This window comes from Psammomys obesus, unplaced genomic scaffold, assembly GCF_907164565.1.
Source record: "Psammomys obesus unplaced genomic scaffold, mPsaObe1.curated_primary_1811, whole genome shotgun sequence".
Lineage (NCBI taxonomy): Eukaryota > Metazoa > Chordata > Mammalia > Rodentia > Muridae > Psammomys > Psammomys obesus.
This window is the reverse complement of record NW_026590598.1, coordinates 859,147-1,003,325: the sequence shown is the minus strand read 5'-3', so window position 1 is coordinate 1,003,325 and position 144,179 is coordinate 859,147. Positions and strand designations below refer to the sequence as shown.

The 144,179-nt window shown below is 39.8% G+C and overlaps 1 protein-coding gene and 1 long non-coding RNA gene across 7 annotated transcripts; both read left to right on the top strand.

Moving 5' to 3' along the window:
- The first annotated feature begins 51,998 nt into the window (after positions 1 to 51,998).
- Positions 51,999 to 53,873, top strand: LOC129677345 (uncharacterized). The gene is made up of 2 exons (XR_008720196.1): positions 51,999 to 52,640; positions 53,226 to 53,873. It is a non-coding gene; the product is annotated as an uncharacterized LOC129677345 (long non-coding RNA).
- Positions 53,874 to 64,478: 10,605 nt separating this feature from the next.
- On the top strand, positions 64,479 to 134,896 carry Wapl (WAPL cohesin release factor). 6 transcript variants are annotated; one of them, XM_055607982.1, is made up of 21 exons: positions 64,479 to 64,926; positions 65,192 to 65,355; positions 66,957 to 67,067; positions 67,677 to 68,197; positions 80,563 to 81,603; positions 84,666 to 84,784; positions 108,073 to 108,168; positions 110,048 to 110,200; positions 110,465 to 110,601; positions 111,277 to 111,388; positions 114,467 to 114,694; positions 118,206 to 118,317; positions 119,024 to 119,121; positions 121,380 to 121,456; positions 124,102 to 124,277; positions 124,797 to 124,912; positions 125,388 to 125,552; positions 126,551 to 126,758; positions 128,696 to 128,784; positions 133,745 to 133,840; positions 134,304 to 134,896. In XM_055607982.1, the coding sequence occupies exons 4-21, from the start codon at positions 67,699 to 67,701 to the stop codon at positions 134,367 to 134,369; spliced, it is 3,588 nt and encodes a 1,195-aa protein (XP_055463957.1). In that variant the 5' UTR covers positions 64,479 to 64,926; positions 65,192 to 65,355; positions 66,957 to 67,067; positions 67,677 to 67,698; the 3' UTR covers positions 134,370 to 134,896. The 6 variants fall into 6 exon arrangements, with proteins under 6 accessions (XP_055463957.1, XP_055463958.1, XP_055463959.1 ...); XM_055607983.1 differs by lacking the exon at positions 65,192 to 65,355; XM_055607984.1 differs by lacking the exon at positions 66,957 to 67,067.
- The last annotated feature ends 9,283 nt before the right edge of the window (positions 134,897 to 144,179 follow it).

The window sequence follows — 144,179 nt, the reverse complement described above, 5'->3', positions numbered from 1 at the left end:
TACTTCTCAGCCAATCATCTTCTATGTCTTGCTTACCTTCAAGCTTTTCAGTTCATGAGCTTGGTCAAGTCCTCGGTCCCAAGGCTGTCCCAAGCGTGGCCTTTGGCAATTTTCTACTCTAACTTTCTAATCTGGGTGGGAGTCGCCAGACCAGCAGGTGCCAGCAGGGGTGCTGTGTTTCACATTCATCTGCAGCTGGGCCTAAGTTAACTTAAGTCACGTTTGTCTTGAAGATGGAGCATTTTATTTTGTTTCTTACACAATATCTAACAGTTTTGTGAAAATTTTATGGTTATGGACTAAAGGAAATCGTAAATCAAGGTGCTGTTAAAATACCTTGGTGGGAAAAGCAGAGAAGCAGGAGCAAGGTGGGAAAATGGCCGCCGTAGGTGTCAGATGTCATCTGATGACATGGCCAGCTTGGCGTCCATAGAAACTGGTGCTCTGTGTTAACACTTCTTGAAAGGCTTACCGTGACAGCCTCAAAGATGCAAAGGTGTTCGACAAAGCTGGGTGATGAACGTCCTCGGAGGGCCCTGAAGTAAGTCAAGAAATTTGCCTCTGTATCTGCGACACCCCAACTTCCCAAATCACAGCGTTCTAATCAGTCAATCAGTCTCGCAAAATCTTTAATATGGAAGTGCTTTTTCCTCCCTGCTCTGGGAATGTCAGTTCACAAACTGTAATTATTTGCTCAACAAGTTGTATTTGGGGACAATGTCCTTTGGTTTGTCGTTGGTCCCCTATCTGGAGTAAACTGACAAGTGTTCATCTCTCCTAAGAGGAGTCATACAACAGCAAAAAAAAATCCCACAGTTTTGGGTGTCTTTAATATGATGGTATTTCTAAGTTTCGTGAGACAAGGTCTCTCTATGTAGCACAGGACCTCAAAACTCGAAGAGTCTTGCCTTGGGGTTGTAGGCATGCCCCAGCACACCTGGCGCTTTTCTGAAATTCTGTGAGATTGCAACAGTGAAGGCCAATGCAGGTGGTGATGTCACGCTAACTTCCAGAAAGGCTCTTCATTCCCCGGGGCATCTTTCCAGCCAAGTAGCAAAGTATTTAGCTCCCGCTCCCTCAGGTGCAGTGGCTAGCAGTGCACAGGGCCTAGGAGGACAAGTCAGAAAGCAGCGGGAGTTCACTGGGCGTGGGAGTGAAAGGGCACTTCGGGGAGTGAAGACACCAGGGATCTTGGGTGACCTCTTGCAGACACCACCATCCGGAGGGGTCCATGAGACAGAAGAGGCAAATCCCCACTCAAGTTCCTTTTGACCGCAGCAGCTCTAAGCGGAACCCTAGAAGCCTGTCCACTGGGATCAGATCTCCCAGACTCCTACAGCCACTCTCTGAGGAAGCCTGGGGCACACTGTCGTTACCCAGCAGAAGAGAAGGGTTTGTGGGCGTTGGTGGGGGAGGTGACTATCTCACCGGCCCTTTTCCGTTCTACACAACGTGAAGGGGACGGAATCTGGAACAAGGAGCATGAAAAGCAATCCTCTGAGACAGATGGATGGAACTAGCTGTCACAGGCTGGTCACCAATAGGGACCAAAGCAGAGACAGGTGCTGAGAAGACAGACGGGAGGAGAGATTTGCCCTGCACCGCTCTGTGGGTGGTTAATTGTACTGATCTACCTGGGAAGCCCCTTAATATCTTTTTTATGTATATGAATGTCTTGACTGATGGTGGGGGAAAGTCCAGCCTATTGTCCTGGGTGATATAAGAAAGTTGTGCAAGCCACAGAAAACAAGCCAGTAAGCAGCATTTCTCTGCACTCCTCAGCTAAGTCAAGAGAGGAGTGCAAAAACAAAGATTTTGTTTGAGGATTTGGGGCTCAGGGAGTTGGCTCTATGTACCTGCCTAGTGTACACAAGGCTTCTTTCCCTGGCCACACAGGTCCCAGCCTTGGGCTGCCCTTGGGGACATGCCAGGAAGCCAACCGATTAGGGCTTGACTGATGGATCCTGGAAAGTTCCAACCACAGGAGCATCCTACCTACAGAGGCTCCTCAGTCCACCCAGGAAGGGCTACCCAAGAGCTCTGAAAAGCAAAGACTGGCTAGGCCAGGCAGGCTGCAGAGGGGGAAAGGATGGGCTTTCCTCTCTTCTCCCTTCCCACCTCCAGGCCTTTTCCAGACCACCTACATGTGACCTTGGAAAATCTCTTCTCAGGATGGGACTCAGAGGGTGGCAAGAACAGACTTCCCAACTCTGTACTTTGACCCCCACACCATGACAAACATGCATGGCACACATGCACGCGCATATGAGAACACACACACACACACACACACACACACATACCAAGATATAATACAAGGGGTAAATAAAAAGGATAAACTCTGGGGGAGGATCAAGTCACAGGTAAGAACGGGACATAGCAGCACAAAGAGAGGAGGGGTCCACCAACTCCCAGTAAGAAGTTAACCGGTGTTAGTGTGCTCTTCTGCCCCGCTGGCTCCTGTTGGGCCCTGTGGGAGAGCTGGTCCAGCTTGGCGTTCGCCTCCACATATTCACTTGGATGGACTTGTCCTCACCCACCACAGGAATAAAGACTCCTAACCATCTTCAAAAGTACATTCCATGACTCATGTCCGGGGAGGTCTTCCCAACGCCTCAGACGTTCCATTGCTAGGAGACCTCTCTTCTCTGTGTATCTACCCGCTAAGGAATGAGATTACAGGCATGCACCACCATGCCTGCTTTTGCGCAGTGCTGGGCAAACAACTCTACTGACTGAATTACATCCCCAGTCCCAGAGACCTGACTGACTAGAAACACGGAAACGAAGGCCTCAAGGGGAACTAGGCTAGGCAGCCTTTCAAGGGCAGCTCAGTACACCTCCAAGGCGCCAAGGACCCCTGAGGACGCCGAGCCCATCTCTCTGCCACTTCACGTTCCTGTTGGCTGAGGAGTGTGGGAGGTGCCTTTTCTCCTACTTGTAGTACGGGCACTGCAAGGCAGCGCCGCTACAGCCAGCCTGCCGCTAGGTGGCACTGCAGCACCTCAGGAAGGGAACCGTCAAAGGGGGGCGTCGGGTGGAGGGCTCCGCTCCTCCCTCTGGCCTTGTACCAGCTGCTTCCCAGTTACAGACAGGTACAGGTTCCTGTTTGTAACAACGATAACCAAAGCAGAAGAGGCTATCAACTTGGGGGTGGCGCACTGGCGGATTCGAGGGAGGGTTTCTGGAAGGGGCTGGGGGGAGAAAAGGGAGGAAAGGCCTGATGTAGTTCGATTTCATAACATTTTGAAAGTTTAAAAAAAAAAAACAAAGTCAAAAATAAAATAAATATTTTGAAGCAAAAATTTAAAAATAATACACATACACACATAAAGAAAGAGTTCCTGCCCTGCAGGAGCCCACAGTGGAACAAATGCTTAGATAACAAATTACTTGCTCCAATAATAGACATAATTACGAGCTTCAGCAGAGGTACAAGGAACGGCAGGCTCCAACTGAAGGGCCCAGGGGAGGGGCCAGCATTTGATTCAGCTGTGGCCGGTTCCGGACCAGGACGCCTCCGAAGGTGCCTCCCCACCCCCCCAGCACTTGGGACAGGTGCCTTGGGAGTAGGGTTTGGCGGTGTGCCCCAGGGAAGTTCTGCAGCGTTGCTAGGAGGGGAGTGATAGGTAGGTGAGGGCTGGTGGCCTCTGTCAGCTGCCTGACCCAGGTGGCAGAAGGTGGGCCGGAAGGGGCTTCATCACTCCGCCTGGGGTGCTGTTAACGGAAGCTGCAGGCGCTCCGACCACTAGAACGTTCTGAATGACATTTATAGTTCCATTTGGTCCCGGAAAGGAAGACAACCGATCCCCTAGCCCCTTGCTCTCTTGCTGTGCCTTTCTGGGGTTGGACCTCGGTGTCCCAAGTGTCCCGCTTGCGCTTGACCCGGGAGCTCTCAGGGCTCAATGACTGCACAAAGGGTCCTTCTTCGTGGATTGTAGGAGGTGGGGAGAGCGAGGGGCGAGCCTCTTTTCTGCTGACTTCAGCAAGGAAGGCACCGTAGCAGGCAGCTTGTGTCTCAGGCCTTGGAAGGCAGTCATCCTATACAGTGTCTATGAAAGGTGAGGGCCCAGCTTTGCAGCAGAGACAGTTTAATACCCAGTAGATACGGTTTCACTAAATACTTAAAGATAGGATAAACTCTGTATTTTCATCAGGGTATAACGGCATATGCTTCTACCACTAACATCCTGGAGGCTGAGGCAGGAGAACCGTTGCAAGTCTGAGGTCACCTTGTTCTGCACAGCGGTACTAGGCCAGTGTGGACTCTAACAGGATTCTGTCTCAAAATAGACAGATAGATAAAAATTTGTAAAGTCCATGACTTCACATACTTGCTTTATAACTTAACTATCACGAGGTTGAAATCCATATTCAAATGTTTTAGGTAATTTTTTTTGTGGGGGGAATCAAACTTGAGTGGAGATGGACTAGCTAAGCTTTTGGGTTTTGTTATTTTTGTTGAAGACAGGGTCTCACTGTGTTGTCCATCATGTACCTGTAGTAACTTTTCTCAAGTGGCTGAGGTTTGAGACTGGTTTCTCCAAGCTGATCCAAATGGTCAGTGAGGGATGGGGCAAGGAAAAGGGAGACATTTGGATGGGGGGCAGGAAGGGGTGGGCAGGGGGTCAGGGCACATGGGCATACACACACACATGAAAGGACAGGGAATGACTCTCAGCCACAAGCATCCATCACTGGAAGGGAATACCTATTACACTGTTTCAGGGTGTGGCACTTCTAGTTGATCCTCAACCTGTCTGGCTGTCAGGCACCTATGAGTCCGGTGATTCTCAGGCTGGGGACTCCCAAGGCCTCATGATTCCCTGGAAAGGGAGTTCCTAAGTTATCCCTTTCTGATGTCCAACCTCAGAGTTAGCTTTGCTCCCTGGAGCTGGGGAGCCCAGGTCAATCTTTTCATCCAGTGTATTACACTGACACAATCTCAATGGTCTGGAGGTGCTTTTTAGAGGAATTTTAATTCAAAACATGGCTTCTCTGGCAAGAGATCACATCCAAAGACCTTCTAGGTCTGTGTGATCAGGGTAGAATACAAACACCTTTATTACAGGAGACTGAGGCAAGCAGATCTGAATTCAAGGCCAGCCTGGTATAGAGCAAGTTTCAAGTAAAGAAAAGCTTAGGTCCAGGCATGGTGATTACATGCCTAATCCCAAACAATGAAAGTAAAGTTGGTTTATAGAAGGAAGCACCCATATTTGAAAGTGATGTCTAATTGAGTGGCAGAAAAGGTGACAAATCAAAGAAGATTTGACAGAATAGTGTATGCCCAACTCTCATGAGAAGAGAGAGGAAAGGGAAGCTTCTTAAGGGAGCAACACAAAGAATGAGGGAGAGAGGAGGCAGCTTTACAGGGAGTGTTTTACAGAGAGAGGTTGAATGAGAGACCAAGCTAGACACAGGTGAAGACAGAATGAGCCAGAAGATTAGAAAAGCTTGCTGGAGTTTGAGGCCAAGCAGAGCAATTCAGAGGCCGAGAGAAAAGCCCGGTTGAGTAAGTTAGCTGGGAGAGGAGTTTGAGCCCAAACAGCTGAGTTGAACCAGCCAGCAATGAGCTCAGAAAGAATAAGAAAGGGTGAGCTTATTAAGCAGTAAGTCTCAAAGGCTGAAAACACTACAGGCCTACCTAGATTAGATTGTACAGAGCCTAGAAGCTTCCAGGACTAGGCCTGGGTTAGCAGAGGCAATAATCCTCTGAGACAACTGAAGCAGGTGAATAAAACTTCCTTTTACATGCTTGTATTTATTTAATCATTTCACTGTGAAACAGCAGGAAACACGAAGGAAGGAGGGGAAGACGGAGACAAGCGCTTTCACTCCTCTCCAGCCCTGCTTTGACCTGCTTTGACCCCTGTTGGCTCCTAAACAATTAATTTTGAAAAAAAAAAAATGTCTATTTAGCTAAGCGTCGTAGCACAGCCTTGCAAACTCCAAATTTGGGAGGCAGAGGCAGGAGGGTTTCCACATGGCCTGGGCTACACAGGGAGACCTTGAAACTATAAAAGGGAGGAATTAAAGAGGATATAGCACTCAGATCAAGGCATGCACCTCACCCGTGCTCTTGGGTACAACCTTTTGTAGGCAGATTGTATATAATTAGCCTCCACGTTAATAAGGGGCTATTGGCTCAAACCAGATGGTGTGCCTCAGCCTTGTGCTCCTCCCTCTGAACTTGAGGGGGAAGGAGGCTCTGACCATGCAGTCAAGTCGGGAAGTTCTCCTACAGCTCTGTCTACAGTGGAGCAGCTAATCCAAGTCTCTGCTTGCCAGCTTCAGACAAGCTTTCCATTAACTTTTACGCTAATAGGTCGCTTTCTTTCCCAGTGGGATCAGCACTTCCGTAAGACTCCCCAGGAGAAAAAGCAATTGGTATTTTTAGTGACAAAAAAAGTGAAGAATTTAACTGATATTTCAAATAAGATATAAAGAGGGATATAAAACTTGATTGCAAAGCTGGATGGATCTATGGGTTAAAGCACTTGTCAAACAAGCTAATGATCTGGGTTTGGTTCCCAGAACTCACATCAATAATAATGATAATAAATAAATAAATAAATAAATAAATAAATAAATAAATAAATAATGTGGCTGCCAGCTAAAACCCCAGCACTCCTACAGTTAGATGATACGGAGGGGCAGGAGTTTCACATAGACAGAGCAGCAGCAGAAAAAGAGAAACTGCTTCAAAAATAAGGTGGGAGGCTAGCCTGGTCTATAAAGTGAGTCCAGGACAGCCAAGGCTACACAGAGAAACCGTGTCTCGAAAAAAAGGTTGGGAGAACTGATTACCTAGAAGTTGTCTGACCTCCATACACGTGCAGTGGCGCGCACACACACACACACACACACACACACACATACACATTGATTGCAAATAACTTACTGAGTATTAGATGAAGTTTTCTTCAGGAAAACTGATAGAACCCAGTGAGAAAAGCCTGTAGCTCACACCTACAATCCCACCACTTAAGAAGCAGAAGTAGAAGGGCTGTGAGTTTGAGACTAACCTTGGCTACACTGCTAGACCCTTAAATAAACAAAGATCATGAGAAAGTTTTCCTTTATGGCACCAAATTCATCAAGAAGGAACAGATCCAAAGATGGGCGAAGATACCTCAAAGATGACCTCATTAACTGACCCATGTCTAAGCTAGAAAACGATGTTCTTGTAACTTGTACGTAAGCCAACTCCAGTCAATGATCACTTTAAATTTCCACTGTGGGTGGTGCCATTCCCTGGCAGGTGGTTCTGGGCTGTATGAGGAAGCTACATGCACAGAAGCTGCAGAGAGACTGAAAATGAGCCAGCAAGCAGCATTCTTCCATGGTTTCTGCCTTGAGTTCCTATTTAAGTTTCCCAGCAAACTTCCCACTGTGATGTGGAAGTGTAAACCAAAGAAACCCCTTCCTCCCCTAAGTTGCTTTTGGTCAGATTTCGTGGGTTTGGTGTTTTGTGTTTTTAATCACAGCACAGAAGTCGAACTGGAGCAGCTTGCAAAAAGAACTCCTAAAATTGCCATCTGTATTTCTCTGCGTCTTGGCTGACGCAGAGATAAGATATAAGAGTCCACAAGGATCAGTAAAAAGCACCATGAGGTGATAGGTTGGCTGCATTTGGGAGGGAGCTCTAATCAATCCCACGGGGCTTTCACTAGAAGCCCTGCATGGCTTTAACTTAGCAAAATGACTACACTATGCCCTGATTATTGGTTTTTTTCTTTAAAATAAAAATTGAAATTATAAAAAGTTATATCATTTTCCCCTTTCCCTTTCCTCCCTTCATCCCTTCCAATGCAAACTGCCCAGCACATATGTTAATTGTATGTATATGATTTCAGGGTCGGCCACCAAGTATCGGATAACCAATGGGGGTGCTCTTTCCTGGGAAATACTATTTCTCCTGCTCTCAGTATTTCAGAGTTGCCTGTAGTTCTTTGTCTTAGGGTAGGGGCCCATCACATTTCTCCATAGTGTTGTCCTTGAGACTTCATGGGTGCAGTTCCCTCTGGCATTTCTAAGAAACAGAATCCCACAGCAGACATTTTGTTTCTCTGGCTCTCTGTCTTTCTACCAACACCACCCATGTGTTGTAGACAGAGCAGTTGCTATCTTTAATTTGCGTGGTTGTGGTCTTCTGTAACGATCTCCATCTGTTGCAGAGAGACTTTTCTTCAGTGAGGGGTGAGGGTTAGACACATCTCCGAGACCTGGAGTTAGTAGCCACAGATGACACAGGATGTTTGACCTTCGCCTTTCTGGGAGGAGGCTGCCTCACTCAATATAATCTTCCCTAATTATACCCACTCACCTGAAATTCTCTCTCTCTCAGCTGAATAGTATTCTATAGTGTATACATACCAAATGTTCCTTATCAATTTTCAGTTGAACAACATTTAGTTTTGTTTTGTTTTGTTTAGTTTTGTTTTAATTCCTAGCTAGTATGACTAGAGAGGCAATGAACATGGCTGAGCAAGTGTGTACAAAATGCAATATATTCGTTTGGGTTTACGCCAGGGAATAGCACAGCTAGGTCATATGGTAGTTTTTACTTTTTGCTTTTTGCAGGTTATCCACACTGGCTTCTGGGATGGCTGGACCAGTCTGGAAGCCCACCATTGACTGAGGTGCTCTCTCTAGCACCTGTAGTCAGTAGATTCACTGACCACTGCTGTTCTGACTGAGGTAAGATGAAATCTCAAAGGTATTTTGATTTGTATTTTCCTAGTAACTAGAAATGATGGCTATTCTTTGAGATTTTTTAAAGCCTTTTTTATTTCTTCTTTTGAGAATTCTCTGTTCAGGTCCCAGGCCCATGTTTTGAATGGATCATTTTTTGACTTTTTGTCTTTTGAGTTCCTTATATACTCTGGTTATTAACCCTCTGTCAGATGTACAGATAGCAATGATTCTCCCCACTTCTGTGGGCTTTCTCTTCACTTGGTTAAATGGTTCTTTAGCTGTGCGGAAGCCTTTTAGTTTTGTGAGATCCAATATAGGCCTTTCTTGGACTACTTTGTTACTACTTTAAAAGTACCTAAGTGAAGACAAGGCAGCCACTCCTGATGAGACCTAACAGACTAGGATCAGAAGGAAAGAAAAGAAGACCTCCCCTACCAGTGGACTTGGGGAGGGGCATGCGTGGAGAAGGGAGAGGAAGGGAGAGACTGGGAGGGGAGGAGGGAAGGAACTACAGGGGGAATACAAAGTGAATAAAGTGTAATTAATAAAAAAAATTTAAAAAGTACCTAAGTGAACTACAGGTAATTTACTCTAAAAAGAAAGATTTAATAATGTATATAATCAAAAACTAAAAAGCAGATAATGTCTAGCATTTACTCAGCATTACTAGACTTGGAAACACACACACACACACACACACACACACACTATAAAAATATATGCAGACAATACAAAGGAGACAGATAAAGGAGACCCAACTTTTTCTGGGGTATAAGGCAGGGCAAGAGCTGGACATTGTTAGAAGAACTATTTTACCAAACAGCTATTAAGAGACTGACAAGATGGCTCCCCAGGTAAAGGTGCTTGCTGCCAAGCCTGAGGACGAAAGTTCAAGCCCCAGGACCAAACGGTAGACTGCGAGAACTCACCCCTGTAAGTTGTCTTCTGACATCTACACATATACTGTGGTGCACACCTTCCCATATGCATCAAAACGAAAGTGTAAACAGCTATTAAAATCAGCATTACTGCTAATGGTAAGTTATTTTTTTTACATTTATAATTATTAACTTTATTATAATTGAATGTAATGGTTCTCAGATTTGGCCACCTTATAGCTCCACTTAAAAAGAGGATTTTTAAAATTTATTTTTCTTTTCTTTTTTTTAATTTACTTTACATCCCAAGGGTGCCCCTCCCTCCTCTCCTCCCGGTGCCCCTCTTTCCCCCTTTTCTCCTTCCACTCTTCCTTTCTTCCAAGAAAAGGGGAGCCCCCTCCCCCCACATCAACCTTCCCCAGCACATCAAGTCACATCAGGACTGAGCATTATCCTCACCCCCTGAGGCCAGGCCGGGCAGCCCTGCCAGGGGAAAGTGATCCAAAAGCAGACAATAGAGTCCATGTGAGAAATAGCCCCCTCCACTTGCCAGGTGCCCCATATGAAGACCAAGTCACATCGGCCACATACATGCAAGGGGCCTTGGTCCAGATCAGGCGTGCTCCTTAGTTGATATCTCGGTCTCTGAAAGCCCCCATGGAACTGGGTTAGTTGTCTCTATTGGTCTTCTTGTGAGGTTCCTGTTCTCCCCAGGTCCTTCCATCTTTCCCCCAACACTTCCCCAGGACCCCCAGAGCTCTGGCCCATGCTTGGCTGCAAGTCCCAGCATCTGTCTCAATCCAATGCTGCTGGATCCTCACAGACAACAGTCAAGTTAGGCTCCTGTCTGAAAGCAAAGCAGGGCATCATTAATAGTGTCAGGGCTTTCTATTGTGGGGTGAGTCTCAGGTTGGTGTTGTGGGTTATTAATATTTATTATTGATTTATCTTTTAGTTAAACAGCAGTTATTCCTAAGCCAGCTATACACCCAAATCACCACACAGAGACTAGGATGTATTTAGTTAACCTAGAGCACAATGCTGGACAATGATTTCTCCAAGCCCAGATAATTTCCTACCATTCAGAATTTCCAACATTATACTTGCTTTTAGTCATATCTTAGGTATGGTTCATCTCTCCTTGTGGTTCCAAATCCTCTCCTGCTGAGCTCTACTCTCCGACTCCCCACTTGCTTCCTTCTCCTCCCCTCCAGACCAGGATGTTCCACCCTATTCTCTCCATTGCACAGAGCATTGGCTGGTTGTTTTATTGAAATTACAGAGAACAAATGGTGGCATGTTTACACAAACTTGAGACAGGTGATGAATAAGCATCCCAATGGAATGTCCGGATTGAAATCAGATAGTGGGGTAGGAGAAATCAGCATTTGAATGAACAAGGGTAAACTGTATACAATGCACAAGAACATTATACCAACAGGTTTGGCCAATTATTGGTTGGACTTTGCCCTCAATCTTTGTTCCTTCTTTATCCCCGCACTTCTTGTAGGCAGGGCAAATTTTTTTTTTTAACAGAAAAATGCATTGTTTGTAACTTGGTCAAATTACTTGCACATTAAGAAACAACATCTAAGGAGGAAAATAAGAAAAGCAATCCTTCAGTTTCATATAATTAAAGAACAGGAGAAGGCACACAAGCAACATCATAGCTAAACTTACCAAACCAAAGCCAGGGGGATTTTCTCTTCTTATTATGTCTCATAAAAGGTTAATGGTAAGTTATTCTAAGAACTTCTGGTATTTATCTTCTCGTAAATAAGCAAAGATGTTGGGGGCTGTTGGCTTCTCCCTTTCTGTCCTGACAACCTTGAGTAAAGAACTGTTAGTCAAACAGCCAGATAAAGACGGTTAGGCCAGCACTGGATGCTTTGAACACTCGTGGACATCTTGGCGATGCTGCGTGATAATCACGGCGGATTGCTTCCACTCCCAAGGCTGCAGCCCCCAGCCACACCTATTTCAAGCAGCTAATGCTGGTCTTTCCCCATAACCATTTTCATCAAGCAAGGGGGAGCATTCCGTGGAGAGTCAACTAGAGGGATCACTGTGACCCGTGTGCAAGGGGTCATGCTATGATTTGTCTGCACACAACCAACCCTTCATTTACACAAAAGCCCCCTGTGATTGGCACAAGTGCATCTGTCTCTATAAGCAAGCTGTTCAGCTCAGCTTGTGAGCTAACCAGGAGACACTCTCCTGTGCTGCAGCCCCTGGCGTTGCAACATTAGGCCCAGTAAGAAGCAACAATTGGTCTCTCAATTGGTCTTTTGTTGCTGCTTTTAGTACAGTGAGCAGAGCCAGTGAAGGAAAGGTACTGCCGGTGGTGGACAGTAGAGCAGCTGGCAGGCTGAGCCGCAGCGCCAGCAGAGCTGGAGAATGACCAGCCACCTTGACAGTGGCTGGAGAATGACCAGCCACCTTGACAGGGAAGGGCCACGTTAGCAACAACAGTAGTAGAAGCAGCAGCTGTGGCCTTAAGGCTTTTGGCACCCAGGCTCTAGAGTTTCAACAATGGCCACTGTCAAGGGCTGGAAAATACTGGTACCTGGTCCTCAAAGCTGCAGTGCTTTTCCTATAACCTGCAACCATTTCTATGGAGACAAAGGGGAAAGTACTGTATCAAGGGGCTGAGGAATCCCAATAGTGAAGCCCTACAAAGGAGCTGTAACACTTGTCAAAGCAGGGCCAAGGGCTCCAGAAACACTAGAGGGCACCACCGGCCCCTGCTCCCAGCTGTTAGCTGCCTCTAAAATTTGTCAAAGACAGCTCTGAAGAGCTTCTTATCTCCACATGCTTTCCCTCCCTCCCTTCCTTCTTTCCTTTTTTTTTTTTTTTTAAATTTAATTTTTTTTTTTTTTTTGGTTCTGGGGCTCAAGCTGAGGTCTCAAAAGTGCTAGGTAAGCACTGTATTCCTGAGCTACCTCCACAGTTTTGTGTTTTATTTAGGGACAAGGTCTTGGTAAGTCACCCAGGCTGACCTTGAACTCATTCTATAGTTCAAACAGGATTTGAACCCACAAATCCTCTTGTCTTGGCCTCCAAAATAGCTGGACTTATAGACATTCTCCACCAGGCCTTGACATGATTTTTCTCTGGGAAAAACAACAGGACCATCTAGACAATGAGTAACACAGACAGATTCACTGACAAATGTGACAGAATTACAGGCAAGAACATTTAAACAGTTTTATAGCTATGTTCAAGTATTTTAAATGAAATATGAACAAAATAAATACGATTTAAAAAGTGAACAGTTTCCAATGACCAGAGTGGGTCATTATCATCCAATAATTTAGTCTGTGCATCATTGGAAACCCAAACCTGTAAAAAAAAAACATATAACAGGAAAAAAAAAAAAAAGGTTGGCTGGGCAGTGGCGACACACACCTTTAATCCCAGCATTCTGGAGGCAGGGGCAAGCAGGTATCTGAGCTTGAAGCCTATTTGGTCTGCAGAGGGAGTTCCAGGACAGACCCATCAAAAAAACAAACAAACAAACAAAAAAAAAACAAACCCTGTCTTGAAAAAACAAACAAATAAACAAACAGTTAAATAATGGCTCAAAAGTATTTTTAAGCCAGATGTGGAGGCACTTGGCTGTAATCCTAGCCGTCAAGAGGCTGAGGCTAGAATCTAGATTTGGAAGTGAGACTTAGCTTGCACTTACACAGGTAAGACATGAGCGATGAAAACTACAAGGCTATAGACCTAAGAGCCTTAAGAGAGATGAAGTAGGTGATTATGCACCACAGCCACCAGCAAGACACATTATTAACAAAATTTCTGAAAGCCAACATGAGAGTAAAAGAAACCACTAAAAATTACCTGGAGATGAAAAGAAGGAACAAGATAAGATTTCTTTCTGTCAGAAACTATGCAAGACTGCAACAGCTCTCTCTCCCTTACTCCCTTCTTTTTCATATTATTTTTTTGAGGTGGAATCTCATTCTGTAGTCCTGGCTGGCCTCAAACTCAAAATTACAACTCCCCTGTTTCAGCCTCCAAAGTTCTAGGATTGCAGACATTCACCACCATTCTTGGCTGCTTTAAAAAGATAAAAAGATCTTTTTAAAAAGATCTTAAAAAGGTAAAAATTTTTCCACCTGGGATCTCATTTCTATGATATATCATTTATAAGTAAAAAACAGTTTTTCAGACATATAGAAGAACACAGAATAAATTTGACTTGAGTTGGCTCATACAGCAAAAAATAACAAAAAGAAATTATTCAAACAGAAAAATGAAGCTGGATAGAAACTTTGATCTACAGAAAGAAAAGAACGGCACATAGATGGCGACAATGAAATGATAAGTAAAATGTGTGAAAACACTCGCAAAGTATGTAGAAGAAAAAATAGATATATGCCACTTAAAGTTTGTTTTTATAGCTTACATTAGGTCATATAATACTATTTAAAGGTAGACTGAAAAGCTGAAGGTATATACTGAGTACGCTGGAGCAGACATTACTACTGATGAGATGGAGTGCTGGCACTAACAAGCCAACAGAAGAAACAGAATCAAAATACACAAAGTAATTCATTTGGGCGGTGGTGGTGCAGCCTGTTAATCCTAGCACTCAGGAGGCTGAGACAGGTGGATCTCTGTGAGTTTGAGGCCAGCCTGCTCTACAGAGCTCTGTTGGAGCTTGGTCTAATGCTAATTATTGGCATTTAAGATCTGGTTACACCCATCCTTGTCTGTATAAACCTGCCTAAAACATTATACCTGATTGGTTCATTAAAAAGCTTTATTTACCTTAGGCCAGGCAGATATCTCTATCTATGCTGTCTGAATCACCTCACCATCCATCTCCCAGACCCCATCCAATGCCATCCTCCTTAACCATCCTATCTTTCATCGATAATCTTATAAGTACTTGCTTTTATTCTTCATCTGGACCTTTTCACACCATTATTGGAGTCCTTCCTCCTGGCCCCACGTGGTTTCTTCTCCAGCTAACCCATCATGGCATCCTCCTTCTTCCTCTCTTCTCGTCCATCTATACTGTGATTCTCATGGTTTTTCTGTCCTTGAAAGCCCAGGAACCTTAGCCTTGCCTACCCCATTCTGCCCTGCCCAGGTATAGGCCACTTAATGAACCAATCAGGTATAATGTTTTAGGCAGGTTTATACAAACAAGGATAGGTGTATCTGGCAAGCACTAGCCAGATCTTGAGTGCCAGTAATTTAGCATTAGATCAATCTCCAACAATTCCCCTTTCCTGTCTAAATAAAAAGGCCATCTTTTATACAATACAAATAATTATAAAACAATTATAAAAAAACAATAGCTAAGGCTTACATATATAATGTCTAGTGTAAATGAATTTGGCAATCTTGAAGAAAATATCCACTTTATCTATGAGGGTCTAAGGTTATGTACCTAAGTTATTTTATAGTTTATATCTAGCAGCCTAAAAACATCTATCTAGACCTAAAACATCTTTTTAAATCCTAAGAGACTAAGCTAATTATAATACTATAACTATCTGTCTTCAACCCCATCAGAGACTTGAGAAGGACTAAAATTAATTATTTGAGTAAATAGAAATTGCATGCTGGTAGCTTCCAAAAAATAGAAAATTGACAGAATTTGCTGCCTAAACAGCCACCCAAAACTCTTTATAATATTGGAGCATCACCTTCAGCCTCTGGCCCAGTATATTTGACAGACATATATGTGAAGCAGGAACCATTTAGGACTTGCTTACCCTGTCTTGGCAGAGTTTGGCAGTTGACTTGGTCTGCATTTGAGCTTGCCCATTTTAGGCAGAATTCTGTCTGTCTGTCTGTCTGTCTGTCATGAAGCGAGAATATTTTTCTCTGCCCAAATGGCTGGTCTGCCATATTTGAAGCCATCTCCAGAGTTCCAAGACAGCCAAGGGTATACAGAGAAAGCCTGTTTCGAAAAGCAAACCAAAAAATAAAAAATAAAAAAATAATTCAGCCAGGTGGTGGTGTTGTATACCTTTAATCCCAGCACTCAGGGGGCAGAAGCTGGCAGTAGATCTCTCAGTTTGAAGCTAGCCTGGTCTAGAGAGTGAGTTCCAGGACAGCCAGGGCTACATAGAGAAACCCTGACTCCAAAAACAAACAGAAGATAGTAGATTTAAACCCAATCATAGCAATTATTACAATGAATGTAATGAAGTGTAATGGTTTAAACATTACAATTGGAGGTAGAGAATATCAGATTGACTAGAAAAGCGATACCAAGCCATGTGCTATATATAAGAAGTGATTGTTTATGACTGCTGAGGTAAAACCAAGGTCTGGTACATATTAGTCAAATGCTGTACCACTCAAATCAGAAAATTTTATTTAAACATAAAAATATAGATGGATTGCAAGAAAAAAACCAACATAAAATATATATCATACAAATAATAATTAGGAAGCTAGAACAGCTATAATCATATTAGGCAACATAGAACAAGGACTACTACCAGGACTAGATGAAGACTATTACATCATGATAAAAGTGTCAACCATCCAAAGAAGTGTGAAAATTCTAAACCTCCATGTGCTAAATAACAGAGTATCAAAAGTATTATAATGAAAAGCTAAGAAAAACTAACAAATACACATTATAGCTAGAAATAAACATGTTTTGTTCAGTAATCAATACAAGTAGAAATAAAATTAGTAAGAATAAAGAAACCTTGAAAACTCTGCCAACTTAATTTAAATGAAATTCATAGGTCACTGTAAAACAGAGATAATCATGGTAAGTGAATCAAACCAACCTCAAAAAAAATAAATACAGTATGTTTTTTTTTCCCATTTGTGGTCCGCAGATTTTATATAGATGCACAAAATCATGTATGTATACATATGACAAGAAAATAGAAATGAAACTGTCTAGTGGAACCAAGGGGACTAATGGGGAGGGGGGAGGGAAGAGGAAGGGAATACACTCAAAGCACTTTATATGTTTGTATGAAAATGGCCTCATGTAGCTCAGGACCATATACAATGTATATGCTATTGAAAAGGAACAAGAGAAAAAAAATGAAGAATACAAAATATAGAAACAAGTAGGATCTCATATATTATTTAAGACTATAACTAGGCCAAGCAGTGGTGGTGCATTCTTTTGGTCCCGGTACGTGAGAGGCAGAGGCAGGCAGACTCTGCCTGCCTATTCTACAGAGTGAGTTCCAGGACAGCCAAAGCTATTATACAGAGAAACTCTATCTCAAACAAAACAAATCAAAAAACAAAGAAACTGTAATGAAACTGTAATAAATAAAATATTATTATTACGGGTGGTCTTATAATTAAAAACTGTGACATTGAATTAAGAACAAATAGAAAAGTTTGCCACCTTTGTTGGGGGTTGGTCTGATGATTGTATGCTAATTACTAGCCCTCAAGATCTGGTTACTGCCTGGATACACCTATCCTTGTTGTGTAAACCTGCCTTAGACATTCTTCCTGATTGGTTGATTAAAAGGCCTAAAATCTGTGCAGGGCAAAAAATGGGGTAAGTGTAGCTAAGGTTTCTGGGCTTTGGATTCAGGAAACAGATGGACAGACAGGCAGAGAGGAGGAAGAAGGACGCCATGATAGGTTAGCGTGCAGAAGAAAGCAAGTGGGCTGGGAAGAAGGACTCCAATAATGGCGTGGAAAGGCCCAACTAAAGAATACAAATAAGTATTTATAAGAGTATGGATGGAAAATAGCCCAGATAAAGATGGTTATGGGGGCTGGGGGGGTGGGTGGTGAGGTTATTAGGACAGCGTAGGTAAAATGTCTGCCCAATCCAAGGTAAGTAAGTCAATTACAAAATGTAACTGGTGCCTGTGTCTTATTGTGATAGTGGGTTAAATAATGCTGCTAAAATAATTATAGAGCAAATAATAAATATAATATAGCCCAATACCATTTTTAATTACAACAACACACCTTATACCGTACGTCATAAACAAATTTTTACAATATTAGAAGTACTACAGTCGCTGGGCATGGTGGCACAACTCTTTTAATCCCAGCATTGGGGAGACAGAGGCAGGCAGATCTCTGTGAATTTGAGGCCAGCCTGGTCTACAGAGAGAGAGAGAGAGAGTCCAGGACAGCCAGGGCTCTATTAGAGAAACCCTCACTCAAAAAACAAACAAAATGTACTACAATCATATAAATACAAAGTGAAGCCAAGAGAAAAAAAAAAAACTGTAAAAAGTGACTAGAACTCAGTGAGCCAACACTGAGTGTAGCGTATCTGTTACTGGAATTCAACTAAGAATTATAGTGAAACAGACTGAAATAATAAATCAATATAAGAAATATATTAGAGACTGTCAAGATGTCTCAGCAGGTAAAGGCACCTGCTATCCAGCTTGGTAACCTGTGGTCTGTCTCCAGAACCCACATGGTGAAGGGACAGGCCCGTGTCCTGTCAGTTATCCTCAGACCTACACATACACCATGGCATACATGCACATACACATGAAGTCAATGAATGCAAATGGGAGAAAGAAATACACATGGAAAATACCCGAATATCCGGGACTTGTCAAACATATCTAAACAATGCACAACATGAAAAATAAACAACACAGGAAAAAGCAATGAAACATATTCATCAGATTGAAAATAAATTATAGTATATCAAAATGTGTGGGATGAGGCTAAAGCATGGCCAACAAAGAAAATCAGAGCTCTGAGTTTTTATACTGAAAAATAAAAAGGTATAACATTCGTATTTTAATCTGATACTTTGAGAAGATAGAAAGACAATATAATAAAGGAAATGCACTAAATAGAAAAAGAACAAATATCAAGAAAAATAAATTTGAAAGCTTGGTTCTTGAAAAAAATACTAATATATTGACAACATTTTAATGAGATAAATCAAGATTTAAAAGAGAAATTTTAAGTTACCAATATTAAAATGAGCTGGGCAGTGGTGGCACAGACCTTTGATTCCAGCATTTAGGAGGCAGAGGCAGGTGGATCTCTGAATTCAAGGCCAGCCTGTTCTACAGAATAAGTTCCATGATAGCTACGTCTACACAGAGAAATTCTGTCTCAAAAAACAAAAAGCAACCCCCTCCAAAACAAACAAAAACAAACAAACAAAAATCAAAAATATAAAGAACAAAACAAAAAAAAGGGGACATATCTTCAGATTCAATAGATATTATAAGTAGCGAGGCTGGAGAGACAGACATCTCAGAAGTTAAGAGTACTTTTTGTACTTGCAGAGGACCTGGGTTCAAGTCCCAGTAACCTCATGGTGGCTCACAATTGTTTATAATTCCAGTTAGTTCCAAAGCATCCTAAACCCTCTTCTGGCCTCTTCAAGCATTAGATATACACAAATGGAACATACACATATGTGCAGACAAAACATTCACACATATAACAGGAAAAAAAAAAACACACCCTAAAACAACAACAAGAACATTCAAAAGCCCAAGTGAATAGTAAGAAGATGTGAATGAGAAAGAAGCTGTGTCTGCAAAGAGCAATGGACTGATTAGAACTGTAGTCCCACGGAGAAGGTTCGGATATCACAGGTCCAGAGGCTAATTACACCTGTGGTGAATAGCAACACGTTTTTTTGTTTTAATCCCACGTGTGGAATGTGGGACTGATTCAGATTGTCCACAGCAGCAAACCATTTGCCTTGTTTGGGCTCTGAGAGGAGCTCTTTGCCAGCTGCAGATAGCTTAAATCTGAGTACTCTGGAAAGAGAATAAATGCCAGAGCCTAGTGGAGAAAGCTCTGAGAAAGAACAAGGCTGCTGCTGCTTGTGCTTGCTGCTGCTGCTTTCCCACTGCGGTTCCTGCTGCTGTTGCTGCAGTGAGACAAGAAGTTGGAGATCTCCTGAAATGAGGATTGAACTGGCTCCAAGGAACCTGACGACTCTAACCGTCAGGAAGCTAAGAGAACTGCGCCACTAACCCCTTCTCTCTCCTATCTGGTGTTGGAAGGGGCTGGGTTGGAGTAGGGAGAAAGAGATATAAGAAATGTAAACAAAAGAGTTTTTTAAGTACGCCAACACCACCTTATCTTGGATTAGCTTAACCTGGGTTTCTTTTCTTTACTCGAAACCTAAACGACCCCAAATATGATGAACATAACACTATTAAGGTCAGAGAGTGAATTGCTAAATAATGATTTTGATCACATACATAGACCGCCTTTAAATTTATTACTAAAGGAAATGCTGGGGCTGGAAAGATGGCTCAAGGGTTCAGAATGCTCACTGCTCTTGCGTAGGACCCCAGTTCAGTTCCCAGCACCCACCTCTAGGGGATCCAACACCCTTTTAATTCAGATCTCAAGACACTCAAACTCATGTGCTCTTACTCACACAGAGAAAAACATATACACATACATTTTTTTTTTTAAAGAGTATTTTTGAGTGTGGAAGGCAGAGGCCATGCCTTAGTGGTAAAGATCTAGACCCCGGTGCCCACGGACACACTAATCCCAGAGAAGACATTGTTGAATAAAGGGGGAAAAAAGAACATTAGAGGTCTGTTTTCTCCTAAAGTTTCAAAAACATCATTATTCAAGATCACGGTCACGGTCAAGAGAAAGAAAACCAAAGTCAGATAATCAAGGACAAAGACCAAGGAGCTGGAGCTGCAGTAGAGCCAGTGCTGACCCAGGAAGAGTGCATGCTGGAGACACTGCACACTCAGACAGCAAAATGAAAGCTGTCTTCCCGATAAGCACCAGCTCCAAACAGGCAAGAAGACACAAGCCCACAGATAAATCCTTCTGGAGTCACGGTCTGAGGAACACAATGGCAAAGAACATTCTGATAAAGGGAGAGAACAACGAAATTCTTCGGAAAACCATTAGAATGGACACAAATGCAGAGCAAGTTATCACCAGGCAGAAGTCACCGAAGACCCAGGTCTCGGGGAAAGGCCACTACAGTAGAAGCAGGAGCTATGGCAGCCAGAGAGCGACGGCACACAGGGAGGAATGGGTGTGGGTTTCATGGTTCTGTATAGATTTATTTGATCTTGGGAATTTACAGACTTCCTGGTGTCAGCTCCCTGTCAGCGTGCCTGGGTGTTGCTTTGACATTATTATTTTTTTTTTCATTAAACTTGACAGGACTATACAAGGAAAATAAATAAATAAACAAATGAACAAACAAACCAATAGACAATAAAAGTAAAATTGTAGATGATCTCTTAAAACAAAAAGTAAGAACTAAAGATTTGAAAAGAGTTGGGGAGAAGGAGCTGGCTAGGTGGTTCTGTGAAGGTGCCTGCCTTCAAGACTGATGGCCTGAGTTCCATCCCTTGTATCCACATGATGGAAGGAGAAGATTGACTCTCACAGGTTGTCTTGACATATGTACAAACATACACACAAAACACAAGAATAAATAAATAAATGTGTTTCTCTAAAACAATTAATTGTAGAAGAGAGTATACACATTGATGAAGAGTGAACCTGAGACCCAAGAATAAGCTCTCACATTCATGGTCAGCTGATGTTGCCACCATGTAAGACAGTGGCTGGAGATATGGCTTAGTGGTTAAGAGTACTTGCTGCTGTTTATGGAGGACCTGAGTTTGGTTCCCAGCACCCACAGGGTGGCTCACAACCATGGACACCAGGGGTATTTGTGGTGCACACACATGAATGTAGGCAAAACATGCATCTACATAAAATAAGGACAATTCAATGGAATAGGGTGCTGTTTTAAAAAACAGGAATTGGGAGAACTGGATACCCACATGCAGGAGAATGAAGCTGGATATTTATCTTGTGCTCCAATGAGCTCCAAGTGGGTTGTTTTACTAAGTGTAAGAGCTGCGAGTATGAAATTTCTAGAAGAAATCATGGCGTGAAACCTTCCTAACTTTATGGTAGGCCAGGGTGACTTAATGACAACCAAACAAAAAACAAGAATTGAAAGAATAAGTCAGACTCTGTTACTGTTCCCCAAAGAACTCAAAGGCAACATTAAGACAGTGAAAAGACAGCCCACAAGAATGGGAGAAGATGGCTACAAGCCATGTTTGAGAAGCACGGCTTATTTCTAGACTTTACGAGGCATTATTGGAGCCTACCAGTAAAAAGACAAGGGAATTAACAGTGGGCAGAAGGCTCAAATAGACATTTCTCCAAAGACATACAAATTGCCAATAAGCAAATGACAAAATATGCAACCTTATTAAGAAAATAAAAATCAGAACCATCAGGAGCTGGAGAAGATAATGCAGCACTTGAGGAGGAGGACAGGAGTTTAAGGCTAGCAGTGGCCTTAAACTTTTGTTTTTTCAGTTTTTGAGGCCTGGTTTTGCTCAGCAACCTAGTCTGCTCTAGAACTTAAGACCCTCAGAATCCAGTCTCCAACTCCATAGAGTTGGGACTCGATGTATGCACTGCTACACCCAGCTTTACGAAATTTTTTAAAAAGATTTATTATGTATACAATGTTCTGTCTGCATGTACACCTGCACACCAGAAGAGGGCACCAGATCTCATTATAGATGGTTGTGAGCCACCATGTGGTTGCTGAGAATTGAACTCAGGACCTCTGGAAGAGTAGCCAGTGCTCTTAACCTCTGAGTAATCTTTCCAGCCCTTCGTAATTTTTTTTTAATGCACATAAATATCCATAGCACCAACAGCAAATGTTGACAGGAATAAAAAATAAAAGTTGGGCCTTCTTATTACTTGTGGAAATATAAAATTGTATAACTTCTATGAAAGGCAGTTCTGAAGTTTCTCAAGTTTTTATAAATATATTAAATATAATATTCATAAAATAATACATATTTGTATACCTGGAAATTTCACTGAATACCTATCCAAGAGCATTGATGTTCCTATGTGCCAGGGACATAGGGTAGAGTTCTCGCTTAGTATACGTAAGGCTCTAGGTTGTATCCCAGGACCACAAAAAGAAAGAAAGGAGAAAGGGGGAAAAGAAAGAATGAAAGAAAGAGAGGAAAGAAAAGAAAGAAAGAAGAAAGAAAGAAGAAAGAAAACGAAGAAAGAAAGAAAGAAGGAAGAAAGGAAGAAGCACATATTCATATAAAAATGTGTATATAAATAATCATAACACCATTTATAATAAAGGGAAAACTTACCCTGAATGTGTACAAATAAGCTTAATGAGGATACAGCAAATAATTATTCAATAATAAAAGAGATGAAGCAAAGCATGGTGGTGCATGCCTTTAATCCCAGCACTCCGGGAGGCAGAGGCAGGAAGATCTCTGTGAGTTTGAGGCCAGACTGGTCTACAAAGTGAGTCCAGAACAGTCAAGGTTACACAAAGAAACCCTGTGTTGAAAAACCAAATAATAATAATAATGATAATGAAATACTGATTCTGTTACATCATGGGTAATACTAAAGCATTTTACTGGATGAGGATAGAGCTCAAAGGTTTAACACTTGCTTAGTGCTTGTGAAGTCCTGGGTTCTATCCCTACCCAGTACTAGAGAGAAAAGCACATTAGACTTAAGGGAAAAATTTTGGCTACAAATTGTGATTCCATTCATAGACATTATCCGTAACAGGAAAATCAATAGAGAGGGAAAATAGATTAATTTATTACAGGAGCTTGGAGTGGAGGAACTTCAGGTTAGCCTGGAGCTCTCTATATAGCCCAGGGTGCTCTCAAACTCACAATCTTCCTGCCTCAGCTTCCTGAGTTAAGAGATTACAGGAAAATACCTACTGTTACCTTTCTCCCTCCCTTCTTTTCCTCCTCCCTCCCTCCCTCCTTTCCTCCTCTACTTCGTTCCTTTGAAGGTCTAGCCTTGTAACCCAAAAGGATTTTTTTTTCCCCACCTTGGGGAGAAGTATGGGATAAGGTCTCCTGTATCTGAGGCTGGTCTGAAACTCCTTATGCACCAGGATGACCTTTATCTTCTGAGGCTCAGTTCTGCACCCCCTCCCCAGTGCTGGGTTTACAGGTGTGCCCTGCCACACCCAGTTGATGAGGTGCAAGGGACTGAACAAGCACTCTAACAACTGAGCCACATCCTCAGTCCCCAGCTGTATGTTTAAAGAAAGTTCTTTATGATCCATAAAATAGTCTTAACGATTATTTTTATTGTGTTTAATTATTCATTCACTTACATATTTAGCATGTACGTGTGGGTGTTGGTGTGCATACGCCTTGGCATATATGGAGGTCAGTGGATAACTTAATAGGAGTTGACTCTCTCCTTCCACCATGTAGGTCTTAGGTATTGAACTCAGGGCATCTGGCTTAGTAGTAAGTACTTTCACCCTGTGAGCCATCTTGTCAGTCCTGACTGATCGCTTTAAAATGGATCACAGTGATTGTGATGAAACAGGCCTCTCTATTGCTTGAGGGGCCAAAGTAGGGGGGATTTTGAGTTTGAGGCCAGCCTCAAACTCCTGTCTTGAAAAACAAAACAAAAGCAATCAAAAAAGACTAGTAATTGTGAGTGTCGAGACATATCTGAAATCTCACGTACCTAAAATGTTCAAATCAACTAGAAAACCATATGCCTGATTGATTATACATACATATAAAACAGCATATTCTTTACTTTCATCATGGCGTGGAGCCTCATGGCAGGCAGGCAGTCAAGGCACTGGAGCAATAGTTGAGAACTCACATCTTGAGACAACAGCCCTGAGGCAGAGGGAACTAACAGGGAATGACACGGCTTTTGAAACCTTAAAGCCCACTTGCGGTGACGAGCCTCTTTCAACAGTGTGCACTTCGTAGCTCTTCTAAAATAGTTCCACCAACTAGGAACTAAGCATTCAAATATGTGAGCCCATAGGGGCCATATTAAACCACCACAGTGACGAAAAATTCTCCACTGTAAGGGTGGGTACCACTGCTTTTACATGTGTGTTTAAGTTTCTTTAAGCCAGTGGTCCTCAGCCTATCCAATGTCGTGAGAGAAGCCGGTGCTTTGGCACCTCCAACCGTATTTCTATTACTGCTTTAGAACTGTAATTTTGCTACTGTTATGAATCCTATGTAGGATTTGAATCATAATATAGAATCAGCTATATGGGATATCTGATATTCATTTCACCCCTGTGAAATGATTGTTGATCCATACCCACGGGTTTAAACCACTCAGAGTTTAAATGCATGAAACTATATCCACAATAAATGTGTTTTATTGTGTGTAAATCATAGTCAAGTTAAGCTGAACTTTAAACTTTTAAATTTATGTTTAAATATTGGTAATTTAAACCAGGTATGGTGGTGCATACCTTTAATCCCAGTATTTGGGAGGCAGAGGCAAGTTGATCTCTGTGAGTTCGAGGTCAGTGTGGTATGCAGAGTGAATTACAGGGAAGCCAGATAGTGAGTCTCCATATCAAAAACATTTTTTTTTTGTAATTTATATCACATAGACCAGCCTCTCTAACAACAGAGAAACTGCTAGAAGTCATTACATCCAAGACCACATAGTTCCCAGAGGAAGGATCACAAACTGCTCTTTTTAAAAAGATGATTTATTGCCGGGCACTGGTGGCACATGACTTTAATCCCAGCATTCAAAGGGTAGAAGCAGACAGATCTCTGTGAACTTGAGGCCAGCCTGGTCTACAGAGCAAGTTCCAGGACAGCCAAGGCTACACAGAGAAACCCTGTCTCGAAAAATCACACATAAAAAAGACGATTTATTTTAATGTGTATGAGTGTTTGTCTGCATGTATGTCTGTCCACCACATGTGTGCCTGGTACTCAGGAAGGCCAGCAAAAGGCAATTATATATCCTGGAACTGGGATTACAGATGGCTGTGAGTCATCGTGTGGGTTCTGGGAACGGAGCCTCGGTCCTCCGAAGAGCAGCCAGGGCTCTTAACTACTAAAGCCATCTCTTCAGCCCCCACAAACTACTCTTGAACTTAGGGAAACACTCAGTTTCACTCCCGATAGGAGAAATGAAGAGCTAAGCCGCAAGGGATCACTGGCCTCACCTATCAGATTGGCAAAAATTCAAAAACCTGACAACACACCCTGTAAGCCGTGGGAAAGCAGCTCATACATAGCTTGTCCAGGTGCAAAATGGCACCACCCACAGAGAAGAATTTGGCAACATCCAACAAAATCACAAAGCATACACTTGGACCCAGTAATTCTACTTCTAAGGATGTATATAGCAGATATGCCCACATATGGGCAAAATGAAGTACTTTTCATATGAAATTGAATTTGAGCCTTTTTACTCAAGGTAAGATTATTTACTATAGTACTGTTACTATATTTACTACAGCTTATTTATTACCAGGTAAAACTTATTTACTGTAAGACTGCTGTTAATAGCAAAATCCTGAAATTTCTTTTAAAATGTCTATCTACTAGCGTTTGGTTAAATAAGCCAGTACTTAAAATACGAGCAGGAGGGACTGGATAGATGGCTCAGCAGTTAACAGCACTGGCTACATTTGCCTTGGGGATTCAGTTGCCAGCACCCACATGCTGGCTCACAACCATCCTTAACTCCAGTTCCAGGGGATCTGACACCCTCCGAGAGGACCATGAAGGCAAAACACTCATATACATAAAACAAAATAAATAAATCTTTTTTTTTTTTTTTTAATTTTAGAATATGAGTAAGAGATAGTGCCTGGTGATGCAGCCCTGGATCCCAGCTACTAGGGAGACCAAGGCAGAAAGCCTGCAAGTTTTAGCATGGCCCGGGCAAGTTAGTGAGACATGGTCTCAAAGAAATGTAAAAGGACTGGAGATGCAACTCTCTGATACATGGATTATCTGGAGTGTACAAAGCTCCAATTCAATCTCTAGTAGGAAAGGAACAACAAAGGAAGAAGAGAGAAGAAGGGAGCTCTTTTACATACTGTGTTAGTCACTTTTATTCTGCTTGATAAAACATCATGACTAAGGCAAAGGGTTTGTTTGGGGCTTACAGTTCCAGAGGGATGAGTGGCCATCACCATCATGGTAGGGAGCATGGCATCAAGCAGGCGGGTACAACACTGGAGCAGCAGCTGAGAGCTCACATCCTGTCCCACAAACAGGAAGCAGAGAGCACTCTGGGAATGGTGAGAAGCTTTTGACTCCTCAAAGCCTATGACACACTTCCTCCAACCAGGCCACACTCCCTAATCTTCTCAAACAGTTCCACCAACTGGAGGCTGAGTATTCAAGCATATGAATCTGTGGGGGCCATTATCATTCAAACCACCAACTCTATTCCTTGTCTCCTGTAGGGTTGTGGTCATATCCTAATTCGTAACGCATTTAATCCAGTATTAAAAGTCTCCATAGTCTATCAGTCTCAATACTGTTTAAAAGTCTAGGTCTCATCTGAGACTCAAGGCAATCTCTTAATTGCAACCTCCTGTAAAATAAAAAATAAAATTATGTATTTCCAACATACAATGGCACAGAATATGCATCACCATTCCAAAGAGAAAAATGCAGGCATAGTGAGTAGACCAAAAAAGACTGAAATCCAACAGGGCAAACTCTAATTTCTATAGCTCCATGCCTGATGTCTAAGGACTCTTCCTTTCCAGCTTTGCTGCCTGAAAAATACATACATTTCTCTTTTGGGATGTTTTCATTCCCTGTGGAGCTGCCTTGTCAGATATCCCATGGCTCTGGAGCCTCTAACATCTTAGGATCTCCAATACCATCTAGAGTTCACTTTCACAACTTTTAAACTGTAGTCTTTTAGGGCCACCATGTAAGGACTGAGTCCCCTGCTACATGCCTGCCTTATTGGCTCACTGTGACAATGAAGGAAGACACTGCAGTCCCTTTACTCTTGTGTCCTTCATGATGTTAAAGCTAGAGCCATGTGGATGACGTCACTAAGTTTAGCTGCTTTTGGGGTGGAGCCTGGTCCCCTTGAATCACATTTGCAGCAGCTTTCTTTTTTTTTTTTCTTTTGTAGGAGCAGAAAATTTCTTAGTCCTTTTCACAGGCTGGACAAATGTTTAGGTAGATGGACTTGCTTTAAGGGTATCCATCCCTCTGTTCCACAGGGATCTGTGCTGGGATAGGTAAAGATGATGTGCCAGTGGGGTGGCACCATGGTGAGTTCACGCCATGGTGTGAGCCCCTGAGGAATTCTGCCAAGCATCAGATCTGGTATACAGGGAGGAGTGAGGACCTGGGGAAGGGGTATGGACAGTGAGTGAGCCATGAGTGCAGAGAGAGGGGGGCAAAGAAGGAAAGAAAAACAGGGGCAAGACAGAGAAGCTGGAACAGAGAGAGGGAGAAAGAGACCATGGGGACACAGTGAAGCTGGAATACAGAGAGGGAGGGATGGGGCGGTCCTTTGGTTGTCCCTCCCCACCTACACACACACATCTGGTGCATCTACACACACACATCTGAGAGCAGGTGATGACAGAAGCAATTGCTAAGACCCTGAAAGCAGGCCTCTGAATCGCCTGTAGGCTAACAATCAGGCTTCTCTTTAATCTCCTTATCTCTTTCAGAACAATTGTTGGCTCCAGCATTAAATATCTTGCTCTTTAACTGGGCATGCATGGTGGCCTATGCCTTTAATTCCAGCCCTCAGAAGGCAGAAGCAGACAGATCCCTGAGTTTGAGGCCAGCTTCATCTACAGAGTGAGTTCCATCCTGTCACGCAAAACGAAATAAACAAAATATCCTGTTCTTTCCAAACTGTACGTTTTGTGTTTCTTTTTGCCCTGCTTGCTCTTTTTCAATATACACGTGCATAAGAGTGATAACTATGAAACCACGTGATAGAGTCAATATTAGGCTGTCTTGAGATCATCTCTACCAAAGAAGTTAGTCCATTATTTTGAAATTTAGCCTCAGACAGATTTTTAAGACAAGGGCAAGAAGGCACATTCTTTACCCAAATATCACAAGAATGGTTTCTAGCCCAGTTGCTAATGTTTTTTTTTTGTTTGTTTGTTTGTTTTGTTTTTTTACCTCTGAAGCCTCTTGGGCTAAGCCTCTACAGTTGCCATAGTTCTCAGCACTACTGACTTCCAAGCTCCTACTAGGACCCCTCTTTATGATCTGCTTACAGGGTTCGACTGCATTTCTAGTCTAAGGGTCCACAATCTTCTACATTCCTTAATAAAATAAAATAAAATAAAATAAAAAACATGGTCAAGTTCTTCTCAGCAATAGAGGTGATGGAGATGGTGATAGTAGAGGAGAAAATACTAGTTGCTGTAGTCTCAAAAAATGGTTCAACAGATAGGAAAAATGTTTTCAAGGGTTGAAGTGTGAATCATAGCTTTCCTGTATATTGAGCACATTGGTTCATTCACTTAACACATAGCTGTTGGACAGGTAAGGGTGAATTAAACACATACATATAATTTCTCTCTAGAAACACTAATAGAGCTACAAAAATAAGGCTTAAAATTCCTCTTTAAATATTTGGATTTATATATGTTTTTTAAATTTATTTTATGTGCATCAATGTGAAGGTGTCAGATCCCTTGCTACTGGAGTTACAGACAGTTGTGAGCTGCCATGTGGGTGCTGGGAATTGAACCCTGGGTCCTTTGGAAGAGCAGACAGTGCTCTTAACCATTGAGCCATCTCTCCAGTCCTTATATATAATTTTTATTGTGTTGAAATATATGTACTGTGGATGCTATTCTTTTGACCTCTTTTCTCTAGAGTAAAGATCTGGCTATGTAGTCCAGTATGGCCTCAGACTTGAGAGCTTCCTGCTTCTGCCTCTGCCTCCTGGATCCTGGTGTGACATATATACACCATGGCATCTGGCTCAGACTCTCATTCGTTTTAAAGTGCATTAAGTACACATGTTCTATTTTGTTTTAACCATTTATTCATCAATAACACCTGAATGGTTCCCACTGTTTGGTTATTATGAATAATGCTGTTATGAACTTGGCTGTATAAACACTTGCCTGCATCTCTGCTTTTATTTGTTCTATGTGTGTATCCAGAAGGGAGACTTCTGATCATATGATAAACCTCTATTTAACTTCTTGGGAAACTGTCATATTGCTTCCCACAGTAGCCTCAGAGTTCATGGCTCCAATTTCCGCACATCTTCACCAGCACCTACAGTTTTCCACAAAGCTCTCTGAATGGGTATGAAGTGTTTTCTCACTGTGGTATAATTACAGTGATTCATACCTTCACAAGGTAAGGGCTGTCTATACAAACCCACCTCACTCTAAGATTTCTATACCTTGCTCATCTACCCACTGCATCCCCAAGCCTGCCACCCACACCAGGCCCAAGCAAATTTGTTTTAACAAAGCAGAATTTTTCTCCAACACTCTAGAGTGAGGTATGCAGTCTTTGATGTTGAGTGCCATGATTTATTTTTCCTGAGGGCTGCCTGATTTCATCCTCTCCCTCCAGAAATGCACATCTCTGAACCACTCCAAAACTGACAAATAGGATTTCATGAGATTTAAAAGTTCTTGTGTAGCAAAGTCAACAGCCTACAGAGTGAAAAGACAGACTTTGGAATCAGAGAATATCTTTACCAACTTTACATTTGGTGGAGCATTAATATCTAGACTCTATGCAGAACTAATAATGCAGATATCAAGAAACTCATATCATTCAATGGGTAGGCAAATCAATAAGTCAAACAATTCTCAGCAAAAAAAAAAAAAAAAAAAAAAAAAAAAAAAAAAAAAAAAAAAAAAAACAAAAAAAAAAAAAAAAAAAAAAAAAAAAAAAAGAAAAAGAAAGAAAGAAAGAAAAAAAGAAATGAACCCAATAAATACACGGAAAAGTGTTCAATAGCCCTAGCCATAGGGGAAACAAAACTTAATCTTCACTGAAGCCAGGTGTGTGATGCATACCTGTAATCTCAGTAGTTGAATGGTAGAGGGAGGAGGATCAAGACTGGATTCAAGGTTGTCTTGGACTATACCAGACCTTGTTTCAGAAAGCTAAAAATCTATCAATCAATTAATCAATCTATTTATATTATGGATAATAGCTCTGCTGGGTGGTGGCAGTTTCCTTTAATCACAGTGCTTATGAAGCAGGAGGATCTCTGTGAGTCTGAGGCCAGCCTTGTCTACAAAACAAGTTCCAGAACAACCAGGGTTGCACAGAGAAACCTGTCTTAAAAAATCAAACCAAACCAAACCAAATACAAACAAACAAAAAACCTTACCTGAGCCACAATAATTATTAAGAAAACAATTGATAACAAATTCTGGTGCAGTCATATAGCAAAAGAACCCTATATACTGCTGGCAAGACTATAAACCAGTGGAAATCAGCCACCGTGGAAATCAGCATGGAAGTTAAAAATACAAAACAGAACTCAAAAACAAGCAAGCAAACAAAACAAACAAACAAACAAACAAACCCCCAAGATATGGCGCCTAAAGAGGCACTTCCTATAGTCAGGCCTGTGGAGGAAGGGGAACACCCACTCACACCTTTGGCCCAGCCAACCAATGACTGGCCTAACTAGGGTCACATGCCACGAGAGAGAGAGCTCACCATTAACAATATTAATAATATTCTGCTATTGCAGACAGGGGGCTAACAGGCATCTGAGTAGCTTCACCCAGCAGCTGATGAAAACAGAGGCAGAGGCCCACAGTCAAACATTAGAGGAAGCTTGGGGAATCTTATGAAAGATGGGGAGGAAGGATTCAAAGAGCCAGAGAAGTCAAGGACACTACAAGAAAACCTACAAAATCAACTACCCTGGACCTCTAGGGGCTCGAAGAGACTGAACAACCAGCCAGAAAGCATCCAAGGGACAGATCTTACCCCCCCCACACACACACAGACTGATCCCCAAGTGGGACCTCTAACATCAGGAGCAATGTTTGTCTCTGACTCTGTTGTGTCTTTGGATCCCTTTCCCCTAACTAGACCACCTTGTCTACACTTAATAGAAGATGTACCCAGTCCTACTTGATAGGCCAAGGCAGGTTGATACCCATGGGAGGTCTCTGAGAAGAAAGGGAGGAGTCACAGGGAGAAGGGAAGAGAAAGGGAAGGGAGAGGGAGGAGCTGGAGGGAAAGGACAGAGGGGAAGTTCTGATCCAGATGTAAAGTAAATTAATTAATTAATTAATTAATGAAAACCAAACATAAAACAAACCCCCAAAATCTAAGACAAAAACTATCATGTGAGCTAGCTGTAACATTTTCAGGTATATGCCCAAAAAAGTGTTAAGTCAGAATACTCAGAGATACTTGCATGCCCAAAGTCTTTCTGCACTACTCAAAAACCAAGATACTGCGATGCCTATCAACAAATGAATGGATAAAAAACATGTGTTATATATACTCAATGGAGTTTTACACAGCTGTGAAGAACAAGAAATTATGTTGTTTGCAGGGAAATAGGTACTGGTCATCTTGTTAAATAAAAGAATCCAAAAATCAGAAAGACAAATATTGCATGTTTTCTCCCATATGTGGAATCTAGACCTTTAAAATGTACATAAGATATGAATGTAGAGCCAGGTGATGGTGGCACACACCTTTAATCCCAGCATGTGGGCAGGCAGTTCTCTGAGTTCGAGGTCAGCCTGGTCTACATAGTGAATTCCAGGACACTCAAGGCTATTCAGAGAATCCTTGTCTCAAACACCTCCCCAAAAAAAGATATGAATGTAGAAAGAGATCTATGTGGGGATAGGAAAGGGAGGGTGAACAAGAGAAGAAGAAGATAAGGGGAGGGAAAAACAGAAGCAAATATCAAATGCTCTCTCTCATACACAGATGATAGATTTCTTGTGTGTGTGTGTGTGTGTGTGTGTGTGTGTGTGTGAAATGCACAACACAAACAGAAATCCACACAGCTTCGAATAAATATAAAATAGTAGCTTTCCTAATAAATAATAGCCTATTTCCTCAATGCATATTAGGCAGAGAATAAATAGGCAGAGAATAAAGTCTGGTGATTACAGAGTCTTTCTTGAACTGTTGTGGCTTAGAAAATGTTTCTCCAAAGTGCTGTCCTTGAGAGCACTCTCAAGAACAAAGTCTCTCTCTCTCTCTCTGACCTTCTGCTGTCCCTCTCTCTTTCATCCCTTTTTCTTGTTCTCCCTGCGGCCAGCCACAGAAACTAAAATACCTTTTCTTGATGGCAGGTCACAGAAATCAGAAGTCCCTTCCCCGAAACCAACCATGAAACCTAAAAATATGATTTTTAACTCCCCCCCCCACCTGTCTGTGTTAAAGCTTTGTCATAAAGAAGTCGTCTGACCTACTTTGTTTGATAGTAGATCATAAGACACCACCGCCACACAGTCACACATACACACTTCATTCCAGGAAGGATCTTGTCCCATATGCAGAAGACAGCTGCCCAAAGAGACCAGGAAGAATCTGAACAGACAAGCCTTGCTGGATTCCCGCCCTTCCCCCCTCAGTCTATTACAATCAGGGTACGTCCTTTTTGGTTGCTGTTGCTCAGTCATCTTTCCACCATCAACCCTATGCATGAAAGTGGATAGTTCAACCTGGGTATTTACAGTGAACCCATAAGTAGGTATGTTTGTGTCTTTCCACTTGTTGGCATGCACTTAATTCACAAACCATGACAATGTCATTGGTACTAAGTCACTAAGCATGACTGAGTTCACTTGTTGGCAAGGCCATTGGTAATCACAGTTTCTTTTATCCCATTCTTCATTACCAACATTTACTCCAGTTTGCACGTTGCATGTCACACGATAATAGGCACATGTAATGGTGATGAAGGGGTTAAAACGGCTGCAAGGTTTAAGGTGCCTTATTGAAGGCAAGAGCAGAAGGAGGCAACACATGCAAAGCGGGTCACTGCAGGTAGATGAGGTGCTGGTGTTTCTCAGAACTGTTTGGAGACATAGTGTTGGTTCTAAGTCAAGATGGCAGGGCTGAGTCAGGGCAAATTGCAATTCCAGTGAGCAGCCAAGCAGGAGGATCTTGCTGAGCTGATCCTGTGGTGGTGTTGGGGCAGTGTCAGGCGTTCATCACCTCATGGGTCTCATGATTCGTGCATGAACGGTCTGATGACAGGTTTGTGGATACTGCTGTGCCCGGAATGCGTCTTCTCCTATGGTCCAGGGGAGAAGGCTGCATCGGCAGTTGGTCTGGCATATTTGGGAAGTTCAGAAATGGTTTTGACACCACTGAGTGTCCATGGGTTCCTGAGTTAATTGATATATTTTTTTTTGGTATGGGTAAGTTACCCGTCCATCAGTTTGCGCCACGGTCTGTGCTGGACAGATGTGTCTGACCACTTACATACTCAGATGTGAAGTCATTCTGCCACATCATTTGTACTTAAGAGGAAAATTGCTCTTTTACAAAGCAAAGTCACTGAGGGCAAGGCACAGCCACTGTTGTATACAATATGGAGGAACTAAGAACCAGACACAGCTTCATTTCCACAGAATTTGAGTCCTCAGTCTGAGGCTCCTTTGTCACATAAGACCATAATTCATAAAAGAAACAAATAAAGTATGTTTTTGTCTTGTTAACTCATTTGTTGCTATAGGGGTCTAAACTGTCACCCCTCAAAAGGAGCAAACCAATCCATGGTGCTTCATACCTGTAATCCTAGCACTAGGGAGACTGGGGCAGAAAGATTGCCGTAAATTTGAGGCCATATAGTAAATTCCAGGCTAACCTGGGCTACACAGCAATACCCTGTGTCAACTACCTACCTACCTAACTAACTAACTAACTAACTAACTAAGTAGCTAATAACCAATAAGATGGGCAGGAAGACTGCATCTTAAAGACAAGACAAAACAAACAAACAAAAACACATATTTGGATACAGTTTTTATGTTTATTTTTTCTCCTCTGCCGAAAATTGAACCCAATGTTTCATAGCATGCTTGTTATGCTTGTTAGGTGCACTGTTTTGGAAGCATCTTCTTCCTTCCCTTTTCATTGCCCTCTCTAAAAAAGCAAAGATGTGAACAGTGAGGGTTAGAGCTAAGGTTTACTGGGTATCTTCTATGAGCCAAACAGTTTTTATGAATTTTATGGTGTGTGTGTTGTAGCATGTGGCGTGTGTGTGTGTGTGTGTGTGTGTGTGTGTGTGTGTGTGGTGTGTTTATGTATGAGGTATGTGTGGTGTGTGTGTGGTGCATGTATGTGTGGCGTGTGTGATGTGTGTGTACTGTGTGGGGTGTGTGTGCATGTGTGTGTGATTTGGTGTGTGTGATGTGATGTGTGTGGTGTGGTATGGTGTGTGTGTATTTGGTGTGTGTGGTGTATTGTGGTATGTGTGTGTGATGTGTGTTTGGCGTGTGTGGTGGTGGTGGTGGTGGTGTGTGTGTGTGTGTGTGTGTGTGTGTGCTCGCGCGTGCGCGGGTGTGTGGTGTATAATCTGTTCGGAGTGTCTTCTGTGCTCCTAGATAGACTGGCCTTCTGCCCCTACCTGGAGGCTGAGTAATTAAAACAGCCCCAGAACGTGACCTCCCTCGAGCTTTGCCAATGAGGGAGCCTCAGAATGAGGTGCCAGGTGGAAAACAGTGCACCCTCCCTGGCCCTTCCCACAGCTCTCCTCACCCCGCTGCTGCTGCGGGCAGCACCAGATGTTGTTTCCACATGGTGGGTCCTCACACAGCCTGTCTCCGGGTTCTGAAAACCGCCCTTCTTCTCCGTGCTCACGGGCCCAGGGGAGATGGCAGCCCTTTTGTCCTCAGTTTGGCGCCCCACAGGGCTGCACTCTCCCTGGTGGTTATTCTACACTTTCTTCCCTTCACCTTTGTGAATAGTACCTTTATTACACATTACACTCTCCTCAAATTACCCAATCGAGTGTGTCATCTGTTCTCTGCCAGGCCTCTGACAGATAGGATCCCTCAAGAGATAGGGGGTAACTCACCCAAGCTGAAGCGTCGGTAGCTGGTAAGAGCAGGCTTGGAAACAGGTCTGTCTGCATTTAGATCCCTCGCCGCTTGTATCAGGTCAGGCCACGGCATCTGCAAGGAGTCTCTCTCCCAGGGCAGCCAGCAAGTTGAGCACTTGGGAGACATCCAGCCCTGGGTTTAGGAAATAAGCTCTTCTGTTTCATGCCCTGGACCACGCCGTGCCCGGAGGCTGTTCTCACGCCCGGCTATCCTGGAGTTGGTGTGTGTACTCCTCATTAGGCATGCTTCAGAGATATGGTGGGTTGAACCCCACAACACTGGATTACAGTGAATAAATCAAGTAGACTTTCTACTTTTCCAGTGCACCTAAAAGTGTATCACTTGTGGAAAAAAAAAAAAAATTGCCTTAATCACTTGACCTGTTGGGAAAATGGCACCATAGGGTTTCTCTTCCTGAGAAACTGACTCATGGAATCTGTCAGGTGGTGGACACATGGGTTCAGCTGAGTCTTTGCCCATGGATCCTTTAGTAGGGGTTGACAACTGCCTGGGAGATTCTGGCAAGAACTGCCAAGCAGAGCTCAGCCATCTTCAGGAACAAAGAATAACATGATTGCTATTCTCATAAGTCACCAAGCCTTGCAGTGATGTTTGCACAGTATTAAAATTGATGAGTTCTCAACTTAATAGGCCTAGTACAACCAGCTCAATTCTCTTTGATGTGTCCAGTGTCTTCTGGGAAACTTCTCTCTCTTAAAAAAAAATCTCATCACTAAATCTTCAATTGATTAGTAGTCCTGTAGCTCTGTGTTCAGATAAGTACGGTGTGTGTGCATGCCCGTGTTTGTATAAGCCTGTGGAGGGCAAAGGACAGCCTCAAGTGCTGTTCCTCAGGGGTCACTTGCCTAGTTTCTATTTGTTTGTTTGTTTTTTGAGACAAGGTCTCTCCAGCATAGAACTTGTCAAGTAGGCTGGCCGACCAGCAAGAACCAGGTATCTATCTGCCTTTCTCTGACTCCCTAGCCTGGAATCAAAAGTACACTAGCAGGCCCAACTTAAAAAAAAAAAAAAAAAAAAAAAGGAGGGTGTGGGGATCAAACTTGGGATCTCATGTTTTCAAGGCAAGCACTTTACTGTCTTTGCTGTCTCTATACCCCCCAATGTGCTATTTAAAACAAACAAACAAAAAACTTCATAGCAATGGCCTCCAGCATCTAAGGGTTTCCAAAGCTGAGTATGCCACCAGATAAATCAATGACTAGAGACCTAATTCATTAGTTTATGCATTTATTCACTGATTCATTCATCCAAAGCATTTTGAGAATATCAAGAACTTCTAAAGAGCTATTTAGAACTTTTAAGAGGCTTGCAAAATGATTCAGTGGTTCAAACATTTGCTGCTCTTCCAGAGGACCTGAGTTTGGTTTCCAGCACCCCCATCAGGCAGTTCATAGCCTCCTGCAACTCTAGTTCCAGGGTTCTAGTTCCTGCAGTTCTAGTTCCTCTTTTCTGGCTTCAGGGGTACCCACATATATGTGACATACATAAACACACACACACAAATAAAAATAACAGAAAAATATCTTATTTTGGGGGGGTGGTTCATGACAAGGTTTCTAGCTGTTCTGGACTTGCTTTGTACATGAGGCTGGTCTTGAACTCATAGAGACCCACCTGCCTCTGCTTCCCTGAGTACTGGGATTACAGGCGTGTGCCACCAAGCCCGGCTCAAAAACAAATCTTAGACCTGATAGACTATGGTCAGATGGAAGGGGAGAAAGACCTCTCCTATCATTGGGCTGGGGAATGGGCATAGGAGAAGAAGAAGAAAGGCAGGTAGGATTGGAAGGGGATGGTGGATAGGGCTATAGCTGGGATACAAAATGAATAAACTGTAATTAATTTAAAAAAAAGTTAAAAAAATCTTAAAAAAGAACTTTTTAGAACTCCAACCCTTGCCAGGCTGTAGTGGCACATTCCTTTAATTCCAGCACTCAAGAGGCAGAGGCAGGTAGATCTCTGTGTTCAAGGCCAGCCTGACCTACAGAGTGAGTTCTAGGACAGCCAGGGCTACACAGTGAAACCTTGTCTTGAAAAACCAAACAAACAAACAAACAAAAAAGGAACTCCAAATCTTACTTTGTGGACTATGTTTGCTTACATTAATTAGAGCTAGTTTCAAATTTTGTGACCAAGAACTTTGACTAGAACAGCGGTTTATATGACACTGAGGGAAACCATCTTCTCTGGGGAGGGTGGACAGAGATGTGGTCGGTGGCTTTCACCTCTGCCTCTTGGTCTTCATGCCCCTCCAACCTGTGACTGGCTTCTAACATGCTATTGAATAGGACAGAAGTGACAAAGTATCACTTCCAGATCAGGCTGCAAAATACTGTGGATTCTGCTTTCTATGTTTGCATAATTCTGGTCTCATATAGCTCAGGCTGGCCTTGAACTCCTGACTCTGCTGCCTTCACTTCCTAAGTGCTGGGATCATAAGCCTGAGTCAACACTCCTGGCTGTTTGCACACTTGGATGAAGCAAGGTGGCATATCAAAAAGTTCTAGGTGCCAAGGAGCTGAGTGTTAATTTTTTTTTTTTATTGAAGATAGGTTTTTTTTTCTCATACAGTATATTCTGATTATAGTTTTCCCTCCCTCTACTCCTCCCAGTTCCTTCTGACTTTCCCTCCTCTCCTGACCCATCCCCTTTCTGTCTCTCATTAGAAAAAAAAATAGGCTTAAGCCAGGTGGTGGCAGTGCACACCTTTGACCCCCAGCACTTGGGAGGCAGAGGCAGGCAGATCTCTGAAACCAGCCTGGTCTGCAGAGTGAGTTCCAAGACAGCCAGAGCTAAAACAGAAAAACCCTGTCTTGAAAAGCAAAACAAAAACAAATTTAAAAAAAGAAAAGAAAAGAAAAGAAAAGAAAAGAAAAGAAAAGAAAAGCTTCTAAGATGTCAAGGATGACAAAATAAAATATAATAAGCTGAAGCAAACACTATCATATTGAAGTTGGACATGGCAACCCAAAAGAAGGAAAAGAGCCTCAAGAGCAGGCATAAGAGTCAGAGACCCACTGGTTCTTACTACCAGGAGTCCCATAAAAGCACTAAGCTAATAGCTGCAATATGTATGCAGAGGGCCTGGCCCAGACCTGTGTAGGCCCTGCGCTTTCTGCTTCAGTCTTTCTGAGCTCATGTGTGCCTTGATTCAGAAGGCTTTGTTCTCTTGGTGTCCTCCATCCTCCTCCACTCTTCTGTGGGACTCCCTGAGCTCTGGGGGAAGGGGTCTGATGGAGAGCTCCAATTTAGAATCTCTTTCTGCATAATATCTGTTTATGGGGTCTCTGTGTCTATTCTCATCTGCTGCCAGAAGAAGCCTTTTTGATAATGACTAGATGAGGCACTGATTTGAGTATAGCAGAATATCATTAGGAACTTGTTGCAGGGTATTTGAATCATCTTACAGTTTTTGTTTGTTTGTTTTGTGTGTGTGTATGTGTTTAGACAAGTTGTGTTTGGTTTTACCCTAGGTCTGAGTGCTATCTAGTCTCTGGTTCTTAGTGATTAACTTGTGTTGGGTATGTTTCTCCTTATGAAATGGGCCTTACATCAAATCAAACATTGCCACCATTGCCCTAGGACAATATTTTACAGGCAGGACAGTTTGTAGGTCAAAGGTTTTGTGGCTGGGTTGGTGTCCACAGTTCTCTTTGGGTAGCCTATGGAGTACCAGAAACTAGAATGTAGGAGTGAAGGCTCCATGTACCATGTAGGCAACAGCTTGACTTCTCCATGTTCAGTGAGTTGTATGAACATTGTTTTCGGTAATGGGGCCCTTCTTTCACTTTGCAGAGAACAACCTTTTGTCTTAACATTAGCTTGAGTTGTTTGGGGATTTCTGTGGGACTCCCTTGGCTAACAACTTGATTGAATGTAACCCAGATCCACCACTGGAAACCTCGCCTGGCTACACGAGAAGGCTAGTTGAGTCTCTGCATCCCCCATTACCAGGAATCCTCATTAAGATCACTTTCACAGATTCTAGGAGATTTCCACTGCACTAGCTTCCATGCCATCCCCCAAATGCCCTCTGATTCCATCAGTTTCACCCAGTATTCTCTCCTTCTATCCCATCTTTGCCCTACACCTAATTCCTCCTGCTCTTGTCCCCTCCTGCCCCAGTGCACCTGTAAAACTTATCCTATTTTCCCCTCCCAGGGAGAGCCATGCATTTCTCCTAGACCCCTCCTCTTTATCTAACCTCTCTGAGTCTACTGATCACACCTTGGCTATAATTTACTTAATGGTTAATATTCACTTATAAGTGAGTATATTCCATATTTTTTTCTTTCTGGGTCTGAGTTACCTCACTCAGGATGATTGTTTTTTCTAGTTCCATACATTTGCCTTCACATTTCTTGATGCCACTTTTTTTTTTTTAATAACTGAGTGATATTCCATTGTGTAAATGTATTACATTTTTTTTATCCATTCTTCAGTTGAGTGACATCTGAGTTGTTTACAGTTCCTGGCTATTTTGAGTAAAGCTGCAATGAACATAGTCGAGCAAGTGTCCTTGTGGTAGAATGGAGCATCCTTTGGTTATATGCCCAGGTGTGGCATAGCTGGGTGTTTTTGTTTGTTTGTTTCAGTTTTTTGAGACAGAGTTTTTTTCTGTGTAGCCCAAGCCGGTCTCAAACTCACAGAGATTCATCTGCCTCTGCCTCCTGAGTGCTGGGATTAAAGGCATTACCTGCCCATTCCCCCTGCAATTGGGTCTTGAGGTAGAGCTATTCCCAATTTTCTGAGAAACTATCAATTGATTTCCATAGTGGCTGTACAAGTTTGCACTCCCACCAGCAACGGAGGATGTTCCCCTTGCTCCACATCCCTGATAGTGATCATTGACCAACACTTCATAAGCAGGTGAATTCTGTCAAGAACCCTGCCTGGACATGGCTCCTTCCCCAGCCAAGTGCTCAAATGAGATCACTGTCACAACTGCTACCCTGACTGCCACTCTATGAAAGACCCTGGTATAGATGACACAGACGCACTGTGGGTTTGCAACCCATCTGTACTGTGACAACAAGTGTGTGTTCCTCCAAGTCCCCAAGGGGTGGGAAATTTGCTGCACACCCCATATATAACTAATGTGATCATCATTTTGGGATGGAAGCTTGCAAATTACAGCACATGGCTATGAAATAAGCAACTTATCATTGCTTCCAGCTGCCATTAATGAGGTATCTACTAAAGGAAAGTTCTGGGAGACACAGCGACTGTCACAAGAAACGGCTTTAGGGAATAAGCAATTCAAGTACTCTGCGTGGTGACTTGGCTCTGAATTCCACTGGACAATTTAAGGAAAGATTTGGATGAGCATGTGGTCATATATTCTTTTCCCATTTTCATTTACTGCTGCTGTTTTTTGCCTTTTTGTCTCTTCTTCCTTCCCTGCCAAAGTCCATCTTGAAGGTGTTAAGTAGAGCAGAGAAAAGAAGGCATGTGTGTCTGGAGGGGGGACAATGACGCACAGGCTGGAATGCGGAAGACCGGACGGGCTAAGGAGGGCATCTAGGTTAGTGGGGCAGCCAGCCTAAGAGAGCTGAATGAGGACATCTATATAAGACTGTGACCTAGCACAGAAGGAACACAGCTGGGAAGGGCTGGAAGGGTATTGTCCAAAGAAGTAGGAAGGCTAAGCCCGACAGTCTGTTCTGTGCTGCTGAAGCAGATCAAGGATTAGGACTTTATTTCTCATATTTCTAAACTCCAGAAATTCCAAGATGAAGAAGGTGGCAGCGCCTGATGAGGTCCCGCTCTGCATCCTCATATGGCATGGAGACAAGGAACCTACTCCCCAAGTGCTTTGTTTTTATTGTTTCTGATTCTTTCCCTCTCCCTCTCCCCCCCCTCTCTCTCTCTCTCTCTCTCTCTCTCTCTCTCTCTCTCTCTGTGTGTGTGTGTCTGAGTCTGTGCATGTCAGTGAATGTACTTGCTGAGGCCTGAAGAGGTTAGGTTCTCCTGGAGCTGGAATTACAGGTCGTTGTGAGCCACCTGATCTGAACTCAGATCTTCTGGAAGAGTGGTATGTGCTCTTAATTGCTGAGCCATCTCTCCAGGCCCCTCCCTAAGCCGCATGAGGGTGGAGATCCACGACCTGAGTGATTCCCTGTACTACTCCATTTCCCAACACTGTGACACTCACAATTAAGTCTACAATCTACCAGTTTTTGGGAAACACTGAGAAAATAGTAATCTGAGTGAGAAAGTGAGTGTATTTCTTATTTCACATTTTATTATTTCATGTTTCATAGGAGATTGCCTGAAAATACAGTAGGTTTAAACAACAACCTTTTAGTATGTCACATGTTTGTGAATCAAAATTCAGAAAAGGTGACTATAGGAACAGATCATCAAGCAGGAGCATTCTCACATGTAGATAGACACACATGCACATAATTAAAAATGAAGCAATTTTTAATTATTAAAAAAAGGAAATTGAGACTGAGATCAACATGAATGCCTTGTTCTGTTCTACCATGTCTGGGTCCTGAGGGCTGTAGTTATCTGAAGTTATGATGGAGATTGTAGATCAGGTTCTAAGATGACTTTTTTTTTTTTTTTTCTTTTTTGCTCATACCCGGGAATCTGGGGACAGCACTTTGGCTTATTTTCACATGGGCCTTTCCACCCATGGTCTTCAAAAGATAGCTGAGTGTTCTCACTGCATGGTAAGTGGTGCCTCTTGGAGTGAGTGATCCCAGAGGGTGAGCCAGTGAGAGGTTACCTCCTTTGCAATCTAGCTAGCAGTGCAGATAGCATCATTTCCATCATCTTTTATTCATTGGAAGTGGGTCACTAAATACAACCCACAGTGAATAGGGGGGAGTGGGATTACATTGCACCCTTTGAAGGGAGAGCTAGCATTGAATTTGTGGACTAGTTCAAGACCACTGCAAAGATCTCATGGAGAGGTGGCCTGGTGTGGGCTTTCAGAGCCCAGGAATAGTGAGGAAGGCATCCATGCGGGACAAGCAGAATGACATGGGATCTGGATTCCAACTGCATTTGATGAGGGTATCTAAGCTCCTACCAGGTGACAGGCCTGCTGGATGATGGGTTAGACCCAGGGAATGGAACACATGAGTAAAAACACATGAAGGATCATTCTGATGGGGTGGCTGGTGACAGCTCAATTAGTAAAATTCTTGCCTTGAACAAATGAACACATGCTTAAAAAGAAAAGGAAAAAAGAAAAGCTAGGCATGGTTTGTAGTACCAACACTGGAGAAACAGAAACAGGGAGGTCTCTGGGAGTGCTGGCCAGCCAGCCTTGTCTACGTGGCAAACGAGCTTCAGGCCAATAAGAGACCCTGTCTCAAGAAGAAGAGGGTAGTCTCCTGTGGGATGACACCTAAGGCTCTCCCCTGTCATCTACATGCACAGGCACATGCACACACATGCTCTGCCCTCACCGTAGACACATACAAACAAACCAAACCAAAAAATGAACAACCGGAGACAGAACATGTAGCTGAGTGGTAGAACATATGCTTTGCATGGTCCAGGCTCTGGGTTCAATGTCCAGAACGTACAAAAAGATATCCAAAGAGAAGGAAAAGGAGGAGGAGAATTGAAGTCATGTTTCTATCAGAAGAGTGAGATGAACACACAAAAGGAGAAAATTAACAGTTCCTGTAAGAGGTGTAAACTTACGGTTTATAAAATATAAAAATTAAAAATATAGATTTTGTGTGTGTGTGTGTGTGTGTGTGTGTTTCTCAGCATACTCTGGGTACTGTAAGCTATTCACTATTGCAATTCACTAGGAGGACCTGAAAAGAACAGACTCCTAATAGCAATTAGTGCTTACATCTTGGCTTGAGTATACTTAGCATCCACAAATACATCTCCCCTTAAAGAGACAAAAACTACTTAAAGAAATAATGAGTGCAAGGCTTGAAGCTGGGAATATATAATCTGAGCCCCAAATATCTTCTGGCATCAGAAAGGCAAGCACTTCCTTTGAAAATGTAAAGGATACATACTAAGGACATATGAGACAGGCACAAAGTTATGCCTCTAGTCCCTGCGATTTGGAACACTGAGCTAGAGGATTGCTTGAGTATAAGTGTTTGGAGTCAGCATGGTGAGACTCCACTCACTGGATCAAAGGAAAGGAGAGCAGAATATATAATAATAATAACAACAATAATAATATAACATATTATTATATATTTCTATTAATATATTTTATAGATAATATATAATTTATGTATTATTATATAATAATATTACATTACATAATACTATAATATTATATTATTATATAATAATAACAAAAACAACAATAATAAAAAACACCTATGAGCCAGCATGAAGGTACTTCCATTTGCAAGATCTGAGGCAATTGTAAGGGTCTGGGTGTGTGGCTCAGCGAGTGGAGTGCTTCTATAACATGCACAAAGCCCTGGGTTTGATCCCCAGCACCAACTAAATCAGGCATAGTGGCGCATACCCGCAATCCTAGTATTTAGGAGGTAGAAACAGGAGTATCAGAGGTTCAAGGGCATCCTCCACTACATAGTGAGCTTGAGGTAAGCCTGGGCTGTGTAAAACTCTAGTTCCAGGGGACACAATGCCCTCTTATTGCCCCCATGAGTGAAAACCTGAACACACTTGGTGCACATAACCTCACACAAGGCACTTATACACACACATTAAATAAGTAAATAGAGATCAAGAGAGTGAGAGTGAGGGCAAGAGGGGGTGGAGAGCAAGAGGAGGCCTTATTTAAAACAGAGTGAAGGGTAAGGACTGACCCTCAATGTTTTCTTCTAATCTCCTTACACACATCATAGTTCAGACGCACACACACCAAAAACTAAATATAATGTGCTGTTCTGAACTGGATCTTATTACAATGAGAGACTTGTTGGACATTTGCCAAACATTGAATGGGTTTGAGGATTAGACATTGATGTTCATTTCCTGACTCTGGTGAGGGTTGATTCTTCATAGGAAACACAAATGAGCTGATGTTTCATGATAGCAGCATTAAGCCCTAATAGCCTAAGACACTCATAGTAATAAAAATGAACTTCTTTCTGTGTGTAATGAAGTTATTCTCTTCTCTCCCTCTCTCTTTGTGATAGGGTCTTGATATGTAATGTTGTTTGAACTCACAATCCTCCTGTCTCTCAGTTTGGCATGGGACTCAGGTGAGAAATGATAGTTTAGCTCGATTCTGATGTACCGGGTCAGGCCTGCTCTAGTGACATTCATCCAGGAAGTAGGACAACAATCAGAAACCAGAAGGCCGACTGGCTGTACTGTGTTACCTCCCTGTGAAAGAAGTACGTGGCCCTGCCCTGTAGGGAGATACTTGTTTTGGCCAGTGCTATGTCTGAGTGATGCGCGTCATTTGGGGACAGGAGTTTTGAGAGCCAAGATAGTTTGCCTTGCCTATTTTCCTAGCAACCTCTAGTTGGATCTGCTGAGTCATCCTGGGTACCCCCAAAAGAAGACCTGGAACCACCCAGGATACAAAGAATACACAAGAGAAAGAAACCCTGACTGTTACAAGCCACTAAAATCTGGGGTCATTTTTATAATTGGGCCTAGCCTGAGCGGTACATAACCCAAAGCTGTCCTGTAGTTATTCCCCCTGCCATTGAAGAGCTATTCTTAGCCACTGGGCAAATTCCCACAATAGTTCCTTGATCCATGGAATGAAGACATCCAACCAGAGCTAATTCCTCACCCCAAAGCTCTAAACAGAAGTCAAAAGCTCTGTGTTTCATCACAGATTTTCTCTTTAGCAATTTAGCCATCAACTGTTAAGATGTGTGTCTGTCATTTTTCTAATTGCATCATCTTTTTCATTTATTCTGTATATACTTTGGAGCACCAACTATATAGCATATATAAATACATTGTATAAAACATATAAAAGTAAACCCAGCTTATGCTGACCTTGAATAAGGCAGATTTAGAATAGCTCAGACTAGATAAGGTCCAAACATGTTTTATATAGTAAGCTGCATGAACAGTGTTTTGGACAGACAGACAGATCAGCATTTCAAACAACTCAGAATCAGCTGGCCATACTTTAAAATCAACTATCTAAAAGTCTAATGAATTGACAATCTAGATGAATTGTTTCTTTGGAGACAATTTATGGAAAGATATGGAAGCCCTAGGTCCTCTCTGCCTGTGGCTATAGTCAGCAGAGCAAGATCACCTGATGTCCTCTTGCAGTAGAACCAGAGCTTTCCCAGTTCCCCACAGGTCCCCTCCATCCCTCCCATCGAGGGATGAGCCCAGCATAGCTCATAACCAGCTCCTATCCCTGAAAGCCACATGGGCAACTTTGTCCTTCTATGAATGCTGAAAACAAAGCTATATTAACTGCAAGCCATCAAGAGGCTGTATTGCCAGGCAGTGGTGGCTCTCGCCTTAATCCCAGCACTCTCAGCTCTCAGGTAGAGGCAGATGGATCTCTCTAAGTTTGAGGCTAGCCTGGTTTGCAAAGTGAGTTTCAGAATAGCCAAGGCTACACAGAGAAATCCTACCTTGAAAAAAACAAAAATCAAAAATAAATAAATAATAAATAAATAAATAAATAAATAAATAAATAAATAAATAAATAAGAGAAGTTGTATGAACTTTTTGTTTTGTTTTGTGTTTTGAGACAGGGTTTCTCTGTGTATCCTGTCCTGGATTCACTTTGTAGATCAGGCTGGCCTCGAACTCACAAAGATCCACCTGAACCTGCCTCCCGGAGTGCTGGGGTTACAGGCATGTGCCATCAAGCCCAGCTCCTAAGAACCTTTCTTGAGCAGCAATAGTAAATACAGCCACAAAGATGAGTGATTGCTGAGGTTTCAGGTTGTCATACCCTACTTTGTTCATCTTCTTTTTGCCTCTTGTTGTTTCAAAAATTATAACATTATTTTAACAAAACACTTTAGGTCCACAGAAAAATGGACAGGATAGTCCAGATAATTTTCATAAGCAGGGCCATCGAAATGACACAGTGGATGGATAAAGGTGCTTGCTGCCAAGGCTGAGAACATGAGTTTGATCCCCAGAGCCTAGAGACTAGAAGGAGAGACTCAATTTGACCTGTGACTTCCACATGGACTGTGGCATGTGCTCTCCCCAGTAAGTAGATGAATAAGTAAACATACACACTCACATACTTACATACATACGTATACGAGTGACGGCAAGACTTCTCTCTGGGTTCTCCTTCTTGTGGTTTCAACTGCTTTTTCATAGTGACAATACAAGGGTCTTGGGGGGACATTCCATATACAAACTATAGCTTACAGTACAGTTTAAATAATCAATGAACAAATATTGATACAGTGTCAGTATCTAAAGTCCACATTTTATTCAGATTTCCTTAATTTTTACCTACTCACTTTTTCCTGTATCAAGATCCAGGTTAGCATCTCCCCACCTCCTCTTTTTTTTCTTCCTTTTTTTTTTTTTTGTTTTGGATTTTTTATTTCAGCCATGGTTTCACTAGGTAACCAAGGCCAGCCTTAACACACTTCAAATTTAAACCTCTAAGTACATAAGTACCTTATGTACTGAGATTACAGGTGTGTTCCCTGCTACCCACCTCCAGGATAGCATTTGACTACTCCTGTGATCATTAATCTCCACCTTATATCGAGCGTGTTAAGTTGCCCTGGAGACAAACCTCTGGGCATTGTCAGTAAGGGTGTTTCAGAGGAATGTAACTGAGTTAGGAAGATGGCTTTGAATGTGAGTGACACCATTTTGTGGGCTGAGGTTCTGGAGTCAACAGACAGAAGAAGGGAGGAAGTTAGCGGAGTACCAGCATACAGTTTTGTTTGCTCTTTGACTACAAACAGATTGAGACCAGCTGCCTCACCTTCCTACCACAATTCTGTCTATGCCACAAGGGGATATAGCCTCAAACTGTAACCCCAAATAAGTAAGTCCCCCTTCTTGAACTGTTTTTGTCAGATATTTGGTGACAACGGTAAGAGAAGAACTCAGGTATCTCTTTAGGCTTGTCTCAGGTTCTCTTTACTTTCCTTGTTTTGACGAATGCAGCAATTTTAAGTGCTCCTTAGAACTGCTGTGGTCAGGACAATGAATAATTATTCTGTTGAATGTTCCTCTATTGAAATTCATGTTTTTCAGCCAGGTGTGATGGTGCAGGCCTGTAATCAGCACTCAGAGAGGTAGAGGCAGGTAGATCTCTGTGAGTTTGAGACCAGCCTGGTCTACAAAGCCAGTCCAAGACAACCAAGGCTATATAGAGAAACCCTGTCTCAAAAAACAAAACAAGATAAAACAAAACAACAACAAAAAAGAAAGAAAGAAGAAAGAAAGAAAGAAAGAAAGAAAGGAAGGAAGAAAGAAAGAAAGGAAGAAAGAAAGGAAGAAAGGAAGAAAGAAAGATGAAAAAGAATTTCATGTTTTTCTTATGGGTAAGCTAGGCCTGTGAATTCTTAGGAGTAGGATCACGGAGGGTAAGCCTCTTTTCTCATCACATTATATTAAAAATATACAGTTCTCAGGTTGTTGTACCCAGATTGCCAGACCCCAAAAGACCACCAGTAGTCGAGTCCGGTGAAAAACACATGAGGATCTTTTTATTACAAGCTCGAGCCCAGGTCACAGCAACCTCCCTGCTGAAGAGGAGGAGGGTGGCCCGAAGGTCTAGGGGAACAAGGTTTTTAAAGGGAAAAACCACAGGCAGGGAATTACATGCCTTGGTGTTACATGATTGGGTAAGGAAAACTGACTTTTGAAATGATTGGTTTACTTTAGGTTTCAAGACCATGAACGGTTCTGGCCTGGCCATTTGGATTGTTTTCCTAGCAACTGTACCTCTAGTGGGCAGGAAAAGAATGCAGTAAAGCTAGTTCCTCTCCCCAGGTGGTTGGACATGTCTCAACCTGGCTGGCCTTTGTTCAGGCTTGTGCTTTAAACTTTAAGCCAATACCCCAAAAATCTAATTTTTAAATTCTCTGGTCTCTCAAGGTGTCCATTCCATCACCACCTGGCCCTCATGTGAGCTTAGAGTTTCTCTGCTGTGGTTCCTTCCTTATTACATGCAGTCCCAGAAGGTCACTAAATCTTATGTGGAGGACATTACCTATGTCAATTATTTGTAATTCTTCTGCATGGGAAATTTGTCTTTCATTCCCCATTTGCTTATCCAGTCATTTCTTTACATCAATATGGATCCACGGACATCAACTTCTACTTGTGCTGCTCAGATTATCCCAGCTCTGTCCACTGGGAGTTCTTCTACAGTGGACCTTGGTGTTGCCATTGTTGTTGTTTCTTTTGTGTGTGTGTGTGTGTGTGTGTGTGTGTGTGTTTTTAATTTGTTTTGTTTTGTCTTACCTAAGCAATGACTTGTTTCCTGGAACTAACTGTACGACGCTTCAGGCTCATCTTGACTATCTGCTGGCCAGGCTGAGAATAAACCACTGTTAAATCCGAAATCACCCTACAGAGACATATGCAATTGGCAAGAGTGTTTTTACTTTGAGAGAGCAAGAATCCTGTATACAGGGGTCAGCCAAAATGACCACCACAAGAGGAGCCCGCAGATTCCTTTTAAAGCCAGCGAGGGGATTTCTGGCCGAGGTTAGGTAATCCTTACCAGGATCAGATGGGTTCATGGTGAGGGATACTTGTGTGTTTCTGATTGGTTCCAACCTTAGGGAAGGAACAGTCACCTCAAATAACCCCAGACTAGATGTTGGGGCACTTGCTGATTGGAACTCATCAAGCAGGAAAAAGGAAAAAGGGAAGGGTGTCAAAAATTTTGGCCCAGCTTTGGACCCAGTCTCAAAATGAAGTTAGTTGGCCAGGCATGGTGGTGCACGCCTATAATCCCAGCATTCTGGAAAGTAGAGGCAGGCAAATCTCTGTGAGTTTAAGGCCAGCCTGACCTACAAAGCAAGTCCAGGACAGCCAAGGCTATACAGAGAAACCCTGTCTCGAAAAACCAAAACAAAAAACCAGAACAAACAAACAAACAAACAAACAGATAAATAAATAAATAAATGAGTTAGCCGGGTCCTCTCACCATTTCTCCTACGGATGGTAGCTTTCATTGCATACTGAAGTTTGAAACTGAAACATCCCAAAAGCTTATGTATTTTTAACAGCTGGTCCCAGGCTGGTAGCAGTATGTTTCAGGAAGGTCGTGGGCCCCTTAGGAGGTGGATATGGATTATTGGAGGTGGATCTTAAAGAGCTGTAACCCTCTCTGTTTCTGGTGTAGTTCTCTGTTTCTTGGTCCTGACGCTATCCCAACCCATGGAACTACTGTGCCTGGCCTTCCCTGCTCTGGTGGGCTGTACCCTCTGAAACTGTGACTCAAACTACATCCTTCTTTCTTTAAATGGCTTTTGTCAGGTGTCTTGTCACTGCCAGGAGAAGAGATACCAAATCACTTAGTGTGAAACGAGATCCCAGAGCTGGATAGAAGCTGCACATTTTTCTACAGTAAAATAAATGTGGACTGGGCATGTAGCTCAGCGGCAGAAAGCTGCCATACATGGGTAAAGCCCTCAATTTCATTCCCAGTACCAGAAACAAGCAATTAAACAAACCCACAATTGGGCTGTAGAGGATCATACCTGTAATGTCTGCATTTGCCTCAGGAGGCTAAGCAGGAAGATTTCTGACTTTAAGGCATACCTGAACTACACTGCCAGACTCTGTCACCAAAACACACACCAAACCCTCTAGTCCTTTTCTTCCTGCTCTTTGGAGGTGGTCACACTGATCTTCCTTGGGTAGGTACTAGGCTGGGTCAGGTAGGCACTGATGAAACAATTACATTAAATGCTCAAAGACCAAAAAAAAAAAAAAAAAAAAGTGAAAGTACAGCTGCACAAAGATTGTGTCAACTATGAGGACGGAGACCAACCAGTAAAAAAATGAGACAGGATGGCTTAAGCCTCAGGAGTTGCTGAGGAAGCTGTGAAGGCTGACGGGGAAGCAGTCGGTGGGGGAAGACAGAAAAGGAGCACTCCCATGCCCATGATCACTGCATTGGGACAGCCTAGGTGCTGCTGTGGAATGGCAGCAAGGCCAGCTTGACAGAGGTAAGGAGTATAAGCCAGGAAGTTGGTTTGACGAGCCAGCCTCTTTAAAGCAGGGCTGGGTAGAGTTCAAGGTGGAGTCTGAAACAGCGCAAGACTGCTCTAAACAGTTTTCTAGACACAGGGAGTTAACAGAGCATTATGTGTTTTCTGAATGTTGAGACTGTCGGGAGAAGTGTGGTTTCTGGCAGCCCCAGATAGTAGGAAGGCTGCCTGGGATCAGACCTTGTAGCTTATCAGCTCTCTGCCCTAAGTCTGCAGGCCCTTAACTCATTTGTACCCTTAAAGGCCCTGTGGAGAGAGATCTGTAATAATTAATTGTTCTTATCACCTAGTGTGACACCACCACTCCCCCCACCATATCCAGGACTTTCTGGAACAAACAAAAAGTGGTACACAGCCTGAGTTGGGGGGGAGGCCTGAATGAAAATGAGTATCCATTCAGCTAAAATATCTTGTGTTCTGGGGCCAACCTGGCCAACTGGACATTGCCCCCAAGAAAAGCCAAACACGGAGAAGCACTACATAACGGCCATTACCATAACTTTGGCCTTCAGTGTTCCCCCCCCTCCTCGCCCAGTATAAAGGAGGTAGTATTGTAGACGTCACTGCCCAAGGGCTTGGGGCCTGTTGAGTGGGTCGGCTTCACTGAGAGCCTAGGAACAGCTCAGAGGCCAGCATCTAATGCTTTTTCCTCTGAGGTAGTGAGGCTCCCATGTCTGCGAAGCCCTAAGTGGGCCGGAGGCTAATCTTGCTGCAGCTTGCTGGATCCGGGCGCCTCCGGACCCCAGTAGTTGGCGGACCAAAGTGGAGATCTTTGCTCATCGCCCCACTTTCTCAGCTCTGGGCAAGGGCCAGGACAGCTCAGTTAAGCAGCGAAGCGTTTGATGTGGCCGGGAAGTGTCCTCGAGGTCGTTGGCACTGCAAAGGAGACCTTAGCTGGCACCTTTTTCTTGTAAATTCTAGGTCAGGCCCCTTGTGCAAAGCAGATTCCCCGGGGAGAAGCGACCAAGCTTCGAGCTCCCACCCCGCCCACTCCAGCATCCTGGGGTACATTCATTTGAAATGCTAATATTTTGAACCATCTCTCTTCTCCCAGTTGCCGAGCTTCTACTAGAAAGCAGGCTAACGCCTTGAAGAGATTAAAGAACACACCGCCTTTGGCTCGGGCAGGAAGCGCCAAACATCTGTTGACCTAAAGGAGCGAGGCAGGTGTTTGTAGACAAATGAGGGTAAATTATTGCAGAGTCCATAGCCCAGACCGCTCGCTTTAATGTCTCCTTTGTGCACTGATTTTTCAGAGCTGAGGTTTTCCGGGTCCACTGACCCTTATTTGCACCGGTCCCTGTCACCCTCCCATCCGGGACAGCCAGCAGTTTGGTCTCCAGCCTCTGGGCAGCAGGGCAGAAAGCAGGTCGCAGGTGGAGGGTGGATGGGGTGATCCAAATTCAAGTCCCGCCCAGGTCGCCGGTCCCGCCTCCCAGAGCGGAGTTGGGTGGTAGCCAAGGCGCCCTGGGGATCCAAAATGTGACACCGCGTCAGTCTCTCTCTCTCTCCCTCTCCCTCCCTCTCCTTCTTCCTCTGCCCCTCTCTCCGTCCACTTCTCCCTCCCTCTCTTTCCCCTCTCCACTTTTGGCTTGAGTTTCTTTGCCCATTTTTGATAGTTTGTCGACTTATTGCCAAAATTATCAAGTCAGTTTACTTGCCAAGTCCAGCTGCTAGCTCTGGTAACCCGCGAACACCTTGGGAGCTGCTGACACTCTGCCAGGCCTGTCCCAAACCTTTCAAAGAGATTAACTCCGGAGGAGGAGACAGAGGTCACGTCTTGCTGCTTTCTAGAAGCGGTCCAACACTTGTTCCTCATTTGCCTCATGGAATGAGAGTACTAAATTGGGGCACACTTCCTGGTTGGATATGGTTTGGAATTTCGCAGACGGACAGCCAAGGACCCTGAATTTCCGAGCGCTGGAGCGGGCTGCACGGCATAGCAGGCTTCCTCAAGGTTCTGGAACGTTTCCAGGTTTCCCCAGATTCTCCAACTTCTGTGTTCTCTAATCCACTCACTTCTCCAAAGAAGCACTTCCTTATCTTCCAAAAGTGTTTGCCTCACACTGGGAAAACCCGATAAAGGAATGATCAGTTTTTAGCTTGTGCAGGCAAACCCCCCTCCCCGTACACAATGAAGTAAGTAATAGGACAGAATTCTTTCCCACTCTCCTGGGAGAGACCCCAAGGGACCTTTATAGGGCAGTTTGAGCTGGGAGGGTGGTGCATACCCAGGGATGGGGACTTATTGGGGAGGTTTTTGGGTTTTTTTGTTTTGTTTTGTTTTGTTTTGTTTTGTTTTGTTTTGTTTTCCTTCCAGCCAAAGGCTAGAGTTGCTCTCTGGAAAAAAACCGCAACCTGGAATATTCATAAACATTTCAGAGTCTCAGTTCCTCTCTTTTCCCTGTCTCTCTGGGCAGCTGAGAGAACTGGGGATGGTGACAAGCCAGTGGCACTAATTTTTCTGGGTGCTGTTGGAGGACTCAGGAAGCACGGTGGGAAAGCAGGATTCACTTCCTTGCTATGACAAAGGACTGTAGCCTCAAACTCAAAAGCCTGGCTTTGTGGGCCAGTGTTCTCAATCTTCCTAATGCGCAACCCTTTAATGCCTTGCTCATGTTGTGGTGGCCCTCAACCACAAATTGTTTTAGCTGCTATTTCATGACTGTATTTGCTATGTTTATGAATTGTGATGTATATATCTGTGTTTCCCCATGGTCTTAGGCAACCCCTGTGACAGGGTAGTTTGATAACCCAAAGGAGTCGTGACCCACAGCTGGAGAATTGCTGTTGTAGACTCTGTTCTCTTATCCTCGCCGCTTACAGACAAGCTGACCTCCAAGCCAGGCTGAACTTCACCTCCTCAATCTTTACTGCGTGTACAGAGGTCAGAGGACAATTTGTGTGAGTTGGTTATCTCCTTCCACCATGTGGATTCCAGGAAATGACCGGGCTCTGACCTTTTTCTTTAAACAAGCAGGAAAGTGTCAACCCTAATCCTCCTTCCTCTGTTAAGTGTCTTTGCCAGGTGGAATTAGTTGAATTCTGAGGACTTTGAGGGTTATAAATGTGACAGGCCTGCAGAAGAAGGCACAGCTTCTGGGAGGTGGATTGCTTGCTGCTGGTTCATCCTGCTGCTGCATTTGCTGTTTGCTGATTTGCTGGTTACCTGGACTTCTGGATTTCTGGATGACTGATATTTATTTTGGTATTGCCCCCAAAAGAATCCTACAACCCTACCCAGCAGGAAGTAGCAGAGAGAGCTCCACCCCTATCTCCACTATCACCTTCTTTCCCTCCTACCAATATTGAGGGTTTGGAAGGGAGGTAGACATATTTAATAACCCTAAATAAAGGAGGTTTGTTAAAGAATCAAGGTCAACAATTGTTCCTGCCTGGGTCGTTTCTGTTCCATCAGGCCAGCTCTCATGGCTATGTGCTTATGGTCCATGCTACCCTGTGGCGACTTCCTTCTCCCCAGCTTCCTCTCCCACCTCTCTACGTGGTCCTCATCTGAGCCCAAGCTGGGAATCTAAACTCTGCCTACTTCTGTCCAGTTACAGGCTTTTAGCTATCTTTATTAACTAATCAACTTTAAATCGGGGAACAAGGTTTAGACAACATCACTTAATGTACACGAGAATGTGCTCATCTGGACTGAAGCTGGATCTTGGGAGCCAATATTTAGCATTTGTATACATAGTACCAGACCAACCCCCAACACTGTCTCAAAAAAAAAATGGAAACAAAACAAACTTCAGGGCCTGGGACAACACAGGCTTCTCACCTCTAGAGACAGATAGACCTGGTTAAAACTCTGGCTCTTTCACCCTAACTTGATGGGTGGTCTTGAGAAAGTCAGTTACCTCATATTGAGTTCTTTAGGACTCTCCTTACTGAAATGGTACGATAAAACACTAAGCCCTAAGAAGATGATGGGATGCTGGTGACAGTGTCAGTGACAATTCAGAGAAATCTGCATTGTGAGTGGCAAAGAGACCTCAAACAGGCAGGCCTCTTCTTTCTTGATGAGAACAATACAAGTGCACCTGGGAGGTGGCTGGTCCTCTCACAAGCTCTCTGAAGTTCTATGGTGGCATGGGAGAAACCATGATGTCCCTGCTACTGCCAAACTGCTCAGTCCTTGCATCCTAGCTTGGGTGGGCAGCAGGCAGAGACAGATTGGCTTCTGAAGTGGGTGGCACCGCAGAGACCCCTAGCTGGAGCCACCTGATACATCCTTATTGCTGGAATCTTCATTCTGCTGCTGCTTCCAGCCTTGGGAAGCCCAAGCAGACCTTGGAAGTCAATTGCCTTGTGTTGCCTCTGATATCATCACCTCAAGGTTATCAATCCCTTCTACAACATTTTCAAGATTAATATATACATGTATATTGTACATCTATTGTATCCATTTTGCCCGTCTTTCTAGAAAGAGCCATATGTGACTGTAATGCCTTGTGCCTGGGTTTTAAAGATAGACCATATGGGGAAAAGATTACAGGATGATTGATTCACATAGAGTAGGCTGTGTGATCTAGGAAAAGGCATGGTAAGTGCAGAGGGGGAATGATGTTCTGGGCAGAGGGGACCGTAAGAATCCAAGCATGTCATCTTGATTCCTGAGTACTGTTTTATTGTCTGAAGTTGGATGCACAGAAAAGAAGGTGTCCAAGTTAACAAGCAACCATATAGAGTTATTTCTAGGCACAACCAAAAGTCATTAAAGTTCTGAGAGCAGAAGTGATTTGTCAATCATATGACTTTAAAGTATCATTCTGGGGGTTAAGGAAGGGTGAATTTGTTTTTTAAGAAAATGACTTTTTTAGTCAGGCTGATGGCACACACCTGTAATCCCAGGCAGAGTGCTAACAATTGTAGCAGGCAGAGTCATAAGGACTAGCACAAACTGTCTGAGTTCAGCCAGGGCTATACAGCAGGATCCTGTTGGTGGTTTTTTGTTGTTGTTTTTTTTTTATTTGTTTGTTTGTTTGTTTTTAAAGGCTTTTCTTAGAATGGTTCAATTATTTTTTTCCATTAAAATTTCATTCACTATTCTTTTCAGGTCAGTGAGTCATCAGCAGTCATATGAAAAGATAGGAAAATTATATATTTATTCACAGATTTTATTTTATTTTATTTTTTGTTGTTTTGAGACAGGATTTCTCTTCATAGCCCTGGCTATCCTGGAACTCACTCTGTAGACAGCTGGCCTTAAACTCAGACATTGTCCTGCCTCAACCTCCCATGTGCTGGGATTAAAGGCATGAGCCACCACCACCTGACCAGTTTTTTATTACTTATTTATTTATTTATTTACTATTTATACAGTTTTCTGCCTGCATGTACATCTGCAGGCCAGAAGAGGGCACCTGATCTCACTATAGATGGTTATGAGCCACCATGTGGTTGCTGGGAATTGAACTCAAGACCTCTGGAAGAGCAGCCAGTGTTCTTAACCCCTGAGCCATCTCTCCAGGTCAGATTTTATTTTTTGATACACAATAATCTGACAGAGTTATAGATCACAATGTGATAATTTGATATATGTATGAAATGTGTAATGTTCAAATCAACATAATTCATATTTCCAGCTCTTCTCAAATACTTAACATTTACTTGTGCTGGGAAATTTCAATTTTCTCTCTTCTCACTTTTTATATAAAAAGTCACTGTAAATAATGGCCACACATGGTTCTCCAGAGCACAGGCTCATTTTATCTAACTCTAAGTATCAGCTTGCCATCGATTCTTCTCTTATCCCCATCAGATGGCCATCCCCATCTGATGGCCACTGTTCTAGGAAATCAATGTGGTTTTTTTTAAAGGTTTATTTTTATTATTAAATGTGTGTGTGTGTGTGTGCGCGCGTGTGCATGTGCTGTGTTTATGAGAGCAGGTACCCGAAGAGGTCAGAGGCCTTGGATTCCCTGGAGCTGGAGTTATAGGTGGTTCCCACCATGGGTGCTGGGAACTGAACTTCCCAAGAGCAATCCGTACTCTCACTACTGAGCCATGTCAGTGGTCCTATGCAATCCACTTTTTAAGCTTCCTCATGAATGAGAACCTGAGGTATTCATCTTTCTGTGCCTCACATATTTCATTTATAATGTCCCCAGTTAGAAGGTTTAGAATCACAGAAAAATTAAGCACATAGTATACAGAGTTGCCACAAACCTCCCTCTCCTAGCCCCACTCCAAATTCTATCACTAACACAGCAGTGTGGTCTGCTCTTTTTAGCGAAGCAATACTATGTCTATAGTGAACACTAGAGTCAATCTGTGTGGTCCACAGTCCTACAGTTTTGACACATGTACCTGTTATAGCACTATAGAGAAAGCCACTGTCCTAGTCTCCTGTGTGGCCTGTACTCATCCTGCCTCTGCTCTCTCATTCCCAGCACGTGCTCTCACTCCGGCATGTTCTGTCATACAGCTAAAATCAAAATATTCAGCCTTGCACTTAGCCGGTTGCATTTAAGGTTTTGCTATGTCCTTCTATAGCTTTCCTATAAAGCCAGAGCTTTTCTGTGTAGCCCAGGCTAGCCTCAAATTTATGACAGCATGCCTCAAAAAACCTAAATAAATGAATGTGAAAATAACTTTAATAGAATACTGTTTCTCCCAATGCATCAAAATATTATCTTTACATTTAATCAGTGAGCAAATTTAAACAATTATCTATCTTTTTGCATCAAGCCCTTGGAATTTAGCATCATTTTACATTTTCAGCACACCTCAGGGCAGACTACACACATGTCCAGCTCTCAGTAGACATAGCTTGTGGCTGCCACACTGGACAATGGGGATGCAGTTTTGTGCTGGGTGCTGAGAACATGGCATAGATCAAACAGAAAGGACTCCATCCTCATACAGTGACATTCTAGTGTGGGAGATGGAGAAGGAGCCAGCAAATGCTTTTAAAGAGATTTATTAAGAAAAGAGTGAGAGCCAGGTGCGGTAGAGCACTCCTGTAATCCCAGCACTCAGGGAGGCAGAGGCAGGTGTTTTGCTGTGAGTTCGAGGTCAGCCTGGTCCAGGACAGCCAAGGCTACACAGAGAAACCCTGTCTCAAGGAAAAAAAAAAAAAAAAAGTATGTGAATACTGCCAAGAAACCTAAAGGCTGTTTTACACTGCCTGAGTAATCCAGAAAGCCCTGTGGCTGCAGAGACTTCAAATTAAATATGGGGAAATCACTGCTGGTTCACATTAGTGGCAGGTAACAAGGCATTCCAAAATTCCGTTTAGGACAAATGGTCACTCCTGTTCACGGGACTACAGGCCAGTGGGGCAGCTCTCAGTCCCAGGTGGGCTCATGCATGTACCGGGTAGCTGCAGGTCAGATAGGGTGGCTCTGTAGGTCAGCCTTGGGGCTTGCTCCCTGTTGATTGGAATAGGATGACTTCAGCTCTTTTCCATGTGGCTTCTCATTACCTAACAAGCAAGCCCCAACCTGTTCTGTGGGCAGAGGCAGCAGATCCGAAAGACAACGTGAAAGCCTTAGGCTCCTTCAGCCTCAAATGGGAAATGCATCACTTCTGGCCCTTTGTTTTGACTAAGGAAACTTACAGGGCCTGCATAGATTCCAAGAGGAACTGTAAAAAGAGTGACTACAGAAATGGTCAACAAATTCAGGCAATGTTCATTATCGGCCGCTTCAGTTACATTAATAGCTTTTGACTCCCCCAGCTGTGAAAATCCTAAACCAGGGCTGGGCATGACAGCTCAGTGGTGGAGAGCTTGCCTGGCATACATAAGGACCAGAGCTGGATCTCTAGTACCGCACACGTGAGAAAATTCTAAACTTCTATGTGCCCAACAAGATAAACTCAGAAAATAAAGGCAAAAACAGGACTAACCAGATGTTTAAAACAAAAACAAGCCTTAAAAGTCAAAGATTTTAAGGAATCTGTTGGGATTCAGACCCTGAACAAGAGGCTGAGGTTCTTATTTAACATACCAAAGCTGACCTGGTTCTCTCAGCATTGTTCAGTCCCTACCTGTTACAGGGCTTGGCTGGCACACCCTGCCCTCTGCCCTGAACTTCCAAGCCCAGGGGCAGGGCTTCATCTCCCCCAGAGGCTCTTTAGTATATAACCCAGACATTTTGGTTCCCTCTGTCCCTCTCCGCATTTCTCTCCCTTTGTGTGCATGCTTTCTTTCTCCCCTCACCCTTTTCTGTCTCCCTGTCTGCATGAAGACTTTCCTGGCCCCATTCCTTGGGACCAGTGAACCCACTGGAGAGCTGCTCCCAATAAATCTACCTTTATACTTTAATTTGGCTTGAATTAGCTCATTTAATTGGCAGAGAATACCTATCAGTATCTTTTGCAACTATTTTCCAAACAGACAAAAAATTAGTCAAGCTATATAGAAACTGATCAGAATTTAAAGGAAGTTAGTGCTAGTGTTTGGCTAGCAGATATTTACAGCCCATTTTGTATGTGGCACTGTGCCTGTGTGCCCCTTCCTTCATACAGTATATGCTGTAGTTGCAGAAAACACACTAAATTAATGTGTAAGAAAAACAATGACAATTATGGAGAAAAGCAACAGGAAGGAAATACAGAATGCTGAATGGAAGGTGAAGAAGAGCTACTGGATTTGAAGGAGTGAGTCATCCACATGTTGGGAGGAGTTGCTGGGCTACCATATGCACAAAGGCCTGAAGCAAGAGCTGGTTTAATAGTAGACAGAAGGTAGGCTTGACAAAGTAGGAGGGATTGGAAGTACTCAGGGGCCTGTCATGCAGGACCTTTCTGCCATGATAAAGGTTTGGGAGATTTAGTCTTAGTGACGGGGAAGCATCTAGATTCTTTTTTTTTTTTTTTTTATCAGGTATCATGTAGCTTTAAGGTGAGGAAACCCAGGAAAAAGGACAAAAATCAGGAATCAAGACCTCTTACAGGTTGGCAGGTACCAAGTTTTGTCAGACAATAGCCCAGGCAATCTCCCTTGCTTTGTCATTTAACTACCCAGACAGCAGTCTAGTCCTCAAGGGATGTCACCACCTCCAGAGAACATATTCCAATTATCTTGGAAAACAAGGTAATTGGAATTATGATAGTATTCATCTTCTCAGTTCTTACAATGGAAAATCACAAGGGCAAAAGATAAGTCCAGATAGCTCAATCTCCTTTGGCACGGGGGAAGCTTTGCAATTTATGGAGCCACTAAGTTTTCTGCAGCTACTGCTAGCCTGTAGTCACCTTTCTTTCAGGGTGTAACAGTGAGTGGCTTTAGTGGACAGCAATTTAATGAGAACCTGCCATGTGTAGGCACTCTTCAAAGGGATAGAGCAGAAAACAAGATTTGCTATGAGGGGAGATTCCTGTCCTCTTTTCGCAAAGAAGACAGACACACAGGATAAATATGCAAAACAGCATATGTTAGATGGGGACATATAGGCCCTAGGAAAAAAGAATGGGGCAGCAGATATTTGGGAGTGGAGGTACTACAGCTGTTTAAAATAGGCTAGCTAGGCTTGGGAACACAAGCCTATCATGTGTGGTGCTTGAATCAATCCCAAGCATCTGTCTGTCTGTCTCTGTTATCTGACAGGAGCCACATGTGGTGGGAGGGGGTAGGCAGCTGCTGTGGAAGAGCAGAGGTGGGTGCAGAGTGGAAAGAGGGGGAGCTGCTATGTCAACAGGTAAGGGAAGGGTCTAGCACACATCCTGTAGTACTTTGTAGCCCAACTGCTACACTATGCAAATACAAGTTAGAATTTTCTTCCTCACATCCGAGAGTGAAAAAGAAAATGCTGCTTATGTGGTCACTTCTGGTTTCAATGTACTAAACTAGACTGGTTAAGTTCTATTTTATGACACGTTTTTCAGAAAAGGACTGAGGGTCTATTTTATGAGGCTAGCTCTGTTTCGGACTGTACCTCACGCTAGAAGAAAGGCACAGAAACAGCAGGAGAAATACCTCCTGCTGGTTTTCTTTACAGGAGCGAGTATAAGACCTCTCAGGTGAAGTTCCAGGAGTTCCAGGTAGTGGGAGGTCTTTTCTTCCCTAGGCAGCAGAAGGGCAGCCTGGAGCATCAAAGAGTACAAAGTGGGCTCAGACACAGGATTTTAGTTTGTTGCATAATTATGACAGTGGGGGGAAAACCCCTAGACATCCAAGGGGCAGACAAGCATTAGTTGAAAAAAAAAATGTGTTCCTTGGGAGAGGTCTTTTGGTCTTTGCTGTATGACCCAGGGCAAAGTCACCCGGGTGGCTTTCAGTTGCCCCACTGTAAAGGTGAAATGGTTTGGCCCCTTAGGCCTCCCCCTACCAGGACAGTGACATGGTTCAGCCTGCCAGAGGTGTAGAGGAGGAGCTAGAGACTTCTCTGATAGTAATTGGACCTTTCAGAGCATTCTCTCTTTTTGGCTTGGAAGAGCCCTCATAGAAGGAGCTCCTGGTAAGAGATAGGGATTTTCTCTCTAGGCCTACAGGAACAACACAGAAGCAGCTGGCAGGACACAGGTAAAACAAAGTTCCAGGAAAGAGAGCTAAGGAGCCCTCATGGATTTCGAGGAGCTCAAGAGAAAGGTAGACTAGCTAGGTAAAGACAGAGAAAGACTTCTAAAGTGCTAGCAGTTTAGTTGTAAAATCAGGCTTGTAAAAAAAAAATATATATATATATATATATATTTGCATATAGTTCAGAAAATAGTTACCTCACTGAGCTAACAGGTTTTTACCCCAGTTTATGCCTCCCGAGTCTTTATTGGTATAAATGTTAGACAACTGAAATGGCTATTCCTTGCTTTTTGATCAGGTGAGTTTTTGATCTCGTGCCATCGAGAGTGAGGACTGTGGGGGAGAAAAGAGCTGTTTCTGAGACAAACAGTAGCAGCAGACAGCAGTACATATCTGTAATTCCAGAATTTGGGAGTGGAGGCAGAAGGGGCAAGAGGCCAAGGCTGTACTGAGCACTGTGTGGCCCTCATAACCAACCACCCAAATAAAGCAAGGAATATGTTGTCTTGCTCAAACAATACAGCAAAAAGCTTCTGGCCTGTATGCCACCCATTATTCCATTCTGGCGTGGCGTTCAGGATCCTGGCAAGGGAGCATCTGCCTTCCACAGAACTGAAGAGGGAAGGGTTTAGGTTGTACTAGTCTTCTGATCAGAAGAGTGAGCTCCCCTCAAGATAAGCTCTGGAGGTGACATAGTTTCTGTCAGTCATGATCAGGCCCTTGGAAGGAAGCCGTAGCGCAGTGCTGTGGCTATTCATGTGTCTCATCCCACAGATCCCGGTTTAGTATTCATTTCACAAATCAAGTACAGCTTCCCCATCACTAGGCTGGCCAGCATCAGCCTCCTGAATGCAGAGGTTGTAAGTGTGTACATCCATACCTGGCTTCATGTATAACTTTTTGCTTCATTTAAGCGTATCCATACATATCCAATTAAGATTCCTTTTATAGCTGCAGTCCCTGAAGCAAGCGCCAGCCTTCCTACTTCCTTTCCTGTACAATCAGAACAGGCTAGGGCTCAAATGAGTCCTCTAAAACCCCTCGCCTCATACTTGATGCATATTAGGCTCTCTACTCTTTGTGCTGGGATAGAACTTGGGTACTGCATATGAGAGGTGAGTGCTCTATCACCAAGCTATATAGCAAGCACTGTTTTCCCTTCAATATCTCAGTCCATACTGGCCTAAAATGCTAAAAGCTCCTGCCTCAGCGTCAGAAAGATTAGGATTATAAGTGCACACTGCTTCCTCTCCCAACTCAGTAGGTTATACTGTCAAATGCTGTGGCTATACCATAAACCAGTGCTTGTCAAACTTTGATGTATGAACCAATTCCTGGAGGAATCCCACTAACCTGCAGATTCTCATGTCTGGGGTTGGGGTGACAGGGATTGTCCTTCCCAACAAGGCAAAGGGTTATTCCTACTGACTATGGTCATTCTCTCAGTAGCAGGAATTTAACACAACTAAGTTCTACCACTTAATACAAGGACACATAAAACCCCATAAAAGGGTGCCAAAAATTATTTCTGTAATTAACCTTTCCACTTTAGCTTCATTTAGCCTCAAAGCCTGCCAAATGCCAAAGAGCAGCAGGGCTAGGCCACAGAATATTTCCCTTGGTCTCCCAACCTCCAGGAAGATCTTGCAACTGCCTCTCTCCACTCTTTTGGCTTTTTGATCTCACCTATTGCTTCTGATGATAATTGCCCTCTAATTAGCACCCACCACCATGTCATCTAAATAATTAAACTAAGTACAGACTGCACCTCTGCCCGCCATCTTCTCACAAATGATAAAACAACATCCCAAGCTGCTGATTAAAAAAAAGATGAAATTGACCCAAATAAGTCATACATGCATACCATATATAGTGCAAGGCCTGTTAATGGATTTCCTTAGCATAAGTTAAGGAGTAGATGGTTTACTTAGAAGCCAGTATGAGAAAATACACAGTATCAGGAAAATTGCAAATGCAAGAATGTGAATTATGAAACTTAGCATCAAAAGGAAAACAAACAAGTGTGTTGAAAATCCACCTTAAATTGCTATTGGAAAGGGCTCAGTTTGTTTTTGTTGGGAGGGTGGCAGAAAGGAGTGCCAAGGGCATCTAACCAAGGGCATGGGTATGCTGGAGAAGCACTTTAGCACTTATTTATCCTCCCAGCCTGAAGCCATTTTCCCTCTTTAAGATTTTCCTGACTTCATTGAAGGGTGCTTGAGACTTGAGGGTACTTTAAAAGCAAATCTGGCAGAAGAGGTGGTCTTTTCACTAAAAGCAATTATAAGTTTTCTAATTTCTCAGGTGAGTCTCCATTAACTGCCTACCCAACAGCAAGGCTGATGACTGACACAAGCGTCTCTCCTAGGGAAAACTGACTGTGCTAGTCTTTAGAAAGATATTTTTTCATTGAGGGCGTAAAATAAGACCTCTCCAGATTTCTCAATTAGATAATACACTGACACGGTTAAAAAAAAAAAAAAGTCTCTACAGAGAGGGAAATTTAAATATTCTGTCCATCATTCACTAACTTCCTGTCCCGACTAGTTGGTTAAAAACCTAAAGAAAAACAAACAACCCCCACCCCCAGAAAACCAAAACTTTATTATGAACAATTTTAGATGTAAACACCGGTACGACAGCGTATGTGTACATATTCCAACAGCAGCTCCAACAACGAAGAACGCCCTCAGTTAATTTACTCCCTTCTTTTCCAGTTTGCAGAGGCGTAGTCTACAGCTGAACAAACACATCGGATCATTTTACCTATTAAAACTTTAGTATGCTTTTTTAAAAAATTCAAAGCCACGTTGCCGTAAGCACATTTAATAAAGACGACGATAATTTCTTAGTAACATACAGTACTTGGGTGCTGGAGGTTGGGGGGTGGGGATCACTGCTAGTAAGTAGGGGACAGAAGACAGAACTCTGTAGTGGGGACTGATGAGTAAGGAGCGAGAGGATGAAGCGCCCGGATGAAGCGGATCGCGGCCGTGAGGAGACCAACACCAGACACCTCCTGGTTTCGGTCCACGTTACCTGCGTCGGTTTGCTCGCACCGTCAGACCAAGTCAAAGGCGGCCCCCAAGCTCCCCGCCTCCAAGGTCCGGAGAGGAGGTGGCCCAGCTGGCTCGGCGCAGCTGCACAAGTCACTCTCCCCAGACACCGGAGGGTCCCTGGAGGGGAAACGATTGACACAGCTGCCTGCACTGCGCCCGAGCCTTCCCTCGCCGCACCTGCGTCTCCTCGCGTGGCCGGGAACTGGAACTGGCTCCCGAGCCGGTGAGGTCCAGCAGGCCCGCAGCCAGAACCCAGATCGTTTGTCTGCTCCGGAACCGGGATTTGGACCCCGGGACCTCGCGGAAGAGAACTACAACTCCCGACGAGTCTCGCGGCCCGACCAATGGGAGCAGCCGGCGCGTGCGGGGCGCGGCGCCTGCGCGGCGGTTTGAGTAAGCGGCCTTACGATTGGCTGCGGGGTCGGGCGGCCGCGCGGGGACTGTGGGAAGCGGAGTGACGGAGCGAGCGGCTGTTGGAGGAAGGAGGTGGGGGCCGGGAGCGCAAATGGCGTTGAGATGGTTCAGGGCCCTGTTCAAACTCCAGCGCTGACCATTCACCGGCGGAGGCGGCGGCGCAGAAGGCGGCGGCGGCCCAGCGGGGGCACGTAGCAGGCTCGGTACCGGCGGCGGCCGCCAGGGAGGCCTAGGCCCTGCCCGGCCGGGGCGCCTGAGGTGGGGAGGGAAGTTGCGGGGCCGCCGCTCCCCCCCCTCGCCCGGGCTTCCTATTTACCGAAGCGGAGCCGCGGTCTGTGACGGCCGCCGAGCCCCCGGCGTCTCTTGGCGCACCGGTCGCCACTGTTCTCCGCGCGGGGCTTCTGCGCCCGCCCGTGGGCCGTTGGGAGCGGGAGAGGCGGAGGCGGCCCGAGGCCAAAGCACCCGCCAGGCGCCTAGGGTAAGTGAGGTCTCGGGCGGCCGCCTAGGCCGGGAGCTAGCTGGGGCGGGTGGAGGAGACCGGGGCGCTGCGAGTCTCGTTGCTCACCTGGCTTCTAAGGAAGTTGGGCACTGAGGGATTTGAAGAACTCTCTCCCTCCCCACCACCTCCTATTTCCCTTTTGAGTTCTTTTCCGGGCGGCTACTTGATTGACTTCTCTCTTCCAAACCGGGTCCGGCTGACTTCAGTCCTGAATTCTTTCCCCCGTCGTTTCCTCCTCCTCTAGCAGTCACCGAGGCCTTGCTTCGGGGACTCGGTGGCAGAAGCTTCCGGGGCGTCCAAAGCGACGTCCCTTTCCTGGGCGTTGGGGGTTGGGAGGAGAAAAGTTGCCCGAGTGTCCAGCGCGAGGGGTGTCTCGCCCACTGCCTCCTGGCGCACTCGCAGCCTCAGGTGAGGATCTCTACTTGCCTCTGTTTGCCCCTTCCACTTTCCCCAATGCCCTTGGTGGGTGGGGGTGGGGGTTCCTGGAAGAGGCTGGGTTTCTGTGCAGTTTAAGTGTAAGGAGTCCCCCCCCCCCCCCAGGTTTCACTAATTTAAATCCCTATGCACTTCCCTCAAAAGTAAGCTGGGCTTTAGGGTGAGGCAAAGTCCCCAAAGATTTAAAAAAACAAAAACAACACTTAGTTGTGAGTCCTCATTTTCTTTTTAGTCAGGAGTGTTGGTGAAGTTTGAAGCCTGAACAAGATAGTGTCTGAAATGTATGTAAAATGTCATGCCAAACATAAATGCCTACACTTGAATTTGTATATATGCTTAGATATGCTAAGATTGCAGTAGTCTGGTAACTTTTTTTTTTTTTTTAAATGGACGTTATGGAAAACAAAAACAATCACATAATGAGCTCTTGTATTCATGTCCACTGGATTCAATAGATAATAACTCAGCCATATTTGTCTTAGCTACAAGCTTCCCATTCCTTAATATTAAGAAAATCACTGATATTTCATCAGTATTTAATGATGTTACTACACAGTGTATGTTTGTGAGACATGATCTCTTAAAAATACACATTTAACTCAGTATCAAATATACATTTTCACACCTTAATCTTGCAACAGTCAGTGCTTTATGTTTTTAGGACTGTTTTTACGGTGAGTTTTTCAATTGTTGCCATAAAGGAAATCAAGTCTAGATTTTTGGTTTGGTCTTTAGTCAGCATTTTTAAGATGGATTGCCATGTATATGTGTTCAAAACATTCCAGCTTTGTTGTAATATATATAAATGAAAGTCTGCATATCACACTTAAAGAAATGACTTCATTTTCTTGTCTTTGTTAGCTGCCCAATTATACTTTGTTGTGTTTAATAGGCTGTATTTAACAAGAAGGACAATAAAAGCTTGTTAAGTGTTCAAAACTACAAAATGGAAACTAAATTATTAGTTTGTCCAGTCAGGATTGATTTCCTTTCAAACTTTAGGGGGGTGGTAAATCTACTGAATATTTGCTGAACTAAATTAGATAGTGATTCATTAAATTGTAAGGACTTAATAAAAATATTAAAAGTGTAGATCAAAAACATTTGAAATATAAGTTAAATATTAGTCCTATTGTAAGTTTCAGAGTAATGAAGTTTTTTTTTCCAAGTTCTTAAGCAATTGCTCACCTTCCCCCTAGAAGTGATAAATTGGTATTTAAATTACAGAAGGTCAGAGTGTTTAAAAAATGGATAAGGATTGACTATGTTGTATTGTAACTTGTATTTTTTAAATGTTTGATTTTTTTTTTTTTTCCCCTGGAAAAAATTTTCCAGTGTATTTATTTTTAGGTACATCAGTTAAATAGGTTTGTTTGTAAATTGGAAAGAAAAAAATAAGGGTTATATATTTCTACATTTATATAGTAAATTACCTTTGTTCAGTGGAGTTCTCCAACTTCAGAAATGTCACTTAGCAAATGAACATAGCAGTATAGAGATAAAGAAGATAGAAGAATAGTTTCATCAATTTAGGCAGATGACCACTGAAGAACTTTTGTTTGTTTTGTTTTCAGGCAGGGTTTCTCGGTGTAGTCCTGGTTGTCTTGGAACTCACTTTGTAGACCAGGCTAGCTTCAAACTCAAGAGATTCACCTGTATCTGCCTCCCAAGTGCTGGGACTAAAGGTGTGTGTCACCAGGTCTAGTGAAGGAATTTTTCTTTTTAAATCAGTTAAAATTACTTTAGACCAAGAATAAGAATCTTTACGGTTGGGTAGAAGCTATAGGTTGTACTATATAAGAAAATGAGTTTTTCTGACTCTATCTTTGTATGAAGAGCTGTAAAAATTTCAAAGAACTAAATTTAGTCAACTGACATTGTTTAGATCCTGGAAAACATAACATAATTTGGTTAGAAATATTGTATTTGGATATTTACTCTATTTAGATTATTTTTCTGGTTAAATTGTGTATGAGAACAGTCAATTTGGAACTTGAAAAATGTTTTAAGTTAGATTTGTAGGGTTACTTCCTTGTAACTTGGTTAATAGAAACCTTTTTTTAATTTTGTAAGTTTCATATGAATGTGTACTTATTGTAAAACAATAGCACTACCAAATGTGATATATGGAAGTAAAGGATACGTTGAGCCTCTTCAACTTATTTATTTAAACTAGTTTAATAGTTTGTATACTGAATGATGAAAACTATATAAGAAGTCATAGGATTTTTTATAGAATGCTTAAAACTTGTTAAAAGGTTGTTAATTATATTTTCTTAAATTTCTTTACACAGGGAATATGAAACAGGTGTCAAAATGACATCCCGATTTGGAAAAACTTACAGTAGGAAAGGAGGAAATGGCAGTTCAAAATTTGATGAAGTTTTTTCCAACAAACGGACTACTCTTAGTACAAAATGGGGAGAGACCACGTTTATGGCTAAATTAGGGCAGAAGAGGCCCAATTTCAAACCAGATATCCAAGAAATTCCGAAGAAACCTAAAGTAGAAGAAGAAGATACTGGAGATCCTTTTGGTTTTGATAGTGATGATGAGTCTCTACCTGTTTCTTCAAAAAATTTAGCCCAGGGTAAGGGTTCATCTTACTCAGAATCCAGTGAAGCTGCTCAGCTGGAAGAAGTCACTTCTGTACTTGAAGCTAATAGCAAATTTAGTCATGTGGTGGGTGAAGACAGTACTGCTTCTGATAGATGCTTACTTGTGGAGGATACTTTGATCGGGAAAGAAAAGAGCACAAATAGAGTCCCAGAAGACAATGCAAACAAAAGTAGTTGCACTAAATTAATAACTTCAGGTAAGTTTTGATGTTTTTTTTGTTTTTTTGTTTTTTTTTTTTATAAGCCAAGAGAGCTTTCTGTAAACCATTTGTGCGAAATTAAATTTTAATTTATTATTTTTGTGTGCATGCATATGTTTGGGAATTACGGGACAGTATTAAGTTGTTTTTTTCCATGTTTATATGGGTCTCAGAGATCAAACTCAGGTTGCCAGGCTTGCATTGCAAGCACCCCTGCCGAGCTTATTGGCACCTTAAAAGGTGTGCGTGCTCAAGTGTCTGCATGTGTGTGTCACATTTGTGTGTTATTAATACTTTTTTCTTCTCCTTGCATTTGCGATTATTTGGGGCTATTGATAAGTTTCTGTATATTTTATATATGGGTGTTTTGCCTGCATATATGTTTGTGCGCTGTGTATACAGGGTGTCCTCAGAGGCTAAAAGAGGAGCTTCTGGAGTTTCTGAATTCCAATGAATTTTTACTCCGCTCTCCTCCCTTTAGAGATTAAAGCTCAGAGAGTTTAGGTGACTTTCTGAGATCAGCTAGTGGTAAAATTGAAATGAGATTTAAAAAAAATTAATAGATTTATTATTTTATACCTGTTTTTGCCTGTATTTATGTGTGCATACCACATGCATGCTTACTGCCTGCCAAAGTCAGAAGAGGTCATGTGATCCCCTGGAACTAGAGTTACAGATAGTTGGGAACCACCATGTGGGTGCTGGGAACTGAACCCAGGTCCTCTGTAAGAGCAACCAGTACCTTAACCACTGAGTGAGATTATTGATTGTTTAGATGTTGTTGAGCCTGTTTGTTCAGCTCTGGGCTAGGCTCTTGAGAATACTGTTCACTTTGAATTGGGTAGTATTCTTAGTGTCATTTCTAGCTGATTGCAGATAGTTGTTTTACATATGAGGCAGGTGGCCAGGAGAAGAAAGAAACTGGTGAGTTCTTAAAGTTATCATGGAGGATCAAGGGTACTGTCTTGGAGTATGGGACACCGTTGTCAAGAAGAGTGCCTGATAGCAGAGGGCTGAGAAAAAGATAAATGTTTAGTAAGAGGAATACGAGCATTTACTTCCTTAAGTCCCTTTGGTGATGATGTGTCTTTACATATATCCAAATTGCTGTTGGAAATTGCCAGAAACTGAAAAACAGTTTTCTATTGCATGAAATAGGTTCCCACTCCAGTGTAGCTAAGTTGTAGTTCTGTTGCCAGTAGTTGGATTGACTCTGAAGTGAGATTCCATTATAATGAATTTTGAGGAGAAAAATATATACTAAAATACAGATAAACAGCTCTTCAAGAAAAAGAAAATCATTTTGATTCCCTTGTCATGGAGGCACACTAGTGGGAAGGGAATAATATAGCAGCATGGGTTTTTTTCTCTTTTCATTGACTTTCACTCTGGTGACTATAGCTATAGGGTAGAAAGCAAACTTTGAAGAAGTGTTTTTAATTTTTGTAATAGTCTTAGCCTATTCTAATTGTGCATAATTTGGTTATTTTTATGAATCATGTATAAGTTCACGTATTTAATTAAAAGTTTCTGAAAGAGACTTTTGAGCTTTGTAGATTTTCTTTTCATAGCCTCTTCATCTAAACTTTTTGTTAGTATTTCGTGTTTTTTTACATGTTTGTCATAGCATCAGTGCCTTTACTTTCACTCAGAAAGCTATTAAAAGTTTTATCAACAACTTGTTCCAAGTGCACAGATTAAAAAGTTTCATAGTGTCTTAGCAGTCAGGTAACTGTTCAATCTCACCAGCTTATCCAAGCTTCAATTTTATTTTTTCCAGTAGTACATGTTAAGTGCATCTTTTTCTCTGTAGAGAACTATGTGATTAAGTGTTTGATGATATTACAGTTCTTTGTTTTAAGTACTTTTTAATGAATAGTACTTTTGAAAATTATGGTTAATTTGGAGAGGAATTCATGACAAAAGTCATGATGAAACAGAAAGGTTTGGCTAGTAAGATAGCCTAATAGGTAAAGCCTAAAAACTTGAGTTTGACTTCGGGAACCATATAGTGGAAGGAGAGAATCAACAACTCCTGCAAGTTGTCTCTGACCTCTATACACTCATGCATACCATGACTTGTGTGTCCCCACACATGTGCACATACTCATATACAAAAATAAATGAGTAAATGTAATAATTTTTTAAAACATAAGTGGTTGCCATTTTAGAAACAAATACTTAATAGATAAGGTAAAGAGCAGAAAGAATTACAAACTATGACTAAGAACTTTCAAGACATTATAAAATTTCCAGTTACACAAAAATAGAATATTGAAAGAACTTTGGGTATTCAATAGTTGGTGTATGGAAGGCATCTCTTCTCTCCTTATGATACTGGGAATTGAACCTAGGGCTTTATGCATGCTAGGCAGTCATCTACCACTGAGTACCCACTACCTCAGTGTATGGCAAATTGTGTATTATCTGTTCTACCTACTACTCGTCCTACCTTCGATTATGTATTACTCATCCTGCCAATCCATTAGGTATTCATTTTCAAGTGAATTCAGTAGTTCTTGTTGTTATCTGCAGATTTTTCCTCTTAAATTTTCTAAACAAAACATTCTGATTTCATTGGCTTTTTAAACTAGTCAATTAGATAGATGTGACACTAAAAAGACTGAGCAGGAGTTGGTGTTCATCTTTCTAAGACATCTATAGTATTATATTAATAGATTTACTTGACCTTTTATTTATTAATTTTCAAAGACACAGTCTCACTATGTAGCCCTGGTTGTCCTAGAACTCACCATATAGACGAGGGTGGCCTCTGCCTTCTGAGTGTTGGGGTTAAAGGCATGCACCTCCATGCCTTGCTTAAGATTAATTTTATGTTTACGTGTCTGTGTTATGTGAGCGTGAGTGCAGGTGCCAGAGGCATTAGATTCCTCGGAGCTTGAGTTATAGGCAGTTGTGAGCGATCTGACATGGGTACTGAGAACTGAACTCAGTTTCTCTGGGAGAGAAATATTTATTCTTAACCAATGAATCCCCTTCAGACCCTTACTTACCCCTCTCTCCCTCCCTTCCTCCTTCCCTTCCTTCCTTCTTTCTTATTAAAGACATTGTGTGTATATGTGTGTGCATGAACATGGTTAGAATGTGGAAGTTAGAGGACAGTATTTTGGAGTCAGTTCTGTCTTTGTACCAGGGGTTACAGCAAATTAATTCACTATCGGGCTTGTATGATAAGTACTTTTACCAGCTAGCTAACCCATCACCCACTCTGTGGGGGTTTGGTTTGTTGAGACAGGATCTTGTGTATCCTAGGCTGGTCTTGAGCTTACTGTGTGATCAAGGATGACTTTGAACTTCTGAGCCTCCAGCCTCCACTTCCTGAATGTGAGAATTCAAGGCAATTTGCCAGAATACCTGGTATATTTGGTATTGGTGATTGAACCAGCCAGGGCCTTTTGCATGCCAGACAAGCACTCTACCAATACTTGGCAAGTATTCTCTAAAGTTTGAAGTCCAGGACTGTGCATTAAAACATTTATACTGGGTGGTGGCTGTATACAGCTTTAATCCCAGCACTTGGGACACAGAGGCAGGTGAATTTCTGAGTGAGGCCAGTCTGGTCTATAGAGTGAGTTCCAGGACAGCCAGAGCTACACAAAGAAACCCTGTCTTGAAAAACAAAACAAAAGCTATTAAACAACAACAAACCTATGCACCATTTGTGTGCAGTGTCTGTAGAGGCCGAAATAGAGTGTTGGGACTGGAGTTACAGTCAGTTGTGAGCCACCAAGTGTACTGGGGCCCCTGGAAGAGCAGCCAGTAACTCTGAAACATTTCTTAGCCTAGGAGTTTTTAAAAAGGTTGCTTTCGATTTTTATTGAGGTTGCTTCCAGTTCTCCTTTGTTAGTCTGGACTCGTGAAAAAAGTATGTAGAGACTTATATTTCTGCCTGGCACACTTTTCATGCCAGCCAGCTGGGATTCAGTCTACGTATCCTGCCAAATATTGAGATAACTATAGCATAGTCTCTTAATTTGCATGGTTGGTTTTGTAGCCAGTAAATTCCCATTTGCTTAAAGCTGTAATAAGTGTGTGAACTTGTTGGGGGTTATTGTCAGGACATTATAAGCTTTGATTTTTAGAACCAAAGTTGATTTTCAGAAATTCTACTTTTTAACAGTTTTTTTTTTTTAAAGACTTATTTATTATTTTATATATGTGAGTGCTCTATGTGCATGTACTCCTGCATGCCAGAACAGGGCATGAGATCCTAGTATAGATGGTTGTGAGCCACCAGGTGGTTGTTGGGAGTTAAACTCAGGGCCTCTGGAAGAGCAGACAGTGCTCTTCACCGCTGAGCCGTCTCCCCAGCCCCTACTTCTTACAGTTTAAAGTGAGCTAGAAATGGGCTGGAGAAGTGGCTTAGTGGTTAAGAATGCATATGGCTCTTGCAGAATACCTGAATGGCTCCAGGACCCACTGGTAATTACAGTTCCAGGGGAATCCAACGAACACCTCTGGCCTTCGTGAGCACCTGCACTCTGTATATTTATCTATATACAGGCATAGAACATGCATATATTTAAAAAACTTTTTTAAAAGGTGGCCTACAAACTTATCTGAGATACTGTTTTCTACTTTTATTGGATATAGATTATTAGTGAGGATTGTTAGAGAATCCTAACAATATCAGGAAGTTACTTCCCTTTAGATAGTGACTATTATTTTTTTTTATAAAATATATTTGTCATATCTCAAGAAAATTTGGTAATCTTTTTTTATTTTTTATTTTTTTCAGTTACAGCTAAGCCTTTTATATATCAGTCAATTTTTTTTTTTTTTTTGAGATAGGGTTTCTCTATATAGTCTTGGCTGTCTTAGACTTTGTAGACCAGGCTGGCCTCAAACTTAGCCATTCACCTGCTCTGTCTCCGGAGTGCTGGGACTCAAGGCGGGAGCCGCCCTGCCAGGCTTATCAGTCAATTCTTAATCATAGCCTTGTAAAGCTGGCTTAATTCCTATTATGTTAAGGGTAAAGCATCATTCAGAAGTTGGATAACTTGAACTAAGTGGAATAGCTGTGAAACATCCAAATGAAAAATATGGTGTATAGTATTTGTTGTATTCTAGTAGGAATGAACTTAATAATACATGGTTTTAGGATTAAAACAGCTGCCATAAGATAAATTTTATCTTGATGTTGAAGCAAATTAAAAATTCCCCTTTGTTTCTGTTTAAATAATTTTTAAAAAGGTTTATTTCATTTACATGGGTATTTTGCCATATACATGCATCCATATACATGTGCACCACGTACATGCCTGGTGCCATGTATCACGTGGAATACGACATTTGTAAGCTGCCATGCTAAGAATTGAACCTGGGTCCTCTAGAGGAATATCTAATGTTCCTAACCTCTGAACCATCTCTCCAGCCCTTGAGACAGATTAAGTGTTTTTTTTGTTAGATTTTGCAGTTTCTGGGGATTGTACGCAGGACCTTGTACATCTACCATATCCCCAGCCTTCATTTATTAAGTAGATTTTGATCTCTGTCTGGAGACTATATAGCACAGGCTGTCCTCACATTCAAGATATAGCTGAAAATGTTCCTACTGCCTCCACCTCCCAAGTGCAAGGGTTACAGCGTGTACATCACACTTTTTTTTTTGTGACAGGGTTTCTCTGTGTAACCTTGGGTACCCTGGACTCATTTGTAGACCACCTGGAACTCACAGTGATCCACCTGCCTCTGCTTCCCCGAGTGCTGGGATTAAAGCATGTGCCATCTACACTTTTATTTCTTATCTCTCACCCCCACCCCAAAAAAGCAATATTGCTCTCAAAATTAATAATTAACAAGAGTAAAGGGTTCAGGATACCACTAACATGTTTTCCCTCAGCTCCAGGAGAATACTAGCTATGTGATAAGAAATGAAAACTGTAAGCATACTGTCCTCATGTATGTTGATTCAGGAGGCATGCCATTGAGGTGTGCTGAGCATGGTGACATAAATTTTTCTAGTATTTCACAGAATATTTTTCCTGCACACATATTCTGTACCCTTAGAACTTAGAGCCAGTTTAAAGGCATGAACCACCACACCTGATTATATTGGGTTTTGAGAGGGGAGATCAAGGATGGAGCTTAAATAAGCCCTAATTTGCTGGGTGTGGTGGCACAAGCCTATAATCCCAGCACTCAGGCAGAGGCAGGTGGAATGATCTCTGTGGGTTTGAGGCTAGCCTGCCTTGTCTCCAAAGTAAGTCCAGGACAGCCAGGGCTACACACAGAAACCCTGTCTCAAAAACAAAAACAAAAAACCTTGATTTAACAAATATTAAGTATATAAATATTTGAAAATGTAGAAATACACAAAGTCATTAAATATTTGAATTGAGTTGTGAAGAAATTTCTATACTTAAAGGGTAGAAAAAAAGAGGAAGAAACTAAAAAAGAAAGCTAATATGTAACAGCCAGAGTTATTGAAGAAAATATGCCCCAGAAGCCAGCAGAAGGTTTCATGAATGGCTCAACTAAATTGAATTGGATTGCTGATACAAAAGTTAACTAAATGAGGATTTCACAGGAAGGTTGTAGTGGCCTAAGGATTTAAAAAATTCACATATGTAAATGTACATGTTTTAAAGAGAGAAGAACTATGACAGCTGGAAAGAGATGGCATGCCCAAATTCGGTAATATGAGGAGGGGTTATTTTATTTACAAAGGTATAGGAGGGATGTAGGAAAATCACGGGGATGAGGCCCAACCTTGCTTCTTTACAGTGGTGACACTATTATAACCCAGACCCAAATGGATTAGGAGTTACCTAAGCCATGGTGAGGAGGCCTGCTTTAAGAGGAGTAGTAGCCCTCTTTTGAGGATGTGGACACAGGAAGAAGTTCAGCTTTAACCTAATTCTGTTGTCCTCCTGAGGGCATCAGCTTCTTACGGGTAGAACCCTGTAAAAGCCTAAGGATAAAGGCTGTTTTGTGATGAATGATAGGGAGTTGATTTGATTTTGATTGTTGTGTAGTGGGCCTGCTAAGTGGTGGTACTGGAAGTGCTGCTGGTGGTGGTTGTTGCTCACGGTGGTGATAATGGTAATGCTGCTGCTGCTGATGATCATGATCATCATCGTCATCATAATCATTATCATCATCATTATTCAAGGTCTTGTTGATCAGCTCCGTCTCCCGAGTATTAAGATTTTAGGTACACCACTATGCCCAGTTTTTGAGTAGTGTTTTTGAAATGGTTTTCAAAATGAACCTTTTTTTCCCTCGGTGCTAAATATTGAGCCTAGAGCAGGTAGGCAAGCACTGTATATTGAGCTACATTCCCAGTCCTCTTTTATTTACTGTGTTATCTTTAAAATGACACATAACCTTGTGTTTATTAGTATATTTTATATTCCAGTTGAAAGAGAATTTACCTTTCAAATTTTGATATAAAGTCTATTCACTGAGGAAGTTGGGAGCTTATTTATCTATTAGACAGTTTCTAACCCAGAGTGGCCTCAAAATCCTTCTGTAAAAGAAAATGACCTTGAATTTCTGATTCTCCTATCCCCCTCCCGAGTGCTAACATTACATTCATGCACCACTCTTCCTGAATTCAGTGCTTGAAATTGAACCCAGGGCCTAGTACATGCTTGGCAAGCTGTCCATCAATCAAGCTATATTCCCAGCCCCTAGTTCACTAATAATGGTTCATTCTGTGGCTTTTTAGGTAACTGATATCTACATGTTTCTTGACAGTGAAAAGTAACTTATCTTCACTTCAGAATCCATGAATACTTTCTCTTTTGGTTCTAGAACCCAAGACCTTGAATATATGTATGCACATTCCATCATTGAACTATAGCCCTAATCTGTCCTTCCCCCCATCAACTTCTACACTGTTTATGTCTCTAAAAACTCATACTTGTTGAGTGTAGTAGCATGATTATAATCCCAGCATTTAAGGCAGTAAGGCAGGATAATCTCTTAATCTGAAACTAGCCCAGATTACATAGTTCCAGGTCAGCCTTGGTTACACAGTGAGGTCTTGTTTCAAAACATACACACATTGTGAGATAAAATATTGCTGTGTGTGTATTTATGATATATTATGCCTTTATTGCATTTAAAAAATAATTTTAGGATGTACATCAAACAGTATTTGTAGATAAACCTTGTCCTTTTTAGCAGCCTCATATTTTCCCGTTGTGTAGGTGGGATGACCATGACTCCTAATCTTCTTGCCTTTACCTTTCAAGTGCTTGGGTGCCACCATGGCAAGCAACTATTTTCTTCTAATGGACAATTTGTTTAGAGACAGGGCTTCTGGTATAAAATTAAGAATCTGTCAAGGACAAGTAGTCATGTAATCTTCCTAGAGGAAATGAGAGTTGAGATAGAGTCACTGTGTAACATGCTGGCTTTGAATTCACAAGCCTGATTCACAATCTTGGTATTACCAGGCTTGTGTCCTTACACCTGATACCATTTAACTGCCCGTTTGTTTAGTTTTTTTGAGACAGGGTTTCTCTGTATAGCCTTAGCTGTCCTTTGTAGACCTTGAACTTATAGAGAATCTGCCTGTCTCTGCCTCTCCCAAGTGCTGAGATTACATGTGTATGCCAGTTGCGCTCAGCAAACTGACCCTTTGATAAGGCAGAAGGATTTAAAAATTGTGTGTGTGTATATTCATGGAGGTCAAAAGGATAACTTGGAGTTAATTCTATCACAGAGGTCCCAGGGATCAAACTTAAGTCTTCAAACTTGGCAACAAATGCTCTTAACCACTGAGCTATCTTGCTGACCAGTGTCTTTTGATTTGTTTTGTTTTCCTGTGTAACAGCCGTGGTTGTCTTAGAACTTTCTATGTAGAGCAGACGGACCTGGAGCTCACAGATTCACCAGCCTCTGCCTCCCAAGGGCTGGGATTAAAGGTGTGCACTGCCATGCCTGGCTGCTGGCCTGTGTGTTTATTTAAGTTGCTTACTGGTTTATTTTTTGGGACAGGCCTGGGAATTAATCATTGACTAAATGTTCTGTAGGCTTGCTTAACAGTCCAGCCTTATGGAGATATTTTCTTACTTGAGCTTCCTTCCTTTCAGATAATTCTAGCTTGTATCAAGTGGACATAAAAACTAGCCATCCAAAGAGAGAGAGCCCAGGTTGGACCCGCTTCATTGGGTCCGTAGGGAACTCCACAGAAGGTAGGGAGAATTGTGGGAGCCAGAGGGGTCCAGGATACCAGGAGAGCACAGCCTACAGAAACAACTAAGCAGGGCTCACACAGGCAATTGCCAAATGGGTCTGTGCTGTGTTCCTGCATGTATGTAATAGTTGGGTTTTGGGGGACTCCTGACAGTGGGAGTGGGGTTGTCTCTGACCTTTTGTCTGCTTTTGGGACCCTTTTCCTACTACTGGACTACTTCGCCCTGCCTTAATGTAAGGGTTTGTGCCTAGTTTTATTGTATCTTGTGCCATGTTTGGTTGAATCTTTCTATTTTCTGGAGGGATGATCTTAAGTGGATCTGGAGGAATGGAGGGTGGGGAAGCTGCAGCGGTATGCATTATATTAAAGAAGATTTAAAAACAAACAAAAAACTAGTCATCATATTGCCCCCTTGCTCCTCCACTGGAACTTGTGTACAAATGACTTTACCTGTTAGGAAACTGGTTTTGATGTGGGAGGACAGTTAAAAGTAGTTGCAATCTGCAGTTTTGGATAAGATGGTAATAACCTTTAAAAAGCAAGTCAAGATTTTTTTTGTTGTTGGGAAGTTAGATAATAGAGAAGCACAGCACATATTTTACATGCTAAAATACTGCTGTGGAGAACTTGGGCTGGTTTTCTTATGTGCAAGTCTGTTGATTAGCTTTTACCTACTGTGTAACATTTTAGAAGTTTAAAAATGTACTAAAGTAATAATTCACTTTTTCTTTAGCTATAACATGGGTTGTTTGCTAGTAACTTACTGTATACTATTTCCTTACTGAACGATGAATGCTGAAACTTTCCTTACAGAACTATCACTCTTCCTTACATGTTTACAAAGCTAGGCTAGCAGCAGTTACTCTTTAAATCACATAAAGGCAACTTCTGAAATGCATAAACACAATACAGACTCTGAGTACAGGAGAAATGAGGCCAATAAAATAATGTTTTTAAAACTATAATAAAGCTTATTTTTAGATTTGTCTTTTTTCCGAGACAGGGTTTCTCTTTGTAGCCTTGGCTCTCCTGTCCTTGGCTTTGTAGACCTTTGGCCTCAGAGATTTGCCTGCCTCTGCCTCCCTGAGTGTTGGTATTGCAGGCATGTATCACCACGCCCAGCTAGATCTGTCTTTAAATCAGAAGAATGTTTATACCTAAAATAGAAAGTATTCATTTTTGAGATAGTAAGATAGTAGAAGCCAGGTATTGTGCACATGAAGCAGGAAGATCACTAGTTTGAGGCCATCCTGGGCTCCACAGGGAAACCCTGTCTCAAAAAACAAAAACAAGCTGAGTGAGGTAGCATATAATCTCAGCAGAGGCAGGTAGATGTACATGATTTTAAGGCCTGTTTGTTCTACATAGCAAGTTCTAGGCCAACCAGTAATACATAATGAGAACTTAACACCAAAACCAAAACATAATACAACACATTACCCCCATGAAGTCCCAATAGTGGAATACTATACAACTATAAAAATGAGTTGATGGTTAGAGAGCTGGTTCACTGCATCGTGGCACATGTGTTCCCACACATACCCAAATCAGTAAAAATGAGGTAGTTTAACTTAGTTACATCTTGTAGACAGGTATATAGTTTAAGCACATCAGATATTTACTGAACAGAGGCTTTTATTCCAGTAATTCATTCTGGCACTTTGAAGTAGATAAGCTTAAAGGTTCTCTGCCGAACACAGGAGGAAATTGAAGTTCTCAGGAAAACTTCAGAAGAAAGTACTCTTGGCAGGAGATCTGTAGAACTAGCTTAACCTTGGTATCACACTCCTAGACTCAGTTACCAGTACCCTTTTCGTTTATAGAAAGAGTAGGTTTACTTTTAGACTTGACTTTGCTTATTATGGCCCTTCAAAGTGTCTCATGTCATGGTTTTTAGCTTTTTAGGATTGCTGATTGATATTTCTAGTTATTGTCCACAGTGAGGAAAGTATGTAAGAATAAAATGTGTACCTTTGTTACATATTAGGTGTCTCCTAAAGGTAAGCAAGTATGGATCTTAGCTAAATGATTGATGGATTGTTAGTGATTGAACTTAGGGCTTCATGCATGTTAGGCAGATGCTCTACCACTGAATTCAATTAGTATACTTGTTTTTACTTTTTGAATAAGTGTCTTAAGTTTCCCAGGCTTGCCATGAACTTGGAATCCTCTTGCTAGGATTACAGGCCTGTGACATAATCAAATTACATTTAAACTCACTGAGTACCATCAAAAATTATATAGTGAATTCATGCATGTAAAACATTCTTTTCGACTGTATTTGAAACTGTTCATTAAGGTATGTAAATAAGCTGAGTGTTACGGCACATACCTTTAATTCCAGCACTTGGAAGGCAGAGGCAGGTAGATCTCGTTGAGTTTGAGGCCAGTCTGGTCTACATAATGAGCTCCAGGACAGCCAGGGGTGCATCATAGACTCTGTTTCAGAACAAAACAAAAGATTTGTAAATAGCTTTTCTTCAGGCAGTTTTATTATTTGACATAGAATAAATATTTGTTGGTGATATTTCTTTGAATCATATTGCCATTTTTTACTTGGAAGGTAAAAAAAGTAATTGCTTCTGATGATAAAAGTATAAAGCAACAAAATGAATTCCTTACATATAAAATAGTCATGTTACGTTTCCAATACTGGTTGATATTCATAAATAGACACTATAGGTTATATAGGTATCAGAGCCATTGTTAAAAATCATGTGGTAGTGGTGGCTTTTGGGATTAGAAGAAATGCAGAAATAGCCAGAGAAGCTTCCTGTAGGCAGGTTTCTAGACAAAACTAATATACTATATTTTTAGGTTAGTACAAAAACCCCCGAAAGGTCTTCATTCATTGTTACATGGGTTTCAATTCTACTAAATACTTCCTAATTTAAGCATAGTTACTTGAAAGTAAAAGTGTCATCTAAGTTTCTTAATAATGCTAGAATCTCTTCTGAGTTCAACGTAACAGTTTTAAGAGGATTGGGTGCCCATGGGCATGGCAGCTGTACATACTGACAAAGGTAGGAAAGCAAATAAAAAAATACCTGTAAACACTTTTTAAATATATAATTTGAAGTTTTTGCAGCTATTTCGAGATTATTCTGCACTACTGTTCAGATACTGTTCTGCTGTTTGTTTATTTGCATACTGATGACATTCATGTTTTTAACCTGACATTTTCATTTTATAGATAAAGTGGAGAATCTTAGTGAAGAACCTGAAAAAAATAGTCACCATTTTCACAAAAATGCTGAAGATAGTACTAAGAAACCCAATGCAGAAACCATAGTGGCTTCTGAATATAAAGCTGATGAAATTAAGGAAACAAATGATACTTGGAACTCCCAATCTGGAAAAAGATCAGAATCTCCATCCGAAAGTTGTCCAGTCAAAGGATCTGTAAAAACTGGTTTATATGAATGGGATAATGATTTTGAAGATGTCAAATCAGAAGACTGTATTTTAAGGTTGGATAATGATTCTCTTTTGGAGATGAAGGATGAAGATTTAAAAAATCGATTGGAAAATCTAAATGAAGCCTTTGAAGAAGATATTATACAAAGTGTTCTTAGGCCAAACAACTGTAGGACGTACTGTAGGGCCAATAAAGCGAAATCTTCACAGGGAGCATCAAATTTCGATAAGCTAATGGATGGCACCAGTCAGGCCTTAGCCAAAGCAAACAGTGAATCAAGTAAAGATGGCCTGAATCAGGCAAAGAAAGGTGGTGTAAGTTGTGGGACCAGTTTTAGAGGAACAGTTGGACGGACTAGAGATTACACTGTTTTACATCCATCTTGCTTGTCAGTTTGTAATGTTACCATCCAGGATACTATGGAACGGAGTATGGATGAGTTCACGGCATCCACTCCTGCAGATTTAGGAGAGGCTGGCCGGCTCAGAAAAAAGGCAGATATTGCAACTTCTAAGACCACTACTAGATTTCGACCTAGTAATACTAAATCCAAAAAGGATGTTAAACTTGAATTTTTTGGTTTTGAAGATCATGATGAGACAGGAGGTGATGAAGGGGGTTCTGGAAGTTCTAATTACAAAATTAAATATTTTGGCTTTGACGATCTCAGTGAAAGTGAAGATGACGATGACGACTGTCAAATGGAAAGAAAAAAAGACAAAAAAAGAACTAAAACAGCTCCAACACCTTCCCTACAGCCTCCTCCTGAAAGCAGCGACAATTTGCCGGATAGTCAGTCTAGTACTAATAATGCAGGTAAGAACTGTAAGATATGTGTGTATATAATATTACAATGTATATTTAGTATTATAATTTGTTTTTCAGATTTTAATCAAAGGCTAGCCTCTCCCTAGATACTAAGCTTTTTTGTGTTATACACACACACACACACATGGAATTTATTTTTAATTCTATGTAGGTGTATGTACCTGCGTGTGGTTATGTGCGTATGAGTACAAGTACTCTCTGAGGCCAGAGGCATTGGATCCCTTAGAACTTTGGCTTGGATGCCAAGAACTGAACTCAGATCCTTGGGAAGAGCAGCAAAACCACTGAGCCATCTCTCAAGCCTTAATTTGTTATATTACACTTAAGTAGAAGCATGTATTTAGAACCCATAAATTGCCTTATGCACAGGTATAGCACTTTACATGTAAATGATTAAGTCTTAAATTGTAAGGTAGACTAGGGAGTCTTACATGTATTAAGTTGGTGACTATCATTTAAAATTTTTGGTTTTGAATTGGGCTTCCATCTGGGACCTCACACATAATAAGCAAGCTCTCTCACTGAAATACAACCCTTGGCCAGAGCATGTTAATTTATGATTTTAAGCTGTTAAGTTTTTGGGATAGAGGTACCAAACATCTTGTTTTAGTTTTGAAAATCCAAATGCAATGCAGACATAAGGATAAATTCTGGACATTTAGAACTGTACTGATAACAGATGGTTTTAATGGGGGAAATATTCAAAAGAAATTAATAAAACCTTTTATAAGTAACACAAAGCTATAAAAAACATTTAAAACATTCTCAGCCTCTTAAATTGTGGTTTATAAGATTAAAAAATACTAGTAGGTAAGTATTCTCTTTTAATAATGAAAATTTGTCTCAGGATTGTAGGCTCTGGGGCTAGAGAGATGGCTCAGCAGCACTGGCTGCTCTTCCAGAGGTCCTGAGTTCAATTCTTGCAGCTGCTTGGTGGCTCACAACCATCTATAATGAGATCTGGTGCCCTCTTCTGGCATGCATCATATATGCATGCATGCATACATACATACATATATATATATATATAAAGATTGTAGGCTCAATGATAAGGTGCTCTTAGGAGCTGAGTCTAGTGAGAGCTAGGTATAGACAAATAAAATAGGTTAGTTCTGCTGTAATTAAGCCTTTACTTGACTAGGGCTATGTGTAGAGGATTCACTGTTGAGGGAGCAAGAATTTGTGGAAGCTTCTGGAGTAAAGGGTCTTGTCAACTAAATACAGCTTTTCTAGAATGGTTTGTTTAAAAAAAGCTTTTGTCCTGCCAAGGTTATAGAAGTTTTTAATTGTGATGAATTGAATTTTCATAGTATTTGTGAATTAAGAGTCTCAAATAGATACAGCATACTTGACATTACCTGCTGCTTAGTTTTATTGGACCTAAAAATAGTTTACTTGATTAGAATTACAATTTTTGGTTTTGGAGGTTGATTTGTACAGGAAAGGCATATTCTACCATTGAGTACACCCTCAACCCCAGGTGAGATTCATCTTTTGTTTTAAAATGGAATTGAAACAGGAGCTTTTTGAGCCTTTTTCACCCCCTTCCACCTCAAAAAGAAAGTATATCCAAAATTTATTCAGTGCTGTCATCAACCTCTTCTAGAAGATCACAGTTTGCAGCAGCCTCACTAGACACTTGGCAATTTGTCATGCAATGCTGTGCAGTACCTGCACTGTTGTCCTGCTGCAGTTTATTTGACTTTTTTTTTTTTTTTTTTTTGAGACAGGGTTTCTCTGTAGCATTGGCTGTCCTGGAACTTGCACTGTAGACCAAGCTGGCCTTGAACTCACAGAGATCTGCCTGCCTCTTGTCTCCTGAGTGCTGCGATTAAAGGCATGTGCCAAGCCTTTATTTGACTTTTAAGGCTCACTTATATATAGCAAGTTATTATTCTCATCTGCAGTTTAACATCTCTGTTTTTACATCTTGGAATAATTTAAATTCTGAAATGTGAAAAAAAATACTCACTTTGAGAAATGAAGTTGTTGGGCTGGAGAGATGGCTCAGCCGTTAAAGGCTAGGCTCACAACCATAAATACAAGAGAAAGGAAGTTGACAATAACATTTGAAAACTAGAGAACTCTTGGATGAGAAACACCAAGTTGCAATTGAGTCTTAAGTAATGTGTGAACCAGTAATCATTTTTAAAAGTTGAGGTAGAGAAATGTCTTCCTTAAGTTAGAAGAAAGTGTTTATAACCATTTGGGAAATAGTCTAATTCTTCAGTAGTTTTTATGTGAATACTTACAAGTCATTGAACTGCATTCTACTAGCCAAAGATAGCTATCTTTGTTGTTTTATTTTCCTCCTAACTCAGCCTCCCAAGCTAGGAGTATTGGAATGTGCCATTGTACCCAGATATTTGGCTTTTTAACTGAGCCATGGAGAGATGGCTCAGTGGTTAAGCATGTTTGTTGTTGCTCTTGCATAGAGCCTGGGTTTACATCATGGGAACCACATCATGGTTCGCAACCATTCATAATTTCAGTTCCAGAGGATATGATGCCTTATCTCTGCAGGCTCACAGGCAGGCATGTGGTTCACATACATACATACATGTAGGCAAAACACTCATGTACATAAATAAGTCTTTTTAACAGTGGTTGTTTTTAAGAGTTCATATAAATTATTTACCAGAGTCAGTATCTGTAGATATCTGGCAGTTACACGATCTATGAAGTTTCAATTTTGTTTTGGAAAAAATTTTAAGCCAGGCATGGTGATGCCTGACTGTAATTTTAATATTTGGGAGGCTGAAGCCAGAGGATTGCTATGAGTTTGAGCCCACTTTGGAATAGATAATGAAGTCCAGGCCATTCTCACTAAAAGAAAATGTTTGATATTGCTGTTAACACAAAATACAGTTAAAGCACACATGTAACAGCCAGGTTTTGAAGTCGAGGGTGAGGGTTAGAGTACCTTATCAGTCATTACTACTTTTAATGCTTTATTTTTTTTTTCTCCAACAATACATTTTTAAAAAGGCCTTAAGTTTTCTGATAACTTGAAATACTGGAAAGCTAGCTAGTTTTGGTTACCATTTCAGAAAACTTGGATTTTACAGAGGACTTGCCTGGTGTGCCTGAGAGTGTGAAGAAGCCCATAAGTAAACAAGGAGATAAATCCAAGGAAAATACCAGAAAGATTTTTAGTGGCCCCAAACGGGTAAGTAAAGCACTACTATTGGTGATTTTTTTTAAATTACTTATTTATCATTAGAGGGCTCAACCTTTAATTTTTTATTGGGAAGTTGCCAGCAAGCCATTGTGGCAGTGTTTCTCACAGGTTATCTGTTAATTTTTTTTAAAAACCAATATATACTGTAAAAAAATGTGGTTTTATATCTATCTATTTAGATTTGTATATCATTGAAAGTAATTTTTCCATGCTCTAAAATATTGGTTGTTTGAACTGACATCAAGAAGCTAGTTGGGAGCTGAGTCTTACTGCTGTTCTGTCTTGTAATAGTATTCTGCCACATACTGCTAGTCCAGAAAAAGACCAAAATTCAAAATACAGTTTCTATTGAATTCCATTTGCTTTCATGTAATCCTTAGATTGAACATATATAAGTCAGGGATCTTCTGGGTGTTTTGCCAACATTTACTATTAGATAAAAGCTACTGGCTGGTTGTGGCTCATGCCTTTAATTCCAGTAGCTCAGAGGCAGAGGCTGACACATTTCTGTGAATTTGACCCAAGCTAATCTGGTCTCCATAGTGAGTAGAAGGCCAGCCAATAGTGAGATACTGTTACAAAAATAAATAAATATATTAAATAATAGCCACCATAATAGGTATAAACTAGTACTTTGATTTTCATTTCTATAGTGACTACTGAATTAGAAACTTATTAGTCATTTTGTGTGTATATATGTCGTGTTTGTATGCTTTCATATGTTTGTGTGTCCAGGCCTGTAGATGCGTGAAAACCGTATTAGCTATCTTCCTCTGTTGTTCCTACCTTATTTTTTTGAGAGAGAAGCTCACTCAACCTGCAGTTCACTGATTCAGCTAGATTGCTACTGGCCAGCAAAGCCCAGGGATACTCCTCTGTTTCCACCTTTTCAGTACTGGGATTATAATGTGTTGCTGTACCCAGCTTTTATATGGAAGTAGGAATTGAACTCTGCTTGGTCACACTTGTATGGCAAGTGCTTTACTGACTGAGCTATCTCCCTAGCCCATTTGTCTGTATTTTGAGAAATTTCTAATTGAGTCTTTTTAGCCCTTTTTAAAATTAAGGATTTTTTTTCTTAGTTGTAAAAGTTCAGTAGATTTTTCAAAACCAACAAAACACAAAAATTAAGAATAGAACTGCCCTATGACCCTGCTGTCTCATTCCTGGGCATATACCCAAAGAACTCCATACCCTGCTATGGAGATATTTGTACCCCCGTGTTTATTGCTGCTTTATTCACTGCAGCAAAGAATTGGAATTAGCCTAGTTGTCCATCAGAGATGAATGGACATTTGTTATATATAAAAAACCAGAATACGATTCAGCTGTAAAGAAAACTATAATAAGCTGGGTGGTGTGACGCATGCCTGTAATCTCAGCACTCAGGGAGGCAGAGGCAAGTGGATTTCTGTGATTTCAAGGCCAGCCTGGTCTATAAAAGTGAATCCAGGACAACCAAGGCTACACAGAGAAACCCTGTCTTGTGGGGGATAAATAATTGTAGGGGATAGATGGACTTAGATTAGAATGTATATTAGTTGATGTCATATAATTTCAGAAAGAAAGAACCATATTTTTTCTTATATTTGAAGATTAGCTAATAATATATGTATATATGTAAACAGATGTTCTTGTGGACACAGTATAACATGTAGGAAAGAGAAAAATAATTGCTAAATGTTAGGTGATTAGAAAGCATTGAATTTCTATTCTAATCTATTCTGTATAAGAGAAATTCACTACTCTTGGCTAGTTTTTTTTTTTTTTTTTTTGGTGTATTTTTTTTTTTGATTTGCAGTGTTTTGTGAAATTTAATTAAAAAGGAATTCCTTATCAGATACATAATTTGTAAATATTTTGTCCAGTTCTTTATGTTGCTCCCCTTTGTCAAGTTTTTGATGAAACCCAATTGTTTTATTTATTTTTTGTTGTTGTTAATTGTTGTTTGTGGTTTTGATGTCATAGCTAAGAATTCATTGCCAAATTCGGTGTAGGTTTTCAAAATATTTCCCCCTTAAGTGTTTTTTTTTTTTAGTTTTTGATCTATTTTGAGTGATTGTTTTTGAGACAGGTTTTCTCTGTGTAACAGTCTAGGCTGTCCTGGAATTTGGTTTGTATAAGACTGGGCTAGTTTTGAACTTACAGCGATCCACCTGCTTCTGCCTCCCCAGTGCTGGGATTAAAGGTGCGCACTACCACTGCCTGCCTTGAGTGGATTTTCATGTGTGCTATAAGGTTGTGATTGTGGTCCACCTTCATTTTCAGTCATTGTGGCATGTAACTTATTATGGCCTAGCTCAGTTACTGAGAATATTTCTTACATTTAAAAAGCTTGCTGTGTTTTGTTCTTATAAATCTGAGTTAAAGTTGTCTGCACCTTTGTTCTTGCCAGTTGAATTAATTTTACACAGCTAGAATGTAAATATATTTTTATAGTCTTACTTTTTTCTTTTACTTTTGTAAAAAGCCCATTTGGTATCTTCAAAGTAATTACAGCTGCTTAGATGCACTTCTAGTTCTTATAAAATTCTTTATGAAGTATGTTAGTTTTCAGAGCAGTATTTATCAGTGGGCAGGGGAGGTCTCAATCACTACATTTTTTTAAACATTTATTTATTTTGGGGGTAGAGGATTCTGTATATAAGGACTATATTTACATAATTTCTGCCTATCCCTTTCTCTCTCTGTCTTGTACTATCCCACTCCTCAACATCATGACTTCCTTACTTACTGATAAACACACACAAGAGTACATACGTATATATAAATTTCTTGCTGAGTTCTTTAGATTTGCTCATATGTATGTGTATTTAGGGATGACCACTTTACATTATTAACAAATTATTGAGGACCCCAAAGAGCTTTTAATTACATGGCTGCTATCAGTATGTATCAGGTTAGAGCCAAGTGTGACGGCACACATCTGTGTTCTTAGCAATTGGGGGACTGGTGCAGGAGCATTACAAATTCTAGACCAACTTGGGCCACATAGCAAGACCCTGTGTCAAATAAGCATGGTAAAAGAGGAAAAAAAAAAAAAAACCCACAGATTAGAAACGTTAAACAAACCCCAAATTATTTATTTATTTATCTACTAAAGTAATTAAACCAGTGACAGGGTAACATAGTTTGTTTGAAAACTTAATTTCAAACAAAAAATGTAGAAAGAATAACATTGTTTTACTTTTATTTTTGTGACTCCCTGTAAAGGCAAGCTCTTTAAAAAAAAAAAAAAAGACACTTCAAACCTTGGTGTGGTGGCTCCTGCCTTTAATCCCAGCACTGGGGGGGCAAAGGTGGAGAAATATGAGTTTGAGGCCAGCCAGGATTATCTATGTGAGACCCTGGGTTGGCAGGTAGAGAAGCAGAGAACAGTTGAATTCTCTTGTCTTTGCATTCAGTATATTTTGTTGTGCTAAATTGTTTGAAATATTTGAAGAAAATCAAAGGTAGACATACAATATGGTTGTGTTTTAGATAACCTTTTCAAATGATTTTCAAATATTTGGTGTACTACACCAAAACTTAAATTTGAATCTTTTTTGTCTCTGTCTTTTCTTTTTTGAGAAAAGGTTTTCCTGTGTAGACTTGGCTATCTTAGAACTTGCTTTGTAGACCAGGATAGCCAAACCTCAAAGATCCACCTCTGCCTCCCAAGTGCTAGTAGGATCAAAGGCATGTGCCGCCACCGCCTGGCTAAATTTGAATTTCTTAAAGATTAACGCATGTATGTCAGCCTTTCATACTGTTACATTAGAATCTGTTACTCTCCCGTATGTTTTGTTTGTTTGTTTGTTTGTTTTCTAGACAGGGTTTTTCAATGTTACCTTGGCTGTCCTGGAACTGGTTGTGTAGACCGGGCCGCTTTGAATTCAGAGAGATCCACATGCCTCTACTCCCAAGTGCTGGGATTAAAGGTGTGTGCCACCACCACTTGGCTTCCCTTATGTTTTGAATAGGCATTTTACCTATAACTCTATATATGTTGGCCGTTTGGAAAATATACTAGTCACTCTTGTTATGCAGGTATTTTTAATGTGACTCAGTTCATTGTGCTCAATCAAAAATCTTGTTAATAACATCATCAAACCAAAAAATTTTGATAGTACTAGAAAGCAGTCATGTTCACAGTAATAAATTAAATTCTCCAGAATTTTAGTTTTTGCAAGAGTTGATTTTGTTTTTCTCATTGGCACCAAATGCCGTAAGGAAATTAGCTGACAGTGACAGTCTCACTTTATTCCTTTACACAAATATTTTTGCCAGGTACCCAAGTTTGAATAAGAATGTTGTCAATCTTTGAAGTAAAGAATGATTTGTCTGCCATGTGTGATGGTGCATGTCTGTAATCCTAGCCCTCTGGGAGGTAGAGGCAGGCAGATCTGTGTGAGTTCAAGGCCAGTCTGGTCTACACAGTGAGTCCAGCACAAACAAGGCTACACAAGAAACCCTGTCTCAAAAAACAAAAACAAAACAGTGATTTTTTTCTGAAAAAAGTAGTTTAGGTATACAAAAAAGTTGTATATGGAAGGTATACAAAAGTTGTATATGGAAGTGTTTTATGCACATTTGTTTTATCACACAGAACATTGAATTTTAATAAAGTTGGTAATTCTTAAGCTTTATATTTGAAAGTTTTATAGATTCTTGCCCAGGACACCATCACACTATGGCTTCAGTACCATCCATAGGAATTTTAATACACTGAGAAAGATAAATAATACTGTAATTATGAAAATAGTTTTGAATTTGTAGTCTCCTGAAAGAGTTTGAAATATCACTAGTGTCCATGGCCTATACTTTGAGACCTGATAATTGGGTAGTATTCTGCATTTATTCTGTGTTCCAAAATTTTTATTCTGAAAAATTTCAGGTATATAAAAAGATGAAGTAGCAACGAAACCCGTATCTCTGCATGTATTTATTTCTAGCTAGCGTTTTTCCGTCTACTTATAAGACTAAAACATATAAAAAATCCTTTTAAAAAATAATTAACACCTAATTCATATTCTGTCTTCATCGGAAGTTCACAGAATGTCCTAAGTTCTCCTCCCTACCTCTTCCAACTAGAATCTTGTAGCAATTTGGTATATTTTGTTCTTATGTAGACCTTATTTAAATAGATTCTTATTTAAAAAGAATTTCAATTATTTTTATTAGGAGGTTGTGATATTTGACTTTAGGACTTTTCCACATTTAGAAGCTATCTATTTCTTTGATGTTATTTAACTTGCTCTCCCCTGTTGGTTTAGGAAGCTGTAAATTAGTAAATCTGCATCCTGGACTAGAATTAGGTTAAACTTTTTTCAGAGCTTCACTGGTGATAACTGCATATATTTCTTTTTTTCCCCCCCAGTTTTATTTTATTTTTATTAAGTTTATTCACTTTGTATCCCAGCTGTAGCCCTTTCCCTCATCCCCTCCCAATCCTACCTACCTACCCTCCCTCATCTTCTCCTATGCCCCTCCCCCAGTCCAGTGATAGGGAGGTCCTCCTCCTCTTCCATCTGACCATAGTCTATCAGGTCTCATCAGGACTGGCTTCTTTGTCTTCCTCTGTGGACTAGTTAAGGCTGCTCCCTCCTCAGGTGGAGGTAATCAAAGAGCCAGCCCGTGAGTTTATGTCAGGGATGGTTCCTGTTCCTATTATTGGGGAACCCTCTTGGACACTGAGCTGCCATGGGCTATGTCTGTGCAGGGGATCTAAGTTATTTCCGTGTGTGGTCCTTGTTTGGAGCATCAGTCTCAGAAAAGACCCCTGTGCCCAGATGTTTTGGTTCTTGTGCTCTCCTTGTGGAGCTCCTGTTCCCTCCAGGTCTTTCTAGGTCCCCCTTTTATAAGATTTCCTGCACTCTGCAAAAAGTTTGGCTATGAATCTCAGCATGTTTTGATAACCCTGCTGAGTAGAGCTTTCAGAGGCCCTCTGTGATAGGCTCCTGTCCTGTTTCCTGTTTTCTCCCTCTTCTGATGTCCATCTTGTTTGCCTTTCTGAGTGAAGATTGAGCATCTTACCAGGATCCTCTTTCTGGATTCACTTCCTTAAGTGTACAGATTTTAGTATGTTTATCCTGTATTATATGTCTGATATCCACTTATAAGTGAGTATATACCATGTGTGTCTTTCTGCTTCTGGGATACTTCACTCAAGACTATCATTTCTAGTTTCCACCATTTGCCTGAAATTTTCATGATTTCCTTGTTTTTAATTGCTGAGTAGTATTCCATTATGTAAATGTACCACATTTCTGTATCCATTCCTCATCTGAGGGACATCTGGTTTGTTTCCAGCTTCTGGCTATTACAAATAAAGCTGCCATGAACATGGTTGAGCAAATGTCCTTGTTGTAAACTTGAGCATCTTTTGGATATATGCTGGATCTTGAGGAAGCGCTATTCCTCATTGTCTGAGAAAGCGCCAGATTGATTTCCAAACTGTTTGTACAAGTTTACATTCCCACCAGCAATGGAGAAGGGTTCCTCGTTCTCCACATCCTGTCCAACATGTGTTGTCACTTGAGTTTTTGATCTTAGCCATTCTGGTGGGTTTAAGGTAAAATCTCAGGGTCGTTTTGATTTTTGGCTTGCTTTCTTATTTTAATCAGGTAAACACTCCAACTGATGCAGTGGTCCATGCTGGGTCTTCCACCTCTTACAACCATCTCTGGAAAATTTTTATATATACACTTGGAAGTTGGTGGGTTATATTGACAGATTTTCATTCACTGAACCACACCTGCATGCCTGGGATGAAGGCTGCTTGGTCATGGTGGATGATATTTTTTATGCATTCTTGGATTTAGTTTGTATTTTATTGAGTATTTTTCTATCAATGTTCATAAGAGAGATTGGCCTGAAATTTTTTTTTTCTTTGTTGGGTCTTTGTGAGGTTTAGGTATCAAGGTGACAGTGGCTTCATAGAATGAGTTTGGTAATGTTCCTTCTGTTTCTATTTAGTGGAATAATTTGAAGAGTATTGAAACCATCTGGCCCAAGATTTTTTTTGGATGGGAGACTTTTGATGACAGCTTCTATTTCATTCGGTGATATAGGACTATTTAATTGATTTACCTGTTCTTGATTCAGTGTTGGCAAGTGGAATCGATCAAGAAAATTGTCCATTTCTTTTACCTTTTCAAATTTTGTGGCATATAGACTTTTGAAGTAAAACCTAATGATTGTTTGGATTTCCTCACTGTCTGTTATGTCCCCCTTTTCATTTCTGATTTTGCTCATTTGGACAGTTTCTCTCTGCCTTTTAGTTATTTTGGCTTAAGGTTTGTCTATCTTGTTGATTTTTCTCAAAGAACCAGCTCTTGGTTTCATTGATTCTTTGAATTGTTTTATTTGTTTCTAATTTATTGATTTTAGCCCTGTGCTTGATATATTCCAGCCATCTACTCCTCTTGAGTATGTCTGCTTCTCTTTTTTTGTAGGGCTTTCAGGTTAGCCTTTAAGTTGCTTGTATGAGGCATTTCAAATTTCTTCTTGAAGGCACTTAGTGCTCTGAATTTTCCTCTTAGCACTGCTTTCATTGTGTCCCATTAGTTTGTGTATGTTGTGCCTACATTTTCATTGATTTCTAAGAAGTCTTTGATTATTTCTCCCCTGACTCAGCTGTCATTGAGTAGTGGGTTGCTCAGTTTCCATGTGTTTGTAGGCTTTTTGCTGTTTGTTATTGTACAGGTCCAGCTTTTAGTCCATGGTGGTCAGATAGGATACAAGGGATTATTTGAATCTTCTTGTATCTGTTGAGGCTTGCTTTGTGATCAGTTATATGATCTATTTTAGTGAAGGTTCCATGAGGTGCTGAGAAGAAGATAAATTCTTTTGTGTTTCTGTGAAAGGTTCTCTAGATGTCTGTTAGGTCCGTTTGATTCATGACCTTTGTTAGAGTCATTGTTTGTTTAATTTCTGTCTAGATGGCCTGTCCTTTGTTGAGAGTGGGGTGTTGAAATTTCCCACTATTAATGTGTGGGGATCCATGTGTAGTTTAAGTTTTATTGATGTTTCTCTTACAAATGTGGGTGCTGTTGTATTTGGAGCATAGAAATTCTTTTTTCCATCTTTTGTATTCTATTTATTATGCTTACCTCTGTAGTTCCTGTTTTCTTCCCTAAGTTCTTCCTTTCCATGATTTCCTCCATTTGTGTTTTCTTTAATTTTTCTAATTCTATCTTCAGATCTTGAGCTGTTTTTTTTTTATTTCCCTCACCTGTCTAAGTGTATTTTCTCGTTTTTCCTTCAATTCCTTCAGCTGTTTGTTTGAACATTCCTCTGTTTCTTTTATTTCTTTCAGTGACTTAATTATTTCCTCTCTAAAGGCCACAAACTGGCTGCGTCTTTCCGTATTTCTTTATGGATGTTCATAATCTGTTTGTCTTTAGCTTCCTCCATTTCTTTATGGATGGCCATAATCTGTTTGACTTTATCTTCTTCTGTTTCTTTACCCATTTTATTTGTTTCCTCTATTATCCTCTTTATAAGCATAGATTTAAGGTCATCTTCTTGAATTTCAATTATGCTGGGGTGTCCAGGGCTGCTTGACCTTGGGTACTGGGTTCTGGAGATGCCATATTGCTCTGTCTTTTGTTGGTTGAGCTTTTACACTGGCCTCTACCAGTTGGCCTATCTTAGGTGTGGGTTGTTAGTTTCTGGTTAGCTTCTGTTAATACTGGGCCGGGGAGAATCCCCCTTGGCAGGAAGATGATTTTTCCTGAAGGAAGCCTCCTCAGCTTTTTGGGTATGGTCACTGAATGGCCGGTGTTTCTCAGGAATTGCCACAGCTCAACTCAGGCGTATAGACCTGAGTGGTAACTGTGGTCTTTCTTATTAAGGGGGGGGGGTCTCCTCTCACCATAGAATTCCTAGAGACAGCTGCCCTGCTGCGGGGTTTCTTGCTCTGAATTTAGTGAGCTGCTGCTGTTGTTCTTACACTGTTTTCTAGGCACAGCCCTTTTGAAGAACCTGGGAGCCGCGGTTTGGTCAGTTTAGTTATGGAAAACTGATTGCCCCTTGGAGCAGTATCTGGGGGCTGATCTTGGGGATCCCAGGCTTCTTGTAGGTCTGAGGTTAGAGTTCTGTGCCCCAGTACCCAAGTGCTAATCAATGGCAAGTGAGCACAGCTTTCAGGCGTGTAGTAGGAGGCTAGAGCCTGGAGCCTTCGGGAACCCAGAAACTAAACTTTTTCTGAGCTGGGTGTACTGAGGTTAGACCAGGTGTTTACCCCCTACCGTGGGCTGTCTTCCCAACAGGGAGACCCTGTCTGTGGTGTTTTGGGTCCACAGTTCTGTCTGGAGTGGAGTGTAGAGTAAGCAGGTGAGTAATAACTCCAAGCTGGTGACTGAGCGCTGCTGCAGGAACCCAGGAACTTCTCCCAAGAACTTCTCCATGTTTGTGTGTGTTTGTGGTGTGTATTGGGGAGAGGGGGGGGCTTAAATGAAAGCTCTAAGCTCGGACCTGCTGATTCCCTCGTTGTAGGGTTTTCTCCCAATAGGGAAACTCAGTCTCTGTTGTCCTGGGGCCCATAGTTCTGTCTGGTACGGTGATTCGGGTGAACAGCAGGTCCCGCTCTGGGCTGGTGGCTGTATGCCTGCCAGTCCCTGGGACCTTTTCCAGGGATTGACTGGGTGACCTGAGGTCAGTCCTGATTGATTCCTACAGTTGGATTTCCTCTCATCCAAGAATCACAATCGCTGGTGTTTTAGGGCCCAGAGTTCAGTCTCCTGGTTGCTGTGCAGACACTCTGTCCTGTGCCTCAGACACAGTGTTCTCCTGGTGCCGCTATCTTGGATCTCCCTGCATATATTTCTTTACATTTGAAGTTCTGTAATTTTTGGTTATTCCACTCTTAATATATTTTCATTTATATCCTCACCTAATTTCCACAGTATGGGAGGACTCTTGGGCCTTATGTGCATTCTTGGCCTTTACTATGTTTGAATAACTAACAAGGTTGTGATCATGAGCTTTGCTCAAAACAAAGGCACCACATTTTCCTTTTATAATTTAATTAGAACTATTCTGGCATCATGTGAATATCCTATTCTGCATTATGTCTTTTAACTCATTATTGTTTGCATCTAGTATTAAACCTTGTCTTAATTACTGTTTATTGCTTTGAAGAGACACCATGACCAGGTCAATTTATAGAACAAAGCATTGATTTGGGGGCTTGCTTACAGTGTCAAGGGTTAGTTCATTATCATGACAGAGAGAGTAGCAGCAAGCACATAGGAAGGTGCTAAAGAAGTAGCCAGGAGCTCATCTCTTATCACAAGTTGCAGGCTGAGAGAGAAACACACACACACACACACACACACACACACACACACGCACGCACGCACACACACACATACATATACACACAGTTCCTCTCTTCCTTTGAAACTTCAAAGCCCACTTCCAGTGGTAGCCTTTTGTAAGGCCACAGTACTCCAACAAGGCCATACCTTCTAATCCTTTTCAAACTGTTCTCAAACTATAACTTAAGTATTCAGATATGAACCTATGGGGACTGTTCTTACCCAGACAATCAAAACCTCTATTGCCCTCATTTGTTACACTGACAGTTGCAGACTGGTAAAAATTTTCCAATTGTTTCTTCTATATTTAGTAAATAGAATACTAAATAGTCTCTTCCCCATCATTGACAGAGTAAATAATTATTATTTTTTAGCATTGTACATAGTAAAATAAGCCATGCATGACATTGCTTTTATGGCAAATCTAAAAGAAGTAAAATGTCAAAATAGAATAATGACACCATGCCTGGCTTTGTTATTCCTTTGCATAGAAACAAAGGAAATGGGGAGATGTTGGTAAAAGGTACAGTGAAACAGAATTAGTAAATCTAAAGTCTAATATGTAACAGAGATAGTTAATATTCTATATTGAAAATTTGCTAAAAGTAGGTTTTAGACTCTAGTACACACTGCAAAAAATAATAGTTGTATATACATTAATTTATTAACTTGTACTAGTCATTTCACTGTGTACATGTTTATTAGAACATTATTTGTATTCCTTAAATATATGTGTATATTAAACTTTAAAAATATATTAAATGTACTATGATAAGTTTTGACTTTTCTTGTGTGCCATAGGTGCTTTAGATATGGCTAGTGGAAACTATTTCTAGCTTTTGTTTCTCTTTTATATAACCACAACATCTTTGCATACTTCTATGCTTTCTGCACAATAAAGTGACTGAGATTCATCATGTACTTTTTTTGTTGTTTTTTGATTAAAGAATTTATTTTTCTTGGGACTCTTGGTTTTTTTTTTTTTTTTTTTTGAGGAGGCTAAATACTTAAAATACCTGAGGACTAACTCCATTCATTGCTGATAAGCTCTGTCATCAGACAGCTAGGAAATACATTGAAAAATAAGCTGTAAGTTTATATTGATAGCTTTACCTTAAATTTAGCATAGCAGAGTTGGAAAAAATGTTTTTAGTGTATTGGGGGAGAAGCCATTCAAATGTAATATCCTTCAGAGGACAAAACTCTGGTGTTAGTTCTCTTATTATGGGATCCAGGAATTCAAATCCTTATCAGGTGTGCATAGCAAAGTGCTTCTACCTGCTGAGCCATTTTGTGAACCCTGATGTGATGAAATTTTGTATTTGACAACCACCTTGTAGTGTTACTAATGATTGTTACTGGCAGTAGCAAATAGTGAGATTGTATTTTACTAAGGGTACTGGTCAGAAACTGGGCAAGGTGCCACTCACCTGTAATATTTAGCACTCATTGGGCTGAGACAGGAGACTGGCTATGAGTTTGAAGCAGTCCTGGCTACATAGCAGAGACCCTGTGTGAGTTTAAAACAAAACAAAGCAAACAATTAAGAACAGACCTTTAATTCCAGCAGGGGCATGTGGATCTCTGTGAGTGCAAGGCCCGTCAATCTGCAAAGAAAATTGTAGGCCATTCAGGGCCATAAAAGTGAAATCCTATCTCAAAACAAAGTATAACTCCCTGATAATTTTGTTTTTTCCTTATGTTACTTCAGTATTTAATTGAATCATGTGTGCTTATTTGTATTTAATTTTTTGCTATTGTTTTGTTTTTATGGTGTAAGTGATCTAACCCAAGGCCTCATGTGTCCTAGGTAAACACTCTACTACTGTAGCCCTGTGTTCGGTTTTTAAATTTAGTTTTAAACTTAATCTTGAGAGCTTTTACTTTGCTCTTTACACAGCTTAAGAAGGTAATACTCTACATGTACTTGACCTGATTTTAAAGTGATTCATCTGGCCTAAAGTAAATCAGGTCATGGAAAACAAATCGGCAGAAGACCTATTTGCTCCTGTATTGACGGACATGATATTATAGTGTCAGGAAAATTAAGGAAATTACGCTGAATTTTTTTTTTTTTTTTAAAAGCTTAAAAAGCTATGGGATTGCACACACTTGAAAGACAGTGTGAATAAAGCATTCTGGTAACAATAACTCTAGTATTTTATTTCCTGAAGAGAAATAAATCCTCCTTCTCTTTTATATGAGTAATTAGGATTCACAGAAAATGAAATTCTCCAAGAATTTTTATGTAAATTATCTTTCAGCTACCCTAGGAGAGAAGTGGGTGTGAGTGGATGTAGGAAATGTTCTCAACAGTTGTAGAGTGGCCTTAACCTGTATTTATTTGTCTAATGCTTTCTCTGTTTCAATTTAGTTGCCATGTTTTTGGTAGGAACACTAGAGGAAATACTGTGTTCCCCTCTAGAGAAAACTTCGGTATATGTAAAAAATATACATACACCTGTTGTTGTTTTATTGTTAGCTATGGACTTTAACACCTTATACTTAGGGCCTTGCTTATCTTCTACTTATGATCAATATATTTTTACACCCCCCCCCATTGTGTTTTTATGTATGATTGCACATGTAGTTTTATAGAACCTAGAGTTTACACTGGTACTTGTGGTTTCACGTCTGGTTCAATACCAGGTTTATTCTATCCTTAATGCTTTTGTATGTCTGGTTGTTATTATCTTCAGTATGTTTAACCATTTATTCAGTCTTTAATATTTGTCAGTGGCTTCTCACTTTAGAGATACAGTTTCCTTTTCTCTACCTCATATTAGAAATATAAACTTTCTTTAAAATGTTTTAAAAATATTTACTTTATGTATATGAGTGTCTTACCTGAATGTAGTATGTGCAAACCACTCATATGCTCGGTTGCCCAAAGAGGGCAGACGAGTTTGTCAGATTCCTTGGAACTGGAATTAGAGATGGCTATGAACCACCACATGGCTGCTAGGAACCAAACCTGGGTCCTGTTCAAGTGCTCTCAACTACTGACCCATCTTTTCCAGCTTTGCATTGACTTTATTAGACATGTCATCTATACAGTTTTTGCCTTACCATATATGCAGTTGTTTTTATTAGGATTGAGGGCTGTCCGGGAGGTTACATGCTATAGAAAAACAAGAAGGGTGAAGAAAACTGGTTTAAAACATTGTTGAAATAATGGCCGTCATTTGTGCTAGAGGTGGCACACGCCTTTAACCCCAGCACTTGGGAGGCAGAGGCAAGTGGATATCTGTGAGTTTGAGGCCAGTCTGGTCTACGAAGGGAGATTTGAGAAAGCCAAGGCTACACAGAGAAACCCTGTTGAAAAAACAAAACAAAACAAAAAACAACAACAAAAACAAAAGTCATTAGTGTTGGAGGCAGGTGGATCTCTGTAAGTTTGGGGCCAGTGTAGTCCACAACAGATCAAGTTCCAAGACAGCTAGGGCTACACAAAGAAAACCCTGTGTTGGGGAGGAGAGGACTCATTTGCTGGGCGTGAGAGTGTGGCTCAGAGTTTAAGAGCATTATTGTTCTTCCAGAGAACCAGGTTTGATTCCCAGCACCCACATGGTGATTCTTATCATTAGTTCAGGGATCTGACACCCTCATCTGACCGCTGCAGGTTCTAGGCATACATGTGGTGCATATGTATAAATGGATGCAAAACAGTTATTAATACATATGTTAAAAAAAAGTTACTTGCTAGTTAGAAAAATGAAGGGATTTTAGGAATCAGACTTGAACATAAATGGATTTAAGTAAACTTGGTTAGGCTTTAGTGATCATTTGGAAATTTTGGTGCTTTTGTTCATGAAATGTTAACCAGTTTCTGGTTTTTGGCTACTATTTCCCTACCTCCCATATTTTCAGCTGTCATACATGTGCTGATTTACAGATATGATTTCTTCTGCTTGCTCTGCCCATTTTACATTCAACTCCTCCTTATCCCTGTTTTGCTTCTAAGGCAATGTTTTCATACTTAGTCAGAATTACCTTCAGTGCTTTGAAGGTTGCATTTTTCCTGGGATGTTGGCTATTCTTGTTTTGCAAGTAAGACTGCTTCTGGGTCTTTGAAGAAACTAATATAAGATCAGTTGTGGTTTCAATTCTCAAATTTCAACCACTACTTTTCAGTGTTTTTCTGTAGTTTAATACTGGGCCCATCTGGGCCTATCTTTTGTCTGTCTAAGGGAACATTTTGGACTTAAATTTTTTTCTCTCCTTCTGTCATTCAATATGACACTTGATAGTAACCTTTAGGCAATTGGATTTAAAATTTACTTTTCATTATAAATCAAGAGTATATACTAATTTGCATTATAAAATTGTAATTGTATGAGCCTATAATTTTAAAGTTGTATAGCTTTATATTTTGTAAATTATCTTTACTTTCTGAAATTAATTTAGGTTCTCCATTTTAAAACAGAATCTTGTAACTGAAGAGACTTTAAAGGACAAGCACTTCTACCTCTTACCCAAGAACAAATGTTCTTCCACACAGTGCTTGTTTTAGCAGTTAGAATTCACTCTCCCCCAAACAGCTTATTTTTGTCTAATGTATTTACTGAGTACTGCTTTTTTCCTGTATTTGATGATTTATCTACCATTTTAGGATTCAGACATCTAGGTGGTGGTGATTTCTAAAAATTACACACCTAAGATGTTAATGCACATGAAGCCTAAATAAAAGAAAAAACTGGAACTGGTGTGATAATGAGGAATGCTTGCAGAGTATAAAAATTAAGTCATGGCTGTCTAATTGCCGTTGGTAGATTGATGATCCAGAGTACTTTAATAAGACATCTGGCTGATCCTGGGTGTGGGAGAAAGTCAGATTGGCTTTTTGTCTTTGTATGATCTCTGTGCTATCTGTTCAGGGATACCAGAAGAAATAAAGAGAATATTTTTTAAAGCTTGCTAGAATAATGTTTTTTCCAAACTAGAATTTTAAATAGTTTTAGCATTATCTTTCTCTTAGAGCAATAGTATTTGAATACCCAAGTGGGTATTCTAAATTGTTGATCTATGTAAGTAATAAGCTAAAAATACTTTGGAAAGTTAAAATATTTTTCTATATAATTCCCTTTTTCATTAATGTCTCATTTAAAATACTAAAAAGTACTGCTCTTAGTTTTCATCAGTTTAGGTGCTCTTTTGTTTTTTAAGTGTGTGTTAGTGTTTGCCTGCGTACATATAAAGACATTTTGTGCGTTCCCGGTATCCATAGGTGCAGAAGGGATCCTCTGGAACTGGAGTTACAGATGATGGCTGAGTCACCATATGGGTGCTGGGAATGGAATACAAGTCCTCAGGAAGAGCAGCCAGTGCTCTTAACTGCTGAAGCATCTCTCCAGCCTCAGTTTAGGTGGTTTTAAAATTAAAAAATAGGGCCTGGAGTGATGGCTCAGCAATTAAGAATACTGGCTGCTTTTGTAGAGGGACCTGGGTTTGATTTCTAGTACACACATAGACGTTCACAGTCACCTGTAACTAGCTCCATGGCCCTCTTCTGACCTTTTGGGAAACAGGCATGCAGATACTGGGTATTTGGTCCCCATGACATGACTATCATTCTGGAGAAACTTCTCACACTCTGAATAACAGGTTCATCTTGTACTTTCTGCTAAGTCCAGTCCTGGGAAGTAGTTGGTGATGTTCCATGGGACCAAGTTTTGTGCAATAGCTATGTTCTTGTTAGTTTTTGACTCCTTTAACAGAGTTAGGGAACATACATGTATATAGTCAAATATACATATAAAATACACACTCATATAGATTGAAACATGTGCACATGCCTTGATTTCATCCAGATATCTTCAGTATCTCTATCCCCCAATTTTTTATGCCTTTTGTTGACTGAGCTTTAGCATCATACTTACTCAAAGCTGTAACATTTTTAAAGTATTTGCTTATTCACTGCAGTACAACAATTAAGATATTCAGGATTTGGGGCCGAGGAAGATGGCTTAATGGTAAGTACTTTCTAGGCAACTATAAAGATCAGACCCAGCGCCTATAGGGGGAGGTTTGGGGAAGCCATGCAAGGTAGTGCCTATAACCCTCGCACTGTGGAGTTAAGTAGGTTAAAGGTGTGAAGTCAAATACTATGTTTACAAATTAAATGAGATTAGTTTTGTGTGCCTGCTTCTTGTTCAGTTGGTTTCTCCTTTATTTATCTGAAATATGAATAGCTTTCTAGGTTCTAGTTTGCTTTAAATTTTACCTTTTTATCCCTTCTGTTTTCATTTTTAGTGAATGGTATGTACAATATTAACATTTTCTAAAAGTAAAATCTATAAAAAGGTAAAATGTAGTTAAAGATCACTTCATTTGAGATCTGTACCGTCCTATTTCCCACCACTTATAGGTTATTAGCTTTATTGTCTGTTTTTCTTTTTGTAAAAATAACTAAAAATAGCTGCTGTTATAAAGAATATTCCAATCATTCAATTTTTATCAATAAAGACTCAGGAGTCAGATGCTGGGGTGAAAACTTGATAGCTCAGAGAGGCAGAGAAAGCACCCAGATAGTCCTCCTACTGAACCCAGAAGGAAAATCCAAAAGTTCCTTCTCCACAGTACTAAATACCCTCAACTCATTGTCCTTCCTTTTTGTTTAACCCCTGTCAGTTGGTTTCTTGCTCCACCTCTTGACCTAGGGTTAATTTTATTTAGCTCTGAATTAAAGGTCTATGATAGGGCCAAAACTACAAGTATTTGTTTACAGTAATCAGAAAGCTCTTGGGTTAAAGGTGTGTGTTAGGCTGAGCCACATCAAACTGAAACAGGTTTTTACAGTTCACAATCTCAAGGTTCACAATGGGAGCAAATATCCTGCAACACTTAGGTTTTTCTGTGTAGCCTTGGCCTCAAAGCTAAAATTGCACCAAGCTAAAATTGCTTTGTTTTGTTTTTCAAGACAGGGTTTTTCTATGTTGCCTTGGCTGTCCTGGAAATCACTGTAGAATAGCCTGATCTCAAGAGATCCACCTGCCTCTTCTTCTCAAGTGCTGGGATTAAAGGTGTGAACCACTAACATAGCCTGTTTGAACCTTTTTTTAAAGAAAGGGGTCTCAGCCAGCCAGTGGTGGCCCATGCCTTTGATCCCAGCTGGGGAGTGGGTGGGTGGATGTGGGTAGAGGCAGACAGATCTCTGTGAGTTTGGGGAGTCTGTGAGCCTGGTCTACAAAGCTAGCTCGAGGACAGCCAGGACTACTCAGGAGATCCTATCTTGGGGGAGAGGGGCGTGATAGGCTGGAGAGGTGGATCATGGATAAAGAGCATGGGCTGTTCTTCTAGAGGACCAGAGTTCAATGCCTAGTACCCACATGTCAGCTGACAACTCTCTAACTCCAAAGGATCTGATACCCTTATATAGACATACATGCAGCCAGAACACCAATTCACATGAAATGAAAAAGAAAGAAAAGGAAGGTTCTTACTCACTGTATCCTAGGCTGACCTGAAACTACTGTGTATCCCAAAATCATCCTGAGTGCAAACATAGGCTCTTCTTAGATGGGCTTTTTGTTTTGTTTTTGAGACATGGTCTTAACTAGGTAGCCTTGGTTGCCCTGGAGCTTTCTATGTAGACTATAATAGAAAGCTGCCTGCCTTGTCCTCTGGGTGCTGGGATTAAAGGGTGGGTGCCGCCATGACTGGCTTATGAGATTTTTCTACTTTGCTCATATACTTTTGAAAGTATTAATATGTAAGAAGTTGACTTAAGATTTCTATTTTACGTTAGTTTCATTCTCTCATGTGCTGATTGTTTACGTTCTTTGAATTGCTTCCTTTAAAACATTTTTTTTTAATATTACACTTGTATGTTGGTGTTTTGCCTGCGTATGTATCTGTGCACTGTGTACATACGCAGTTTCTGTTGAAGCCAGACCACTGTGAGTGGTTTCATGGAATTAAATCTGGTTCTTACCCTTGAGCCATCTCTCCAGCCCTGATCCTTTTAAAAGTATGGATATGTAGTGTTTCCATACCCAGTGTTGACAAATAATTGTATATTCAGCATAATCCTAGCCTCAAGGGAATGTTGTTTAAAATTGTTGTCTTGGGTTTGATATAGCTGCCATCAAATAGATCCTAAAGTAATTTTAAGTTGGTAGCATTTTTGTCATTGACTCCCCAGTTTCTGTTTATCTAGCTATCCCCCATCTTGTTGACTTTTTTTTCCTTTCCCCTTTCTTTTTTTCACATTGCTACTAAGGCACTATACCTAAAGGCGCACAGTTATATATTGCAGTACTTTGAATGTTCATCTAGATGTACGTATGCTGATAGAATTATTTGCTCTGTTTATGAAATTTTTGTAGATAAAACTTGGCCAAAATATAGCCAGCTTACTGTTTTTGTCTTTACTATAGTCTTACTTAAAACTTAAGAATTTGATTTTGCTAAAAAAAAATAAAAAGAGAGAGAGAGAGAGAAATCGTGATATAAAAATGGTGCAACTCTCCCTGTCCTCAACACACATGCTTTTAAAAGCCAACTCAATGGAGAAATAGCAAAATGCCCTTACTCTTTGTTCTTCATGAAGGAACTCTACTTTAAAAAAAAAAATTATTTTTATTTTCTGTGCATTGATGTTTTGCCTGAATGTATGTCTATGTTAGATCCACTGGAACTGGAATTACAGACAGTTGTGAGCTGCCATGTGGGTGTTGTGAATTGATCCCAGGTCCTCTGGAAGAACAGCCAATACTCTCTACTGCTGAGCTATCTCTCTAGCCCCAGAACTCTTTCTTATCATTTATAATTGTAACTCAGTGAAATAGTCTGCTAAATCACTCTTGACTTTGTCCTTATAAATAAACACTTTTTTACATTTTCATTGAAACTTCACTCATGCATAAGTCACTCTTGTCGGTTGATCATTGGTTTATTTTTTTCTTTAACTGTAGTAAATTACTGCATGTAAAATTGTTATTTGTCATTTATATTCCTGGAGAAATAAATAAAAACAAACATAAGAATGTTGTAAGATGGCTCTTCTGAAACATGCCTACATGGTTCTAAATCATTAGAATGTTAGCATGTTCATAAAAGCTCCCTACCATTTCCATTTGTTCTAAGTATTCTTTTTAGATTGAAGAGCAAACAGAAGGCATAAATTGTCTAACAGAGTAAAGTTGAGAAATTTGGTTACTGTGCTATGTATCTGCTTCTAAAGTTAAAAAAAATTTTTTAAGATAACCCTGGTGGTATAGTATGAATGACCTAGTTAAGACTTAGCCAGATTCCTTCATGGTGTTCATGAATTTTCTTTTTCAGGAAAAGTTGGTGGCTCTGTAGTTACTCTTTCTTTAACCCATTTTTTGTTACTTTACAAAATCACGTTTACTATGTAAAATTAGAATATGACATATCAGATGTTGTAGTGTTTACTTACACAATTCACATTTGGAGCCTGTGGAATTCTTGTACAGAATGCTGCTTTGAGCTCAGGACAGTGTGGTGTTCTTTCCCATTCTTCCTCCCTATTTAATACTCATATGTTATTTATTTAGTTAGGTATATCTTTTAGTAGTTCTCTTCCCCTATAATAAGCCCTGCAACTGGTCAGAGAGATGATGGTTCAGTGATTTCATGGTGACATACAACTATGCATAACACGAGTTCCAGGGCATCTAATACTCAATTCTGCCCTCTATGGGCACTAGGCATGTACATCTACAGACACATACATGTAGACAAAACATTAACATAATTCTAAAAAATGTTAAAGTCCTATGTAAAATTTGGAATTTTTTTTTTTTTACAGGCATGGTAGCACATGCCTGTAATCCCAGCACTCAAAGAGTTAGAGACAGAGAGACATTTAAGGCCAGCCTGATTGACAAAGCTAGTCCAGAGAGGCTACACAGAGAAACCCTGTCTCAAACAACAAGAAAAAGGAAATAAAAGTCAAGGAAAAATTCCTGTCAGATCTATTTTTTACACTGCTCTACATTAGCATTAAAATGGTAAGCATCAGAAACTTTACAAATTACAGGTTCATTGAATTACATGCTGAATAATATTAACTTTTCTTATTCTGACATAATACCCAACAAGAAGGGAAGGTTTCGGCTTTCATTTTGAAGGTATAATTTGTCATGGTGGGGAAGTTCTAGCAGCAGGACTTTGAAGCAGATGGCCACATTGCATTCCCATTCAAGAAGCAGAGATGGATGCTAGTGCTCAGGTCACTTTCTCCTTTTTTGTGCAGTCCTAGTGCCCAGCCCTTGGAATTGTGCCCCTCATTTTCAAGGTGGGTCTTTTTACCTTGAATCAGATAAGTCTTCACAGTTGTGCCCAGGGGCTTGTTTCCTAGGTGGTTCTAGGTCGCATCAAGTTGATGGTATCAGCCAACACACAGAATAAGAAATGGTTTGTTTTCTTCTTGAGATGGGATTTCTCTGTGTAGCCTTGGCTATCTTGAACTTGCTTTGCAGACCAGGCTGCCATTGAACTCACAGAGAACTGCCAGCCTCTGCCTCCCAGAGTGCTGGGATTACAGGCGTATGTGCTACTGTGCCTGTTTTGTTTTGTTTTTTGTTTTTTGTCTTTATTTTTTGCTTTGTTTTTATGTGAGAAAAGTTCTTGTAGCTCAGACTGGCCTTGAACTCTCTATGTAGGAAAGACTGGCCTGGAACTCCTTAATCCTGTATCTCCTGGGTGCTGAGATTACAGGCATACAATACCATGCTAACTAAAAAAAAATTCTAAATCTAGTATGACCTAGTTAGTATAAGTTACTTAGTGTATTATGCTTCAGTCCATTTTGAGATGTGCAATCTGCCTTTTTTCCTTAACTCTTCATTATAGAATGTTTCAATGCCAGCTTTCCTTTTGTTGGTCTGAGCCCCTGTATGTTGGATAAACTACACATTCCTTTTTTTTTTTTTTTAAATGAAAGTGCTGGCCCAGCATTAAATAGCTGTTAGTAGTATTTAGTACTTAAAATAGTAATTAGTGTTTTGCTTGCTCTTAAGAATGTTTTAGTTAAGAACCTTGCATTGTCCTGCTATTTTGTTTTGTGGAGAATTAGCCTTTTTCTTAACCCAAAGATTATTACCTAGAGTCAGTGCATTCTTAAAAGAAATAGAATGGGGGACTGGAGATACGGCTTAGTGATTAAGAGCACCGAGTGCTCTTCAGAGGGTCTGGGTTCAATTCCCAGCACCCACATGGCAGCTCACAACTGTCTGTAACTGACACATGTGGTACACAGATCTCTTAGTAGGCAAAGTACCAATGCTCATTTTTTAAAAATTAATAAATAAATAAAAAAATCAGCAGAATATTTGCACTTTGAAGCACATCTGTCTCTGACTTTATTACAATGCTGGGGGTGGAACCAGGGGCCTTGTGCATGCTGGGTAGGTGTACTGTGAGCCACACCTCCAACCTAGGATACAGGTCTATACTAACAGTGTGTAATCATAACCTGGGTGCGGAATGTACTTAAGGTACTAGAGGTTGCTTAAATCAAGGATTTAGTAACTAACAGACATACAGCTTGTATAGTGGTTGTCTACGATGACCGTGAACAGAGATAGTTTTTAGAATTTATGTGAAATCTACTGTGTGTACATGTGACCCAGAAAACCTGATCAAGTTATTGCATGAGTTCATACATTATTTAAGAATGACTCATTACTTACTGCAAATCTAGTTTATAAGAGTAATAGGAACAGGAATATTTGGCCATTCTTGAAGTAGGATTTTATACAAATTCTTTTTAAATAAAAGTTTTATATCTTTTATACATTGGGGAGGCAGAGGCAGGTGAGGCCAGCCTGGTCTGCAAAGTGACTCCAGGACAGCCAAGGCTACACAGAGAAACTCTGTCTTGAAAAAAACCAAAAGAAAATTATGATGCAGAAATGACTAGTATGAGGAATAAAGTTTTGCAAATGAGCATGTTGAATCAAGTACATCAAATGCTAGACTTCCTTATTCTTTTCTTCTTCTGCTTCTTCTTATTATTAATTATTATTATTTGTTTTTTCTAGATAGGGTTTCTCTGTGTAGCCCTGGCTATCTGGAATTTGCTTAGTAGACCAGGCTGGCCCCGAACTAACTCACAGAGATCCACCTGCTCCTACCTGCTGAGTGCTGGAATTAAAAATGTCTCCCCACCACACGCAGCATGTAATAGACTTTCAAGACATTTATTAAAAATTTATCTTTTGTGCATGTGAATGTGTGTGAATGTGGAGGTTTTGGAGGTCAGGGGACAACTCTTAGGAGTTGGCTCTTGACTTTCAAATTGTTGAGGCAGGCTCTTTCTTATTTCTGCTACTACTGTGCCACATACTCTAGGCTAACTGGTCCCCAAGCCTCTGGCCAGTTCTTCTGTCTCATTGTAGAAGTGCTAGGACTCCAGATACATATTTGCCACATGCAGTGTTTTCTGTGGGTTCCAGAAACTTAACGCCAGTCATCAGGCTAGCACTGCTAGAATGTGTACTCATTAGGACATTTCTTTATCTCCAAGAAAGTACTTTATACAACAAATATTTTATAATGCCAAATCTTCTGTTTCTATTACTTTTAAGGAAGTAGATTTGCATTAAATGATTACTTGTTATTATATCTAAGTAATTTATGAACTCATGGAATGACTATATTAGGTTTTCTGGGTAACATGTATACAGAATAGGTGGAACACAAATTAGCTCTCTGTTTTTTATGTTCCTCTTAGACAACTGCTATATAATCTGTGTGTGTGTGTGTGTGTGTGTGTGTGTGTGTTTATTAGCAATTTCAAGTGCTTTCTTCTGGTTGCTTGTTTGCACAGAAGTGTAGTTGCCAATTCTGTGATAAATACCAAAGTGATTTAGATATGGCAGTAACATCTATTTTGGTCTAAGATGTATGTTTATACATTTCAGTTATTCTATATAAATGAGACCTTTTTATAAGGGATACAAAGTGAGATGGAAGTAGTTGATCTTTTTCTCATTTCACTAGTCACCTACAAAAGCTGTATATAATGCCAGGCATTGGAACCATCCAGACTCAGAAGAACTTCCTGGACCACCAGTAGTAAAATCTCAGAGTGTCACAGTAAGTAAAGTTTTACTCTTCTCTCTAAAAATAAGTTATAAATTGATCTAGATAGTTACTATCTTAATTTTTATTCTTACAAGGTTATAATTGAAAGCTTTACAAATTAAAATGTTTTAGGAGTTCAAGGCCAACCTAGGTTTCATACTGAGACCCTATCTCAGAACAAAACAACAAATAAAAGAAAGCTTTTAATCATGATTCAAATTCACTTTTCATAGAATTTATAGTATTTAGGGTTTAAGAAAATGTATTCCTCATATGAAGTGTTAGTATTGATTCTTTGTGTGTGGTAGTATGTGTGTGTGTGTGTGTGTGTGTGTGTGTGTGTGTGTGTGTTTGTGCTAGTGCGGATAGGTGTGTATGCACCCAATAAAGGACAACTTTTAAGAGTGATTTCTTACATCATATGGGTTCTGGAAATCAAACTCAGGGTGTCAGGCTTGTGTGGCAAGCATCCCTTCCTGCTAAACAATCTCACCTCTGCCTAATTTTTTGAGAAAGGGTTTCATGAAATTTGGCTAATTCAGCTAGACTAATGAGCTCCAAGGATCCATCATTCTTCAGTCCAAACTGCTGGGGTACTGATTTTATTTTGCCCACACCTTTTTTTTAAGTATAGATATCCAAACTCAGGTCCTCATGCTTACAGGACAGACACTTCACCAACTGAACATTCTCCCTAGCCTATTGATCCTAAGAACTTAAAATAAAGCTAGGCATGGTGCCTCATATCTGTAATCCCAGTAAGTACTGGGATAGAAGAATCGCTACCAGTTCATTGTTAATGAGAGCTGTGTAGCAAGACCCAGTCTCCTGCTCCAAAGCTATATTGTAGACGTACATTTTACAATATGGAATTTTTTTTTTTTTTTTTAAGGTTGGGCCCTCTGCCTTTTTAAGAATTTTTTTAAAATTTTTACTTTATGTGTAAGAGCATTTTGCCTGAATATTTATCTTTGTATATCTTAAAATGACTTTCATTTCTTAATTTGGTTTACATAGAGCTGAAATTACATTCCATTAATACTTTCCAAACAAAACTTCCATACAATATTCTTGCTAGGTATGGTGCCCACAATCCAGGCAACCAGGAGGCTCAGATCTTAAATTGAAGGGCTGCATGCTACATAGTGAGGTCCTCTTTGCCCCTATGAAAGTGTATTTTCTACAGAAGTATTAGTAGTATCATAGGTTAAAACTCTTAGCTTAAAAGCAATGCTTCGGTCATTGCAGCTACCAAAGGAATGGGTTCTTAGAGAACATTAACAAAAATTTGAGGATTGAGGAGGATGTATTTGTGTTGCCAGAGATTGAATTCAGGGCCTTGTATGTTGGCAAAAGCTCATCCTCAGCTCCAAGAGTAGAATTCTTTCTAAACACAGTATAGTGTTTTTCTTAAATTGATTACGAAGTCGCCATTATATATACTAATAATTGTGATGCTGAAACATGCCTTGTTCTTATTACAACTTAATATTTTGTGTTCTATATTGCTTTAGTTTCCTATACTTTTGTGATTTCTTTGCTGCAGTTTTTCTGAAGCCCTGTCTACGTTGCTTATCATTGCTACTTAATGCATGCAATTGTGGATTTTTTTTTATTATGTTAACAGTCCTGGAAGCAAAGAAATGATATGAAATGCGAAGTTTAAATAAGCTAGAAGTATTTCTCAAGTGGTTCTTTTGTGTGTAAAACATTTAAGTCTTAGTAGTGCATGGAATTTAAATTATCTCTTAGGACCTTTCAGCAGCCTCCCTCTTCCCCTTAAAATTTTTTTTTTATTTACTCTTTAAAAGCTAAATTTGTCACATAGACAAGATGTTACCTTTTAAAATATATTTGCTTAGAACAACTAATTTAATACCTTTATTAATAGGTGAGGCTGTCTTCAAAGGAACCAAATCAAAAAGATGATGGAGTTTTTAAGGCTCCTGCACCACCACTCAAAGTGATAAAAACTGTGACAATACCTACTCAGCCCTACCAAGATATAGTTACTGCACTGAAATGCAGAAAAGAAGACAAAGAAGTAAGCAGCCATATATAGTTTTACTGCACGTGGATAGATTTCTATGTGTAACATTTAGCCTTTTGTCTTAAACAAGTATCACTACATTGATAGCCACAGTTTTGAACCACAAACGTACCTTGTCCTAGCAGTACTAGTGATTTAAAAACATTTTTCTTGCCATCTAATGAATGATTGTATAGGCTTTTTATTAAGTACAGTGAGCCTATAAATATTCTAGTTCATAGTTAACAAAAGAGGTGGGCTTATTTTTTTTCTTGGCAGTTATATACTGTTGTTCAGCATGTGAAGCACTTCAATGATGTGGTGGAATTTGGTGAAAATCAGGAGTTCACTGATGACATTGAATACTTGTTAAGTGGCTTAAAGAGTACTCAGCCTCTAAACACACGTTGCCTTAGGTAAGATCTTAAGTTTACATTTTATAACGTTGTGTACACTATATCATTTAATTTTTTTTAATTAGATGGGTTTATATTTGTTAATAAAGTCAGACATTTAAAAATTTTGTTGTTGATAATCAGTGATAAGTTAAAATGTTTTCTTTTTGGTATAGTGTAGTCTTCAGTTTCCAAATGCTAAAAGAATAAGTAGTATACTAAAGAATCTGAGTTGAGGTTTTTTGTTTTGCTTTTAATCTCGGAATTTCTGACACCAAGTGACAGAATGATTGAGTGACATTGGTCATCTTTTACATATGGTAATTGAATACCTTGACTTGGTTGTATTATTTATTGTTAGTTGGAATATATCCAATCAAATATAACTACTTCCAGTTTTTATATAATAGCAGCATTATAAAAGATAAGTAGAATTTTATAATTTTAGTGGCAGTGATGATTTGAGGAATACACTACAGACATGCTATTCATTTTTATAAATGTAGTGTGCCCAATCACACTCTGAAGCCTTGGTACATGTTTTAAAATTTTGATTTGCCCATGGTTTTTGTGTTTTTGTGTTGGCAGTACTTGAAGCCTTCTATTTTCTTCTTAGTTGCTTCTTTAGAATTATGCAAACTACAGCTCATATCCTAGCAATATTTAGCTGTCCTAACATAGTCTGTTTCCTTCTAGTGTAATCAGCTTGGCTACTAAATGTGCCATGCCCAGTTTTCGAATGCACCTGAGAGCACATGGAATGGTTGCAATGGTCTTTAAAACCTTGGATGATTCCCAGCACCATCAGGTATTTTTAAGTTTCTGAGGTTGAGGGTTATTATCGAAAAATTACAATGTTTGACTATATCAGAAAATACCTTCATTGGCTATTCATATAAGTGCATTAAAAGCTGAGTTTATGTGCTTGATAAGAAATAATAGCCATATATTTTTGCTTTATAAATAGCATTACCTTAAGACATTTTTCTTAAGAATAGTTTATATTATTAAAATACTAATTCATTTGTCAGTTAACATACTATACTGAATATTTTATACTATAAAATTATTTTCTCTATTCAGAAGCATCTTTTGGTATTGTTTGATGTTAATGGCATAGAAAAGCATTTTGAAATACAGCCAGGATTTTAAAATAATTGTTTTATTACTGGATCTGGAAGATAGCTGAATTATGAAAAGGAAAAATAATAAACAGTAAAGGTTACCTAACCAAAGTTAATATTAATGTCATTAAAAGTTAGGACAAAAATAGTCAATACCTAACCTACCAGTGATAGGTTGAGGTGGCCTTGTAGTAAAGAAAATTACATTCTAAATTCAAATTGAGTCGCACAGAATTAATCTAATAGCAATTTTTCTAAAACTAAAAGTAATGGAATTAAAGTGACTGAGCATTCCTCTGTACTCAAGTTGTGCTAGACACAGAATAATGAGGACAGAAAGACAAGAAATGCTTACTTTGTTTCATTGACCAGTTAGCCATAGTCTTGACTTATTTTTTGCGTAGTTAGTTTGTCCCTTAGGTCTTTACTGTGGCATCCTAATTTAAAAAAAATAAAAAAGAAAAGATGGTTCATAAACATTTAATTAAGGAGATTAAATGTAGATGAAGAGATGATTTAGTAGTAAAAGACCTGAGTTTAGTTTTCACCCATGTGAGGGGCTCACAACCACCTGTAACTCTAGCTGTAATGTTGAGCAAGTACACTCACATGCACAGGCATGCATGCTTGTGTGCGTACTCACGTGCCCGTGCCCACACATGCACTCACAGCCACATACACACATCTATTGCCTGCTCAAGTATCTAGAGAGTCTGTACTTGGGGCATTTCAAAGTTATATTCTTTTAAGTAGTTAATTACATATTGTGTTGCTGAACATAATAAATATAAACTCATCTCAAATGTTGACATATCCCAAATGCACCGAATTACACAGCTCTCCCTTGGTATCTGTGGGAGACTGATTCTAGGACAATAAGGCTGAATATTTATATATTGATACATATATTCTCCCTTACACTATCATTTCTGGATTACAGAGTACCTAATAAAATTTAAATGTTATATAAGTAGTTCTTACTGTATTATTTAGGTTATGTTAATGAGGGAAAAGTTTATACATATTTGTAATTCTTATATTTTTGAATATAGAATGCATTCATAGGCTACCAAAAGGCTAACTGTTTAAATATTAAAACATGCCACCTAGAAAGGTATTTTAAGCACATTTTGTTAATATTTTATTAAAAAAGCAGTTACTAGGGGCTACAAATGTAGCTCAGCTGCTAATGTGCTTGACTAGGAAGCATGAAGCCCTGAGTCTGTTCGCTCGCATGGCATATACCAGCTCTTATGCAGGCCTGTAATCCTAGTGTTTATGGAAGGAGAGACAGGAGCTACAGAAGTTGAAGGCCAGCCTTCAGCTGGGTTATATGATGCCCTGTCAAAAAATAAAAGCCTGTTGCACACTTCTAATCACAGCACTTGGGAGGCAGAAGCAGTACCCCGATCTTACCTGGTCTACATAGTGAGTTCCAGTGCTGCATAGTGAGTAGGTGTCTCAAAAACCCAACAAAGAAGTGTCAGGCCTTGTGGTGCTTTCCTTTGGCTCCAGGACTCAGGAGGCAAAAGCAAGTAGATCTCTAGGCTAATTTGGTCTCCATAGTAAGTTCCAGGCCAACCAGGACTTACATAGTAAGACCCTGTCTCAAAATAATAGTAATTGCTGGCTTAAAACATTAAGAAGAAAATCCAGCTGGAGGTAGTGGTGCATTGCCTTTAATCCCAGCATTTGTGAGGCAGGGGCAGGTGAATCTGTGAGTTTGAGGCCAGCCTGGTCTACATAGTGAGTTCTAGGACAGCCAGAGCTATATAGTGAGAGCCTGTCTCAAAAAAACAAAAGAATTCAAGCTAGTTATGTTTCTTTCCTTTTAAATATTTTATTAGTTTATGAGTGCTTTGCTTGTTTGTATGTCTGTACACTAGGTGCTTATAAAAGCCAGAAGATGGCATTGGATCCCCTGGAACTAGTTATAGACAGTTTTGAACGAGTATCTTGTAGGTGCTGGGACTAGAACCAGAGTCCCCTGGAAGAGCAACTCATTTCCACTATTAACTACTGAGTCATCTTGTTAGCCCCTAGTTAACTTTATTTCAGTCCCCTGTATACTGGTGCATGCTCAGTTGTCTATATTTTACAGAGGAAAAAATGTGTTTTGATACAAATAATAAACCATTTTGAACCAAAAAATTGACTTATCTTTGTTATCATGAACATTAAAGGGTATATTGTAGAAGGAGATAGTTACATGCTATATATAATATTATATAGTTATATATAATTATATATTAATAATATATAATATATATTATACATACAAAATTTTCTAGAAACACCTAATTTAGGAAAAGTTTCCAAAGAAACGAGTAGTTAAATTTATATTCTAGTTGAACATTCATTAGAGGAAAAAACAATTTTCTTTTTTTTGTTTGTTTGTTTAATTTTTTTATTTTTATGTACATTAATGTGAAGGTGTCAAATCCATTGGAATTGACATTATAGACAGTTGTGAGCTGCCATGTGGGTGCTGGGAATTGAACCCAGGTGCTTTGGAAGAGCAGGCAGTGCTCTTAACCACTGAGCCATCTCTCCAACCCCCGAGAAAACAATTTTCAATCAGGGTTTTATTTATCAAACAGGATATTTTGGAAGAACAGTGAGTCAAGCATTTTTATGGTCTCCATAAAAACTGGCAATAGGAATTTTAGACGTTTTAGCTTATAAATGTCAGTAATGTCCTTGTTTTTTGAAGTTGTTAGTAATTGCTTTCATGAATATTTCTCTTTTGGGATCTGTTGAAGAATCTGTCCCTCTGTACAGCTGCTCTCATGTACATATTGAGTAGAGATCGTTTGAACATGGATCTTGATAGGGCCAGCCTAGATCTCATGATTCGACTTTTGGAACTGGAACAAGATGCTTCTTCAGCTAAGCTACTGAATGAAAAAGACATGAACAAAATCAAAGAAAAAATCCGAAGACTGTGTGAAACTGTGCACAATAAGCATCTTGATCTAGAAAATATAACGGTGAGTTGTTTGCTTCTATAATAAATGAAGATTATATTCAGAAAGCCTGATTAGTCACAGTGGCTGTGTGGCTTTTGGCAAACCATTTAACCTTTAATAGTCTTGTTTATAGTTTTTATTGACAAAGTATTCTATTAACGTTTAGCTCTGAACGCCATTTTCTGTTCTAGTTAGGGCTACTGTTTTTGTGATGAACCAACATGACCAAAGCAACTTGGGGAGGAAAGGATTTATTTCAGCTTACACTTCCAGGTAACAGTCCATTGCTAAGGGAAATCAGGGTAAGAACCTAGAGGCAGGAGCTGCTGCAGAGGCCATAGAAGAGTGCTTACTGCTTTGTTCCTTATGGCTTACTCAGTTTGCTCTCTTATAGAACCCAGGACCACCACAATGGACTGTGCCCTCTCCTATTAGTCCTTAATTAGGAAAATACCCTACAGCCACGGTCCCTCCTTTCAGATAACTCTAGCTTGTGTCGCGTTTACATAACATTTGCCAACATACTCCTGAAACCATTAAATTTGATGATCTTTATTTGAGTCTTTCTTTGTTTTGGTTTTGCTAGTGAGCTGCTTTTCTTGTTAAATTTTGCTTATTGTTTTTCTTTGTCTTGTCTTCCCTCTACGTTTCAGCTCTTAGCAACTGGAATTTTTATTCTCTCAATTTTCAAAATCAGAAGTTTTAAAGGATTTGTGAACAGTATTTTTTTATTCTAAACTATCTCAGGGTATCTGGAGACTGAAAAGGGAAATCCTTAGTCACTTGTCATTTTGGAGCAATGTAGGATTATGGCCTTTATTCTGAGCACAATTTCCCTGTGAATGATAGTAATCCAAATGGCCTCTTATGAGGTCAGTAAGATTATTGATCTGTGGTTTTTGAGGAGAAGAAAAAAGATGATTGTTGTATAACTTGATTTTTCTAAGATAAAACTTTTTTTTTTCCTGTTGCCTGCTTAACTGAGAGGACTCTTAACATTTGCCCCAAAAATTTACAGACTGTTGATAGTCACAGTGACTGGGGCCTCTCATCCTGTTTAATTACTAGACTTACTAAGGGATTCATGGATTGTGAAAAAAGATAACATGTGGGAGTAAAGCCAGCTACCTTTAAAACACAGGATTATCCTCCATGTCACCACGGTCTGTATATTACCTTTAGGTTGACTTGGGAGTGGGACAGTGCTAATACTACTATTAAAACCTGTCATTTTCATTCAGTCAGCATTTTTATATCTAATTCAAAAAGTAATTGTTAAATTTACAAAGTGTAGGTTTCATTATGGCATTTTCTTCCATTCTTTGTTTTTATTGACTTATCTGTCCCATTACTCTTCCCCTGTCCAGTACCTCAGTTAACCACTGTCAGCCCACCACAGAGATACTTGAATGTCTGTGTTTATTGCTGCACTGTTGATGATAGCTAAGAAGTAGACCTAGCCTAGATCTCCAACAGTTGAATAGCTAAAATGCCATCTATATGTATTTTATTTGGCCATAAGGAAAAATTAGTTTTAATGCTATAAAAGAATTAATTTGAACTTAAATTTTTTACTCATTTGCATATTGATTTCAAATGTTTGCTGTTGAATGATAACATTTTAAAAAATGAGTTTGACTTATGTTGAATTTGTTAGGGTAAGTAAATATCAGCATGAAAATTTATGATAGTATGGTAAATAATTGACTTGATTGAAACCAGAGCACTGGACTATTTTAGGGTGACTTTTTTTCCTTCAACTCAATGTCAGCTGTTCTTAAATATGATTTTTAAATTGTATAGTAGTAAGCTTACTAAGTTGCCTTGTTTAAAGAATAGCTGCACACAGTTTTTTGGGGTTTTTTGTTTTGTTTTGTTTTGTTTTGTTTTGTTTTTATATTGCTTGGGTCTGGTTAATTTTGTTGTGTGTTTTAATATTTTAAAGGGCTTTTTTGTTTGTTTTGTTTTGTTTTTAATAAAGTATATAGCCAGGTGTGGTCATGCATTCTTTTAACCACAGCACTTGGGAGTTCGAAGCCACTCTGGTCTGTAAAGTGAGTTCTAGGGCAGCAGGGTTACACAGAGAAACCCTATCTCAAAAGAAAAAGTTTATGAAATTAAAAATTAACTTCTTTTAATATATTTGTGCTGTTGATAACACATGAAGAAATAACAGTAATAGAGTTTTAAGCAATGGATAACTGTATGCCAACTGTTAACAATAGTCTTATTAGTGATTTTGCTCTAGATGATTGTTTTAGTTTTCAAGTAAAAAAAAAAATGCTTAAAATAATAGGCTATTTTTGTATAGTAGCTTATGCTATGCTGAATATAGCTTAAAATATAAAAGACAAGTTTTTACTAATAAAAATTTTTATACCCTTCTTAAAGATTGTAGCATTAGGCCTCAGCCTCACTGTAAAGACTCATGAGTTGATAAATTTGGTCATTAAACTACCCTTCTCAGGACCTAGAATGAGAAATGAACCCAGTTGAATGATTTTGTTGTATTGCATACTGATTTGTATTTGTCGTAACAAAAATTTTTTTTGGTTTCGAAGGACTTACTAAAATATTTAGGTTCTTATAAAATAAGATTTTTATTGGTTAACCTAATTTAATTTATAAATAATATATATTCAGTTTCAAATGTAATACATGCCAAGGTGAAAAGTTTTCCCTTTGAAGTGTTAAGTTTGGGTTTAGGGTCAGGGTCAGGAGGATAGACAAAACTTCTTTTCAGGTTTTGCTAATTATTCCCTCCATTCCTGTTTTTAAATGACTAGTTTATTGGTACCTTGCAAGGGGTTAGCAGGCAAACTAGATAACTAGATCAAAAAATGTGGCTCACTGGTAAATATTTGGAAAAATGTTCATGTTTACTGTTTCCGGGGGAAAAAAAAAAAACAAAACAAAAAAAACACGCCCAAGCCATTGTTACTACTTCGTACCTTCAGTCTGTTTAAAATAATGACCATTGAATGTGAACATTTAGGGCCACTGACATTCTTACACTTTCTTCCTTGAAATTTATCTAATTACATTCCTTTTGGTATATTAATCCAGTATATTGGTTTATAGTAAAATAATACATCATTTGATTCCATAATGCCATCTGAGCCTCTATACTGCCATTATGTATTATATTAAACTAACAGATTACTTTTAACTTTTTTCATAAAAACAGGTCTTATATACGTAAACCACAGTTTCTTTAGTATAGACTACTCTGATAAAATTATAAGTTAATTCACCTATAAAAGCATTTACTGTTCTATTGACTACATCTTAGTAAAGAAAAAAAATTCCTTAAATTAATGCTTCAGAATTACTATAGCTGGGTGGTGGTGGCACTTGCCTTTAATCTAAGTATTGTGGAAGCAGAGGTGGCTGGAGCTCTGAGTTCGAGGCCATCTGGTCCACAGAGCAAGTTCCAGGACAGCCAGGGCTTTGCAGAGAAATCCTGTTTAAAAACCAGGAAAAAAAATTATTCTACACCTCAGTATTCATTAATGTTATTTCTGATTTTTAGACTGGTCATTTAGCTATGGAGACATTGCTGTCCCTCACTTCCAAACGAGCGGGAGACTGGTTTAAAGAAGAGCTTCGGCTTCTGGGTGGTCTTGATCATATTGTAGATAAAGGTCTGTATACACACATAGAAACATACACACAAGGTCATATTGTAGATAAAAGATTGTATACATACACACACACTCACACATGGTGGTAGATAACTTTAGTCCTAGCACTCCAGGGTCAGGGGTAGGTGGATCTCTTGAGTTCAAGGCCAGCCTGATCTACAAAGCCTGGTCTAGGACAGCCAGGACTACACAGAGGAGAAATCCTGTCTTGTAAAAACAACAATAAAAAGAGGACATTGTGACCAAGGCCATTTATAGAAAAAGTTTATTGAGGGCTTACAGTTTGAGAGGGTGAGTCTGTTACTATTATGTATGGTAGGGCACGTGACAGCAGGCAGGCATGGTGCTGGAGCAGCAGCTAAGAGTTCACATCTTGGTATGAACACTAAGTAGAGAAGGGGAGAGGAAGAGAGGAGATAAGTGGGAATGTCCTGTTTTTTGAAACCTCAAAGCCCATCTACAGTACAGACCTCCTGTGACAAGCCCGTACCTCCTAATGCTTCCTAAACAGTCACACAACACTTGACCAAGCATCCAGGTACATGATTGTATGAGGGCCATTTTCATTCAAACCATTGTCCTTAGTATCAGGCATAAAATAATGTTCACATTTCAGCATATTCATGTATGTGGGTATCTTGATGTTGGCTAAGGAATAATTATTGAAGTTTTATATACTAACTTTTGTCCATTTCTTTTTGCCTAGTAAAAGAGTGTGTGGATCATTTAAGTAGAGATGAGGATGAAGAGAAACTAGTAGCCTCATTATGGGGAGCAGAGAGATGTTTACGAGTTTTAGAGAGTGTAAGTATGAGCAACTGCATGGGGACTTATTTCTAATTGTGATTGCATATGCTTATAATCACCTGATGTTTTATATACCCTGGAGTTTTACCTTTGTTGATCTAAATTAAAAAGGATTCTTTTCAGAACCGTCACTAAATGAGCATTTTATCATTTTAAGAATGTATTGTTTTGCTGGACATGCTTGCGATCCTAAAATTGGGAGGGAAGATTGTGAATTCAAGGCCAGCGTGGGCTACATAAATAAGACCCTGTCTCAAAATAAAAAGCTTCTATTCGTGTATTATTGCTTCAAATGAAAGGTAGATACAGGTTTGCTCATATGTACCTGACTTTATAGTTTTCTTAAATCAGCAGTTAAGTTTTAAGTTTTCTGCAGAATTAAGTTAATATAGTTTTCTGCAGAATTCTGTTACTGGTTTTTGTTTTAGTATGCTTTTCTTTTTAAAATTTAAAATTTATTTATTATGTATACAGTGTTCTGTTTGCATGTATACCTGCACACCATAAGAGCGCGCTAGATTTCATTATAGGTGGTTGTGAGCCACCATGTGGTTCTTGGGAATTGAACTCCAGCCATTTAAAATATTTTTTAAAAAAGAAATAATGTGTTACCTAGTAGACAACACCGTAGAAGAAAGAAGGAACAATTTTATTTATGTATGCAGTAAATGAAAGAGCAGCCAGTGCTCTTAACCTCTGAGACATCTCTCCAGCCCCCTAGTTAGTATGCTTTTGTTTATTTAGCTTTTGAGTCAGATTGTAAGCAGTAGTGAAAATATTTGACTTTGGAAAATAAACTGTTGAGTGACAGTGAGTATATTCTGTTCCTTGGTGGTTATGTATGACTTAACCTAGTTTAGTGTAGGCTGCAGTTTTACTTTTTACTGCCAGTCAATTTTAGAATGTATAATTGCTGATTAAGTGGATTGGTTAGGTACTTTTAAAACATAAAATACATAAATGAAAATTGTTCCTTCTTTCTTCTACAGTGTTGTTTACTGGGTAACACATTATTTTTTAAAAAAATATTTTAAATGGCTGTGTGTGATAGCATATACCTTTAATCCCAATGCTCAAGAAGCAGAGGCAGGCAGATTGCTGTGAGTTCAAGACCAACCAGAGCTACATAGCGAGATCCAGGACAGCTAGGGCTATATAGAGAGGCCCTATCTCAAAACAAACAAACAAATAAATAGACATTAAATTTAAAAGTAAAATATTTTACTTTAATAAATATTAAAATTTAAAAGTAAAATATTTTATATTTATGAGTTTTAAAGTACCAAGTTTGTAAGTTGGATATTTTTCTGTCTGTTTCAAAGTACTTGTCAATTATAGCAAATCTGATGACTAAGTTATGAGTGAATAAGTAGAGTCATATCTTAATTTTATGTAAATCGATAGTTTTTAGTTGGGATCTCACTGTGTAACTTTATTTGATCTGGAGCTGACTATGAAAACCAGGATAGCCTGGCTTCAGACTTACAGAGATCCACCTGTCTCTGCCTCCTAAGTGCTAGGATTAAAGGCACGTACCACCATACCCAGCTATTAAACAGCAATTAAAAATTTATTTTTTATTATTTGTTTGTTTTTCAAGGCAGGGTTTCCCTGTGTCGCCCTGACCGTCTTGGAAAATTACTCTGTAGACCAGGCTGTCCTTGAACTCACAGAGCTCTGCCTTCCTCTGCCTCCTGAGCACCACCACTGCCCCCCTTAAGCAACAGTGTCAGTCATTCTAACACAGTGTATAATCAAAGAGTATACTAGTTTGATACACACTGAGGAAACTAAAAAGTCTGTGTCATATTTAGTCAAATGACTCTATAAGACAAGAAAACTTTATGTATATTATAATATATAGCATGTAACAGACTTGTTTCTTAGCTGTTTGAGACATTTTTTTTGGTGTGTGGCATGACAACAGGCATGATGCAAAATGCTCATGTTGTGTGGCAGAACCAAGTGAATACATGAAATGAGCCACCGGTAAGCATTTCTAAAAAGACTTTGGATTCATTATGCATTTTATTTTTAATAAATTTTTGATCATTGAGAAATTTTCTATGTTGCTAGTTTTTGCAGCCCCCACCATTAAATTAGAATTCTGTGCATCACAACTAGAGAGTTTAAGAAGTTGTGTTCTTAGATGCCAAGATCTGTTCCATCTTTTATATTTTAAGGTAAAATGTGGTATTATTTATATTAAAGAAAATTATGGATTGTCAAAGTTATTTTATATCCATTCCTTTTAGGTAACAGTGCATAATCCAGAGAATCAAAGCTACTTGATAGCCTATAAAGATTCACAACTCATTATTTCATCTGCTAAGTAAGTTTTATCAACTCATTACTTATTTAAAACTCAGGAAATAAAGTTTTATTCTGTTTCTTCTTAAAATGTGTAGTCTGTTTTGTTCGTGAATAAGTACACTGTAGAGCAAAAGTTCAGATTCTTGAGCTAAAATGCTTTAAGAACTGCAGCTCCTTTTTGTTAGCTGTAACCCTGGACAAGTCACTTCATTGTTGCAAGTTCTTTAGGGGGGGGGGGGGCGGGGCAGCCAAACAAGTAGGTATATCTTAACATATATCATAGATACATTTTTTTTTTTACAATGTATAGCTAGATTAAGTAGGTAGGTAGGTAATGTGTTAAGACATTTTAAGTGGTTTTAAGGTTTAAGTACAATATATATGAATAAGTCAAATTCTTTACATGTAAACCCTAGTAGAACATTGCTTGGTATACAGTGAATTTTCGTCCTTTTGTTTATATCTCATTTTTCTAATTTTTGTGTATCTTGCTGTCTAGCCTTTATCACAATTAGGTTAATGCTGTCACTTCAGTGTTCTGTGTCTTCAGTCCTGGTTCTGTCTTATCACAACGGCGGCTTCTTGGTATTGCTGTCCTAGTTTTTGCTATCTCTGCCCTAGTTCTCTGGCCTTTATCTTAGGTAGCATTATGCCACAGGGATTTAACTTTCTCTGGGTCTCTGCTTTGAAAAACTCATCTTAAATTGCAATTCTATATGACCCTTTATTGTCTTTGTAAATTTCCTTATGAAATGAACAACTATTGTAGTGTGAATGGTCTAGCTTATCTGTGTTTTAACCTCTAGCTGGAGAATTTCAAACTTAGAGAACTGTAGGTAGAATAGTATGATAAACTCTTAATACTCAGCTTGAATAATATCTGGGTGAGCCCTGTTTCTGTCTGTAACCCCATTCTTTTTTGTGTGTTATTTTGAAGAAAATCTAAATGCTATATCATCTCTTATTTCCTGTTTTATGTTGCTTTTGTAAATGTTATAGGACATTATTTCCATAACGCATGCAATTCTTCTTTACCAAGGAATTTTTCTTGAAGATTAAATGTTTCTGATTTCTTTTTATTTGACGAGTGGTGGTTATGGTTGGTTGGTTGGATTGTTATTTTGTTGTTTATAGCAGCAAAATGTACCAGGCAAGTGCTCTATCATTCAGTCCTAGTACATATTTAAAAAATTTTAAAGAGTATGTTATTTCTGATTTTAAAAGTTATTTTCCTATACTTTTTAATCCCTGAGAATTACCTTAGTAAGGAAGTGTTTAGTGTGATAGATTTTGTCTCTTGCATAGTGTTTTCTGGTGAAATGTTTTTAAAAGTGTTGATAAAAGTTAGCGTTGGATGGTTGAGAAATAGCACTCACCTGGGATTTTTCAAGAAAACCGTCATATATCAGTAATACTTAGGACAGATAGTTCAGTTACTAATAACAGAAGGGGAATTCTGTCAATATCCTCAAACATCAAATGATCAAGTTATTTGGGTTTGATCTTACAAGAACATCTTCCTAATCAAAGAATTGTAAAAGATTAGGAACCTTACAGAATTTCCTCATTATGTATTGAAAATAAGCTAGTAATAGATTAAATATGCTAGATTTTTAAAAGGGTTTGTATGGTATTCTGACAAAGTCAGCTTACTGTGTCAGCTTGTCTTTGTCAGACTTGAAAAAATATATAATGAATTTAATGGTGTAAAGTTGCCTTTGGGGACTGGAGATATGACTGAGCAGTAAAGACATTTGGAGTGTAGACTTGAGCTTTCCTTAAGCCCAGAACCCATGCAAAGATGGAAGGAGTGAATCAGCTCCACAAAGATCTCACCCCACATGGGTGATGGGGTACCTTCATCCACACACACGTCATACTCACATATTAATAATAAGCAAAAGTTAGATAGTCTTCGGAAGCGGACCTGTACATATCCTGTGTCCTTGTTAGTATGTGTCAGATCTTGGGAACCCTTGGGTATAGCTGCCAGAAGACTTGTTAATTTGAATGATTCACAATTAAAAATAATGATTTGCCTTAATATATGTCAGGCATTTAATACTCTTTATTGAGTGATTTCTTTTGTATGTGCTACTTTACCTGCTAAGAAGACATCTTCTTATTTGCTAAGCGAAAAACAACTAAATGAAACTGAGAAGGGGTCATTGTATCTTAAAGGCTTAGGGGCGGTGCATGGTGGTGACATATTTTGTGTTTGAAGTATCTGTAAAATGTGACAACTCCCACAAGTAACGGAAGTTTGTTTCGTGGAGGTTTTTTGGTTTTGTTTTTGTGGTTGTTGGGATGGTAGTTGTTTGGTTTGAGACAGGATCTCACTCTTGTCCCAGCTAGTAAACTCCTGGGCTAAAGCAATCCTTTTGCCTCAGCCTCCTCTGTAGTGGGGACTATAGATGTGAACCACCATGCTCAACATAGAATGAACTTTTAACTTTCTTTAGAGAGAAAACTAAATGATGAAGTTTATCAAAATTTAATAGTTAGTGAGATTATCGGACACACACAGTACATTATTAGACATTAAACATTATAACCTTCAAATAGGGAAACAAAACCTGATTTTTCTTTTTCAGGCCCCAGTAAATAGAAATTTTGTATAACTTTTATTATACCATAATAGTATACATTTTATTTTCTCTTAAGAGCATTACAGCATTGTGAAGAACTGATTCAGCAGTATAACCGTGCTGAGAACAGCATATGCATAGCAGACAGTAAACCTCTGCCTTACCAGAATGTAACTAACCATGTGGGCAAAGCAGTGGAGGACTGCATGAGGGCTATCATTGGGGTATTGCTCAATTTAACTAATGATAATGGTAAGTAATGTTTTCTAATTGAAAAATTAATGTTTATAATATAATTATATGTTACACGTGGAAATAAGCTATTCTGTTTTTGATATAGTAAGTTACTATAGTAAGTTTACTATAGTAAATTTATAGTAATTTATAGTAATTTATATAGTAATAATATAATTGACTTACTCTGTAGTCATAAACTACTTTTAGAATTGCCTAGTAGATTAGCCTTGAAATAGCAAAAGCACATATTTCAGTACAGGAAGTTAGGTGGTTTAAATTAATGCTGATTTCAGTAGCTGGTTATGGTGGACATACATATAATCCCAGCACGTGGGGAGGCTAAGGCAAGAGGAGTGCCATGAGGTCGAAGCCAGTTTAGGTACATGGCAAGATTACAGTGTGAAACCAGGGCTAGGGGAAAAGAAAAAAGAAAAAAGAACGAAAAAAGGGAAACAAAACCCAGCAACAAAAAAATAATTTTAAATATGGTTATTAGTGTCATCAGGAAGATTTTTGTTTCCATTCTTACTTCAGAGTGGGGCAGCACAAAGACAGGAGAACAAGATGGACTCATAGGCACAGCAATGAACTGTGTCCTTCAGGTTCCAAAGTACCTACCTCAGGAGCAGAGATTTGATATTCGAGTGCTGGTGAGTGAAGTGGTCACTTTGTAATTGTATTTTATCTTATCTTTAAATGATTAAACTTTGTTTTAGCTTGGATTTAAGAATCAGTTGTTTAATATACTCTATGGTTTTGATGAATCCTTACAAACATCCTCATTTTCCTGTACTTATAAAACATCCTTCATAAAAAGTCTGAAATGGTGGTGGATAATAACGGAAAGAGCTAAGTATGGCTGTAACCCTAGCACTTTGGAGGATGGAGTAAGAGGATGGCCATTAGTGAAGGCCAGGCTAGACTCCAGAAAGCAACAAAATAGTTCCTCTGCTGCCCACTCAAGCCACTTAAAAGAAAGAGCACTAACTTACATAGTGGTCTTTAACAGTGTTGCAGATGGAAAAATTAACATTTTATTTGCTTAACATTTTATTTAATAAAGTTACATATATTACATTCATTAAGTTCTTCTTTGTGATAATTATATTTTTAAATGTTTTGTAGGGATTGGGTCTACTGATAAATCTGGTGGAGTATAGTGCCCGGAATCGACACTGCCTTGTCAACATGGAAACATCCTGTTCCTTTGATTCCTCCTTCTCTGTTGGAGAAGGAGATCATAGTTTAAGGCTAGCTGGACAAGTTCATGCTGTTCAGGCTTTAGTACAGGTGAGCAGCAGTGACGTAATTGCATATTATGTAAATTCTACAAGGTCCACTGTGCACTCAGAAAATGGAAAAAAGTCAACTGACCGCTTCAGCCTTACCTTCTAGGGTACCTAGGACATCTGACAGTCTTGGATTGATTTTGAGAATTGCTCGTTTGTGTTTTCAGGGTTATTATCTTATACATACGTCTTCAACGTCTGGATATTTAGCACATCTTTTAAGGTCTACTTAGCATTTGATATTTAGGTAATTCTCATTAGTAACTTGGTGCATTTACTAAAAAGTGTGAATGACTGTAGTAAGTGCTTCTGGTGTTGAACGCCATCGAAACAAAAGGGAAAAGTAATTAAAGGTGAGGAATTTGGTATGTTCTCTTGACTGTATGGAATACATAATAGATAGGAAACTTATCAGTAGTATTCCTTACATACTTCTTTTTTTTTATGATTAGTGCAGTTTAGGCATTGTTTTTCCTTTTGATTAATTTATCCAATATGTGTTGGTTAGTTTTCTTTTGTTTGCTTTTTAATTTTAAAGTTGGTACAATTTTGTTTTATTTTGTCTCTTTAGTCTTCTAGGTCTTTAGTCTACCTGGATTAAGAACAGTCTTTCAATCTTTGAAACACTATATAAACTGTTAACTAGATTACTTAAATCTCAGCTGCATTTATGCTTCAGTTTTGGTTTTCAATAAAATGTACAATAGCTTTTTAAAAATCAGATATTCTAATTTAAAGCAAAATATTAGACTGTGTACATGTTGGTATTTGATGTCTTCAAAAATTTTTTTTAGAATTTATGTCCCTGTCCTTACCCTGTAGTGTCTCCTGTGTCCCTCCACTTCTTTAATTATAAAATGTGTGTGTGTTCAATTATAATTGTGTGTGTTTGTGTAAATTTATAAATGCAGTCATTTAGTTTTGCTCATGTCTTGAGTGCTGACCACAGGGACTACCTATTGATCTCTTTGATGATTTTTCAAAAATAATTTTTATCAGCTATTTCTTGAACGAGAGAGAGCAGCCCAGTTGGCAGAAAGTAAAACAGATGAGTTGATCAAAGATGCTCCCACCACTCAGCATGATAAGAGTGGAGAGTGGCAAGAAACAAGTGGAGAAATACAGTGGGTGTCAACTGAAAAGACTGATGGCACAGACGAGAAACATAAGAAAGAAGAGGAGGATGAAGAACTTGACCTCAATAAAGGCATGTTTATCTTGAGTAGTAATATATTCAGAGTGAAAATAATGGGTTTTTTTTCTTCAAAACATTTGATTAACATATTGTTACAATTTATTTAACAACATCTTTATAGCTTTATCTAGTTAAGCTTTGGAATTACAGTAATTCTTCCTAGCAGTGTGTGTGTCAGTGGAAGGTCACTTTTCTTTCTTGGTACTTCCTCTCTTTTACTCTGTAAAGAGTAGCAGTTAATCTGAGTGTGAGAGTGTGCATCTATAATTCTAGCACTTGATACAGGCCGAGGCCAAAGAAATGTGAGTTGGAGGCCAACCTGGGTTATATAATGAGACCATGTTTCTAACTGGGAGGGGATGAATTTCTCAGATTTCTTTTATCTGCCTCACCTTAAACTGAGGTATTTTGTCGAAATTTACAGTAGTAGTTCTTGGATACAATAGTTCTAGGTAAAGAACAATACAGACTTAGCTAGAGGCACTGTCTTTACTACTGAATTATCGACTACCTACTATTTCCAGTAATTATGATACTTGCTTTATATGTAAATTCTGCAAAATAGCTATTTGTTACTCTACTCTTGAAGTTTTGGGGTTTTCTGGTTTGGCTTATCAAGACTAGGTCTCTCCATAGCTCTGACTGTCCTGGAACTCACTCTGTAGACCCGGCTCTCCTCAAACTTCTTCAATATCTGCCTGCCTCCCTCCTGAGTGCTGAGATTAAAGGTCTGTGCCACCACTGCCTTACTAAGGTTTTGTTCAACATTTTCCACTTAGGAAATTGCTGTTGAGCCTCTTCTCTTTCTATTAAGCTACTCCTTCTATTATTCTCTTTCTATTAAGCTACTTAAGAGTTCTGATACTCTTAAGAAAATTTTGTTTCTAAGAAACTTAGCTACTAAGTTTTGTCATAGTCTCTTACTTGAAGGCCACAGGTTCAATCCAGATAAACTTTGGTAGTTTAGTACATACTATAATCATAGTTTTGTTTTAGCAGTCTTATTAAAAAATAATTGATTATTGAGCTATAATTCATAGACTGTAAAATTATCTTTAAGTGAGTAATGAAGTAGCTTACTGTAGTCATAGAATTGTGTATTCATTCCTATTATCTAATGTTGAACATCTTACCTTTAGCCCTAAAGCAACTTTGTATCTATTGGCAGCCAGCTTCTCCATTTCCTGTTCTCCCAGCCACTGGCAACAGATGATATGCCACTTGCTCTCTACCCATGGGTTTACCTTCTTCACACATTTCATAATGTGCTCCCCCCCCAAGAACTTATTTCAATTAGGTGCATTTTGGGGCATTTGTTAGAATGATATTCCTTACTTTTATGGTCAAGTATATATGTGTATATGCATATGACTGCATATAGTCATTGCACAGTCTTATTACATTTTGTTAGTCCATTGATACACATTTGAATTGTTTCTACTTTCTCTAGGACAGTGATGTTAGTTGTTTTCCAGTGTGGTATTGCTAGCCAGTAAACAGTATATGAGGGTTCCAGTTGATTCAGACCTTCAGGGTTACCCTAAAGGTTTTTGTTTTTTGTTTTTCCCTTAGTCATTGGTGGCATTTTTAAAATTTCATTTGAAGAAATATGTATTCGAGTCTCTTACCTACTTTTTATTCTGGTTATTTGTCTTTTGTTGTTAAATTGAAATAATTATGTATTCTGAACATCTTATCAGATAATGGTTGTGTACTTCCATTTTGTGAGTTGTCTTTCACTTTCTTAGTGGTGTCCTTCTAAAAAAACCAATCTTTATGTTTCAGTTCTTTTATTTAGGCCCCTATTTATTTTGAGTTAATTTTTATTAATTTGGGATACTGAATTATTCATATATCACATAGAGTAGCTTTTAAGGTGAGAAGAAAATAATTGAAATTACAGAGTTTTTATCAGTTGTACACTATTATAACTCTTTAACTGTTTTCAGCCCTTCAACATGCTGGCAAACACATGGAGGATTGCATCGTGGCCTCCTACACAGCTCTGCTTCTTGGGTGTCTCTGCCAGGAAAGTCCAGTAAGTGACTAGTTCAAAAATGCTTATGTGTCTTTAAAAGATTGTTGTCAACAACTTCATGTCATTACATGGTGCATTTAATTACTTAAAAAATTTCCTCATTCATACACGCCTTTTAGTTCAAAAGAGATTTTGGCTGATCACAGAGTTATTTAAATAGTCATTTATTTCTCTGTGAAAGAAAAATGTCTGATTTTGTAGGCACATTTTTCTTTAAAAAAATTTTTTTAATGCAGTGAACATCTTTGTTTTCTTTCTAATAGAGGCTTTCATAGTAAGATTTGAGATAGAGTGAATTGTTGTTCTTCATAGCTTTTTTGAGAAGTGATATACCTGTCAGAGTCAAGGTGTTTAAGATATTCAAAAGCAAGCTAGTGGGCCTCAGGATGTAGCTCAGCTACTAAAGTGCTTGCTTAGTTATGCATGAACCTCTGGGTTTAGTCCCTAGTACTATTTAAATGGTTATGGCAGTTAATGCCTGGAATTCCAGAACTTGGGTGATGAAGGAGTGGATCAGAAGTTGAAGATTATCCTAGGCTAAATAGAGAATTTAAGCCTAGCCTGGCCTTAGGGACTTGGTCTTACAAAAAACCAAACTAATGAGAATGCTTTTACTGTCATAAAAAGGATGTACGCGTAGGAAGTTAAAGTACTGGGGAATGTTACAGACCTCAAAGTATTTGTTGGTTTTTCCAGGGCACATTCTAAAGGAAGACTGTATTAGGTGTAACAAGAAAGTTCTTGGTGTGGATGATTAAGTCCCTGCTGGTCCTGTAGTTGATCTTTTTAGAAAAAGGCGGGGTGGGGTATAAGAACTGTGTTCTGCTGGCCAACTCAAATTGGGCCGATTTTAGTGGCTCAAAAGGGTAACTTCTGCACACATTTTGTTGTCCTTTTCCTTGGTTAAAAGCACTCTTCATGGGCTGGAGAGATGGCTCAACTGTTAAGAGTGCTTGCTGCTTTTCAGAAGACTGGAGTTCAGTTCCTAGCACCCATTTCAAGTGGCTCACATCCATTTTTAAGTACAGACCCAAGGTATACAATGCCTCTGGCCTCTACCATCGTCTGCAGTCTGCACAAACCCACATGCACATGCTGACATATAATTAAAAATCATCAAAGTGAAGTATTTTTAAGTATCTACACTTGTCATGGTTATTAGATGACAATACCTAAGGTGCCATCTATTCAAATAATGTCTCACAGGACTTCCTCCCTGTTTTCTTTGAAGATATCATTCTTGGATTTCTTATCTGTCTGGCTGAGCATTGGACGACATGTTTCCCTCTGAACCAATTTCAGGCTAGGAAAATGAGATTATTGTTAGTGACTTAAGATCGTCAGGAATTATCTCTGAGAAGTATAATGATACAATTAAGACTATAATTATGTCTATATAATTATGCTGTCACACAGAAGTGGAGATTATAGGTATTGGACTGTCAGTTGACATTGGAAAAACAAATATGAACATTAAAAATACAATGTGACTATGACTTGGAGTTACTGTGAATGCTCTCTTTGGAATATGTGGCACAGGTAGATAAAGTGAAAGGTCAGTGGTTGCCTTAGTTTCTAATTGCTGTGATAAAACACATTGGGACACATTAACTATACTAAGAAAAGTTGTGTTAGTTTGATATATAGCCATTATTATGAGTGTCTATAGCTTTTTATATATATTTATATATACACAGTATTCTGCCTGCATGTGTGTTTGCATGCCAGAAGAGGGCACCAGATCTCACTATAGATGGTTGTGAGCCACCACATGATTGCTGGGAATTGAACTGAGGACCTTTGGAAGAACATTCAGTGCTCTTAACCTCTGAGCCATCTCTCCAGCCCTGTCTATAGCTTTTGTGTTCCTAAAACAAGGGGTTCTGAATTCGTAGAAAATATTGAGGATTCTTACATCCACAAATATGATATATTAGTTGCCTTGTCGATCCTTATAATTAGAAAACTAGGTGCTACCACAAATATACAATTAATTGACTTTCCCATTAAGGGGATGTGGAAGAGGTAAAGCAGCCTATAGTCATGTGCAGTAAGAGCTGCCAGTGTTCTGTGGCCCCATGCTTAGGAAGTCCAAACAAGTCTGTTCTCACTTTCTGTTGCCCACTCTGACTGGTGAGCATTTGTTATGGCCAGTCTCCTCACTGCTTGTAGGTTCTTATCACAAGATCTAGCTTTCTTCAGAGCTCTTGCTAATCATATAACTTTTCTGTCTTTGGCTTGTCAACAGCAATGGAGTGATTTAGTTACTACTTTAAGAACCTATAGTTAAGCCTGCTTCTCTAGTTACCAAAGCCAGCATGCCTCTTGGATAGCTATTAAGTTTCTCAAATAGTCTATGCTGTATTATTCCTTTTGAACCTTCTATATTATAAATGTTTTAAGTGCCCTTCCCACAGCCACTGTAAATGTTTAGTTTGCCTATAGGTCAATCTGATGGAAGCAGTTCCTCAGTTGGTGTTCTCTCTTTCAAGATGGCTCTAGTGTGTGGCAAGTTGTCAGAAACCTACCAGCATAGTCTGCATGTATTTCTGTGCATCAAATATGTGACTGGTGGCTGGAGGCCAGAGAGTATCAGATTCACTGGAGCTGGAGTTAGAGACAATTATGAGTTACTGTGTAGGAGCTGGGAATCGAATGCAGGTTCTCTGGGAAAACAGCCAGTGTTCTCAACTGCTGAGCCTTTTCTTTAGCCCCTATTTTAGGAGTTTATTACATCTTTTCTGGGGTGTTTCATCCCCTTATTTCACTCTATAATTATGTAGGTATTCTTGGGGAGGAATTTTAGAAAGGGAACTGAGGCTTATATCTCAATTAGAGTAGTAAGTAGTTTCTTCCTTGTACCCATCAACAGAAGCCAAATCGCAGGCTTTCTTTTTATCCTTTATGTCATCTCTTTAAACTGTTGTTTTCTTTAGTTTAGATGACCTGGCCCAGAAGGTCGTTTTCACTTATTCTTTCAGAGGCTTTAAATTAAGCTTCTTCTTGTTGCTGTTTTTGTGTTGTTGTTGTTTTGTTTTGTTTTTTGTTTGTTTGTTTTGAGACAGGGTTTCTCTGTGTAGTATCTGGCTATCTGTAGACCAGGCTGCCCTTGAACTCGCAAAGATCCACCTGCCTCAACCTCCCAAGTTCTGGGATCAAAAGTGTGTACTACCATTGCCAGCTAAATTAAGCATTTTTTTTAATTTTTATTTTTTTAATATTAGTTACAGTTAACTTTGTATCCTTGCTTTATCCCACTCCCACTTTCCCTCTCAATCCCACCCTCCTACCCTCATCTCCACTGTGCCCCTTTCCAAGTCCACTGATAGGGAAGAACCTCCTCCCCTTCCATCTGATACTGGTTTATCAGGTGTCTTCAGGACTGGCTGCAAAGCCCTCCTCTGTGACCTAGCAGGGCTGCTCCTCCCGGGGGGGGGGGGGAGGGGGAGTCAAAGAGCCCGCCATTGAGTTCATGTCAGAAACAGTCCCTGTTCCCCTTATTAGGGTACCCACTTGGATACTGAGCTACCGAGGGCTACATCTGAGCAGAGGCTCTAGGTTCCATCCATACATGGTCCTTGTTTGGAGAAACAGTCTCATAAAAGACCCCTGTGCTCAGATATATTTGGTCCTTGTGGAACTCCTGTCCTCTCCAGGTCATATTAACTACCCCCCCCCTTTTTTTTTATTCCCTGCACTCTGCTGAAGGTTTGGTTATGAGTCTTAATATCTGCTTTGATACACTGCTAGGTAGAGTCTTTCACTTGTTTGCTCCTACATCAGTGTCCATCCCATTTGTCTTTCTAAGTGAGGATTGATCATCGTACCCCTGGTCCTCTTTCTTGTTTATCTTCTTTAGGTGTATAGATTTCAGTATGTTTATCCTATCTTATAGGTCTATATAAGTGAGTATAAATTAAGCATTTCTAAACATAATGAAATAGAAACTTTGAATCAAGTCCTATAATTGTTTCTTCTTACAGCAGTTGTTTGTATAAATAAATGCCTGCTTTTGCTAATTATCACAATAAAATATAATTATATTTCCTGGGATAATTGATAAATGATATATTTAAATGATGTATTAAAGATTTGTCTTTGTAGCATGGAGATTTTTCTTTAATCCCTCTGTTTTACAAGCAGCTCTATGAGTATAGTCTGTCTACACAGTTAACAGTGTAGTTTGTTTTTTTTTTTTAATTTTATTTTTCTTATTAGTTACATTTTGTTAACTCTGTGTCCCAGCTGTATCCCACTTCCTCACTCCCTCCCCAACCCCACACTCCCTCCCTGGTCTCCTCCCTGCCCCTTTCCAAGTCCACTGATAGGGGAGGACCTCCTCCCCTTTCATTTGACCCTGCTTTCTCAGTTATCTTCAGGGCTGGCTGCAAAGTCCTCCTCTGTGGCCTAACAGGACTGCTCCTCCCTTGGGGGGTGGGGAGGTCAAAGAGCCTGCCCTTGAGATCCTGTTAGAAATAGTCCTTGTTCCCCTTACTTTGGAAAACTACTTGGTTACTGAGCTACCACGGGCCACATCTGAGCAGAAGTTCTAGGTTATATCCATAGATGGTCCTTGGTTGAGTGTCAGTCTCAGAAAAGGCCCTGTGCCCGGATATATTTGGTCCTTGTAGAACTCCTATCCTTTCCATATCATACTAACAATAGTGTAGTTTATATTTCAGACCTTTCTCTTTGCATTTCCAAAAATAAATATTCACAGATATATTTCTTTGTAGCTCTTGCTAGCCTTGCCTTTTCCCTTTCCTGTGGGTAGGGTGATATGGAGTGGGGAATGGACCCAAACATGCTTATACATAGGTAAGTGAATGTGGAATGGAAATAACTTAGGTGTTGTAGGGCCCTTTTAGATGCTTACCATAGGATATGTAGCAGGGTCAACAGCATTGGCTGAGTTACAGTATCGTTTTCTGCCAACTAACTTTTTAATCTGTTTCTTCAGATCAATGTAACTACAGTGAGGGAATATCTTCCAGAAGGAGATTTCTCTATAATGACAGAGATGCTTAAAAAATTCTTAAGCTTCATGAATCTCACTGTAAGTAACTTTTATTGCATATTGCAGTTTATATGATTTTTTATTGTTTTCCAGACAAAATCTTATACTGTAGCCCAGGCTAGCAATTCTCATGCTTCAGCCTTTCAGTGCTGGAATTAGGTGTGAACGGTAGGATCTGGCTAATTTATGTGTTTTTAAATTTAAATATAACACATTGACGATGAAAATAGTAATGGCCATAGTGTCAGGCTCTTCCTCACTGTGGCAAACCGTCTAATATAAGCATCTTATAGAAAGGTACATTCTGGTTTATAGGCCCAAAATTTAATCCACTGTGGCAAGGATAATGGGGTGGAATGGAAGAACCACCCTATGTTGGCCAGAACATTGTGACAAATGCTCTATTACTAATGGGATGATTTCTACTGTTTAGAAAGTAGACTTGGTTTAATACATGTAAAATGTCAAGCGTTAACCATCATTTCCTTTCTTCCCTTTTTAGTGTGCTGTTGGAACAACAGGCCAGAAGTCTATTTCTAGAGTGATTGAGTATTTGGAACATTGCTAGCTGCTTTACCTTTGCTTCAGGTGCTTGGTAATGCTGGAGCTATCTGTAGACAAAGAAAAGACATGAAAGAAGTCCTTGAAGATATACCAAGAACATTCATCAGTATCATTCGTGTTTGGATTTTTATGATCACCCGATTTCTTCGTCATGCATTCTGCATTTGCTAAATGACAGTTACTACATCAATCTGCAGCTATCAAAAATGAGGGAAAAGGTTCAGGCTGTTAACAATCCCATGCAGTATTTAAATACACATAACTTGGCAGAGTCTATACCCTCTCCTTGTTTCCTTGCTTTATTTTGGGCAAGGTTTAAAGGGGAAAGTTTGTGCTGCTGTTAGTGCAACTGCTGTGTATGTTGAGCCACTGTTGTCATGCCAGTCAGGTGCAAAGGCAGCTTAGCTACTGAGGTATTGAATGTTCTGAGGACATTCTAGACAACAGCTTAGTTCCTTTTTCAGGCTCATTTGCTTTTGCTTTTTGTTGAATGATTCCAATCGTAAATAAAGCTTTTAATAATTTTGTGAATTTTTTTTGGTTGTTGTTCCCTGAACTACTGTCTATATTTAAAATTAGATGGAATCCAAAGACACAAGGGATTAATAGTATATTTTTTTATTCTTGATTAGGTTTGGGTGTTGAACTATTTTTCACTTCTGAGACCATGACCATATTCAATATCATACCATTACATGTCATAGCTATAGGCACAAGAAAACAAATAGCAGTTTGAGGGAATATTATATTATATAAGATAATGTGCCCTGTTAAAGGATTAAGCAAAAATAGACAAACCCAGGGTAGTTTACACTTAATGCTAGGGAGACTCTTGAAACAGTGTTAAGTTTTAAGGGAAGTTCTCTAGATATATTTTCTAATGTTCAGTACAGTAAATATAAGGAAGCTAAAACACCAATGTGGAATCCGTTTTTCCAGATAGCGTGTATATTCTTCTATAGAGTGACAGGATCAATTGCATAAGCGCAAAGCCTTAAAATTGCTGGTGTAGAGAAGACACTTTTTATTCAGATTCTTTGTTCATAGAGCAGTTGTTTAGAAAACAGTTGTGGAACACACAGAACATGTTTATAGGTTAAATTTTGTAGGTTTTTTTTTTTGTTTTGTTTTGTTTTTTTTTTATTGTTCAGACCACTGGTTGTACATTTTCCCCTCTATTAATTGGCCTGAGGACAGGCTTTCCAGAGATGTTTCATTAATACTTTTAGTTACCTTTCAGATAGTTACATTATGTTTCTTCATTGGATTTGTAAAACTTGAAGCCATAATAAATATTAGTTTGGTGTGTATTGGGGAAAATAGCTAAAAGTCTAATTTTGACTCATTTTAGACTTTGTTATTTCCTTGTATAAAGTAACAAACCGGGGCTCTTGTATCAGTGCCAGCTGTAATGTTTTTTAAATGCAGTGGCTGCCTTCTATTGTCTTCCTATTTTTGATAATGCAGATTGTTGGGAAATCTATAAGGAAGTAACTGAATCTAGGCAAATTGTTTTCTTCCTTCTACCAACCCAAACCCCTACCCATCACCTTTTAAGAACACAGTAATGCCAGTGTAATGTGGTAAAGATTGAGATTGTATCTGCCCTGAGTACCAAACTAATTTAGCAACTTTTTAAACATACTGGTAAATTATATCCACAGATTTCCTTAGATGTATTTTAATTAATTATTTTAAAATACATTGATATTTATTAATCATTGGATTTGGGGAACAGATTCTTAATTGTGGCAGATGGTAAGGAACAGTAAGCAGTTGGATGAGAGCAATCAGGGCGAATTACATTTTTTTTTTCTGTTACACTGGTAATCATTTGATAATTGATTTACCTCAGTGTTTAACAGTTTTTTGTTTTGTTTTGTTTTAAAAATAATAACTAATTGTCAAGCACTGATAAGAGATGCAGGTTTTGGTGGGGTGGTTTGTGAGGAAGGTACCACCTTACCAATTGCAGTGCATTTGTGTGTTTTTAACCCTCAGAGAACTCTCATTTTAGGGTACTTGAGGCTGACTTGCAAATTAACTAAAGTTTTAAGGTAACCTTTTTTCCATTGTAAATATTTCTGTAAATACTACCAGTTGGATATTAGAACAGTAGGATACTTTTCTGAATCCAATCCTATTTTTATTTTATACAGTATTTCTCAGCTGTGATCTTTGGAGCAAAAGCCAACGGCAGGAAAAAAAATAGTTTGTACCAGTTTCATGAAGTATGTCTTTGGGTTTTTGTAAATAATTTTAACTCAAATAAAATTGCTACTTTAAATACACATGTTGTCTCTAACATAAGTCTATTGACCTGTTTTGGAGGAAGAAGTCTCAGAAACTTGATAAGGCCAACACACTGTGTCACTTGAGCATAAGTGTCCAATTTTTCTTAAATACTTTATGTACTTCCAAGTACTTGTCTGAATGGGTGTAAACGCTTAGCACTTTGGGCTAGGGATGGTGGTTTTCTGAGTGTATAGTTAAATTCTTGGAGTACTTGACCATATTGTTTTAAATCTTTTGGCTTTCGAATGACTGCAAATTTATTTGCTTCTGAGATTTTACAGCCACTTTTTTAGCTCTTTAAATTTTTCTTGTCAGCCCTTAAGATTTTCACATTTACAAGTGGATTCCTCAACCTTGCCTTGCTTGTTTTAGTCACAAAAGTAGATGTCAGGCTTTCCTCCTGAATTTCCCATCTACTCTCCCTATTTACACACATACCCAAGTGTAAAATCACATATAAGAATGGACAGAAGATGCAGGTTCTAGATTTGGAAAGACCTAAATCATGCATGTGGAATTTGATTCCCAGCTTTGGTACTTGCTGCTGCCTTGGAGCAAATCCTTGAAACTTACCATTTATTTACCCAGTTTCCTTAAATGAAAAATGGGAGATAGTACTACCTCATGCTTGTGAACATTAAATGTATGTGAAACATTATTGTTCTAAATTTCATGTTTAGTAAGTGGTAGTTTTTTATAATTATTTTTACTATTTCACTGTCAGAAAGTAAAAATATTCTGAAGATGAAAGGGTACTTGTGACTATTATGGGCATTTGTAATGCTGATGCCTCATCATTGGAGTCAATTTGGGCTTTTGACACCATATTCTCCAGGTTACTGTTCCAAACTTGGTTTTGTTAATCTCTTCCTTAATAACTCATAAAGCAGGGAGAAATTGAACAAACTTCAGTGATTTCTAAAATGTTTGAGGTTCTTTTTCTTAAGAAAGAAGAGGTTTGGACAACTCACTGTTGATAGTGTTCCAATGGATGTATAGTTAAGTAACTTCATGTAGAATGTCTTTGAACACAGAGTTTGAATAAATTCTCGTTAGTGTTTTGGTCAAACCTCTATTTCTCTGTCTAACTTCTGTGTATGTACAGTTTGAGAACTCAAAACGCCATGTGCTGGATTAAGGAACAAGTAGAATGTTTTTCATTCTATCTAGATTGTACATTATCTAAGAATCTGCTTGCTGACTACAGTCATACTATAGAGAATGAATATACCAAAGATGTCCGCAAAATCAATTGGTAATCCTAATTATATTGAATGTAGACACACTAAACACTCCAGTTGAAGGCAGAGAGGCAGAGATTGTGAGACTGAACAATCAGGATATACTAAGTGACACTGCACAGTTAGAAGCTTTGTTGATTTAGTATACAAAGTAGATTGTGATAAAGGTGTATATCATAATTCTTAGAGCAACCAGCCCCCCAAAACCCTGGACATACAGCTTGCCTTTCTAGAGCAATTAAAGTGGAACATAAGGAAGGCCGAGAAGAAAAAACTAACAAAGCAAGAAATACAGGTATAGATGCTTGTCTTCCTGCCCTACAACATGAGTTCAATCCCTAGGACACACTTGGTGGAAGGAGTAAATTGGCTCATGCAAGTTGTCCTCTGGCTCACACAAAAGTAAATGAAAACAGAAAACATACAAAGCAAAAACAAATAGTTCTATCTGTACAAGAGGGATATGCTAATGATGTCCATTAAATGTAATGGTATCATTAATTAACTATAGACTCAAAGCTCTAGTTAAAGGAAACTGAGCAAGAGATACTGAATTTAAAAATGAAAGTAAAAAGATGCACCATGCAAATGCTAATGAAGTATTGGTGTAAGACATACTTTAAGTGGTGTATGTTTCCCAGAGCATGCTGTAATCATGATGAGGTAAGAGATGTATACAAAAGAAAGCAATGTTCTAATACTATGGAACATTTATGTGTTAATAAAAACAGGCATAGTTTCATATTACAATCGTGCTACTCAGGAGGCTATGTCAGGCCAATCATGTAATCCCAGTAAGGCCTGCTTGAACAATAACGTTTCAATAAGTAAGTAAATATGAAGCTACAGAAACTCTGAATGGATGAACTACTTTAATCTAAAATTCATACATTACATTGAACATTTTTTATTGCACATGAAAATTTCAGCAAAACAAGTTTTGATGTGTTTCAGATGATTGAAATCTTTCATGGATATACCTGTGAATCAGCAGTCAAACATTTTAATAAACTACTTAGTATGAAATGGATCAGTCTGAAAAAATCATAAGCAGAGTAAGAAAAGATCTGGCAATAAAAATACAACCCATTGGAGGATTTATTTTTCAACATTTAAGGGCGTGTTTAAAATTAAGGCTATCACCTAATGTTAACCTGAAATTAAAATCAGGTTAAAAGTTAGTATAATAAAAATAAACTGAAAAGCCTTTAGGACTAAAGAACTGTCAACATCGGGGACGAACAATGAGATACTACAAAGCCTATGGATGTTCAAAAGAATAAATTTTACAAATAAAAAGCTTTACAACTTAAATTTCAAATTTAATTGAGAAACTTAAAAAACTGAAAGGGGAGGCCAGGGTTTGTGGTATGTATGTGTAATTAGAACATTTGGGATGTGAAGGCAGAGGAATCAAGTGGCAAGTGTTGAAGGAGATGGCTATATGAGACTCTGTCCAAAACTTCGTGTGTATGCATGTGTATGTATAAAGGCAAAAACAAACATGAAAAAAAAACAAGGCAACATGACCCCAGAGTTACTAGTTACTAGCCATTTCCCACAGAAATGGCTTCTAATGAGAGATAATTCCTAAAGAATGATTATAAGGATGTTCAATGAAATCAAAAGAAGGCACAAATAACTCTTAAGAAAATACAGTCAGCTCACTGAAATAAAGTTGATAGTTATAAACGTAGAAGGTAAAATAAAATTAGACTGAAAAGTTACTGGAAATGGAAAGCAGTAAATTAAAAGGTCTTATAAAGTCACTGGTAGAATGGATCAAAGATAGGACTAAGAGCTGGAGGCAAGAGTAGATAAAATGTTTAAATGATTAAGTACAAATAAGATACACGGGACACTATAAAAAGACCAAATATACAAATTCTGGACCTAGAAAAATGAGAAAACATTTTTAATATTTTATTGAAGTTTTCTTAAATATAAAGTGTTGCCTATTCAGGTACAGGGAACATAACACCAAATAGATAAGAACAGAAGAAACTTTCCCGTGTCAAGAGTTATAACACTAAATATACAAAACAAGGTATTGAAAACTTAGAGAAAAGCACCAAGTCAAATAAAAATATAAACCCATCAGAATAACACCCATTCTCCCAGCAGAAACTTGGAAAGCCAGAAAGGCTTGGAATCATGTATTTCAAGCTCTAGAGCACAGTAACTGTCAACCCAGACTACTATACCTAGCAAAACTATTGTAACTGAAGAGCTTTTCATGATAAAAGCAGGCTAAAGGAATTCATGACTGCTGAGCCAGCTCTACAGAAGATTCTTCAATCCTTCAGACTGAAGAGAAAGATAAATACATTATTGGAGCTACAGAAAAAAACAAAAATCCAAGAAAGTAAGTAGTTAAGCAAATGAGTATAAGAAAATACCAAATGGTAAAAAAAAAAAAAAAAAAAAAACAAACGAACAACGACAAAACAAAAAAAGACTGGATTAAAAAAAAAGATTGGATTAAACAGAAGTCATGTATTTTGTTAGAAATGTACCTGACATAAGAGACAGATGCAACTTTGGCCTAAGAGGAAAGAAAAAGATATTCAAGCAAATGTTCTAACGTCTAACATAAACTGACTTCAAAATTAGAACATCAACAGGGTCACTTCATAATAAGTATCTCCTAGTCATTTTGATGCACCGTGTCCTTTGGACTAGCTGACCTGGTGTTCTATTTCTGCCTCACCTCACAGGAGTGCTGGGATTACAGATGTGGGTCACTGCTTTTGCATCTGACTTTTCTACTCGGGTTCTTGGAATCGAACTTTGGCTTTAAGGCTTGAGCAGCAAGCACCTTTACTCTGTGAGCTATCTTTTTGGCTGTAAAGACATGTTAAAAAATATATATTGGTGGAAACAACAGGGAGGTGGAATACAGGCAAAAGGAGAGGAGTCTGCTGTAGGTCTCAGTGTTATGACATTGTTACCATTTGCGTTGGCGGAAGCTAGGGGGCTGTACATTACACGGGACTTTACCCAATGGTCACAAGGATGTTAGGTCACATGGATAGGCTTTAAATAGCTATTTTGGGGGACTAAGATCTCAGGATAATTTGGCTCCAATCTATAACATTCCAACTGTCCACAATCATGGACATTCTAATTAGTCAATCAACCTTACAGAATGTTGAACACATACAGTCACTGTTCTCCACCCCTCCTTCCAATCCAAGGAACTTCAGCTCACAAATGTCATACTAGACGAAGAAGGCTAAAGCCAGAGAAGAAACTATCCTCCTAGGAAGAGACTTCACACAGTTCTGACAACATAGAGGTGTATCTCCAGGCCTTTGCTTCATCCTGTGTATGAGCCTGTATTAACCTGAATTTAGCCAAATTGGGTGGAAAAATCCATTTTTCATTATTAGTTTCCTAGTTTCTTATAAGATGTAGTGAGCTTATGAATCTAAAGGTCCCAGAGAATAAACGCCTTCTTGAACTTAACTTGAACCAAGTGCCCAACAATGTATGTAGCTGGCACTCTTCTGATCTAATAAACACCGGGAAGGATAGACAGTGTATGTATGCGCTTTAGGTTGCTAGTTGCCAGCAGGTCTTTGGGTTGAGCACTGGTGCTTATAGGGGAAGCAGCTGATTCCCTTAAAATGACTGCTAACATCTTTTTGGGGTGTTTCTTATGAGTGTAGATATGAGGGTGGAGCTGATCCCTAGGAGCCAGAACTGGGTAGATCTTACCCTGGTTGACAATTGGATTGCTATCTAACTTTGGATGTTCTGCTCTGGCTTGGATTTTACAAGTTGTAATTTTAAACTTTTGCACACCCTAAGGTGGTAAATAGGGGAGTTCCCCTGACTGGTTGTTTCAAAGACTCCTCACTGTGCTTATACCATAGCCTTCCCATCTCTTCTACAAAGGCCAAAAACTGCAGATGGAGAGTGGTTAGGTGTTGTCCTACCAGGAAGGGAGAACTTCCAATGGGGGTTTCCCTGGGTCCCTGGTACCTGACAGTTGCTGCCACCCGATGTGAAATCAGGTGCTTCTGACTTTACTGCAGTCTTTGCTCTGAACACATAACATGCACTCCCTGCACATGTCATGCTTCATGCTTCATGCATGCAATGCATGCAATGCCCACCTCCAGAATAAATAAAACCAAACCCCCAAAACGACAAAACCCTGCCTGATGGACCTCAGCTCATCTTGGAGTCTATTGTAAGATATGAATTGCAGTGCTTGTATTATATATTTTCTGCTACAAAACAATTTAATTACACCAAACAAAGACTTTTATTATTTTCTTCCCATCATTCTCAACACATCATTATCAAGTTAGTGTGTCTGTGGATTATAATATGTTGGAATGTTTGATTTTAAACATTGTGGCTTGAGGGCTGGGGCTGGGGCTCAGTAGGGAGAGTGTTTAAAAGAATGGCCTAGGTTCAGTTCCCAGCACCACACAGAACTGCGCACCATTTTATACTGTGTATTTATGCAAAGAGATATCATTGGCATAGATAGTCATAAAACAGACATTGGAGTCTGTAGATGCTCTTCATCCTTCAGTATTACGGACTCAGCCTTTTTTTTTTTTTTTTTTCTGAGAGAGCTTCTCTGTGTAGCCCTGGCTGTCTGGGAACTCTCTCCGTAGACCAGGCTGGCATTGAACTCACAGATATCCACCTGCCTCTGCCTCCAAATACTGGGATTAGAGGCGTGGGCTACCACCACCCAGCCTCAGCCAAAATTTAATCCTTTATGCAAAAATAAACAGGCACATCCACCTCATTAGGATAGGGTTTTCTTTTGTCTTTATTAGGTGGTAAAACTATACATGTACCGCGGAATTAAAAAACCTTTATAAGCTATTAACCAGCAAATGATTTGTATACATACTTTATATAGCTGTGCATCTAAGGTCAAATGAAGCCTGAATCTCAAGTGTTTTGGGCTCACGAGATGGTGCAGAGGGTAAGGTGCCACGCTCAAGAACCTTAGGATTAGCCCCGACCCACAAGATAGAGGAGAACTGATAGCAAATTGTCATCTGATCTCCACATGCACGCCATGCTATGTGAATCACATGTACACACACAATAAATAAAGGCAATAAAAAGAATCTCTCAGGTGAGAAATTATGAGAGCATGAGTGGAGAAAGTCTGAGAAGCCCTCAGCAGCTGAGATCATTATAATATCATTATAATGTGAATTCTCCCTTACACCATCTGTTGTGAGAGATGCTATGTGGAAATGAGCCCTACATGGTCCTCAGCTGCTGCAGGTAAATCTCCTCTCTGCTTGCTTTTACCAGCTTTGCCTTCATGATTGGGCGAGCCTATCGGGTCCAGTTAGAGTCATACAGGGGCAGAAAGAAGCAGGGTAAAATCCATCTACCTGATGCCCAGGCCAGGTAGGGTTCCAGCGCCCTAAGCCACCCTCCTCTGACGGTATTCCTTCTTGTGTGTGTGTTGCTCCACGCAGAGTTTGTTGATGGCAGGAAACTGGTTTTGTTCACATTCAATACTCAACATCTTATAAGAGTAGCTTAAAATAATTTTTTCTTTATCTTGACCAGTTACTAAAATAAATTCTAACTCATCTTAGCAAGGAATCTCACTTAAGGTTCTAGACAGCTGGGTGTGATGGCATAGGCCCAGAATCTCAGCACTTGGGAGACTGATCCTGCAGGATTGTGAATTCAAGGTCAGATTGGGCAAATCAGTAAGATACTGTCATACATACATAAAACAAAATGAAGTCCTAAGGAAGCAGCAGTTTGAAGCATTAACACAAAATTAGTCTGAGAAGATACCTCAAGGCTGTGAGTGACTGACAAGCAATTTTCATGTGAGGCAGACTTTCCTGATTAGTTAGAGATAGAAAACTAAACAAATTATTAACTTATAGGTAGCAAAATTGTACAAGAAAATCAATATGACTTACCAGATGATATTTATACAGCTGAAAGAGTGAGCACTGAACAGTGGTGCCATTAAAAACAGTCAATGGAAATTCTAGAAAAATCAGGATAAGCATCATGTTTAGAAACAGGAGAAAAGACCTGATAGGTTTAGGGTCAAACAGTAGGGGAGGAGGACTTCCCCTATCAGTGGATTAGGGAAGAGGGTAGGGGAAGAAGAAGGAGGGGGGTGGAACCAGGAGGAAATAAGGAAGGGGGCTACAACTGGGATACAAAGTGAATAAATTGTAAATAATAATAATGATAATGATAATAATAATTAAAAAAGAAATATAGAAGAAATATCTTGAAGACCTAGGTGGACACTGCTTAGG

Excerpts from the sequence above, each read along its gene's own strand:
- Wapl (XM_055607981.1), top strand. The coding sequence starts at position 67,699 with ATGACATCCCGATTTGGAAAAACTTACAGTAGGAAAGGAGGAAATGGC. Across the intron at positions 110,201-110,464 it reads GCAGAAAAGAAGACAAAGAA|TTATATACTGTTGTTCAGCA; the intron begins GTAAGCAGCCAT and ends TTTTCTTGGCAG. Across the intron at positions 121,457-124,101 it reads CTCATTATTTCATCTGCTAA|AGCATTACAGCATTGTGAAG; the intron begins GTAAGTTTTATC and ends TTTTCTCTTAAG.